Source organism: Salmo salar, chromosome ssa27 (assembly GCF_905237065.1).
Source record: "Salmo salar chromosome ssa27, Ssal_v3.1, whole genome shotgun sequence".
NCBI lineage: Eukaryota > Metazoa > Chordata > Actinopteri > Salmoniformes > Salmonidae > Salmo > Salmo salar.
The window spans coordinates 13,239,594-13,378,986 of NC_059468.1; the positions used below are offsets into that span (position 1 = coordinate 13,239,594).

General features: G+C 42.1%; 4 protein-coding genes and 2 pseudogenes across 15 annotated transcripts; 3 read left to right on the top strand and 3 right to left on the bottom strand.

Moving 5' to 3' along the window:
* The first annotated feature begins 9,699 nt into the window (after window positions 1–9,699).
* On the top strand, window positions 9,700–41,124 carry LOC106588308 (myocyte-specific enhancer factor 2D homolog). 8 transcript variants are annotated; one of them, XM_014177142.2, is made up of 13 exons: window positions 9,701–9,891; window positions 25,183–25,571; window positions 28,991–29,194; window positions 29,601–29,744; window positions 30,009–30,222; window positions 30,947–31,003; window positions 32,848–33,029; window positions 33,488–33,517; window positions 34,370–34,496; window positions 34,937–35,090; window positions 36,368–36,436; window positions 36,936–36,983; window positions 37,558–41,124. In XM_014177142.2, the coding sequence occupies exons 2-13, from the start codon at window positions 25,518–25,520 to the stop codon at window positions 37,982–37,984; spliced, it is 1,710 nt and encodes a 569-aa protein (XP_014032617.1). In that variant the 5' UTR covers window positions 9,701–9,891; window positions 25,183–25,517; the 3' UTR covers window positions 37,985–41,124. The 8 variants fall into 8 exon arrangements, with proteins under 8 accessions (XP_045565534.1, XP_014032617.1, XP_014032618.1 ...); XM_014177143.2 differs by having other exon boundaries at window positions 33,488–33,508; XM_045709578.1 differs by lacking the exon at window positions 25,183–25,571 and having other exon boundaries at window positions 9,700–9,891.
* An 8,596-nt stretch (window positions 41,125–49,720) lies between these two features.
* LOC106588307 (transmembrane protein 79) lies at window positions 49,721–58,270 on the bottom strand. Of its 2 annotated transcripts, XM_014177140.2 has the most exons (5): window positions 58,072–58,269; window positions 56,680–57,544; window positions 55,777–55,971; window positions 55,312–55,540; window positions 49,721–51,192 (listed from the first exon to the last, which is right to left on the bottom strand). In XM_014177140.2, exons 2-5 carry the CDS (start codon window positions 57,359–57,361, stop codon window positions 51,003–51,005), a joined length of 1,296 nt encoding a protein of 431 aa, XP_014032615.2. In that variant the 5' UTR covers window positions 57,362–57,544; window positions 58,072–58,269; the 3' UTR covers window positions 49,721–51,002. The 2 variants fall into 2 exon arrangements, with proteins under 2 accessions (XP_014032615.2, XP_014032616.2); XM_014177141.2 differs by lacking the exon at window positions 55,777–55,971 and having other exon boundaries at window positions 58,072–58,270.
* Window positions 58,271–58,350: 80 nt separating this feature from the next.
* LOC106588306 (leukotriene B4 receptor 1) lies at window positions 58,351–71,528 on the top strand. Of its 3 annotated transcripts, none has more exons than XR_006762377.1 (8): window positions 58,351–58,654; window positions 60,924–62,297; window positions 63,083–63,179; window positions 63,406–63,540; window positions 67,257–67,441; window positions 67,828–67,936; window positions 68,167–68,248; window positions 68,833–70,252. XR_006762377.1 is itself a non-coding variant. In XM_014177139.2 (3 exons), the coding sequence occupies exon 3, from the start codon at window positions 70,285–70,287 to the stop codon at window positions 71,170–71,172; it is 888 nt and encodes a 295-aa protein (XP_014032614.2). In that variant the 5' UTR covers window positions 67,912–67,936; window positions 68,167–68,248; window positions 68,833–70,284; the 3' UTR covers window positions 71,173–71,528. The 3 variants fall into 3 exon arrangements, 1 of the variants encoding a protein (XP_014032614.2); XR_006762376.1 differs by lacking the exon at window positions 58,351–58,654 and adding an exon at window positions 60,544–60,794; XM_014177139.2 differs by lacking the exons at window positions 58,351–58,654; window positions 60,924–62,297; window positions 63,083–63,179; window positions 63,406–63,540; window positions 67,257–67,441 and having other exon boundaries at window positions 67,912–67,936; window positions 68,833–71,528.
* Window positions 71,529–71,836: 308 nt separating this feature from the next.
* On the top strand, window positions 71,837–83,881 carry LOC106588302 (immunoglobulin kappa variable 1-39). Its single transcript, XM_014177137.2, is given in 6 exon segments — window positions 71,837–71,930; window positions 72,538–72,604; window positions 72,801–72,847; window positions 83,207–83,278; window positions 83,437–83,563; window positions 83,565–83,881. Coding segments are annotated over 5 exon segments (459 nt in total). The 5' UTR covers window positions 71,837–71,930; window positions 72,538–72,581; the 3' UTR covers window positions 83,755–83,881.
* A 27,097-nt stretch (window positions 83,882–110,978) lies between these two features.
* On the bottom strand, window positions 110,979–113,169 carry LOC123730938 (Ig kappa-b4 chain C region-like; annotated as a pseudogene). The gene is made up of 2 exons (XR_006762393.1): window positions 112,959–113,169; window positions 110,979–111,581 (listed from the first exon to the last, which is right to left on the bottom strand). The product of XR_006762393.1 is annotated as an Ig kappa-b4 chain C region-like (transcript).
* Window positions 113,170–123,422: 10,253 nt separating this feature from the next.
* LOC123730891 (Ig kappa-b4 chain C region-like) lies at window positions 123,423–125,792 on the bottom strand (annotated as a pseudogene).
* Window positions 125,793–139,393: the final 13,601 nt, after the last annotated feature.

Sequence of the window (139,393 nt, forward strand, 5' to 3'; positions counted from 1 at the left end):
TATTCAATATAGTCAATTTAAAATGAATTCCGTTTCAAGTTAGTTTTTTTTGTCTGTAAGGTATTTTACAACCTCATAAGTTACCTATTTGTGTCTAGGCTAATAGAGTACTAACGTTTTTTCTGTCAATGTTCCAAAACGCAAATAAAAATCACTTACATTTTCATCCCATGTTGAAACCTTTATAGGCCTTTGTATCACTGTAAGCGTGACATTGCCTATTTTTTTCTTCACTTTCTGTCCATATCAGAAGTTTATTGGTAGGCTACGCTTCGTTAATTCGATCTATTTGATTTTAGTTCATTTGACTACTGAGAATTAAAACAAATTATTACGCTGGCATATTTGACAATCCTTTATGGTGGAAATGATAAGAATTCCAGTGATTCCTTTGGAAAACGTAGCAACGGACTATAAACACTATATATACAAAAAAGTATGTGGACACCCCTTCAAATTAGTGGATTCGGCTATTTCAGCCACACCCGTTGCTAACAGGTGTATAAAATCGAGCACACAGCCATGCAATCTCCATAGAACAATATTTGCAGTAGAATGGCCTTACTGAAGAGCTTAATGACTTTCAATGTGGCACCTTCATAGGATGCCACCTTTCCAACAAGTCAGCTGGTCAAATTTCTGCCCTGCTAGAGCTTCCCCTGTCAACTGTAAGTGATGTTACTGTGAAGTGGAAACGTCAAGGAGCAACAACGGCTCAGCCAGGAAGTGGACTCTGGAGCAGTGGAAACTCATTCTCTGGAGTGAGGATTCACGCTTCACCATCTTGCAGTCTGACAGACAAATCTGGGTTTGGTGGATGCAATGAGAACGCTACCTGCCCGAATGCATAGTGCCAACTGTAAAGTTTGGTGGAGGAGGAATAATGGCCTGGGGCTGTTTTTCATGGTTCGGGCTAGGCCTCTTAGTTCCAGTGAAGGGCTATCTTAACTCTACACAATGACATTCTAGATGATTCTGTGCTCCCAACTTCGTGCCAACAGTTTGGGGAAGGCCCTTTCATGTTTCAGCATGACAATTCCCTTGCTCAAAAAGTGAGGTCCATACAGAAATGGTTTGTCGAGATTGGTGTGGAAGAACTTGACTTGCCTGCACAGAGACCTGACCTCAACCCCATCGAACCCTTTGGGATGAAATGGAATGCCGACTGCGAGCCAGGCCTAATCGCCCAACATCAGTGTCCGACCTCACTAATGCTCTTGTGGCTGAATGGAAGCAAGTCCCCGCAGTAATGTTCCAACATCTAGTGGAAAGCCTTCCCAGAAGAGTGGAGGCTGTTATAGCAGCAAAGGGCAACCAACTCCATATTAATGCCCATGATTTTGGAATTAGATGTTCGACAAGCAGGTGTCCACATACTTTTGGACATGTAGTGTATTTTGCAAAACCACCATGTAAATGTGTGGCAAGTAGTCCAAAGGTTAAGTAACAGAAAGGTTGTTGGTTCGAATCCCAGAGCCAGCAAAGTGGAAAGATCTGCTGTGTTTATTACAACCACATCTAGCCGTAACCTACTGACATAACCACGGCTCTATGAACCAATTTATATTTTGTTTAATATTAGAGTTTACTCTAGTGACCCCATTTTCAAAAAATGCGACCACTAGTTTGGGAAACGCTTATCTAGCATTTTGGGGGCGATGAAACAACAGTCTTTTTCATTTTCAATGAAGGGAAGCTTAGTGGGCAGGGGACCATTGGGTGATGCAAGTATGGGTGAGGAAGCATGAACAGGGTGGGACTAAAGTTGGTGAAATCTGAACTTCAGTTACATACTCTGCGACATCGTGTTGCTATTGACCAAGCAAAGATCATTATAGTTTTCAGCCCATACTGGATTGGCTGTTGATACCTAGCACTACCTAGCCTGCTTGCTAGAGCGAAGCTAATACGATGCTAGCGTGGCTATCTGTGTAGTGGATCACTGCTGTAACAGCAGGCGTGCCAGTCTTTCTCTGTTGTATTTTTAATATGTACAGTAGGTCTACCCATATGTGTCATAACCCTTTCTTGCAAACAATTTGGTATTAACATACATCAATGAGAGTCGATTTATCTTTCTTTTTTCTTCTTTTCTTTACATTTTGAGGCAAAATCTTCGACATTATTTCAGATAGAGATTATAGGAAACATGCATTCTCACTATTTTACTACTAATCATAGTCTTCCCTGTGGCTCAGTTGGTAGAGCATGGTGTTTGCAACGCCAGCATGGTGTGTGCAACGCCAGGGTTGTGGGTTTGATTCCCACGGGGGGCCAGTACCAAAAGAAAAAAAATGCATGAAATGTATGCATTCACTACTGTAAGTCGCTCTGGATAAGAGCGTCTGCTAAATGACTAAAATGTAAATGTATATGTTATATGTCCAATACAAGGCATGTTATTTTTACTATCCTGTCAACACAAGATCTTATCACTTGAAATTAGATAAATCTGAGCCATGTATTTTGATAATATATGTATCTGGTTTAAACTAGAGTTGGGGTTAATTCCGTTTCATTTCAGGAAATAAATTGACATTCATATTTAAGAATTGAAAATAGTTTTAAAACAAATGTATTGTTAATGAGTAATATAATCAATTTAGGAGATAACTTGGGCAAATACATGCTTCAGTGCAATCCGAAAATGCCAATACAATTCCGTGATAAATATATTTTTTTTTCTCATTTGAAATAACTGTTCTTGTTGTTTTTATTTATTTATTGAATCTCAAATGAAGTAGGCTAAATGAAGTGTAATACATTTGGTAAAAGAGATAACCTCAATTCAGTCAATTCTTCTGTAACTGTTACACAACTGTTAAGCCACTACAACTGTCACTACTCATTTGCTTGCACTAATGACTATTTGATGTAGGAACTATTGTGAAACGCCTCCACTGTATGCAATTATTATCTGTGGAAAGTGGAGACGGAATAAAGATAATCACCATTCTAAAGACTATGCTTCCATCCTGTGGTGTGTTTGTGTATTTCACATCCACCTGCTTCACTGATGCTGGGAGCTGACAACATATAGGATTCTGCATCCCCCTGCTGTTTCTGAAGTTGCACTACACATATTTAGAGTTGAGACGTTCTCTCAATATTTATCTGTTGGGTGGGGAATTATAATGTGTCGATCTGTAAAGGTAGCCTATAATCTGCAATATTTACAGAATTTTCAATGGTAATGGTTCATTTGGTGAAAAAACGTACAATTGAAAGAGCATTGGCCAATTGTGACTGCTGAGGCCAAATGCAGTAATGTCAATCTACAGTTGAAATCGGAAGTTTACATACACTTAGGTTGGAGTCATTAAAACTCGTTTTTCAACCACTTCACAAATTTCTTGTTAACAAACTATAGTTTGGCAAGTCGGTTAGGACATCTACTTTGTGCATGACACAAGTCATTTTTCCAACAATTGTTTACAGACAGATTATTTCACTTATAATTCACTGTATCACAATTCCAGTGGGTCAGAAGTTTACATACACTAAATTGACTGTGCCTTTAAATAACTTGGAAAATTCAAGAAAATGATGTCATGATTTTTCCATGATGTCATGGCTCATGACATCATTTGAGTCAATTGGAGGTGTACCTGTGGGTGTATTTCAAGGCCTACCTTCAAACTCAGTGCCTCTTTGCTTGACATCATGGGAAAATCAAAAGAAAACAGCCAAGACCTCAAATTGTAGACCTCCACAAGTCTGGTTTATCCTTGGGAGCAATTTCCAAACGCCTGAAGGTACCACGTTCATCTGTACAAACAATAGTACGCAAGTATAAACTCCATGGGACCACGCAGTCGTCATACCGCTCAGGAAGGAGACGCGTTCTGCCTCCTAGAGATAAACGTACTTTGGTGCGAAAAATGCAAATCAATCCCAGAACAACATCAAAGGACCTTGTGAAGATGCTGGAGGAAACAGGTAAAAAAGTATCTATATCCACTGTAAAATGAGTCCTATATCGACACAACCTAAAAGGCCGCTCAGCAAGGAAGAAGCCAGTGCTCCAAAACCGCCATAAAAAAGCCAGACTACGGTTTGCAACTGCACATGGGGACAAAGATCGTACTTTTTGGATAAATGTCCTCTGGTCTGATGAAACAAAAATAGAACTGTTTGGCCATAATGACCATCGTTATGTTTGGAGGAAAAAGGGGGATGCTTGCAAGCCGAAGAACACCATTCCAACCGTGAAGCATGGGGGTGGCAGCATCATGTTGTGGGGGTGCTTTGCTGCAGGAGGGACTGGTGCACTTCACAACATAGATGGCATCATGAGGGAGGAAAATTATGTGGATATATTGAAGCAACATCTCAAGACTTGGTCGCAAATGGGTCTTCCAAATGGACAATGACCCCAAGCATACTTCCAAAGTTGTGGCAAAATGGCTTAAGGACAACAAAGTCAAGGTATTGGAGTGGCCATCACAAAGCCCTGACCTCAATCCTATAGACAATTTGTGGGCAGAACTGAAAGAACGTGTGCGAGCAAGGAGGCCTACAAACCTGACTCAGTTACACCAGCTCTGTCAGGAGGAATGGGCCAAAATTCACCCAAATTATTGTGGGAAGCTTGTGGAAGGCTACCCGAAACGTTCGACCCAAGTTAAACAATTTAAAGGCAATGCTACCAAATACTAATTTGAGTGTATGTAAACTTCTGACCCACTGGGAATGTGATAAAAGAAATACACACTGTTGTTGCCAGTGAGTTACTTACAGTATTATCACAATACCTCCAGTCTACATCCTACAATATAATTTGTACTGTATTACAATATTCTGTCATGCCATCTATGTAGTTAGTAGTACTATAGAAAAATTATGTTGAACACTGTACTTTTTTACATCCCCATTATTGTTGCTCTCATTTCCTCTGTCTGTCTGCCTCATGTCTGCCTGTCACACACACACACACACACACACACACACACACACACACACACACACACACACACATCCCTATGTGCGGGTAATGTGGAAGTGGGCTGTGGGTGGGCGCTTTTGTTGGTTTTGTTGCCATGGTGACGGTGTGTTGCCAGGCAGCAGGCGGGATGCGATGGCCCTTGGGAGCAGCGGGTCACCGCACACTAAGGGTTCCCCACCCACACATACACACACACACACACTTCAGAGGAAAAATGGATAGAGGAAGTGAGGCACCCAGGAAAGCACCCAGGAATGGTTCAAGAATAAACACCAGATCTGAATTCCGTCATAAACCTATGGAGTGACCTATGGAAACCTGGAAACAGCAGTTGATGGAAGGCACCACTCAAACATTGAAGATTTGGAGCAGTTTGCAGCTGAAGAGTGGGATAAATTACCCGTAAAAGGTGCAGCCAGCTCATTGATGGCTACAAGAATATTTTTTTTTGCAGTTATCTTCACCAAAGGCTGTTTAACAAAGTATTAGCGCCTGGGTGCCAATCATTTTGTCATTGTAAACTTACGTTTTCCAAAACAAAATTGGTTCTGCAATGTTGACAATATAAAAGCAACGCGTGGAGACCAAAGTTTTTTTCAATTTAAACTTATTTTATAAGAAATAATGAAAAGTGCCAAGGTGCAATATTTGGCTGCCACTGTATGGTTGATACATACTGATGGTGACTTGATGTGACATTTAAAGGCAAAGAGGCAGTCGAAGCGTTATAACAAATGTAGATATTTTTCCCCACGCTTTTTCACAGATCAAATTAAATCACAGATTATGTCTGTTTATAGTATGAAATGATGTTCCCAGTCATAAACCCAGGAAATATTACAGGAAATGTGAAACAAGTAATCCGTTCAACATGTTACATAATGTTTCTAAAAAAGCATTTAAGGAGGGCAATCCACCACCACACGCTGCTTTATCTGGGAATTTAGTTATTATTCCTTGAAACCCCATTATGCTAAAACAAGATAAGATTGGAATATCATCACTATTAAATCCATTGATTCATCAATTCAGTTATTAAGGTGAATCTTCAGGTCACACAATACAGCCATGATATAGGTTTCCTGTAATAAGTGTGCCAAATACTAATATCTGTTTCCATGTTTATTCTGAATGTGTAAAGGCCTCTGTCCAATCTGACAGAGGGGTTAGATGTTGGCAGATGGGGACCCATCTGTTTGCAGTGTATTTCCCCTGTAACCTACATAAGCTTCTTACATAAAACACACAGTAATCTTCTCCCCCACCACCGGACTCACTCTCTCTCTCTCTCTCTCCCTCTCTCTCACACACACACAAACTCGCACACGCAATCTCACTTTATCTCTCTCTTTCCTCTTTCCTCTCCCTCCATATTCAATTAGTTAGGTTCCATTATACACTGAGTGTACACAACATTAGGAACACCTAATGTTTCCATTAATACTGTCCAGGTGAATCCAGGTGAAAGCTATGATCTCTCATTGATATCACTTGTTAAATCCAATCAGTGTATATGAAGACGGGTTAAAGAATGATTTGTAAGCCTTGAGACAATTGAGACATGGATTGTTTGTGTGTGTCATTCAGAGGGTGACTGGGCAAGACAACATATTTAAGTGTCTTTGAATGGTGAATGGTGTATGTCAATAACTGCAAATGCTGCTGGGTTTTTCACATTCAACAGTTTCCCACACTCAACAGTTTCCTGTGGGTATCAAGAATGGTCCACCACCCAAAGGACATCCAGTCAACTTGACACAACTGTGGGAAGCATTGGAGTCAACATGGGCCAGCATCCCTGCGGAATGCTTTCGACATGTTGTAGAGTCCATGCCCTGATGAATTGAGGCTGTTCTGAGGGCAAAAGGGGTGCAATTCGATATTAGGAAGGTGTTCCTAATGTTTTGTACACTGTGTATTTTCATGACAGGTTTTACTAGGTTATTGTCACAGGACGATCCACAAAAGGCCATGGTCATAAACCAAGAGTTTACGCACAATAAACTGTGAGTGGATCTATGCCTGCAAATGGTTTAAAGATGGCAATTTGTCTTTCCAAGATCATTCATCCTGACAGAAGTTGATTTACAAATGCTTCATAAAACCTCATCAAAATACATGCCCTGTCATGTGTTCTTAAAAACCTTGTGGTCTATAAGTTACAGACCCAGCGTACCCCGTTTCACTCTGAATTCAATACTTTTCCGTCATACAATTTTATTTTCTTTCTACTGAATCATCTATGACCTTCCTCAACTGTAGTCTGATTTAGAAGAATAGAAATTCTTGTGGCATCTTTAAATCAGACAATCAAGGTGCTTCTGCCCTTGACATCAATGGAAGTGTCGCAGACGGGGATCTGTGAAACTCACTCTTCAGTCTGAAATGTCGCCCCATGCACAGACTTCTTCAGACAGGTAGAGACGCTTCAGGAGGGTGGTCACTAGAGTTGGGTGGTATCCAGATTTTCACACCATCATATTTACCATATGGGGGTATACACACAAGGGGCGCTACAAACCATTAATGTTACCCTACAAGGTGTCAGAAGCATTCCATAGGGATGCTGGCCCATGTTGACTCTAATGCTTCCTACAATTGTGCCATTCTTGATACACACGGGAAACTGTTGAGCGTGAAAAAGCCAGCAGCGTTGCAGTTCTTTACACAAAACCGGTGTGCCTGGCACCTACTATCATACCCAGTTCAAAGGCACTTCAAACTTTTGTTTTGCCTTTTGTCACTCTCTGAATAGCACACATACCCAATCAATGTCAATATTGTCTCAAGGATAAAGAATCCTTCTTTAACCTGTCTCCTCCCCATCATCTACACTGATTGAAGTGGATATAACAAGTGACATCAATAAGGGATCATAGCTTTCAACTGGATTCACCTGGTCAGTCTATGTCATGGAAAGAGCCTGGCTGCTGGCTTTAGTCTGGCGAAAATCATAGCAAGCTAGCTAGCCTTTTTAGCTCCCCACATCGCCATGAGAAATAACCATTCTGATATCAGCTAAAAGTAGAACGTCATCTTTCGTCACAGAGAAGAAAAAAAAGCCCATGCCTAGCTAGTTGGCAACAGCAGGTTCTACCATTTCACAATAGCCCGGGATCACTCCTTATTACTTCTAAAACAAAACACCTTTTTGGGCAGATTCTTGTTGTTTGGTTTACTGTTTGAACAGTCGCTGAGATTATATTTGGTTGGTTATTAATGCAAAATAGGCTACTTTGAGGAATAGCCTATATAGCAAATAGATCAGATCAAGGAACCAAGCGATAACACCGCTGCGGAAGGAATATGGCGCGTCTTAATTTTCAGGCAGCACAGCAGTCCTTTGAATGCTGGAGTTTATTACAAGGAGCCGCCCCTTTTGTGACTAAAAACGACATCGCAACTCTGCGCTATGCTCCGTACCTTCGCTCTCTGCAGTGTGTGAGTTTACCTTTAAAGCAACCAACTGTAGACAAAAATCCAAGTTGTGAAGTCGGGAGAGGTGCATCGGCAACAGCCGAAAGTCAGACACCGATGTGGTTTTCCAACAGAAAGGCTCAGTGCAACATGGCAGTGTTGCCATTGTTATTAATAAAAGTTATTTGTAATGCCGAAATAAACATATATTCAACCCCCATACCTACACTCACAAACTTTAAATATACTTTGTGTGTACATTGTACAATCAATTGGTGGGAGAGAGACTCAAATATCACATTCAATTGTACATATCCACTGTATACATGAATTGCGGCAAAGTTGGTTCCTGTTTCAGGCGTTTAAAAAAAAAAATCCTGTTTCAGGCATGTCTTCGGTCACGTTCACGTGGGTGAAACAAAAACACCCTGATGATGAGTTACAATAGAGCCTCACACAATGCAGGTGATGGTTGCAGGATTAAGATGGTGAAGAGCAACTGCAGAAATTTGCAGTTGACTGCAGTCAAAACTTCATGACCTTCCATCCCATGATTTTTGTAAATGTCATTGTAGGCGCATATCGAAAAATATTTATCCCCATAATGCAACACACTTTGAAAGGCGGTGAACGTCTTGGAAATAGGGATCCGCTTGAACGCAATTGAAAAGCAATTGGTTTATTAACACAATTAGAACGCAAATCCTGCTGCCTAAAGAATAGGCCTATACTGTTGAAATTGCTCCCTCTCCTGATCATGGAGGAGACTGCACAGATTTGTATTTATTTTACAGTTCACATATCCACTTTATTTGGCGTAAACTCTAAAACTAGGGGAGAATCTCAATCTGATACTCCTTGCGTCCTCTCTCCTCGCCTCCTTCTCAACACCCATTGGAGGAGAAAGTCAGACAGGCGGGACCTCTGGCTTTCTTATCCAATGGGTTTTGAGAAGGACCCGAAGAGTATGCAATTGAGATTCTCCCAATAATCTGAAGATATGTGGTCTGCAGATAGGACGTTAGTATAATTGTAAAACAGCTAGTGGGTCTTCTCCAGGAAAACAGGGTGGTAAGGCCATTCGACCGTAGGCCACACAGTGACATTTGCAAAAGGTAAATACCAAAGCGGAGGGATACAAACACCCTTGAAGAACATGGCCGTCATCTCGTCTCTTTCATGCCCTGCCCATGTACAGTAACTTCTACTGTGATTGGCCTTGACGTTCTAGTATTAGCTTCTTATTGGCTTTTTACAAGTCACTAATGACGTTGAAGCTATAGTATTAGCTTCCTATTGGCTTCTTACAAGTCACTCATGCACTGGTGTCAATGACGTAAATTGTGCACTAGGTACACTGTATCGTTTGGCTGAACTGAATAGTTACATTTTACGTTAAACGGAAAAGGGTAGAGTGGATTTCTCTAAAGAGACATCGATCATGGTTATAGCGCTTTGTCTTTTGATTACATCTCTATTTTAAGCCGTTCCTGTATCTTTTCACACCATTGTCGATGTGATATTTCAGGGTAAGTGGAATGATACATTTGCTTTCTGCGTATTTTTCCTTGTAAGAACACGAATGTTTGTTTTAATCAAACAATTGTTGTCAGACGGATAGCTTATAATAGGCTAATTCGTATTGACAACATGATTCACCTCAATTGTATTTTGATTATAATTTTGTCGGCCCAGTAGTCGCATTCATAGCTGGCTAGATGGTTGGGTTGTATTTGTCGGAAGAGTTGAGGTTTGCAAGCAAGGTAGGCTAATGGCTGTCGGTCGGATTCGTCAGAGATCGTGAAATGGCCTAAAGAACTCCTTCGTTAGACGACAGATGAACCCTCCACGATGGTGTGAACAGTGAAAGCTCTCGGTTTAGAACGGAAGAGGTGCGTGCACGTTGACAACAGGGCCACAACCAAAATAAGAGCTAGAGCGAGCTGTCACAGCGGATACATTTTCTGCCTGTCAATTGCTGCGTTAATAACAACTGGGAACTCTGGAAAAATACGAGGTCAAATCATGACGTTAGTGATATTCCGGTAGTTAAGTCGGAGTTCTAGAAAGAGGACAGAGTTGGATGACCATTCAAATGTATTTATTCCAGTCGGGAGCTCGTTTTTCCCCGAGTTCCCAGTTGTTTTCAACGCTCAAAAGTCGGAGATTTCCGAGTTCCGAACTCCCCGTTGTTTTCAAAACAACTGGGAACACTTGCCGCGTTCAAACAACTGGGAACTAGGAAATCTCCGACTTCAGTGCGTTCAAGACGACTGGGAACTCGGGGGGAAAAAACGAGCTCCGACTGGAAAAATCGTTTAAACGGTCATCCAAGTCGGTAACTCTGTCATTTTTATATAACTTTGTTTGCCAATTATTTTTCTAAGAAAATAATAGGTTACACTTCAGGCTACAAACAGTAGGCCATATGTTTCCCCAGGATTAACAGCAATACTTTAATTTTCAATGTAGCTGTCAGTGACGAAGTACTCCGGTAGGCTAGCTATCAATAACAAAACATAATGTCAGAGCATGCTGATAAATTAAGTTTGACAGGTTTCTTTGCATTTTACAATCACTATACCTCTTCAAATGTCATTATTGCACTTTGATTAACTTTGAATGTTATTCTTAAAACAAGCAACACATCACTCATTTGTGATACTGGGGTTTGGAGATGATATATAATCCATGTGCACTCTGTACTGCACACAGGGGCCTACGATACAGCATTACTTTAATACATTCTATGATTACATTTTGAAGGAAAAGTTGTTGTATGAAGCCTCTTATGCAGAGATGGTCTTTTGAAAGTATTTGGAAGGCCTTGAGCACCATTCAAATATAACAGATGTTACCTCACATGGGGGACATTTGCTCAGATCTCTGTGAGCAGTGCCATAGTACAGAGGGTAGGGATTCCCTAGCTGTTAATCCACCTAAATACTATACTTTAGTTTATGCGTAACCTCTTGACCCATCAGCAGACAATATTAGATTCCGGGCCTTGATTTTAGATTCATAGTGGAACATTCATCATTTCAATATCACGTGACCTGAAAGTTGGCAGCCATGTTGTGTGGATGGTCAAATCAAATTTTTTGAGACATGCGCCAAATACAACGGGTGTAGACTTGACCATGAAATGCTTACTTACAAACCCATTCCCAACAATGCAGAGTTAAAAAGTAAGGAATGTGCTAAATAAAAAAGGAAATAGTAACACAATAAAATAACAAGGTTATATAGGAGTACCGGTACAGAGTCAATGTGCAGGGATACGAGGTAATTGTGTGTGTGTGTAGAGTTCAGTGAGTGTGCCTAGAGCCAGTGCAAGAGAGTCAGTGGAGAAAAAAAACTAAAAAACAATACAAGGGTGTCAATGCAAATAGTCCTGGTAGCCGCTTGATTAACTGTTCAGCAGTCTTATGGCCAGGGGGTAGAAGCTGTTCAGGAGCCTTTTGGTCCCAGACATGGCACTCCGGTACCACTTGCCATGTGGTAGCAGAGAGAACAGTCTATGACTGGGGTGGCTGGAGTCTTACACTGACACTGCCTGGTATGTACAGTTGAAGTCGGAAGTTTACATACACTTAGGTTGGAGTCATTAAAACTCGTTTTTCAACCACTCCACAAATTTCTTGTTAACAAACTATAGTTTTGGCAAGTTGGTTAGGACATCTACTTTGTGCATGACACAAGTAATTTTTCCAACAATTGTTTACAGACAGATTATTTCACTTATAATTCACTGTATCACGATTCCAGTGGGTCAGAAGTTTACATACACTAAGTTGACTGTGCCTTTAAACAGCTTGGAAAATTCCAGAACATGTCATGGCTTTATAAGCTTCTGATAGGCTAATTGACATCATTTGAGTCAATTGGAGGTGTACCTGTGGATGTATTTTAAGGCCTACCTTTCAACTCAGGGCCTCTTTGCTTGACATCATGGGAAAATCAAAAGAAATCAGCCAAGACCTCAGAAAAAAATTGTAGACCTCCACAAGTCTGGTTCATCCTTGGGAGCAATTTCCAAATGCCTGAAAGTACCACATTCATCTGTACAAACAATAGTACGCAAGTATAAATACCATGGGACCACGTAGCCGTCATACCTCTCAGGAAGGAGACGTGTTCTGTCTCCTAGAGATTAACGTACTTTGGTGCGAAAAGTGCAAATCAATGCCAGCACAACAGCAAAGGACCTTGTGAAGATGCTGGAGGAAACAGGTACAAAAGTATCTTTATCCACAGTAAAACGAGTCCTATATCGAAATAACCTGAAAGGCCGCTCAGTCAAGGAAGAAGCCACTGCTCCAAACCCGCCATTAAAAAAGCCAGACTACGTGTTGCAACTGCACATGGGACAAAGATTGTACTTTTTGGAGAAATGTCCTCTGGTCTGATGAAACAAAAATAGAACTGTTTGGCCATAATAACCATCGTTATGTTAGGAGGAAAAAGGGGGATGCTTGTAAGCCGAAGTACACCATTCCAACCGTGAAGGACGGGGGTGGCAGCATCATGTTGTGGGGGTGCTTTGCTGCAGGAGAGACTGGTGCACTTCACAAAATAGATGGCATCATGAGGGAGAAAAATGATGTGGATATATTTAAGCAACATCTGAAGACTTGGTCGCAAATGGGTCTTCCAAATGGACAATGACCCCAAGCATACATCCAAAGTTGTGGCAAAATGGCTTAACTTCTTTGGGAACGGGGGCAGTATTGAGTAGCTTGGATGAATAAGGTGCCCAGAGTAAACTGCCTGCTGCTCAGGCCCAGAAGCTAGAATTTGCATATAATTAGTAGATTTGGATAGAAAACACTCTAAAGTTTCCAAAACTGTTAAAATAATTTCTGAGTATAACAGAACTCATATGGCAGGCAAAAACCTGAAAAATCCAACCAGGAAGTGGGAAATCTGACGTTTGTAGTTTCTTTTAAGTGATTGCCTATCCAATATACTGTGTCTATGGGGTTAGCTTGCACTTCCTAAGGCTTCCACTAGATGTCAAGTCTTTAGAATGTTGTTTCAGGCTTCTACTGTGAAAGGGGAGCGAATAAGAGCTGTTTCAACCAGGGGTCTGGTTGAAAGCCTTTAGTTGTTGATCGCGCGTGGCCGTGAGCTCCGTTCCCTTTCCTTTCAAAAGACAAAGGAATTGTCCGGTTGGAATATTGTTGAAGATTTATGATAAACATCCTAAAGATTGATTATATACATTGTTTGACATGTTTCTACGAACTCTATAATGGAACTTATTTGACTTTTCGTCTGGACTTTGTGAGCGTGCCTTGTGCATTTGGATTACTGGACTAAACACGCAAACAAAAAGGAGGTATTTGGACATAAAGAGGAACTTTATCGAACAAAACGAACATTTATTGTCTAACATGGAGACCTGGGAGTGCCATCAGATGAAGATCATCAAAGGTAAGTGATTAATTTTAACGCTATTTCTGACTTTTGTGACACCTCTCCATGGTTGGAAAATGGCTGTATGGTTTTCTGTGGCTAGGCGCTGACCTAACATAATCGCATGGTGTGCTTTTGCCGTAAAGCCTTTTTGAAATCTGACACAGCGGTTGCATTAAGGAGAAGTTTATCTTTAATCGTATGTTAAACACTTGTGTCTTTCATCAATGTTTATGATGAGTATTTCTGTAATTTGATGTGGCTCTCTGCACTTTCACCGCATGTTTGTTTGAGACAAGGCATTTCTGAACATAACGTGCCAATTTCAAATGAGGTTTTTGGATATAAAGATGTTTTTTTTTTTTTTCACCTTTAACCAGGTAGGCAAGTTGAGAACAAGTTCTCATTTACAATTGCGACCTGGCCAAGATAAAGCAAAGCAGTTTGACACATACAACAACAGAGTTACACATGGAGTAAAACAAACATACAGTAGAAAAATAAGTCTCTATACAATGTGAGCAAATGAGGTGAGATAAGGGGGGGGTAAAGGCAAAAAAAGGCCATGGTGGCGAAGTACATACAATATAGCAAGTAAAACACTGGAATGGTAGATTTGCAGTGGAAGACAGTAGAAATAGAAATAATGGGGTGCGAAGGAGCTAAATAAATAAATAAACAAATAAATAAATAAATACAGTAGGGCAAGAGGTAGTTGTTTGGGCTAAATTATAGATGGGCTATGTGCAGTAATCTGTGAGCTGCTCTGACAGCTCAGTTTCAGAGATTTTTGTAGTTCGTTTCAGTCATTTGCAGCAGAGAACTGGAAGGAGAGGCGGCCGAAGGAGGAATTGGCTATGGGGGTGACCAGTGAGATATACCTGCTGGAGCGCGTGCTACAGGTGGGTGCTGCTATGGTGACCAGCGAGCTGAGATAAGGGGGGACCAAGAATTGAACCCTGTGGCACCCCCATAGAGACTGCCAGAGGTCCGGACAACAGGCCCTCCGATTTGACACACTGAACTCTATCTGAGAAGTAGTTGAACCAGGCGAGGCAATCATTTGAGGAACCAAGACTATTGAGTCTGCTGATGAGGATGTGGTGATTGACAGAGTCGAAAGCCTTGGCCAGGTCAATGAATACAGCTGCACAGTATTGTTTCTTATCAATGGCGGTTAAGATGTCATTTAGGACTTTGAGCGTGGCTGAGGTGCACCCATGACCAGCTCTGAAACCGGATTGCATAGCGGAGAAGGTGCGGTGGGATTCAAAATGGTCGGTAATCTGTTTGTTGATTTGGCTTTCGAAAATGAACTTTATCAAACAAAACACACATTTTATTGTCCTGGGAGTGCCATCTGGTGAAGATCATCAAAGGTTAGTGATTCATTTTAATGCTATCTTTTGTGACACCTCTCCTTCTTTGGAAACTGGCTGTATGGTTTTCTGTGGCTAGGCGCTGACCTAACGTAATCCCATGGTGTGCTTTTGCCGTAAAGCCCTTTTGAAATCCGACACTGTGGCTGGATTAACAAGAAGTTTATCTTTAAAATGGTGTATAATACTTGTATGTTTGAGGAATTTTAATTATGAGATTTCTGTTGTTTGAATTTGGCGCCCTGCAGTTTCACTGGCTGTTGGCGAGGTGGGACGCTAGCATCCCACATATCCCAGAGAGGTTAAGGACAACAAAGTCAAGGTATTGGAGTGGCCATCACATAGCCCTGACCTCAATCATATAGAAAATGTGTGAGCAGAACTGAGAAAACGTGTGCGAGCAAGGAGGCCTACAAACCTGACTCAGTTACACCACCTCTGTCAGGAGGAATGGGCCAAAATTCACCCAACTTATTGTGGGAAGCTTGTGGAAGGCTACCCGAAACGTTTGACCCAAGTTAAACTATTTAAAGGCAATGCTACCAAATACTAATTGAGTGTATGTAAACTTCTGACCCACTGGGAATGTGATGAAATAAAAGCTGAAAAATCATTCTCTTTACTATTATTCTGACATTTCACATTCTTAAAATAAAGTGGTGATACTAACTGACCTAAGAAAGGGAATTTTTACTAGGATTAAATGTCAGGAATTGTGAAAAACTGAGTTTACATTTATTTGGCTAAGGTGTATGTGAACGTCTGACTTCAACTGTATGTATAGAAGGCATTCAGCTCGTCTGGTAGGTTCTCATCAAACTAGCTGCCCTGTCTCTGAGGAGCATTCCTCGGAGAAGAGGTCTACCTCAGAATATAAGGAATTTAATTGAATAGTTTCTGTCATTCAGTTAAGCCTGTACTCGATTGAACTGTATTGTTTGATGGTTCGTCAGAGATCGTAGGGCGATTCCCTATAAGCATCTGGATTATTGTCCCGCTCCTTGAAAGCGGCAGCTCTACCCTTTAGCTCAGTGTGGATGTTGCCTGAAATCCATAGCTTCTGGTTGGGATATGGTATGGTCACTGTGGGGACGATGTCGTCGATGCATTTATTAATGAAGTCGGTGACCGATGTGGTAAACAAATCCATGCCATCTGATGAATCCCGGAATATATTCCATTCTGTTAGCCAAACAATCCTGTAGCTTTGACCACTTCCGTATTGATGACGTAACTGGTACTTTTTGAGTTTTTGCGTGTTAGCAGGAATCGGGAAGATGGCGTTATGGTCAAATTAGCCAAATGGAGGGGGAGCTTTTATATGAGTCTGTGTGGATTTTTTTGGTTGTTGCCTGTAGTTGCACAGGTGACCTGCTGGTAGAAATGTAGGTAATACGGATTTCAGTTCACCGGCCACGAGAAGCGCAGCCTCTGGATGTGCATTTTCTTGTTTGCTTATGGCCCCATACAGCTTGTTGAGTGCGGTCTTTGTGTCAGCATAGGTTTGTGATGGTAAATGGACAGCTACGAAAAAAGTAACTCTATTTTTAAATAGTATGGTCTACAGCTTATTATGAGATATTCTAACTCAAGTGAGCAGAATCTCGAGACATCCTTAATATTAGAGATCGCGCACCAGCTGTTAATGCACCCCCCTTGAGTTTACCCAACGCTGCCATTCTGTGCTGCCGATGTATAGAGAAAACGGATGGATTGGTATTTTCCATGTCCTTGTTCAGTCACGTCTTGGAAAAACAGGATACAGTTCTTCAGATCACATCGATAGGATAGTCTCGACTGGAGTTGGTCCAGTTTATTGTACAGTGATTGCACGTTCGCCAATAGAACGGAGGGTATAGGCGGTTTATCCACTCGCCGACGTAGTCTCGTCAGGTATCCCGAAAACACTGGCCTCTTTAACGCCACAAATTCCTTTTTCGAGTGTCAGGGTTTTGGTTCTGGTCCGGGATGAGCAGAATGTCCTTAACCGCAAACTCGTTGAAATAGAGGTTAGCGATCGCTGCTCTGATGTTCAGAAGCTCTCTTTGGTCATGTGAAACGATGGCGGAAACATTATGTACAAAAAAAGTTACCAATTCAAAGGAACAAACAAAATGGCACAGTTGGTCAGGTGCCCATAAAACAGCTGCTATTCCCCCCAGGCTAAGAACCGGATCCCAAGGGATCTTAGTCTGATCCCAATGCTGCTGCTGGGGTAGAAGTATGCCAAACACAGCCTTGTGCTTTGGGGCCAGTCTGAAGGATACTTGGATCATGCAGGTTCCCATCTCTCTGGGTCATTTAATACATTCTTGAAAATATACTTGTCTAACCCAACATAGGTAATGTGCTACAATGTAATGAAATCTCATCATGGTTATTGTAAACCACACTTACTTTTGGAGCTCACTGTATTTCATACTGTACTGGGACAGTGACAATTAGTTGTTTTGGCTCTGTAATACAGCACTTTGGATTTGAAATTATACAATGACTGGGGTTAAAGTGCAGACTGTCAGCTTTAATCTGAGGGTATTTTCATCCATATCGGGTGAACCGTTTAGAAATTACATCAGTTTGTGTACATAGTCCCCCCCCATTTTAGGAGACTAAATGTATTTGGACAAATTCGCATGTATTCAAGTTCTAAAAAGTTTAGTATTGGGTCCCTTATTCCTAGCTCTCAATGAATGCATCAAGCTTGTGACTTCACAAACTTGTTGGATGCATTTGCTGTTTTTGTTTGTTTCAGATGATTTTGTGCCCAATAGAAATGAACGGTAAATCATGTATCGTGTCATGTTGGAGTCACTGTTATTGTAAATAAGAATAAAATGTTTCGAAATACCTCTACATTAATTTGGATTCTACAATGATTACAGATAATTAAGTGATGATGCCCAAGAAGATGGTATTTAGAGGATGTATTGACATGGGTGTTCGTCGAGGGTCGGCAAACCGTGCCAATAAATCCTCCAAACACCGGCTTCGAGGGCATTATCGCTTTTATACAATTGGTTACCAACATATTCAAATAATGATTGACATATTTTCACAAGTTATTTTGCTGAATTTATTCATACTATTTCATCCTTCCACAAGATATAGTCTCGACACAAATCTAGGATTGCTAACCACCTGGTCGTTTCTTCTATCGGTTCGGTTGCTAGAAAACGACCCAGTCTGCATCTATGGACACGACCAAGTCTTTAGTTATTCCTTGCTTGCTAGCTAGCCAACTACGGATAACTTAGTCATGGCAAACAGTGCAGCCAGAATAACAGCGAAGTAGCTGCATTTGTTTAAACTGTTTTCTAGTGACATTTATTTGGATACCTCCATAACAATGAGGTGCGATATTGCCTGGCCTAGAAAATGTGCTGACTCGTCAGGACACTGTTGTTCAGAGGAGCTAGCCAACAACACACCTAACACAATCACTTCAAACTGAAGCTGGAAAGACTGCAATCTAGCTGCACCTTGTTTGGTTTTACCTTTTTTCAATTGACATTTTTTTTGTATATAGTCATAAAAATGATGCCAAATGATTCATGATTTCTACTGGCTGAGAAACGCTGCCTGTCTGACATGCTCATTTCTACCAGACAGCTGCAGATCGGATTTGATTAATGAAACAAAGTTGCAAATGTCAGAGAGACAGACGGCAAGGTTTATACAAATCTCTGCAGTTGAAAAGTAAATGTTAGACTAAAAGAAATGTGAGAAGGTCTAGATGTATTTTTTATAGTAGAGATCAAGTTAATAACTTGTCTGCTTGGGCTGATGAGACAGTGGATTGCGCAGTCCGATGGAACAGAGGAAATAGGCATTTTAACGTCATAGATTTAGCTGGTCGTAAATTGTGGAATAAACACCGGCTGGAATGCGGTTTTAACCAGGATTCAGGATTAGACCCACCTGTTGTATAATCCTGAATAAATAGTGAATAATAAGTGAGAAAGTTAGACGCACAAATATCGTACCCCCAAGACATGCTCACCATTACAATAACACAGGAGGTTTTAACATTGTTGGGGGTATGATATTTGTGCATCTAACTTTCTCACTTATCATTATTCACGTTTCATTCAGGATTATCCGTAATTATGGTAGCATCCACAATAATTAGTTTAGAGACTGGTTATTCTTATTTGCAGTAATAATCTGAAACGCAACGAAAAACAAACCGGAAAGGCACACAACTCATTTGTAGAGTCACAAGTTTGATGCAGTCATTGTGTGCTATGAATATGGGAACAAATAGTTAACCATGTACAAAAAGTGCTGCAATTTCTAAATGGTTCACCCAATATGGATGAAAATGCCGTCAAATGGGGAACAGCTAAAACAACGGTCACTTACTTTTGGAGCTCACTGTAGTTTGCTACACAAAACATCAGCCAGAGTTAAACCAACTTTTGATTTTGTTGGGAATTCATGGGATGTAAAAAAAACAAAAAAAACAGGTTAAATATTACAAATAAAACAATAGAGTACACATGAAAGCTGTTATCAGAATCCGATGTGAACTTACAACCTTCTGAAACACAGTATCATAAACCACTCTAAGCCAGCTGTGCTAATTGACAGACCAAGAAACTAATCTGTCACTTTGTGAGATCTTCGGGAAGATGCTGTCACAGATGGCCACTAGCCAGTTCACTAGTCAAGTAATTGTACATGTGACACACCTCCCCACCAACCTATATCAATGAACTCAAGTTAACCAAGAAAATAATTTCTACTTGTTTCTCTTCACCAAATCTTCAACAGGGTCAGTAGCTCCCATTGATTTACTCTACAGGATGATCTATGGTGATTGAGATAAAGGCTGGCCTGGCTTGTTTATATTTAAAGTTATCCACAGTAGTAAAACATCTTCCTCTTCTCCTGTCATTTGTCTGGTTGAACTGAAGGAGCAGGGGCCCTGAGGGCTTAACGATATTTGTCCTCATATGCTTCAGGATTGGATTGATATCAGAAGAGATTAGTGTTTTGGGGAAAGCTGTTAGGAATAACAGATGCTACACCTCCTGAAACCTTTGTTAGATCTTGTATTGTTAAGAAGGCAGGTCCATAGCATAGTGGCATGAAATAATTGTGATTGAGAATGTTTTGCGGTTCTCTGGTGTGACGGCACTATGTAACAGGGTTTTCTTCTTGATCACAAATGGGGCTTAGGAGGTGGGTGTGGTGTCTTTTGATATTGGCGGTGTAGCCAATTTCCTGCGACTCTACAAATATCTCCATGGAGTTGTGTGAGAGTGTTGCCGTTTTTTAAAGCTAATTTCCTACAATTCTACGCTTTGCCATGGCTAATGGTGTATTATTTTGCTCAAACGTAAGAACAGAATCTATTCTGCTAAATTGTTTTTGGAATTGTTTATTTTTCCCTGACTGTCTAGCTTTTATTTTGGTGATTTTGTTAGTTCTCCAAATTATTATTTAAAAAATAGATGGGTCATTTATCTTTTCCACGTACTTTCTGGTTGTAGTTTATTTTAAGTTTACACTGAAAGGTTTTTCCATCCCGATTTTTAAAATAAAATGTCTATATTTTACTGTTTGGATTTAGGCGACCCGCCCAAAGATTAATGGCAGACAAATCCCTTTGTAATACCGCTCACCATGTGCTCCTATGGTCACATGCTGACACACCAGGAACTCCCTTACTGACACAATTTAGTTCGCACCTGTCATGTTCCGCTATTGTGTTAGACCTGACTTGACAGGACCTGTGAACGCTCTTCCCTCAACAAGAGTTTGCTATTGGAAGCCAATGTGACAGGAGTCATTGCAAAGAGACTCCATGTAGCCCTGGTGTGAGACTTCTGGCGCATGAGGAGATTGAAGATATCGGCGGTCATCTCCATCAATAGAAAAGGTCAGAGGAGAGGGATGTGAGGTGACAAGGAAAAGTCTGAAATTCAAGAGATCCATAATGAAATGAATATGAGGAGAGCTTATAGAGAGAACCCAGTAGGCCTAGGTGAGTTTCATGGTGGGATAAGGGTGAGTGATCAAGCAGGTGAAGCTGTATCTAAAAATACTAATTATCAGGTCTCTACCTCTCTGCATGTAACCCAGCAAAGTCTTTGCAAACCACTAAACCTAGACTCACGAAAAAAGACAGGACTGTAATTTTCTCAGCCTTTCCTCCACTGTGAAGTAATAACGACAGATCCCTCCATCCGCTGGAGTCCGATAACCGATGAGTACTATAAGCTGCCCTCTTCAAGGCTTGGTCCTCATTCTAGGGCTTTGCCCACATTTCATTGACCAATGCGTAATCTGCTGAAAGGTCTGGGCCACTAATTCCTGTACACCATTCAAACCGATAGATGCCTCGCCTGGCTGTATTGTGCTCTCTCTTTTAATCAGAGGACATTTTCACAGGGTGCGAAAGCAACGTTTTCAAGGGGGTGTCCAGGCAGGTCGATAGAACCAAGGTGACTGAAGGCCTGCCCTTGACAGATGAGGCGTTCTCTGTAAGGTCTCAGCAACCCGGAGCGGTCCATTTCAGACTAACATATTTTTCTGCCCGAGCTTGTCCAGTGTCTGAGTCTGGGCTCAAGTTGAAAGCCACGTCTCTCCTCTGAGGTTCCTGTAATGTCACTGTCAGAGTGAGCTCGGTTCTGCTCCGGCTCAGCGTGAGTCGAGCCACGGCCTCATTATCTTTTGCGTCTAATCAGTCCTCCAGCCAGCTCTTAATTGAGCCATCAGCGCCTTAAGGGGGAGGATGGATGTGTCAATTAGAGTAACGAGAGGGAGTAGCCATGCCAAGTGCAGCACAGGGAGGACATGCCTTGCAGAGCAGAATCCTTGTTCTGGTTCATTCAACGGCTAATCCAATAGACCAACTATAGCCGAATATGTCAAGAACTTGTTAGGTTGCAGAGTTTTTACTTCTTGTATGTCATTCATTACCCCCCCCCCCATGCTGATTGGGTCTTTGCTGCAATACCTCATGTTGAGGTACTTATGCAGGGTCAGCCTCTCAACCAGCTACAATTTGTCCCAGTCTCAATTTCGGACAATTGGATGGAGAATGTTTTTGTGTGGAGGTTTTGGGTTCTAAGCTTTTGTAGTTTTTTTAAAAATGTGGATTTTGTTCTATGGTATACTGTTGGGGTTTGGCACATCCACAACTTATTCCCTGACCTCACCAGCCGCTGTTTACTATTGTTCTGTCGAGAAAGGGACAAGTCCAAAGAGGCTAAATTGTAATATATATATATAATTTTTTTTTTTACTGGAAGAAAATATAAAAAAATCTGGAGAAGTGAGTGAACAGACATTGGAATCAAGGACTGATCTCATTTTCAGGAGAGGGTAGAATGCGAGTTCTAATGTCTAGGATTACCATGAATATGGTGATGGTACATAAAAAGCCATTTTCTTGCCCAATATGGACGTAGTCACCTACATGCAGTTTCCCTCGATGGAGTGTCACATTGTGTCATAGGCTTTTATTCAGATTAAACACTCTCGAGCGAATGTAATGTTTGATAATGGAAATGATCACAGGGATGAACACTTGGGTGCTTTTGGAGTTCATTTTCCTGTCATGGCCAGTGTCTTCAGACTGTTAACTGTCTTGTGACCTACATAGGCAAAGCCCTGCTCTAACTCCGTCTTTTAATGGCACTTGCCATCATATAAACACACATTTTAAGTTTTTCAGTCGTGATAGAAAATAACAAAAAGCCCTGGAATGTGTAGGTGTGTCCAAACTTGACTGGTACTGTACATGGGCAGCAGCACCCCCCCCCCCAGTCCTCACTTTCCTGAGGCCTTTAATGATGAAATAAAGCTGGTTTTGTGGAGGACCTAAGTGCTCTCCACCAGCTACAGAGATGGCTTTGCATATTTTCCATCTGGCCTCACAATGATCCCACTGAAAAGCTAGGGGCTTGAAGGGTCAGCGCTTGGAAGGGGAAACGCTTTTGGCATTTACATAACAGCCACAGGGCTGTGTTCATGTGTAGATAAGTTGTGGTGGCATTATTGGACAGTACAATGACAGTCGTCTGTTATTTGGCGTAACAGTTGGACACCATCACATTGAATGACAGACAGGCCTATCATTCAGTGTAACTGAATAGTTCCATATTCAACGGTATGTGGTCGCTTTGCATGCATAACCCATGTTTGTCTTACACGATTCCATATCCTGGAATACTTGGTTGGTTGATAAAATGAGCTTGAGCTTGGATGCATCATGCCAAGTTTGTCATATCAGTCCAAACCATCAAACAAGTGTGGCTATAGCACTGTGAGCACACAGTGAGGGGCCATGACAACCTTGCATGGCTGTCAGAGACCTGACAGAAGAGCGTGAATTCGGAACTTGTTCCCCCTCAAATTGAAACAGTCTTTTAGAAGTAGTGAAACGTGTGACTTGTGAATATGAAGGTGGACGGCACATGTGCTAAAGGACACAGGTGGGTTCTGACTGAGGTGGGGGTGGTCTGCGCAAATTTACCTGGTTTCCTTTCGGTCATTAGTTATAGTGCAATTTACCTCCACATTGATCCTGGTGACCCACTGTGTATGCAGGATTTCCCTCCGGCTGAGCATTAATTGGACTCGATGCACTTAGCATCTAGGGAAGCTGCAATACTGTACGACACTTGGAATGAGATTGGAATAGAGATGCTTTCCCTTATGCTTCTGATCCCAGCTTAGGTAGGGCACTAGGCTATAGCCTGGGTTTGTATTAAAACCACTCATGAATTCATATAAGCCTAAACACCAAAAATACATGGACGGTACAACCAAGCGCCAAATAACAACTAGGTTGTTCGTCAAACTCCGAGAACAGCTAATTGAACACGGTTTTACAAATAGCCCGTAAGACCCTCTCTCGATGTGGGCCTACTTACAACAGAGTCTTATGAGAGGAATATGAGGATGTAATTGATCTTTGCAGCTTTTTCATGCGTGTAATGGAAATGTATGCTGAATGGAAATGAACCCCTGCTAAAAGAGGAAACATGTTGTGTGGACTATGGTGAAAAAGATCCAGCTTTGTTCCAGGTCCAGCGGCTTTGGGCTTTGGCAGGAAGTGCCTAATGTTAAGGGGGATGGCTAATTCCGGTCATGTGTAAATGTTCTTGGCGAATGAAGGTGATTCTGATATCTGTTAAGTCATTTTAGTTCCCTCTTCAGTATTCGACTTTTGAAATCGCTGCAGAATGTTTTCGAGCTACATCGCTTCACCCACAAGTCTCAGGCCCCAAGGAATAAGGTTTGACTCCAGAGTAGGAAATTGGCCTTGTTGCTTCTTCTCATCTTGTCATTTAACTTTAGTCTATGAAACCGTCATGCTACACGCTAATATGCTACAGACTTCTAATCTATCAGTCTCACCTGGAAGTACAAGCCACCCTGTTGTCACAGACCAGCCTTGATGAATTGAAGGCTGTCGCTAATAGGATGGAAGTGCTTGCGGCGGTTAGCATGCCTTTCCTCAATGTGAGGCTGTGGGATCACGTCTGATGGGGAGGAATGACAATGGCAGGATGACATCAGAGCCTTTCTGCCATTGAGCTGCGGGGAGTATTGTACTTGTCTTTCTCTGTGCGTGCCTAAACTGACTGACTGGAGAAGCATAATAGCTGGGGTGTGTGTGTGTACGCACTGTGTGTGTGTGCTCAGACAGGTCAGACTGCATAACCTGGGCTATTGTCCTTGAGCCACAGGTTTTGAAAATGACATGTTTCTCTCATATAACTGGGTACACAGTACTTACAGACATGTTAACAGTAAGTTGCCGTATTGGGAGCAAATCTGCTTTGTTGAATCAGTCCAATTAATACATTTATAGCCTGCGGTTAGTTTAGTTGTCTTTTAGTTAGTTTTATTCCCCCCTCACAGTGTAGTGTAGACCACAGTTTCTGAGGCATTTTGGTCACATACAGCTGAAACACGACATCTGTTCTATGAGAACGCACCATAAGGGTTGTTTCCTGTGTGTACATAAGGAATGTAGAAGTAACTCTCTCTCCCCTCCCTTTCCAGGAGTGCCATCGTCCTGACCACAACAACGTCGAGAAACTGGTGACCTTTTGACCTGAGTGAACAATGAACTGAGGGCAACCCCCCCACCCCACCCCTACCCCTCCCCCCACCCCCTCTCCACCAGCTCTAGCAACAGAAAACCCTCTGCCCCGTCACCCCAGACCTGGGCAGAGGAGTGTGTGTGCGCGCGACTGCGTGTGGCGTGTGTTTTCTGAGTCTGCCCGTGCTCCAAAAAGAGCTAAAAGGCTAACCTCCCTCCCTCGCCTGAGAGGAGTCACTTCTGACCTTTGACCCTCTTTGACTGGCCCCAGCCAACACATTCACCACCAGGAAGCATGGGGAGGAAGAAGATTCAGATCCAACGGATCACCGATGAGAGGAACAGACAGGTGAGACTGAGATGTGGCCGTGTCGCCAAAGTCTGTACCAACGCTATTGTTGTTGTTGTTGTTATAGTCGACTCTCTTTATAAAATAGGTGAGAAAGATGGGGCCTTGTTTCTTTGAATACTGAAAAAAATGTTTATCCTTCCTTCCTCCCAATCCAGTTATACCCAGGTTGACCCATGTATGTGTTAGCCCATAGCTATTTGATTAGATGTTCAGGAGTCTTTTGGCTTGGGGGTAGAAGCTGTTTAGAAGCCTCTTGGACCTAGACTTGGCGCTGCAGTACCGCTTGCCGTGCGGTAGCAGAGAGAACAGTCTATGACTAGGGTGGCTGGAGTCTTTGACAATTTTTAGGGCCTTCCTCTGACACAGCCTGGTATAGAGGTCCTGGATGGCAGGAAGCTTTGCCCCAGTGATGTAGGCCGTACGCACTACCCTCTGTAGTGCCTTGCGGTCGGAAGCCAAGCAGTTGCCATACCAGGCAGTGATGCAACTGTTCAGGATGCTCTCGATGCAGCTGTAAAACCTTTTGAGGATCTGAGGACCCATGTCAAATCTTTTCAGTCCCCTGAGGGGGGGATATGTTTTGTCGTGCCCTCTTCACGGCTGTCTTGGTGTGCTTGGACCACGTTAGTTTGTTGGTGATTTGGACACCAAGGAACTTGAAGCTCTCAACCTGCTCCACTACAGCCCTATTGATGAGAATGGGGTGTGCTCGGTCCTCTTTTTCCTGTAGTCCGACAATCATCTCCTTTGTCTTGATCACATTGAGGGAGAGGTTGTTGTCCGGGCACCACACTGCCAGGTCTCTGACCTCCTCCCTATAGGCTGTCTCATCATTGTCAGTGATCAGGGCTACCACTGTTGTGTCGTCAGCGAACTTAATGATGCTGTTGGAGTTGTACCTGGCCATGCAGTCATGAGGGAACAGGGAGTACAGGAGGGGACAGAGCACACACCCCTGAGGGGCCCCTGTGTTGAGGATCAGCGTGGTGGATGTTACCTACCCTCACCACCTGGGGCGGCCTGTCAGGAAGTCCAGTGTCCAATTGCAGAGGGAGGTGTTCCAGGGTCCTTAGCTTGATGATGAGCTTTGAGGGCACTACGGTGTTGAACACTGAGCTGTAGTCAATGAATAGCATTCTCACATAGGTATTCCTTTTGTCCAGGTGGGAAAGGGAAGTGTGGAGTGCAATAGAGATTGCATCATCTGTGGATCTGTTGGGGCGGTATGCAAATTGGAGTGGGTCTAGGGTTTCTGGGGTAATGGTGTTGATGTGAGCCATGACCAGCCTTTCAAAGCACTTCATGGCTACAGATGTGAGTGCTACGGGTCGGAAGTCATTTAGGCAGGTTACTTTAGTGTTCTTCGGCACAGGGACTATGGTGGTCTGCTTAAAACATCATATTGTGTTGGCTTTCTGCCGTATTTGGGAAGTCAGTGACAGCTGTACAGATATCTTTTTATGTCTGCTCCTCCCCCGTCTTCTCAGAGCAGGCAGGCCCGTTGCCCTTGCGACTCCAGACTCCACACAGACACAGGTGTGCTGCTCTAGAGCCAGTACTGTTCATTTGCACAATGTCGCTTGTAAATGTCCAAACTCACCAAAAATGGCATTTGGTAGCTCCTACTTATATATGTATCACTTTATGAGTTGGACTGCCTGTCTTTGCAATTCATTTTTTTTGGTTTGCTCTCGTTAGCATGTTTAGCTAGCAACCTCCATGGAAATTCGCTATTATTTGGGCTAATTTTGATAGCATTCTGGTAGTTGATGTCCAATGGGCTCTTGTGTTTTGGCGCCCCCTAGTGTACTAAGCCAGTAATACCTTAAATCCCGGGATGAGTGAAGGATGGTATGACATGAAAATGTTGATTCTGCCCAACCCAAGTGCAAATGTATATCTTTCTCTATGTTGGTGTCACTGAGCCCATTTAACGAACATCGTATCAGTGTTGTAGTGTAGTGTAATGTTACTGTTACTGGTTCGTGCATCTTTGTTTGTTTGAGGGTGTTTGTGTTTGACTTGAATGGAGCGCTCATGCACCCATGGCCCTTTCTGAGAGTGCATAGTGTTTCAGGCCGAGCAGGCACAGAGTTTAAACCAGCATGGAGTCAATCAGATCACACACAGCTCTGCGGACAGCTGCTCCAGATAAATCAATCCGCCCACAGCAGCTGCAGGCCAGTGGACACAGTAATATCAGGGACAGAAGTTACTGATCTCTCTCACTCTCTCTGTCTCTGTGTGTGTGTTTTAAAAGGGTGAGTGTTTCGAAATGGTAAAAGTGTGTCTGAGTGAGATTGTGGCCCGAGTGTAGGGATGTCTCTGTGTGCTACTGTTTTGGGGAAAATGTGCAATTGTACTGTATGTGCAAGTGAGTTTCTCATTTTCAAGGAGTCATCTGTTACGGTTCTTGTTCACAAATAGGTATAGAGTTACCAACCACCACCCTGCTATTTGACTAATGTTCCGATTTTTAGATTAAGTATGAATGGTAAGTAGTCATGAATGGTTAAACATGAAAATAATCTTCCTGGTTGTACATAAGCAAAATACATAAACTGACCATAGCCTTGTACCGGTTTTATGTCAGTTATTCAGTGACAGATGTTCCTCGTTCACATTCCTACATTCCTCCCCAATAACAACTGTTATTGCCTCCGGTAATTCAGAAATGTACACACCAAACATGGATACACGAAACGTTCAAATCAAATCCAGAATTGCTGACCAAAGGTCACGTATCACTACAGTAGCGTTGCATAATAGCGTCTTACAAAAGCATAACCCCAGTAGATGTTACACCCTTCCTTGTCCTCACGCTCTTCCGTGTGCTTGTGCGCACTTGCTTGCATGTGCGTTTTGTGTCGGTTTGAGAAGATAGGATATTAAAGGCCCTTATCAGTTTTATCATCAAATCATCTCATAGGTATGTTCATGGATCTGAGAAACGGGGAAGGAGAGTTGGGGGGGGAGAAGGGTAAAGAGAACTGTGATTAGTTGGCAAAGCTGGGACATGTTCATTCGGCACGAAACTGAAGAAAACAGTCTGAAATGGAGGGAGATGTTTTTCGTGGCACAATGTTGTGAAGCATTTTGCTACAGTGTGCCCTAATGAAAACGTCACTGAAGAACCTGACGGTGGCACCAATTTAAATGAATAGCGGGTAAAGAAAAATTGCACTGCCGGTTCACTCAGATTAGTAACGCTGCCGGACGTGTTAATGACATGAATTTACCCTCTACAGACACACCACAACTCATTTTCACGCCTTCCTTTCCTCAACCTCTGCAAGCTCTTCCCACCTCCCTCCGTTATGTTATTACGTAAAGGACTTTGTGACAACGCTGATGGCAAAAGTGCTTATATTAATAAATGTAATGGAGAATAAATAAATAAATCTCCTCCCATCCAGGTGACGTTCACCAAGAGGAAGTTTGGCCTGATGAAGAAGGCGTACGAGCTGAGCGTGCTGTGCGACTGTGAGATCGCCCTCATCATCTTCAACCACTCCAACAAGCTGTTCCAGTACGCCAGCACCGACATGGACAAGGTCCTGCTCAAATACACCGAGTACAACGAGCCCCACGAGAGCCGGACCAATGCTGACATCATCGAGGTAAAGCCATCAGCATCTAACCGTACCACTTTTGCTTGAGCATGCCTGGAATGCCAAGTGGGCAGGGTTTGTGCTTTTGTGACTATTCCATTGGTCCCACTGCACCAGGCAAGCTCAATCGCTCGCAGTTAACTGCTTTGAACCCAGTTCTTGGCAGAACAACGAACCGTATTTGCAGCCACCGTGTCGGGTTGCCTTTCTGTAGCCTCCAGTGTTGTGGAACGCAAATAGCAGCCAGAGAGGGAATGGGAATGTTGTCTCAGAACTGAGCTGTGTGTCTTCTTGCCAGATCCGCAAGTCTGAAACTCTCGTGTGCACTAGTTCATATTCAGCCAGACTAACCTCCACCTTCCGTGTCATCTTTTCCTCTCGTCTCCCTCCGCTCTTTTTCACCCTGTCATCACAGACGTTGCGAAAGAAAGGCTTCAGCGGTTGCGAAAGTCCCGAGCCGGACGGCGAGGACTCCATAGACCAGATCCCCCTGAACGACGACAAATACCGCAAGACCACCGAAGACCTAGACATCCTCTTCAAGCGCTACGGTGTAAGTGTAAGTATCTCCCTCTCTCACTATCTCCCCCAATCTAAAACCCCTTGCCCTTAGCTTGCCACTATCCCCTAGTACGGCTACTAGTACTGGGATAGGTCAAATAAGTGCACTGGCTGGTGGTACTCAAATAGAGGTTTGAGGAACACTGGCGGAAGCTCCCTTTCACCTAAAGAGCAGTATCAAACTGCTATTCTTCCATTGTCTGTCTATCAAATGTCAAGAGGCTTGAAAAGTGCTAACTGTCAATTCTCTCATCGCTTTCAGTCTTCAGTCCCGCCCCCCACATTCTCTGTGCCCGTCACCGTCCAGGCCTCTAATCAGAACGCATTGCAGTTCAGTAACCCTGGGAACGCCATGGTGACCACCACCTACGTGACGTCGTCATCGCTCTCTGACAACCACCACCTGTCACCCCAGCCGCCGGCGCTCCAGAGAAACACAGTATCTCCCGGGTTGCCACAGCGACCGGCCAGCGCAGGTGAGCGAAAGAGCGGGAGCACCTTCTACTGTGGCATGTGGAGGAAATTAGGTTGTCATCTTTTCTCTCCACACAAATTCTGTGCTCTGCCATAACCAGGGTCATGTTCATCATGACATGCAATGGAAAATGTTTAAAATGATTTGCAACAGCAAACGAATATGAGCGTTTCTTAACTCCAGGTAGTCCCTCCATGTTTGTCTATTTGGTGCCAAATGAACAAGACCCTTGTTCCAATCAATGAATTGGAAACCTGTTCCAAATCAATAAGTTGTTCTGAAGCAATGAATCCAGATAACTTTGGACCAAATATACATGTATTTGTTTGAGTATTTTCAAATAATGTGGTTGAAATCAACTACTTCTATTGGAAGTATTTGAAAATATTTTTTAAATAAGTTATAAATAGCTTAGCATTTGAAAATATTTTCTAATAGTTTCTTCTAAATACATTTATTTCAAATACTCCTAGGACCTGGGTTGAAATGCATGGGAGCATTTTATTTGTATTTTCAAATACTTGCCAATACTTTACAAATGTATTTCCAAATACATTTCCAATATTCAACTACTTGTATTTTCAAATAGAAAATATCTGAATACTTTTAATGTAGGTGAAAGTAATTAAAATAATAATAAACATTTTAAATTCGGTGTCCTACTAGTCCTTCTAGTAGGAGTGTTCATATTTTCCTTGCTCAGCCAGTGTTCATCATTTCAACAGGTGCTATGCTTGGAGGTGACTTGAACAACTCAAATGGTGGATGCCCAAGTCCAGTCCGTGAGTAACCTTGACAGAATACTCTACAATACCACTGCTACTGACAATACTACACTCTAAGAAATCGGTGTACCCAGTGAAAAACAACAAATTAATCCAATATCTTAGGCGCTAGACAGAAAAATGCCCGTACTCTGATTTGCTCCCAGAATGATTTATTGAGATGCTCAAATGACAGAAAACGTTTCCAAAAGTTTCAATAAATATCAGCATTTTAGAAATGCGGACATTGCTTTTTTTTCAAGCAAAGGGCCTGCTAAAAGACTGTGGAAAAAGTCAAGGAAAGTGAAAAACATTTGATGCTTGACACATTGCCAAGAGTAATCATATACTCCACCCATGTCCTTCATAGTTCCTCTCCCTTCCTTCTCTGCAATTACTGGGACAGCCCCGGATCATCTGGGAATGTCACCGTTGACGTCAGCTGGCGTGCCTGGAATCCCCAGCACTTGCCTGGATAGACACCGGAGCAATGCGGGAGGGTGGCAGGTAGAGCGGGAGACCCAGAAGGTTCAGGTGTCAACCGCTCCCTTGGGGAGAAATCAAATCTAGCCCCAGGCTTTAGGATAGAGGCAGGTGCCTAGCGTTACGGCTGAAGCATGCAGCCCAGGGATAGCTGAGATTATGATGTAAAGACGTTTTGTCATGTGTGACACGTACGTCAACATGTTTTTCTGTGTAATCAATGTACTTTTTGCTGTGGAATGTACACATATTCTCACAGCTCACGAGCCATGCGAGATGACTACGGACACATAATTGTTTTTTCAATCAAAGCATTGTTTGTCATTGAGTCATGTGTTGGGAGTACATCAGGGGTGTCTGTTGCCCCCCATCCAGTGGTGTAGGGATATTTATTTTTTTTAGGTGCAGGACCTATTTAAAAAAAAATTGTATTATATTTTTGGGGTCATAATTTCTCAGTTTGTACCGACATATATATATGTAGCCAATTGAATATCATTATAGAATATGCATAAAATACATCCTCCAATTGCAACGTCGGCCTATGCCCACACATTGTCTCAAGAAAATGTTATATTTCGAACAGAGATGGGCCATCATCACTGCATCTGCAAGCCAATCATTTGATCTCAATCAGTTTCATGGGAATGTGCATTTAGATCTTCTTGAGTGACTGTTTGGTGAGCGAATCAGAGCAGATGGTGTTTACAAACTATTAGTCTTGTATTTGATGTTCAATCCAAGCATAGACTTTATCCTACCTGGTGGCGCACACTGTTGAGTTTTGTCCGCGTGATCATTTTTTGGGGACTGTTCTGCTTCAGTGAGCTAACTATCCTAAAAGCTCCTAAGAAAGTGTTTTTGGTGTAAAGTAATATACTGTAGGCTTACTATGCTACTATATTCGGGTATATTATGTAAAATACAAACTAATCATTAGGCCTATGTGATCTTGCAAGACACACTTGGACAGTAGGGCAAGTTTATTGCGTCGTAGCTTGCCCCAAGTCCATAACAAACTGTTTTGAGGACTGCCATTTTAGCAACCACTTGTAGGGTTTTCTGTCTGTGGCTGTTATGTGGCATCTGGCCCGCTTTAAGTGATTATCGCTCTTTCAGATGATCGCATTGTACAAACCATGAAGGCAGACCCTCCATCTAATTTCCTCGGAGACCACATAGACCATATAGGCTCTTTGCTGTATGTCATATATAGGCTCCTGTCAGATCGGTGATCATGAAAGAAAATACTTAACATTGTCAGAGGTTCCATCTTCTAAATACACTAAACAATTCCTGCTGTGCCTAGGTGTTGAATTACCTGCAAGCTGTTTTGTCATTTATCTTTGGATGTTCTCTCTTCCTTTTTCCCCCTCCAGCTAACGGCTACATCAGTGCCAGGGCCTCCCCGGGCCTCCTCTCTGTCTCCAACGGCAACAGCCTGGGGAAAGTAGTTCCGGCCAAGTCCCTACCTCCGCCTCAGAGCCCACAGATGGTCAACAGCCGCAAGCCAGACATCCGGGTAATCACCACTCAGGGTGGGAAGAGCCTGATGCAGATGGTGAGCTCAACCATGTCTAACCAGGGCCAACCAGGCTTTACCAGACTAAATGGGATCTGTCTGTGTTTTGTCACCTTTTTAATTGCATCAAAATAATAATTTACAGAGGTTGTGAATATTCGCTTCTACAAACTTTGACACTTAATATGCACAGGGTCATCTCAGTTTCGTAACGAGTGAAATCTAGCATGGAAGTTCCAGATTGCCAAAACACAACCTGTGCAATCTAGAGTAAGCAAAGGTTATAAAAAAAGATTGTAATATATATATATATATATATATATATTATATATTATATAAATAAAATCATTGACAAACAGGACCTTTTCCTCTCTACGATTACTGTCTTCTCTCCAGCATGACCTTTAGTCAACGGTCGGTCTAAACTAGAGATGACAGTGTTTTGAGTTCAGAGAAAGGTCAGTGGTGTAATTATCTCCGCTCCCGTCCCTTTACAGACAGATGATGAGCTGGAGATGGTGAGCGAGGTGAATCTTTCTCTCCCGTCACTCGCATGTGTCGATGACTGTTGACCACCCCCACCCCCCCTTCATTCACATTGTCACAAGTGTGCGACGCAACTCGTCATTTAAGCCCAAAGTATAGATGGTCTCTTTGTCTTTAGTCTAATGGCATGTGGCGGTATGGTCATGAGTTCATGGTTGCCACCTGACTGCATGTGGTTTTAGGGTCGAGGTTATGCTATTCCAGCATGATTGCATATAGTCATACAACTATGATCAGTTTTGTGTATTTCAAGGGGAAAATAAAGGGGCTTTCAAGCAATGCTAGCATCTATCAGTGGGAACGTTAGCAGATACTTTGGACGTTTCTCACCACACACCTAATTCGGCTCGTCTACGTTGTTTGTCGGCCCGTTTTCTTCCGTCAAACCCTGACACCATTGGGTTGCATGATGAGTGTCATTTCCCTTGGCAGTTTGCCATCGCCACCACCTCGCAGCACGTTCCCTGTCCATCTGGAAACTGCATGGGGTTACCCAAACGATGAATGGCATACATTGAAAGGGATAGTTCACCTTTTGAAGTTGGCTTATTTCCAGCTAAAAATTTTAAGTGAACTATACCTTTTAAGGCTCGCGTTCACCTGGCAATGCCATCACTACTATTATGTCTCCCAACACCCCCCTCTACCTAATACGAGAGACATTTTGAAAGTCGTAGCTTGTCATGAATCCAACCGTGTTGACGTTCAAGCATGTCAGAAGTTCCATTCATTGAATACACAGGGGTTTTAAACATGTCGCTCAGTTCTGTCCAACACCAAGGTTGAAATTCTTTGTTTATTTAGTCTAACCCTTTCATCTCCTTTCTTCCCAGAATGCCCAGCGTTTGGCTGGTGCACAAGTGACCCAGATGCTCACCACACCGGTGGTCTCCGTGACAACGCCCAGCCTCCTGGCGCAGGGGATGCCCTTCTCCGCCATGCCGACAGCTTACAACACAGGTTACCTGAAGCATGACCAGATAGCTACAAATGCTTATACATGCTTGTATTGTATATACCAGCACGACTCATAATAATGTCTGGAATGCAGTAAATGGAATGGCATTAAACCCATGAGGTTGATACCACTCCATTGACTCCATTCCAGACATTATGAGTCGTCCTCCCCTCAGCAGCCTCCACTGATATATACTGCACACACACTGTAGGTCAGGATTGCACAACTCTGTGCGCAGTCCTTCTGGTTTTCATTTCTCCCTGACACTTGATGTTATCGAAGATCAGTAGTTTCAGAGTAGCAAAGAGCGAGTAGCAACCAGTTGCAAAATGCACCACAGCTGCACAGAGTTCGAGTTCCTATATACAATAGATTAAGTTTGTTTTATTAATCAATGACAGCACATATAAGGAAATTTCCCTCTGTTTTTCACTTCCCTCAGAATACCAGCTGACGAGCGCTGACATCACCGCTCTGCACGCCCTGGCGTCACCAGGTGGCCTGCTGCAAGGCAACGCGCCATGGCAACAGTCTTTATCCCAGCAGCAACATCAACAACAGCAACAACTTAGTCTGGCGTCGCTTAGCAACTTGGTGTAAGTCCATCCTTGCATTGCCACGTCACAAAGCAACCATGAAGCCCTCCTCCGTTCTCTACAAACCAATCGACGGCTGTCGACCTGTCCATCAAAAACACTATGTGACCGACCATTCCTGTCATGTAGCATAGTGTCCCCATGTCATTTGTAGCTGCAAGCAATTCACATTCTTTGAAAGGGGTCTGTGAATTGGTCTCACCGACATACGCCAACCCCGATCCTTCTCATCATAAAGCACCATTGGTTTTTTTTAGGGGGGGTTGTGACTTCATACAGGATTTGATTGAAGTTCTTATACTGATCAAATACCAAATAATCTTTGGTCCGATCCCATGTTCAATGCCTTCGGAAAGTATTCAGAAACCTTGACTTTTTCCACATCTTGTTACGTTACAGCCTTATTCTAAAATTGATAGTTTTTTCCCCCTCAGCAATCTACAAACAATATCCCATAATGACCAAAAAAACCTGAAATATCACATTTATATAAGTATTCAGACCATTTACTCAGTACTTTGTTGAAGCCCCTTTAGCAGCGGTTACAGCCTGGAGTCTTCTTGGATATGACGATTGGCACACCTGTATTTGGGGAGTTTCTCCCATTCTTCTCCAGAAATGTTCGATTGGGTTCTAGTATGGGCTCTGGTTGGGACATTCAGAGACTTGTCCCAAAGCCATTCCTGCGTTGTCTTGGCTGTGTGATTAGGGTGGTTGTCCTGTTGGAAGGCGATCCTTCGCTCCAGTCTGATGTCCTGAGCGCTCTGGAGTACGTTCATCAAACATATATAAACTGTTTTTGCTTCGTCATTATGGGGTATTGTGTGTAGATTGCTGAGGGGGGAAAAAACAATTTAATCCATTTTAGAATAAGGCTTTAACGTAACAATGTGGAAAAAGTCAAGGCGTCTGAATACTTTCCAAATGCACTGTATTCCTTTCCTCTGATGGGGCACCAATACGGCCTGTCGTATTATGCTGCGTTCTTACTCCACACACAGCTTTACGATGGCAGCATACAGGAAAGCATATTTCCTTAGAACCTGCAAAGCTGTTAACGGGCGGGTCTTCCAGGCCTTAAGGAGAGAAGTCACGTTTTGTCCCAAATGGCAGAGGTCAAAATGGATCCCACTGCTAGCACCAATACCCCAGCCCAGCCAAATCCTCAGCTGGTCAACTGACCCAAATTGTAGCGGTCAAAATTGCCACCACCGCGCACACACACACACACACACTCAGCTTGTGTGACTGAGTGTGTTCTCTCCTCTTGTCCACAGCATGTGGGGCATGGACAAACAGAGCGGGGAATTGTCTAGCCAGATCTCCAGTCTGGCAGCCAATCTGAGGTGAATGTGTGCCTTCGGGTGGTTGGGGACTGTTCTCTATTCTATGTTTTCACACAACCCCTTTTCAGAATAATGTTATTCAGGACAATGTCAATTATACTGTACTTACACACACACACACACACCACGCAATGTCTATTATAAAGGAAGGGAGTTGTCTTTTCCACACGGTGACATATTAGCATTAACCATAGGACTGCCCAACATTGAATCCGGCAACACTGTCCAGAGACCACTTATGAAAATCATGAAATGTAATTTTCCGCCCCTGAAAATGTTTTTTATGCTCCTATATTGGAAGAAATGGGATTGGGCTCAACTTCAATCTATTTATGACCTCTCAATAAATGTATTATCCATCTATGCTTGTTTAAATTGCTGTATAGATGGATAGGTAGATTGGTGAATACTCATACACCCCTTGCACACCTTTCACATGCATAACTACTTACTGTCATTTTCTTTTGCAAGTGTTTCCAATGTTTCTTTCTCCCCACAGCGCCTCGCAGTCCAACCTCCTCTTGGGTAGAGATGAGTGGTTGGGCCGGTACTGTATTTCTCCGTACTGTGTAATGTCTGTGCGCTTTTGGCTGCCCCGGCATGTCAATTCTGTGATGGTGGTTTCCACCGTCTCTTAAACGGGCGTAAGGTTGCAAAATTCTGGAAACTACCAAAGTTCCCAAGTTTTTCAGAAATTCTGGAATTTCTGAAAAACCCAGTTTCTGGATAATTTTTCCATAGCCAAATCACCACCCTTCATACACAGGCAATTTCATGCTTTTCTAATGCTGTTGGCTTGTTTTTGTATGGATTTTGGGAGCTTGAGGGTTACTTTTGCTTGCCAATTGCTTGGAATGGATTTGATCATTGATTCAAATGGTGTTGCTACCACTATGTCTTGTTGGTGCTCTGTCTTGTAATAAGGGATTGCGTCTGAAACTTCACATCAGAAGCCTGTCATTATGCTTGTTTTCCAATATATTGTAATTGATTGTCAGGTGAAACTGACTCTCATCCATCTTGTCTTCCTTTTCTTTCTTAATTTCCATCTCTGTGCTGTGGCTTTTTGTCCATGTTCCCCCCCCATCTCCTGCACTTCTCTCTCTCCATCTGACGCTCAGGCCGGTGAGCCACATACCTCAAGGCGCCATGCTGACTGTCAACACCAACTCCAATGTGAGCATCAAGTCTGAACCCATCTCGCCCGGCCGAGACCGCCGCTCACCGTGCCCCCCGCCGTCCTCCTCTGGAGGGGGCAACCAGACGACCGTGCCCCCGCCACAGTACCCTGGTTCCCTACTGTGCCTGGAGCCACCAACCGGCCGTTCCCCCGCCCACAGCCTCAGCAGCAACGGCAGCTCCTACGAGGGCAATGACCGGGATGACCCTGGGGCAGGCGGCGGCATTGGCGGAAGTGCAGCGGGCAACCGTGGTCGTTCCCTGCCTCCTGACTTCAGCCCTTCGGTGGAGCTCCTGCGGGCCCAGAATGAGGTGGAGCAGGAGGGGGCCAACATCAAACGCATGAGACTCGACGCGTGGGTCACATAGAGGCCACGCCGCCAACGTCATCGACCCCTGAAGCACCCCGAACACAGGCCCCTCCCCCAACACACGCTGAACCCTCCCCACTGACATTTGCCACCCACCACCACACAATCCCCTCTTCCCTGCCTCTATCCAAAGAATTTACAACCACCTACCCGGCTCCCCAGGACTCCAAGCAGAGAGAAACGTATGGGCTTGTGTTCCACCTGAGGGGAGGATGGTGTAGTGTGTTGGATTTTGTATGGGGCGGCGCATTGAATCTCGACGCGGTCTCGCTCAAACTCAGTTTGTTTTTCGTGGGAATTGACACTTGCGCAATCAGGACTTGAGGATAACGGATGGATTTAAAATGGAACATTCTCAAACGTTTCGACTGCTCGTTGCTGTTTATACCACTTGTAAAAGTGACTCTAGATTCGTGAGACGACACAGTCGACACCGTCACGTATTTAGTTTGAGCACGACTGTATCGGTAACAGTATGATGGATGGCTTTATGCTGTGTTTGCTCGACAAGTGCTGGTTGTTTTCACCGTGGGACTTCCTGCCATATTGTCTCTTCAGTTCTGTTAGATATATAATTAGCAGTTAGCACTGTCTGTTTTCCACAAAGGCCGCCCCCCCCCCCCCTTCAAAATGCACTTTGGGAATGACTCTGTTTTGACGAGCACTGTTTGCGAAGATTGTTGGCTCAGCTTCATCGGTGGCACTGAGCGAAGAGACCCAGACGGGCAAAAACAGGATGTCCGGTCGGTCAGGGATATACAGGAATGGATCCTACCGCTGCCACCAATTTCCAACACCCAAGCCTCAGGTGGTGGCACTCTGCGGTCAACTGGCACTGTCAGCCAAGGCCAAAATGAGCACCTTGCCAGAGTGCCGATATCAACCTCTTCTCCTAAATGCCAAATGCCTCGGACGCGGTAGAGGGACACTGAAGAATATTGTTCAGTTATGACTGACAAACCTCTATGAAACAACAGGAAACACTCATAGCCTTTGCGTCTGCCCTCTCTCTGCTCAGATGCATTTGGAGTCATCCATCACCTGTTTTCCATTCTGATTTTGAAGGAATTGTTGCATTCTTTGTTGCTCCAGAAATTAGGCTAGATGCAGGGATACATGTCAGAGGACTTCTAAAGGCTCATTCTACTAGTAGAAGACCCCAATGCAATGCATATTTAAAGTTTTTTTGTTTTGGACTTCTGGTTGCTCTCTTTAGGGAAGTATTTGGTATGTTCTTGGCATTTTAGACCCGTTGTTAAAGGTTAGAACTGTTTAACTGTAGATCGTTTTGGGGAATTAAGAGTGAACCTTTGTATAAAATCACCCGTTATACAAAAGCGTTTGATGTTCCCTTAGCTTTCTGCAGCTCTTTGCAATGTTTCAAAAGCGCTGTTTCAGCAGAATTCAAAAACACATTCTATATTTCTATAGCTTCAGTTGGCTTTTCAATACGGACGATGTGTGTACATATGAGTATATTTGCATAGACTTTGCTAGGTATCCCTAAAACAAATAATGTGGTCATTCTCTCAGTGGATCTGTTTGCATATGAGTGTGATTGTAATTTCGAGCTACGATGCAGGAGTCCTGCCGCAGTAGCCGAGGAGTTTGTTTCAGTAACCTAATATAATGCTAGTGTTGACGGTGTGCACGTTCTCTCACTCACTCTTTAGAGGCCTGCTTGGCTTCGGTGTCAACACGTCCTTTGGCCTCACGCTCTGAACCCAATCCCCAGTTATCAAAGTCAAATGATAGACCACTATAACACAAGTTATAGAAATGAAATGGATTCTACTATTGAAAGTAGCACAATGTGACATTTGCATTGAATCATGGCATTTTGTCTTAAAATGATCAAACTTTTAACTACAGTATACACTAAGGTTGAGTGAAAACAAAAGCGACTTTAAATAAAGTAATTTGCCGATTTTTGAAATTACTTTTTATCCTATATGAAATCATGTTTTCATATGCTTCACACTCTGCCGTGAGCTTCGTCAAATGGAGTTGTCCTATTTAACACAATGTAAGTAGGTGGTGTTGATTTCTAGAAATGTAACTACAGTCCATTATGCAACACAGATTTAGTTTCATTGCCTGCTCAGGTGAATCCCAGGGTTCAGTGCGTATGGCTGGCACCAGTGACTTATCTAGTGGGGTGCAACATTTCACATAGAAATGTAATGTCTAGAATGAAGAACAAAGGCCCAATTTGTTGAAAGGGGTTTCTTTTCTACACACTACATTTCTATCTGAACTTATGTGTTATCACGCCCACCTCAGTCTGAGGGAGAGGTCCCTCTTTGGTTCATGAGACATTTGACACCACACTTGATTGGTTTTAACACCCTGCCTATTGCAGGTCACTCATGTACAAAAGGTTCTCTGTCCAATCTAGCAATGTAGTCTCAAGACAATCTATAATGGTCAATGAAAAACCTGCACCCTTTTTTTTTTCCTTGTGTAAAATGTTTTCTAGATCTCATTTTTCAAGTGTTAATTTGTGCTGGTGACAGTTACTTATTATTATTGTTGTATTACGGAGCTTTTATTTTTCTGGTATTTTGTGTAGGATATTCAACCTTTTTATTTAATCGCCCTTATATACATGATATATGAAACTGGTTTCCTTTCTTGAAACAACTTGCTAAAATTGCACGATCAGTTATTGTGATATAGCAAATGCAATGAAGGACAAGACCAGTTAAATGCTGCAATATTGATTTAAGATATGAAAATATTTATGTGGGGGAAACTGAAATGAGCAATTAAAACAAGTAAATGCATGGGATTATACGAAACGCTCATGTTACATACAACATTAACAAAATGCATCACAAATGAGTAAGACAACCTCATAAAAATGTAGCATAAGTAAAATATATGAAAATGATTGATAATATATTGTGTTCAGTTAGTCTGCTTTGGGTTTTTTGTTGTAAAGACTTTGTTGTTTGAGAATTATATACATTTTGTGTATATTTTCATATGCAATGTATGCACTGATATGTTATGAACATTCTATACCGCTTTTACAAGTGTTTTGTTGTACCAAAGTATCCCAAGTCCCTTAACCTTATCCTTTTTGTGTATGTTTTACCGTATTTTATATATTAAATAGACAAATTGAGTGAAAAAGGGTATCTGTTTTGTTTTGAACAGCAACGGTGCATGGGTAAAATCAAAGGGGAAGCCAACCCAGGGGAAAAAAGCCAAATTACAACCTGTTATCACACATGCTTTGTGATAATTGTTTGTACTATAACCTGTTAGTTCATATGGCTTGACGCCGTGATATAGATAGATAGAGATCTAAGGCCGAGACAAGACACAGTGGCAGAATAAATTCAACCACACATTTGTTTCATCACAAAACATATTGCATGTAACAAACAGTTACATGACCTACAGTATGGTCAAGCAAGTTAATGTTTCTGACATTTTTGGACAACTGATTTTAGAACCACTGAGTTGTCGCAACAAAAACAGGAGCTGCCTCCACTACAGAGGTCGACCGATTTGATTTTAACGCCGATGCCCATTATTGGAGGACCAAAGCCGATACCGATTAATCGGACGATTTAAAAAATAATATTTTTTTTAATAATAATAAATAAATAAAAATTACAAAATAAATAAAAAATAAATGTAATTTTTTTTTTTACATTTTAATAATGACAATTACAATACTGAATGAACACTTATTTTAACTTAATATAATACATAAATAAATAATAAAATGTTCAATTTGGTTTAAATAATGCAAAAAACTAAGTGTTGGAGAAGAAAGTAAAAGTGCAATATGTGCCATGTAAGAAAGCTAACGTTTAATTAAGTGCCTTGCTCAGAACATATGAAAGCTGGTGGTTCCTTTTAACATGAGTCTTCAATATTCCCAGGTAAGAAGTTTTAGGTTGTAGTTATTATAGGATTATTTCTCTCTATACGATTTGTATTTCATATACCTTTGACTATTGGATGTTCTTATAGGCACTTTAGTATTGCCAGTGTAACAGTATAGCTTCCTTCCCTCTCCTCGCTCCTACCTGGGCTCGAACCAGGAACACATCGACAACAGCCACCCTCGAAGCAGCGTTACCCATGTAGAGCAAGGGGAACAACTACTCCAAGTCTTAGAGCGAGTGACGTTTGAAACGCTATTAGTGCGCACCCGCTAACTAGTTAGCCATTTCACATTGGTTACACCAGCCTAATCTTGGGAGTTGATAGGCTTGAAGTCATAAACAGCGCAATACATTGCGAAGAGCTGCTGGCAAAACGCACGAAAGTGCTGTTTGAATGAATGCTTACGAGCCTGCTGGTGCCTACCACCGCTCAGTCAGACTGCTCTATCAAATCATAGACTTAAATATAATAAACACACAAATACGAGCCTTAGGTCATTAATATGGTAGAATCTGAAAACTATCATCTTGAAAACAAAACGTTTTTTCTTTCAGTGAAATACGGAACCGGTCCGTATTTTATCTAACAGGTGGCATCCCTAAGTCTAAATATTCCTGTTACATTGCACAACCTTCAATGGTATGTCATAATTACGTAAAATTCTGGCAAATTAGTTCGCAACGAGCCAGGCGGCCCAAACTGTTGCATATACCCTGACTCTGCGTGCAATGAACGCAAGAGCAGTGAAAGAAAGGCATTGATGTTTATGGTTAGGTACATTGGTGCAACGACAGTGCTTTTTTTTCACAAATGCGCTTGTTAAATCATCACTCGTTTGTCGAAGTAGGCTGTGATTCAATGAGAAATTAACAGGCACCGCATCGATTATATGCAACGCTAGGACACGTTAGATAAACTAGTAATATCATCAACCATGTGTAGTTAACTAGTGATCATGTTAAGATTGATAGTTTTTTATAAGATAAGTTTATTGCTAGCTAGCAACTTACCTTGGCTTCTTGCTGCCCTCGCGTAACAGGTAGTCAGCCTGCCATGCAGGCTCCTCATGGAGTGCAATGTAAGGCAGGTGGTTAGAGCGTTGGACTAGTAACCAAAGGTTGCAAAAACGAATCCCCCCTGAACAAGGCAGCTAACCCCCGTTCCTAGGCCGTCATTGAAAATAAGAATGTGTTCTTAATCTGACTTGCCTAGTTAAAGGTGTAAAACTATATATTTTTTTCAAATCGGCAAAATCGGTTTCCAAAAATACCGATTTACCGATTATGAAAACTTAATCGGCCCTAATTAATTGGCCATTCCCATTTAATCGGTCGACCTCTACTCCGCTATTGAAGCAACATTTCAACTTCAACACATACTAAGCTTAGGTGATTAGATAAATACAGTGACAACTAAAATATACCCAAAAACTATTTAGTTTAATAAACTTAAGGTACTGATTTCTGTGTCTGTGCAAGTAGAAAAAACATGTTGACTCACCCTACTTGTAGGGGAACGCCAATGCCATCCTCCTAAACAGTCTGACTGTCAGTACACGCTTCTAGTTTGTTGTCCTAGGCTACCTGGCTAAAATGCTTGCTCTCTAGCCTAACTTTCTTTCATGGGCAACGATGTGCCAGGCCAGCTAGTTAACATTAGCATGCTACATGTCGGTGGGTTTTGTTGTCATATACAGTTGAAGTTGGAAGTTTACATACACTTAGGTTGTAGTCATTAAAATTCATTTTTCAACCACTCCACAAATTTCTTGTTAACAAACTATAGTTTTGGCAAGTCGGTTAGGAAATCTACTTCGTGCATGACACAAGTAATTTTTCCAAGAATTGTTTACAGACAGATTAATTCACTGTATCACAATTCCAGTGGGTCAGATGATTACATGCACTAAGTTGACTGCCTTTTAAACAGCTTGGAAAATTCCAGAAAATTGTCATGGCTTTAGAAGCTTTGATAGACTAATTGACATCAATTGAGTCGTTTGGAGGTGATCTGTGGATGTATTTCAAGGCCTACCTTCAAACTCAGTGCCTCTTTGCTTGACATCATGGGAAAATCAAAAGAAATAAGCCAAGACTTCAGAAAAGAATTGTAGACCTCCAAGAGTCTGGTTCATCCTTGGGAGAGATTTCCAAATGCCTGAAGATACCACGTTCATCTGTATAAACACCATGGGACCACACAGCGGTCATACCACTCAGGAAGGAGATGCATTCTGTCTCCTAGAGATGAATGTACTTTGGTGCGAAAAGTGCAAATCAATCCCAGAACTAGAGCAAAGGACCTTGTGAAGATGCTGGAGGAAACGGGTACAAACGTATCTATATCCACAGTAAAACGAGACCTATATTGACATAACCTGAAAGGCCGCTCAGCAAGGAAGAAGCCACTGTTCCAAACTTTCCATAAAAAAGCCAGACTATGGTTTGCAACTGCACATGGGGACAAAGATCGTACTTTTTTGAGAAATGTTGTCTGGTCTGATGAAACAAAAATAGAACTGTTTGGCAATAATAACCATTGTTATGTTTGGAGGAAAAAGGGGGAGGCTTGCAAGCCGACGAACACCATCCCAACTGTGAAGCACGGGGTGGCAGCATCATGTTGCGAGGGTGCTTTGCTGCAGGAGGGACTGGTGCACTTCACAAAATAGATGGCATCATGAGGGAGGAAAATGATATGGATATATTGAAGCAACATCTCAAGACATCAGTCAGGAAGTTAAAGCTTGGTCGCAAATGGGTCTTCCAAATGGACAATGACCCCAAGCATACTTCCAAAGTTGTGGCAAAATGGCTTAAGGACAACAAAATCAAGGTATTGTAGTAGCCATCACAAATCCCTGACCTCAATCCAATAGAAGATTTGTGGGCAGAACTGAAAAAGCATGTGCAAGCAAGGAGGCCTACAAACCTGACTCAGTTACACCAGCTCTGTCAGGAGGAATGTGCCAAAATTCACCCAACTTATTGTGTGAAGCTTGTGGAAGGCTAGCCAAAACATTTTACCCAAGTTAAACAATTTAAAGGCAATGCTACCAAATACTAATTGAGTGTGTAAACTTCTGACCCACTGGGAATGTGATGAAAGAAATAAAAGCTGAAATAAATCACTCTATTATTCTGACATTTCACATTCTTAAAATAAAGTGGTGATCCTAACTGACCTAAGACAGGGAATTTTTACTAGGATTAAATGTCAGGAATTGTGAAACTGAGTTTAAATGTATTTGGCTAAGGTGTATGTTAACTTCCGACTTCAACTGTATATATACAGTGAGGGGAAAAAAGTATTTGATCCCCTGCTGATTTTGTACGTTTGCCCACTGACAAAGAAATTATCAGTATACTTTTAATGATAGGTTTATTCTAACAGTGAGAGACAGAATAACAACAACAAAAATCCAGAAAAACGCATGTCAAAAATGTTATACAATGATTTGCATTTTAATGAGGGAAATAAGTATTTGACCCCTCTGCAAAACATTACTTAGTACTTGGTGGCAAAACCCTTGTTGGCAATCACAGAGGTCAGATGTTTCTTGTAGTTGGCCACCAGGTTTGTACACATCTCAGGAGGGATTTTGTCTCACTCCTCTTTGCAGATCTTCTCCAAGTCATTGAGGCTGACGTTTGGCAACTCAAACCTTCAGCTCCCTCCACAGATTTTCTATGGGATTAAGGTCTGGAGACTGGCTAGGCCACTCCAGGACCTTAATGTGCTTCTTCTTGAGCCACTCCTTTGTTGCCTTGGCCGTGTGTTTTGGGTCATTGTCATGCTGGAATACCCATCCACGACCCATTTTCAATGCCCTGGCTGAGGGAAGGAGGTTCTCACCCAAGATTTGACGGTACATGGCCCCGTCCATCGTCCCTTTGATGCTGTGAAGTTGTCCTGTCCCCTTAGCAGAAAAACACCCCCAAAGCATAATGTTTCCACCTCCATGTTTGACGGTGGGGATGGTGTTCTTGGGGTCATAGGCAGCATTCCTCCTCCTCCAAACATGGCGAGTTGAGTTGATGCCAAAGAGCTCCATTTTGGTCTCATCTGACCACAACACTTTTACCCAGTTGTCCTCTGAATCATTCAGATGTTCATTGGTAAACTTCAGACGGGCATGTATATGTACTATCTTGAGCAGGGGGACCTTGCGGGCACTGCAGGATTTCAGTCCTTCACAGCGTAGTGTGTTACCAATTGTTTTCCTGGTGACTATGGTCCCAGCTGCCTTGAGATCATTGACAAGATCATCCCGTGTAGTTCTGTGCTGATTCCTCAACGTTCTCATGATCATTGCAACTCCACGAGGTGAGATCTTGCATGGAGCCCCAGGCCGAGGGAGATTGACAGTTCTTTGTGTTTCTTCCATTTGCGAATAATCACACCAACTGTTGTCACCTTCTCACCAAGCTGCTTGGCGATGGTCTTGTAGCCCATTCCAGCCTTGTGTAGGTCTACAATCTTGTCCCTGACATCCTTGGAGAGCTCTTTGGTCTTGGCCATGGTGGAGAGTTTGGAATCTGATTGATTGCTTCTGTGGACAGGTGTCTTTTATATAGGTAACAAACTGAGATTAGGAGCACTCCCTTTAAGAGTGTGCTCCTAATCTCAGCTCGTTACCTGTATAAAAGACACCTGGGAGCCATAAATCTTTCTGATTGAGAGGGGGTCAAATACTTATTTCCCTCATTAAAATGCAAATCAATTTGTAACATTTTTGACGTGTTTTTGTGAATTTTTTTGTTGTTATTCTGTCTCTCACTGTTCAAATAAACCTACCATTAAAATTATTGACTGATCATTTCTTTGTCAGTGGGTCAAACGCACAAAATCAGCAGGGGATCAAATTCTTTTTTCCCTCGCTGTACACTACCGTTCAAAAGTTTGGGGTCACTTAGAAATGTCTTTGTTTTTGAAAGAAAAGCTACTTTTTGTCCATTTAAAATAACAAATTGATCAGAAATACAGTGTAGACATGTAATGTTTTAAATGACTATTGTAGCTGGAAACGGCAGATTTTTTTAATGGAATATCTACATAGGCGTACAGGGGCCCATAATCAGCAACGATCATTCCTGTGTTCCAATGGCACGTTGTGTTAGTTAATCCAAGTTTATCATTTTAAAAAGGCTCATTAGAAAACCCTTTGCAATTGTTAGCACAGCTGAAAGCTGTTGTCCTGATTAAAGAAGCAATCTGAGTATCTGGAGTATCAGCATTTGTGGGTTCGATTACTGGCTCAAAATGGCCAGAAACAAAACTTTCTTCTGAAATTCGTCAGTCTATTCTTGTTCTGAGAGATGTCCCATGCGAGAACTATCCCATGCGAGAAATTGCCAAGAAACTGTAGATCTTGTACAACGCTGTGTACTACTCCCTTCACAGAACAGTGTAAACTGGCTCTAACCAGAATAGAAAGGAGTGGGAGGCCCCGATGCACAAGTGAGCAAGAGGACAAGTACATTAGAGTGTCTAGTTTGAGAAACAGATGCCTCACATGTCCTCAACTGGCAGCTTCATTACTGGATCGGTGTCCTTTCCACGGGATGGTTGAGCTAATGTAGGCTAATGCGATTAGCATAAGGTTGAAAGTTACAACAAAATTTCCCAGGACATAGACCTATCTGATATTGGCACACAAAGCTTAAATTCTTGTTCATCTAACTGCACTGTTCAATTTACAGTATCTATTACAGTGAAAGAATACCATGCTATTGTTTAAGGAGAGTGCGCAATTTTGAACATGTAAAGTTATTAATAAACAATTTAGGCACATTTGGGCAGTCTTGGTGATATAACATTTTGAACAGAAATGCAATGGTTCATTGGATCAGTCTAAAACTTTGAAAATGCACTGCTTCCATCTAGTGGCCAAAATAATACATTATGGCCTTTCTCTTGCATTTCAAAGATGATGGTACAAAAAATACAAAAGAACGGTTGTTTTTGTCTTTGTATTATCTTTTACCAGATCTATTGTGTTATTCACCTACATTTCTTTCACATTTCCACAAACTTCAAAGTGTTTCCTTTCAAATATGCATATCCTTGCTTCAGGGCCTGAGCTATAGGCAGTTAGATTTGGGTATGTCATTTTAAGCGAAAATGACCGCAAAACACCAGTCTCAATGTCAACAGTGAAGAGGCGACTCCAGGATGATGGCCTTCTAGGCAGAGTTCCTCTGTCCAGTGTCTGTGTTATTTTGCCCATCTTAATCTTTGATTTTATTGGCCAGTCTGAGGTATGTTTTTTTCTTTGCAACTCTGCCTAGAAGGCCAGCATCCCGGAGTCGCCTCTTCACTGTTGACGTTGAGACCGGTGCTTTGCGGGTACTATTTAATGAAGCTGCCAGTTGAGGACTTGTGAGGTGTCTGTTTCTCAAACTAGACACTAATGTACTTGTCCTCTTGCTCAGTTGTACACCGGTGCCTTCCACTCCTCTTTCTATTCTGCTTAGAGACAGTTTGCGCTGATCTGTGAAGGGAGTAGTAGACACCGTTGTACGAGATCTTCAGTTTCTTGGCAATTTCTCGCATGGAATAGCCTTAATTATTCAGAACAAGAATAGACTGACGAGTTTCAGAAGAAAGGCCTTTGTTTCTGGCCATTTTGAGCCTGTAATCGAACCCACAAATGCTGATGCTCCAGATATTTAACTAGTCTAAAGGCGGCCAGTTTTATTGCTTCTTTAAATCAGAACAACAGTTTTCAGCTGTGCTAACATATTTGCAAAAGGGTTTTCTAATGATCATTTAGCATTTTAAAATGATAAACTTGGATTAGCTAACACAACATGCCATTGGAACACAGGAGTGATGGTTGTTGATAATTGGCATCTATGCCTATGTAGATTATCATATATATATTTTTTTTAAATCAGCCGTTTCCAGCTACAATAGTCATTTACAACATTAATGTCTACACTGTATTTCTGATCAATTTGATGTACACAAAAGTTGCATTTCTTTCAAAAACAAGGACATTTCTAAGTGACCCCAAACTTTTGAACGGTAGTTTATATATTTTCTTTTATCCCAGCCCCCATCCCTGCAGGAGGGCTTTTGCCTTTTGGTAGGACGTCTTGTAAATAAGAATTTGTTCTTAACTATCTTAAAGGTTAAATAAATAAAAATGTTGAACTTCCATCCTCTCAGGCCAGGGGCACAATGTATTAATTTATGGTTGGATCAGAAACACTAAAATCATTGGCCAGTATTGAGAATTAAGTAAAACCACAAGTCCAAATCCTTATCTCCATCCATGGCTAATTCAGGAAAGGGCCAATTTTAGCTAGCTAGCCATCGGAGGACAACGAGATGCAACAATTCAAGTTTTACTTCTGTCAATGACATTTGGTTTCTGATGTGATTTGTCTGAAGCCAAATCCAAACTGGCTTCCCTTAACACTTTTTTTTTTGGCGTGCAAGGACCATTCACAGCTGAGCTCACTCAGTTTAGCTCAACACTGATTGGCTATTATTTGATACTTTTATCAAGGGTTTGTTGACTTCCCTTGCATTCAATGCTATGGGCTGCAACAATGTCACATACTCTTTTTGACCAGACGGCATCATATGCTACACATACTGAGAGAGGGGTGCTGTTTTGTTCGGACGCTTTCTCCAGTGAGATACATTTCCTTCAATTTGCAAGAGGCTGAATGTAGGAAACACTGAGACTAAAGATACAAAATAACGTATGTTTTTCTTGGCCAATTCCTTGGTATCCATGAATACACACCAGTGCTTTTGAACTAGTTACTGTCAATCCTTGTCTCATCCTTTGGCTTCATGATGTCATGACAAAATGCAAGATTAGTAGCTGCTTTATTATCTGAATCACATCGTTCCATTAAGAGAGTGTAAACATTGAAAGATAATGTCCAAAAGAAATACAACAATTATGAGCAGTCTGCCATATACAAACAGGACAAAGTATGTGCATTGGTTATGGTACTGTACAGACATAATGAACATAACACATTCTTAAATAGCTATCAATTATCAACATATTCTTCATTCCCATTCATTGTGGGAGTAGTAAATGCTGTACTATTGTAGAAATGAAATAAATGTAAACATTGCACAGTTGAAGAAATAATAAAATATCCACATTGATTTTATGTTTTACGCATTCAAAAAAAGTCAACTCTGCACTAGGTTTATACTTCAATGTTGGCACTTAAGTCTTCATACATTTTAATAACTTGGGGAAGACCACCCCCATCAGGATGTACTGTATAGTGCTGACTAGTCATGTCGTCATAGCTCATTATGAAACATTCCAGTGAGGCTCTGGACCATCCTTCACCAAAGCCATGAGATTAGAATAAAACACAATTCTAGTTAGTAAGGATGTACTGCACAAAGTTGTGGTTTAGGCAACAAACAGAGGAAAACAGACAGACAACTGGGGAAGAACAACCTGGGCTTGTCCAATAAATAAATTTTTAAACGCTAATTTTCCTTTGCTACATTTTTTAAAAAGTTTTACGTTTTGTGCCTAATGAACACAACCCAGGCCTTACATGTCTTATTTTATGGATGGTCCATTCCTCTTTGGCTTATGTATGGCATAAGACATATCACAATCCTTCAACTACAGGCAACTTCATTGGGGTGGCTAACTGTTACTAGCCTCACCTCATCTTAATGTGTTGTCCAGCTCTCCCTAAACCATTGTTCAATGTGATCCAATATGTTCCAGATGAAGGACATGAAATCCAAGCCGAGGAACTTGATTATTCTCCCTGTCTCCTTCCAAAACAAACACCATGACAATGAGTGGGTGCCAACAATTTTCTAACTCTTCACTCAAATTATTCAGTAGGGCAAAACACTGGGGAACTTGTGTGTTATATTGTTGAGAACAGACTTGCATCTCGGTATGTAGAGTAAGGAATACATTTCAATCTGCAAGGTTGCACAACATTTGCCTAAGGAACGTGCCTCTGGTCTATCAGAAGGCAAAGTGTACATATGATACTGTAGGTATAAGTTACATGGTAATATCTAATCCTTTCAGGTCTAAGTGTCTAGGGACTGGGGGTCCATTTAATCTTCAGAATTGGGTGGATCTACTCCTCTTCCTCCTAGCCCCACCAACTCTGCCTGGGAGGTGGGGTGGTGGGCGGGGCCACATCAAAGACAGCCCCTTCACTGAGTGACGAGCACACAAAGTAGAGGTTGGCACCCAACATGACCAGTATGGGCAGGAAGGAGAGGCCGAAGCCTAACCCCCTCACACTGCTGCCTAGGGTCACACAAACCCAGTAGATCAGCCTGTAGGGTGAGAGATCACAACAAGATCAGACAATTGGGCCACACAAACCCAGTAGATCAGCCTATAGAAGAAGTGACATTGGGTGAGTTTGTTTTGCATGGTCCATGGAGATAAAATACAGAACGTATGTAAACACGTACAGTACCAGTTAAAGGTTTGGACACACCTACTCATTCAAGGATTTCTTTATTTTTACTATTTTCTACATTGTAGAATAGTGAAGACATCAAAACTATGAAATAACACATATGGAATCATGTAGTAACCAAAAGTGTTAAATCAAAAATATTGTATGTTTGAGATTCTAAGTAGCCACCCTTTGCCTTGACAGCTTTGCACACTCTTGGCATTCTCTCAACCAACTTCATGAGGAATGCTTTTCCAACGGTCTTGAAGGAGTTCCCACATATGCTGAGCACTTGTTGGCTGCTTTTCCTTCCCTCTGCGGTCCAACTCATCCCAATTGGGTTGAGGTCGGGTGATTGTGGAGGCCAGGTCATCTATCACTCTCCTTGGTCAAATAGCCCTTACACAGCCTGGAGGTGTGTTTTGGATCATTGTCCTGTTAAAAACGAATGATAGTCCCACTAGGCACAAACCAAATGGGAAGGCGTATTACTACAGAATGTTGTGGTAACCATGCTGGTTAAGTGTGCCTTGAATTCTAAATAAAATCAGGGTGTCACCAGCAAAACACCCCCACACCGTCACACCTCCATGCTTCACGGTGGGAACTACATTTGCGGAGATCATCCGTTCACCTGCTCCGCGTCTCAAATTTGGACTCATCAAACCAAAGGACAGAGTTCCACCGGTCTAATGTCCATTGCTCATGTTTCTTTGCCTAAGCAAGTCTCTTCTTCTTATTGGTGTCCTTTAGTAGTGTTTCTTTGCAGAAATTCGATAATGATGGCCTGATTCACACCGTCTCCTCTGAACAGTTGATGTTGAGATGTGTCTGTTACTTCAACTCTGTGAAGCATTTATTTGGGCTGCAATCTGAGGTGCAATTAACTAATTAACTTATCCTCTGCAGCAGAGGTAACTCTGGGGTCTTCCTTTCCTGTGGCAGTCCTCATGAGAGCCAGTTTCATCATTGCGCTTGATGGTTTTTGCGACTGCACTTGAATAAACTTTCAAAGTTCTTAATTTTCAGGATTGACTGACCTTCATTGTCTTCAAGTAATGATGGACTGTTGTTTCTCTTTGCTTATTTGAGCTGTTTTTGCCCCAATATGGACTTGGTCTTTTAACAAATAGGACTATCTTCTGTATACCACCCCTATCTTGTCACAACACAACTGATTGGCTCAAACGCATTAAGAAGGAAAGAAAGTCCACAAATTAACAAGGCACACCTGTTAATTGAAATGCATTCCAGGTGACTACCTCATGAAGCTGGTTGAGATAATGCCAAGAGTGTGCAAAGCTGTCAAGGCAAAGGGTGGCTACTTTGAAGAATCTCATATAAAATATATTTTGATTTGTTTAACGCTTTTTTGGTTACTACATGATTCCATGTGTAATTTAATCGTTTTGATGTCTTCACTATTATTCTACAATGTATAAAATTGTAAAAAAAAAAAAAAAAAAAACTGGAATAAGTAGGTGTGTCCAAACTTTGACTGGTACTGTAAGTGTTTACAAACATTATTAGGTTAGAAAAGATAAGGATAACAATGTTGGGTGAAAGTATGGATTGGTGATAAGCAATGTTCCCTCTGGGACTGGCACACAGAATAAATATTAGTCCACAGAAAGAAGCACGAGATTGAACTTCACTCTAGAGCAGTGGTCACCTACCGGTCGATCCAAGGCATTCCTAGTCAAACATTTATGCAAAAAAACAACGATAAAGCTTTTTTTTTTGTCTCAGGCTGTTGCCGGTAGGTGCACCCAATTCAGCTGCCCTGCGTGCCGGGTAGACAACTGTTGCCATTTTGTACCATTTCATGTGTCTGAAGGTACAAACTCTGCCTTCCCGGCAGGCCCGGAGAGCAAATCAAGTGCACTATAGGCCTACCGCTGGCCAATCGGATGGCTCAGATTACAGTGTCTGCAGTAACGTAGCAGACATAAAAGAAAGATACAGCAAACTTGATACTGTGAGATTTCAACACTTAAAACCATGACTAGACAAATACAAATACAACAAATACAGCAAAGAGCTGCTGTTTTTATGAGTGAGTTCATGTTTAAGTTCTTACTTAGCACTGTCAACACTTTTATAAGCCATAAAATGCACATTCTTCCCATTTCCACTCAGTGCTCCAACAAGCACTGTAGCCGTAAAGAATGAGTAGGAAAGTTTATCTATAGGCTTGCGTTGTTATTATTATTAGCGGCTTTGGTCATTTTTAGTATTGAGGAATATTTCACTTTCTCTGCTCATAGGAGCAACATGAATTTGTGCATGAGGCAGAAATGATGCAGTGCGACTGGAGTTGCCATCAGCTGGAAGACTGTGTCCCTTTTTGTTCAGTGTCAGGGGAGGAAAGGGAGAGCAGAGGGACGTTGACAGGCGGACCCTCAGTCTGCTGCTCTCTCCCTCCGCTGACCATCAGATGTAGGCACAACCAGCCCAGTAAAATACAAATAAAAAGCTAATTATTTGGTCGTGCCTCACAAGTAATACAACTACAGATCTATTACAGGTGTTATCATATAGCCTACCTCAAATTTTGAAATAGATTTTTTTTTTTAAATGGCCCGTACAACAATGCATTGGCAGGGCAACTCATTGCTTCAGTAGTCTTTTTAATTGGTTAATGTTGCATAGGCGTACATTTTTTAAGTCATGTGTAAAGATTATATGAGCGGTAGATCTCAGCTTGCATTTTGACTCAGAAAAATTTGGTGACCACTGTTCTAGAGTTTTCCCTGTTAACACTAACAGCCTTTCCCTTTACTGTGGTAATTGTGATCTAATCAACAGAATATTAGCCACTTTCAATGCAACATACTGAAACAAAGAACTTAACTAGAGATTTTATTGTAGGCAGAATGCGTCGGAGTAGGATTCTATTGCATTGACAAGCGGCATAAACAATCAGAGCTGCAGTATCCTTATATGCAAATAGACCATTGCCATATATGCATCTGCAGCAGACGTGATACCCTGTCATGGCATCGAAACGCCTGCTCAACACAGACCGTGGGGTTAACTTGGAAAAGTACTCTACTAGAGGCTGTGAACAAGCGATTCGGTGGCATTCTCTCTGAGCCTCTACTGTGTCGCCACCATGCTCGATGCTAGGTACAAGGACCGCTAATTCGATGCAGACAAGAAACAGGGTTTACGTGAAATGTTAGACACAGCTGGACAAGATGGAAACGGACACAGTGACAGTGCGCATCGAGGAAGAGAGGTCACGGACAGACAGAGCTGAAACGACACTACTTGACATGTATGATGAAATCCTGGTTGAGATTCAGCAGAGCATGAAACAGCACAGCAAGTGTAAGAAATAGGTTTTGATTATGTTTTACTGGTAATGGGGAAATACGTAAATGCCAACAAAATAACTTTTTGGTCAGTGTGTGTGTGTGTGTGTGTGTGTGTGTGTGTGTGTGTGTGTGTGTTTCAGATATTTAATAGTACTAGAATGCTTAAAAGGCCGCCAATTAAAAAAAATATGTTACCTGTATCATCTTTTTTGACAAGGAACATATCGGTATCGGCCAAAAATGTCATATTGGTGCATTCCTATGCACAACACAACCCATTCCGCACCCACGAAGCAGCGTTACCTATCCCTCCACAAAAGCCATGTCCCTTGTTGAAAAAAGGGGAACAATGGCTGCATTTTAGGCTGACTGCACTGCATACGCACGCCCAATCTCAAAACTATCTAGTGATTCCACATCGGCTACATCTCTGCTAACTGCAGAGTGAATGCACATAACCAGAATAATTATCATTCAATTACCACAGCGAATTATTGTAGTGTTTGTTTGTGTCAATTAATCCTGTAAGGGATGGGTTGACAATTGGCGATTTGACACGAAAAATAACATTTTCATTCATTCATTCACACAAATAAACATACAACGCAGAATGCACTGCTACCACTGAGACTGAGTAGTGAACACACACACACAGGCAGACAGGCACTCACCTGCCGAAGGCAAAGACGATGGTGAGCAGGGGCACCAACTTGAGCAGGTCCTGGCTGATGTAGGTGGCCATGACGGCCAGCTGCAGGAAGTAGAGTAGGAAGAGGGAGAGCGAGTCGCCCACGTAGTGCCGGTGGACTGCCACCTCCCGGCTCTCCTCCCCCACCTTGGCCTCGTAGAGGGGTGTCAGGGCGCCGTAGCGCAGCCGCGCCAACCCCTGCACCAGCACACCTGGGAGAGGGGGTGGGAGGGGAAAGATGGGGGGGGAGGAGAAGAGATAGGTGGAGGGAAGAGGAAGACAGTGCAGGGGGGGAGGACCGAGGTAGAGGAAGATTGGGAGAGTACCAAAAAAAGCAATAAAAACATTAACATTGCCAAGAGCAATGAAGTAACACATCTAGTCTATTCAATAATCTCTAATAGGTGATAACATATCACAGCCCAACCCTAATAGTCCACAGTCTTACCTAGCATAATGGGTATGACAGCAAAGAAGGAGCAGCGCAGTGTGTACACCAGCCTGAGAGGGGCGCTGTCCAGGGGTGGGGCATCAAAGGGCAAAAGTGCATAGCCGCCCCATACAAGTAGAGGGAAGAGAACAGCTGCAGCACCAATGCCCAGGCCAAGTTTCAGAACATCCCCACAACTACCACCACACATATCTAAATAACAGAGGAATCTGGGTTCAATAAAACTACAGCCAAACCTGGGGAAAATTGTGTTTTTAAAATACAATAACTTGAGAAGTATTAATAAAAAAATAAAACAGCCATTTCTTTGGTCGATGACGATAGGAAATATATGTAGACTTCTTACTATGCTGCCTCATATTTTACATGACAATTTTCATACCAATTTCTCACAACAGGAAAGAAATTCATTTTTACGTTTTATTCACTAAGCTGACACTCTTATCCAGAGCGACTTTCATCTTAAGATAGCTAGGTGGGACAACCACATATCACAGTAAGTACATTTTCCCACAATAAAGTAGCTATCAGGAGTGAGGAGGGGGGGGGGTGCTGTGGGATTATTTTAGATACTCTTTGAAGAGTTAGGGTTTCAGATGTTTTCGGGAGATGGGCAGGAACTCTGTTGTCCTAGCTTCAGGGGGAAGCTGGTTACACCATTGGGGTGTCATTAGCGCTAAAACATGTCTAATCAGAGGGGAAAAGATCAAATAAAATGATAATGTAACCTACATTTTTTAGAATCCACTTGTGTTGATATACTGTTTATTAAAAACTTTACATAATGACAATGTTTTTTTTTTCTTCATAGGAATGCACATCAATCCCTAAACGGATAAGAACTTAAATGGAACTGACCCCAATTAGTATTAATGGTATTGGTCCGGCACTGGTACATACGTGTGTAGTTGTCCGGCTCCTCTGTCCACTGTGGGTAGTAGTATACTGGTGGGGCTGTTGGTGTCTGGGGCTCTAAGAAAGGTCTCTTCTCAGTATCCATCTCCCCATATTTGCTATTTTCGAGTGGGAACTCCTCCCGTTTGCTAGATGGACGCACTATCACTGTCGGAGTGAAGACCTGCGCAACCTTCTCTGGCACTGGTCCTTCCTCCCCCTCTTCCTCATCATCTGCAAGCGAACCATCCCTTTCCTCGCCTTGGACTGCATCCACATCATCTCTCCATCGCTCTCCCTCTGGCATGCTCTCTCTCCATTTTGCCTTTCGCTCACTCTCTGGCTGGCTCTCCTGTCCCTCCAGAAGCTCTGTGCTCCCTCCTCTCCTCTCTACCTCCTCCTCCCTCTCCTCATCCCCTTCAGCTCCCTCACTCTCAGACGCTACACCTCCTTTCTCTCCCTCTCTGTCTCCCAGCCACAGCAAAGTGCTAGGCTCCAAGGCAGCTGAGCTGGTTGCCTTTTTCGCCTCTTGCTTCTCATCCTCTTCCCCCTTCTCTTCATCCATCCTCCTGTGCTCTAGGCCCTGTTCCGCTCCAGGTGTTTGAGGTCCTGCAGCAGTAGACCCACTGGTTTTAGAAGGCCCTCCGGCTCTGTCTTCATCTGGATTTAAAGTCAGGTGCACGGACATCACTGTTTCTCACCCGTCTCTGTCCGTATGATATTCCTGTCTAGGCTGTGTGTGCAACTATTGGCCAGTGTGTCTTTCTGCAAAGTGACTATTCAAAGTGACTATTCAACATTTACAATTATATTCCATATAACAACTTGGTGCCAAACCTCATTCTTATAAAGCCAAGTCCTATTGATTCACCTGAAAGGGAAGAGTGAAACAATGGTTTGCAGGCACACAGTAAACAATCCATTTGATAAGTTAATGAGCTGAGAGTCATCAGTGAACATTGAACTTTGATTTTGAATCTCTAAATGGATGAAGTGTACCTTCCTCTACGGAGTGCGATTTATCAACGTTCTAATGCCCACTGCACGCACAAGACATACTGATTTATATTCTACTACTAGTAGTAGACTACCAATGAGATGCAGTTGTTTAATAAGGAAAAAACATATTCTTACTTTAATATAGGCGTAGTACGGAAACAGATTACTTTAAAATGAAGCAATGTCACAAACTTGTTTTCTGGGTCTGGTTTAGAGTATCTGATTTTGCGACAACATTGCGTTCTCCGTTTCCGCACTATGTCCATATCGCAAAAACGTTTTTGTGGGTCTCTGGTCTCCAGATACTGGACCTTAACCTACCTATCCAGTGCCATTAAATCCATGACATAAGGAACTTTGAACTGATGTACTTAGTTAGTCGTAGTTAAACTGACTTACCCGACGTCTAGGCTGCATGTTGCTCCATAAGATTAAAATAGTAAAAACTGGAATTGGCCCAGGAAGTGTTTTTCAGACTTTTGTCGTAATGTGAAACTCAAGTAAGGTTGGGTTGTTTGACAGGTGCGGCAAGGTAAATCATTGCAGGAAAGTTTTTGTGGTTGCTCATATCATGTGATAACTCCACCCACGATGACGTTTCGTTTTGTAGTAGGCCACAGTGCACATTTTTTTAAATGATTTTGTTATTTTTAAACAATGGCGATGCCTCTCATAATTAGGCTGTATAGGCTACCCATAATTGTATTATAGCACTGCCTATTTCATTGTCTAAATACATATTAAATACATGCTCTCAACATGCATTAATAATAATTACACTATTCAAACATAGATTTTCATAAATCGAAGGTAGGTTTATTACTATACCGCTAGTCACCAGTCTATCGACAGTCTACTCTACAAGGAGGAGACTGTCCCACTGCGCTCCTGTAATCCATACTGTGGCGGCAGGTAGGCTAGTGGTTAGAGCGTTGGACTACTAACCGAAAAGTTGCAAGATCGAATCCCCCGAGCTGACAAGGTAAAAATCTGTTGTTCTGCCCCTGAAAAAGGCAGTTAACCCACTGTTCCTAGGCCGTCATTGAAAATAAGAATTTGTTCATGACTGAGTTACCTGGTAAAGTGCTGCACGTTTGCCTCCACGGCGAAACAGAACAATTCTATTTTTATTTAACCTTTATTTAGACAGGGAGTCACATTGAGATTAAACATCTATTTTACAAGAGAGCCCTGTATACATTACAATAAAAACAGAATAATAAAACATATACATATGTGTATAAAACAATATAATTCAGCACACAATGACAAAATAGACACTATTTTGAAAAACGTTTCAAAAAGCGAATCATATTTGTTCATGTACTTCTTATTAGCCAATAGTAGATGCTATTGCCTTCATCAAGGGTGGGCTCCTGAAACTTGCACCTGTTACAGTGATCTATAAATCTGTTGTCATGTTTGCTTGTCATGATGGAGCATCATATTCCATATTCTAAGAAATCTTCTAAAATTAACAGATGTATGCATTTGTGATATATTTTTGATTAGAAACTGGGTGGTTCAAGCCCTGAATGCTGATTGGCTAACAGCCGTGGTATATCAGACTGTATACCACGAGTATGACAAAACATTTCGTTTTACTGCTCTAATTACGTTGGTAACCAGTTTATAATAGCAATAAGGCTCCTCGGGGGTTTGTGATATATGGCCAATATACCACGCCTAAGAGTCGTGCATAAGAACAGCCCTTAGCCGTGGTATATTAGCCATATACCACACCTCCACGGGCCTTATTGCTTATTTACCTCATAGACCTCAGGATGGGTAGCCTGTGTAGAGAAGTCAACTCGGGCACTATTCTAACTTCGTCTGCACACATTGGTGGAATTTACAGGTTGATACCCATCTGCATGTGTTCTATGGCAATTCTGGAAATTGATGATTTTATTTGCAAGCTAGCTAGCTACTATTTTAGCTAATCACAAGTGCAGTGCGTGGTTAGCGCTAGCTAGCGATGTCAATAGTTGTGGCTAGCTATCGTACATTCCAGCTGAAATAGCCAGGCTAACAATACGGAGAAGAGGATGAGAGGTGCAGCGAATGTGAGAGAGGAGAGGGTGTGGCCCACAGTTTACTGCAACAAACATTGGCAGCCAGCTAACGCAAGAGCAAGACATAACTATACTTAACAAAAATATTAAATGCAACAATTTCATAGATTTTACTGAGTTATAGTTCATATGAGGAAATCAGTCAGTTGAAAAAAATTTATTCACTATTCTAGTGATGCCACATGACTGGGCATACAGATATGCATCTGTTGGTCACAGATACCTTTACAAAAGAAATGGGCCTTAGGATCTCGTTACGGTATTTTTGTGCATTCAAATTGTCATTGATAAAATGCAATTGTGTTTGTTGTCTATAGTTTATGTCTGCCCATACCATAACCAAATCGCTAACATGTTCACTCTGTTCACAACGTTGACATCAGCAAACCGCTTGTCGACAGGACACCATACACGTGGTCTGTGGTTGTGAGGCCAGTTGGATGTCCTGCCAAATTTTCTAAAATGACTATGGTAGAGAAATGAACATTACATTCTCTGGCAACAGCTCTGGTGGACATTCCTGCAGTCAACATGCCAATTGCACACTCCCTAAAAACTTGAGACATCTGTGGCATTGTGTTGTGTGACAAAACTACACATTTTAGAGTGGCCTTTTGACCCCCAGCACAAGGTGCACCTGTGTAATGATCAGGCTGTTTAATCAGCTTCTTGATATGCCACACCTGCCAGGTGGATGGATTATCTTGCCAAAGGCGAAATGCTCACTAACAGGGATGTAAACAAATTTGTGCATATGGAAAATCTCTGGGATATTTTATTTCAGCTCATGAAACATGGGACCAACACTTTACATGTTGTGTTTATATTTTTGTTCAGTGTAGATTACAATCCATGTATCTAGCTAACACAAGAAGGAGAGAGAGAAAAAAGAGCTAGAAGTTTTGGTAGAGATAGCTATATAACTGCTGTGAGGGCGGTGGCAGTGAAGGTTTGTTTATTATGCAGGGACCTTGATGTTTTAGTATGGTCAGTTTGTCTTCTTAAAAATTGACAATTGGTGTTCAGTGCACCTCTCTTTGCAACATGGTAGGTGACACATTGAATAACCATTTGTCTTTGTATGAGTTGACAGTATACATAACAAATCATATGCTATGAATGTACATTTTGACATTACACCTTTTCCTCTCTCTCCTTCTGTTTGTATTGCACCAGGATGCCTCGCGGACCTACGACCCAGACGTGCCCCCAGGTCGAGCTCCAGAATGATGTTCTCACCTACACCCCCTGCCTGAACACCATGGACCTCAAAGGTAACCCATGGTAACCAGCAGGGCATCATTCAGAAGAGCACCACATTGCCGAAACGTTCCGAAGTGCTCAACTTCTTCCTTGAAATTTCACACAGATGGTTTGCTGAATGTCTCTTAGAGGTCACAGATTGAGTAAACATGTCGTGTTGAAGGTTTTTACAAGGTTTGCCACAATTACAGTGTACATCTTTAAGTATGACAGTGACATAAATGGACACTAGAGATGCATATCATTGGAGTAAGAGAACAGCTACAGGGGTAGATATAGATTGAAAAACAAGGTTGGTTACATTTAAATACTGCATAGACATCCTCTCTGTCCATTCTACTGGTAGCCTTCAGATGCTGAAACAGGAGGGGAGTCTCTATGAGCCTGGGAAGGATCCCACCGTTCTCACATGGTGCGTTTGTCTGTTTGTGTGTGTGTGCCTGCCTGCCTGTGTGTGTTTCCCTCAAACCTTGTCTATGTGTATGAAGTAAATAACTTTTCTTTGCAGGGAGAGCCCGCCAACAAATAACTCCTTTCTCCCAGACCTGGACAAGCTAGACGTATGACACACAAGCACCATGCACACTACGTGTCTTTCATAATGTTTAAAAAAATAATAATAAGATAGCCCAAAAACAACCCCTAGCTTTTAACCCCTTAGCCGATTACATGTCTGAAGGAACCAGATGGGTGTAAACAATATTGCCGAAACTCCCTGAATCCTAGGTGGATTAGGTGGAGCCGCCTCCATATTACTTACACCTGCCCAATAATTGCTGTTCTTCAAACACCGAAGGGTCGGGGCTCAGTGCAAGAAAATTGGAGTTGTTCTTGGACCAGGCATAACACTTCTCATTAGTGTCTCATTCTGACAGTTAATTTTATGTCCAGAAGGGGGAGATATTGGTTGATTTTGACTCCAGTGCCTCACTGTTCCGGTAAGGGTTGAAAAACAAAGCGTTTTGCCACAGTGCAGGTGCTCTGTGGCAAAACAAAGGTGATTTATAAGTTAGCATACTATTATGGGTGTAAACCTGTATGACCAGAAATGTGGTAAAAGAGGATCAGACCAAGAAACGAGCCTCTCTCTGTCACTCACACACTTCCTTTTCTCCCGAACCGCGTTTCCTGTGTAGGGGCTGTTGCCATGGAGACGGTGAACAGCCGCTTGGAGCGCGCTCAGAAGGGCTACCGGCTGGAGAGCAATGTGAGGGTATGGTCGGACTTCTTGAGGATCCACCTGCACCCTCACACAATCTCTGTCATCCACGAGTACAACCACGATGGGTAAGCGCAAATAGTAACAGCCAAAAATAGTAAGAGCCAAAGACGCACACCCAAATAGTTGACGAGGTGGAGAACAGATAATGGACTTGAAATATTATTAAGAAAGTCACACAAGCTACATTATTCTCAGTGCCTTTCTTAGGGTACATACAGTCATATTATGTGGCTGGGTCGACTCCGATTATTTTACACAGAGTACGTTTTCCGCCTACCGTAGAGCTAAAAACATTAGACAGTGTTGTCCAATCAGACATCAGCCAAGGCGCAAAAAAGACCAGCCTCCTGCATATTCCCCCGGCAACAACAAGTGTGGCAATTGTACTCAATGCCAGTACACCAAACGTATGAAAAGTCCCAAGACCGGGTCGAGACATAAAAATCTACAGTACCATCAATTGTAATTCTTGCAATGTGATCTATGTGATTCGCTGCCTGTGCGGCTTATTTTATGTTGGAGTTACGCACTAGGTAGCAACATTGACCACAGCCTGAGTACCAACCTGTATGGTCTACCACACTGTCTCCCATTAGCACCACCAGCTGAAGAGTTTTCTCCCTAATTGTCTTCCCCATGCCCTATATGAACTTGTCCATTCCCTTTGTGATTATTCTGAAGAAGGTCTTTTAGTCTTTTAAACTAGTCTAATAAAACGATGTATTGGTAAGCGAGCGTTGCGCCTTTTCCTGTCCAATGATATCCACACAGAGTGCATTTCCCATATACCACAGCAGAACTAACTTGGAATTCTTTGGAAAATAACTTCCTTTTGGCATTTTGTCTCTAGGGAGGCCCACAATCTGGAAGCGTTTGGCCAGGGGGAGACTCTGCTTCAGGGCTCAGTGCTGGAGGATCTTGAGGACAGACTACACTTCTTCATAGAGGTAACTGACTGGTGATCCTCTACCATGACTCTCCATTACGGGTTATCACCAACCCTCGTTCTGGAAAAGTACAAGACTGGAATATCTAAAAAGATCCATATCCATCCAAATATACTTTGTTCTTTACAAAGGCCCCATTTGGTACAATCACTCCTTGAATGACTGATTTTCATCAGTTTGTCATCTCTCCTTTCTCCCTTCCTTCTGCCATCCCTCTCCCTCCCAGGGGTTCCAGGTGCTGTGTGACCTGGCCGATGGCTTCTCAGGCCTGGGTTCAAAGGTCACTGAGATGCTGCAGGACTCCTATGGGGGATGGGGCATCCTGAGCTGGGGACTTGCACCTGTTAGTCACCCAGACACAGTGAGTGACAAGAGGGAGGTTGTTTGCAGTGTGTTTTCAGGCAGTTCCTCAGTTAGCGCAGTTTTTTTTCAACAGGGTCATGTTCATCAGGGCGCACAATGAAAAACGCTTTGCAACGGAAAATGAGCATTTCTTATTGGCCAAGTCCAGGTAATCCCTTCCTGTTTCAATCAGTTTTCTTCCGTTTGGTGCCTAATGAACATGACCCAGGTGTTTGCCATGTAATGCCATTGGTCTTATTCTCCGTAAGCTTGCAGATAGAAATGTCATTCATAGAGCTCAGCTGAGATCTGCGGTTGTCTTGTTTTTATTTCACAATTTGCTACTGATTTAATGACTATAATCAAATCAAATGTATTTATATAGCCCTTCTTACATCAGCTGATATCTCAAAGTGCTGTACAGAAACCCAGCCTAAAACCCCAAACAGCAAGCAATGCACGTGTAGAAGCACGGTGGCTAGGAAAAACTCCCTAGAAAGGCCAAAACCTAGGAAGAAACCTAGAGAGGAACCAGGCTATGAGGGGTGGCCAGTCCTCTTCTGGCTGTGCCGGGTGGAGATTATAACAGCACATGGCCTAGATGTTCATAAATGACCAGCGTTGTCAAATAATAATAATCATAGTAGTTGTCGAGGGTGCAACAAGTCAGTAACACAAGAGTAAGTGTCAGTTGGCTTTTTCATAGCCGATCTTTGAGAGTATCTCTACCGCTCCTGCTGTCTCTAGAGAGTTGAAAACAGCAGGTCTGGGACAGGTAGCACGTCCGGTGAATAGGTCAGGTTTCCAGCAGGTCTGGGACAACAGGTCTGGGACAGGTAGCACGTCCGGTGAACAGGTCAGGGTTCCATAGCTGCAGGCAGAACAGTTGGAACTGGAGCAGCAGTACAGCCAGGTGAACTGGGGACAGCAAGGAGTCATCAAGCCAGGTAGTCCTGAGGCATGGTCCTAGGGCTCAGGTCCTCCGAGAGAGAGAAAGAAAGAAAGAAAGAGAGAGAATTAGAGAGAGCATATTTAAATTCACACAGGACACCGGAAAAGACAAGAGAAATACTCCAGATGTGACAGACTGACCCTAGCCCCCCGAAACATAAACTACTGCAGCATAAATACTGGAGGCTGAGACAGGAGGGGTCAGGAGACACTGTGGCCCCATCCGATGAAACCCCCGGACAGGGCCAAACTGGTAGGATATAACCCCACCCACTTTGCCAAAGCACAGCCTCCACACCACTGGAGGGATATCTCCAACCACCAACATACCATCCCGGGACAAGGCCGAGTATAGCCTGTCTCTCATAGAGTAATTGGGTTTTATGCACAACTATTGTGTGGTGTTGTGAATAAGTACAGCTACCAAAGCGTTCGTATAGTGCTATGACATTGTGTAGCTTTCCTCAGACCCTGAGGAAGGAGCTCTACCACCTGTTGGCATGGTCCATGTGGCCAATAACAGCTCCTTCTTCTGTCCTTTGACCCTGAAAGGTGGGCTGGGCAGACGGGCCGCCCAACCCCCCTCCTTCCCCCACCTCAACTACGGCATGATTCAGACAGACACCACTCTCTTTCTTTCTATCATCAATCAAATGTATTTATAAAGCCCTTCTTACATCAGCTGATGTCACAAAGTGCTGTACAGAAACCCAGCCTAAAACCCCAAACGGCAAGTAATGCAGGTGTAGAAGAACGGTGGCTAGGAAAAACTCCCTAGAAAGGCCAGAACCTAGGAAGAAACCTAGAGACGAACCAGGCTATGAGGGGTGGCCAGTCCTCTGCTGGCTGTGCCGGGTGGAGATTATAACAGAACATGGCCAAGATGTTCAAACGTTCATAGATGACTAGCAGGGTCAAATAATAATAATCACAGTGGTTGTAGAGGGTGCAACAGGTCAGCACCTCAGGAGTAATCATCTGTCTATTCCTTTATTTTAGTAGTTATTTATTAATTCTGTCTATGAAATACACTGTATATACAAAGGTATGTGGACTCCACTTTAAATTTGTGGATTCGGCTATTTCAGCCACACCCGTTGCTGACAGGTGTATAAAATCGAGCACACAGCCATGCCATTTCCATAGACAAACGTTGGCAGTAGAATGGCCTTACTGAAGAGCTCAGTGACTTTCAATGTGGCACCATCATGGGATACCACCTTTACAACAAGTCAGTTTGTTGAATTTCTGCCCTGCTAGAGCTGCCCCTGTCAACTGTAAGTTCTGTTATTGTGAAGTGGAAACGTCTAGGAGCAATAACGGCTCAGCCGCAAAGTAGTAGGCCACACAAGCTCACAGAATGGGACTGCCGAGTGCTGAAGTGCGTACGAATCGTCTCAACACACTACTGAGTTCCAAACTGCCTCTGGAAGCAACGTCAGCACAATAACTGTTTGTCGGGAGCCGTATGAAATGGCCTAAGATTACAATGCGCATTGCCAAGCGTCAGCTGGAGTGGTGTAAAGCTCGCCACCACTGGACTCTAGAACAGTGGAAATGCCTTCTATGGCGTGATGAATCACACTTCACCATCTGGAAGTCCGACGGACTAATCTGAGTTTGACGGATGCCGGGAGAACGCTACCTGCCCCAATGCATAGCGCCAACTGTAAAGTTTGGTGGAGGAGGAATAACGGCCGGGGGTTGTTATTCATGGTTCGGGCTAGCCCCTTAGTGAAGGGAAATCTTAACGCTACAGCATACAATGACATTCTAGAGGATTCTGTGCTTCCAACTTTGTGCCAACAGTTTGGCAAAGCATGACAATGCCCCCATGCACAAAGCGAGGTCCATACAGAAATGGTTTATCGAGATCGGTATGGAAGAACTTTATTGGCCTGCACAGAACACTGACCTCAACCCTATCGAACACCTTTCGGATGAATTGGAACGCCGATTGTGCGCCAGGCCTAATAGCCCAACATTCGTGCCTGACGTCAATAATGCTCCTGTGGCTGAATGGAAGCAAGTCCCAGCAGCAGTGTTCCAATATCTAGTGGAATGCCTTCCCAGAAGAGTGGAGGCTGTTATAGCTGCAAAGGATAGAAAAACTCCATATTAATGCCAATGATTTTGGAATGAGATGTTTGACGAGTAGGTGTGCACATACTTTTGGTCATGTAGTGTGTGTGTATATAGTCTTGATTGAGCTGTAGTGCAAATGATTGACATCGCTCTCTCCCATTGTTGCTTGCGAGGATTTTTGTTTTGTTTTGTATGCCACCCCTAAGATGTCCGACAACCCCAGAAATGTGTGTGTGTGTGTGTGTGTGTGTGTGTTTCTGTCTCCTCCATCCGTCACTCTGGTACCACTCCAGCTCTGTGCTGGCTTTGGCCCTGGACTCCCTCACTGTGCCCTACCGGCTGAGGTACAACAGCGCCCCCATGTGGGAGTTTGCAGATGCACGGGAGAAAGGTCCGCGCTGGGTGCTTTCTTTGACCAGGTCTCTACTGTATGTCAGAAAATACTGTATCCCAATGAGACTAATCTGGTCAAATAAAAAACTAAGGTTTAATCAGGTACAAGTACTGGTTGACTTCAGTTATCCCCCTCAAAGAACATTTTGAAGGGATTGTCCAGGACACAAGATAATCATTGTCTTCCCCACATAGCCTACTATACATTTAACAGGTTTACTGTGTGTGTGAGACATCCGGGTTGTAGTCTGTTCTCTTCCGTTTGGTGCCTAATGAACATGACCGAGGTGTGTGTGTGTTTCTCAGGTGGTGGCTGCATACGGAGCCCTCCCCTTTCCTATGGCACAGGGCGGCTCTCTCCCTGACACCCTGGGTGACTGCGCAAACGCGTTGCTGTGGCTACCCCTATCGGCTTGCCCCGAGCAGGGCGGCGACCACTGCTTCGATCAATCTGTGACCCTCAAGGGTTTAGAGTTGCATAGTCTGGTTAGGTGAGTCAAAGAACATGGCTGTTATGTTACTGTTACTCTGTCGACTGCAAGTGTATTTCTGGGGCATGTAGGCCTATGTGTACCAGAGGAGGCTGCTGAGGGGAGGACGGCTCATAATAATGGCTAATAATTCACCCCATTTAAGCCACCAACCTCCTGTGATGTGTACATCTGGGTGTTCCAACGCATAGGGTTTCGAGTTTTAGATGCAAAATGCCAATACCACTCCGGATGTATATCAGATAAGTGATTTTTGTCAGCGTTAGTCAAAGGTTGAATTGACATTGTTGCAGATGTATTTAATGGTTCCGAAGGTGTGTGGAAACGTTGCTGATGTTAATGTGCGTTGCTGTAACGTTGCTGTAACGTTGCGGTCCCATCTCCAGCCAGCTGAGACCAGGCAGGGATGCAGCCGCCCACCCTGCTGCATAGCCTTGATTGTAGGGAAGACGTGCAAGTCTCCTACATCAATGCCCACTACCCTGCTATGCCTTGGTGAGTGTCAACCATACACACTCCCATACAATACCACATGTATTCAAACACACACACACACACTAGCACGGACAATGTCACACACTCACATACAGGCAGGCTTGGAGACATGGCCACATGCACACATTAAACACGCACTACTGTAGTATTTCGATAGGCTACACCAAACCAATCCTGCTGATTTAAAAGAGGAAAATCACAATTTACCATTTGTCTTTCTCCCTGTGCAGTTCAGTCCAGCTTGTATCAAGCTATTCAGCCAGTCCCTGGGTCCCCAGGGCTTTCTGCAGAGTCAGGCCCCTCCCCCCAACTGTGAGTATATCTAATCCTGATGTTTCTGGTCCATTTATCTAACTGTGGTTTGTCCTGTCTCTCACTCTCCAGATCTGTCTGCTCTTATCAAAGTCTGTCTCTATCTGACTCGGTCCATGCCTCTGTTTCTGCTATCAACTTTCATTAGTGGTATGTGCAGGATACACACGGTGTACACTTTCCAATGGAACGCTTACTTGCAGGTTCCTTCTCGACAATGCAACAACGATTATAAAATATAACAAAATGAACATAAAGTAAATGGCTCAGTAGAATGAAATAAGATTTTTTTTGTATAATACAGGAAGGCACAATGTATAGTACAATATTTACACATGTATCAGGGAAGGGGGATTGGGGGTCAAGTGTTTTACATTTGGTAGTAGTATAATAGTAAAACCATGTTATCTGGCTACACAAGTCATTTGTATGTGGATATTCAACCCTATGTTTTTCTCCCCGTCAGTCAGTTCTATTTCTCTCACTGTGCCCAGATCTCAGCCTCACAATATCTATGCTTGTATCCAACATCTCTCATTATTGGCAGGTCCTTCCCTCTAACATTATCTTACTCTCTTCCACAGCGCGGTCGGTCCCCTACAGTCTCCTCTCTCCCGGTGCTCACCTCCCTGCAGTCGTCTCCGGCCCTGGGCCCGTGGCTGTTGGAGCTGCAGCACGGTACCAGCGCCCTGGACCCTCGCCGCATCGCCCCCCAGTTTCCTCTCCCGGGGGCCTGAGCTGGCCGACTTTCAGCCTCCTGGTTCGCTGTTACCGCGACGATAGCGGAGGCATGATGCGCGCCTCCTCGGAAGAGGACGACGATGGTTGACAGCGATGATTGATTCACTGACATCCACAAGAGTCATTTTCTCTTTTCTGTCTTCTGCATTGTTAGCCCAGAACAATTCTGCACACTCCATACCATCCGAATAGATGGGTCTCGATTGACCGCGACTGGAGTTCACAGACCCACCCGTCCACATTGTATAGTGATCATACAGACTCACTGAGACTTGATAAGGATTGTGAATTCTGGTTGGAGACAATGGACTCGCTGTTTGAGATGGTGACAGAGAACTGTTACAATAAAATATTGAGGTTTTAATTGACAAAAGATAATGGTCGGACAGTGAAACTAAATCCTTGTGAAATAAGAGAGAAAATAGGGTGATAGAATAAGGAAAGGTCGATGAAGGGAGAATATGGTAGGCTACATATGAGAACTGAGTGAAACTTGTGGGGGAAGTGACTGAGTTTATTCGCCATGTGCACAGGATACAACAGGTGTAAAACATTAGTGAAATTCTTACTTTGATCACTTTCCCAACAATGCAGTGATAATTAAAAAAAAATCAACCACAAGAATGTAAATGTGTGTATACATAAATGTTAATCATACAAATGTCCAGTTGTCAATAGTTTCCCATATTGGGATAACATAAGATGGCAGTCGTGGTAAATGTATGCTAGAATCTGTGGCAGGGAGGATATTAAAAGTGCAATTATGTTTGAAATGTAGTTTTTCTATCCATGCCACTAGCAGGCAGCGTTGAAGTATGGACATAAATTCACGGAGAGGTAAGAAAAAGCTGTTCCTTTAAGCACCAGCAACACCGAGATGGATTAAATCCATTACGCATCCATTTCTGTAAAAAGTTAAAATCATTTAACATTAAGAATAATTTAATGGGGAGGAAAAAATATTGAAAGATCTGTTTGGCTGGCCCCTTACATCTACGTTCGATGTTTTGCCTATAGCTTGAAACTATCTTCTCTGTCGTGTCTATTTGTGAGAATCGGGTTGGCTATAGGCTGAATGACAAAATGGAAAGTATCTAACGGTTAACCACATACCCACAGCTCATTCAGAGGAAGCTGGCCAGAAGCAGTTAACTCCTATCGCGTTTCATATTATCACTATGACAAGAGATCAAGAGAAGAGAAACTTGCGAGGATTTCAAAAACGAGAAACAAAGAATTAGATGTCTAAAGTCTGTATTCCAGATAGCTATTAGATCTATTATCTTTCACCGACCATGGACAACCTCAACTCCTCCAACACCTCCAGCTTGGACTACACCTCCCCGGATTCGGGCCGCCTGATTTCGAGCATCGTCCTGGGGTTGTGCTGTGCGTTGGGCCTCCCAGGTAACATAGCTGTCCTGGTGTTCATCCTGCGCGGCTCGTCCCGACGCCCCAACTTTACCTTGTGCCTCATACTGAACCTGGCGTCCTCCGACATCTTATGCCTGGCCACGGTGCCCATGTGGATTTATACTCTCCTGCACGGCTGGACTCTGGGCAGTGCCGCCTGCAAGCTAGCCACCTTCCTGCTCTACCTCAGCCTGTACGCGAACGTGCTAACGGTCACTCTACTCGGTGTCCAGCGCTATCTCCAGGTGCTATACCCGCAAATGTGGAACCGGCTGGGGCGCAAGGGGAAGGCGGCGCTGGTCCTGGCCCTGTGGGGGCTCGCCTGCGCCCTGACTGCCCCCGCCGTGACCACTCGCTATGTGGGTGATGGCGAGCTAAAGTGCCGGAGACACAGTGGATCCGATGCTGAAAGAGTAGCGGTCCTCATCTTGGAGACCTTTCTGGGGTTTGTGGTCCCGTTCTCTGTGCTGGTCACATCCTACTGCTGCCTCCACCGGCGGGTGAACCAGACGGCGCTGTTCAACAGCGCCAGGTTGACGCGTCTGGTCACCAGTGTGCTGGTCGCCTTCTTTGTCCTCTGGGTCCCCGTGCACATCGTCAACATGGTGGACATTGCCGGAATGGTGCTGCGGGCTTCCCGGCCGGAGGCGTCGGCAGTGCTGCTGCGCTACAGGAGCGCGGCAGCACGTGTCGTCCGGAGCTTCACATTTGTCAACAGCTGCCTGGACCCGTTCCTGTACGCCTTCGCCTCGCGGAGGAACTGGAAGTAGCCCAAGCGGGAAGCAGGTCACAAAGATCTGAAGTCGTCCTCTGCACGTGCGACTAAAGGGATGTGACTGACATGCCAACCCATAACTCTAACCCTCACCCTACCTATAACCAAACCCCCTAACCGCAAGAAGTCCCATCACCCCTGCTAATTGTCCTCAACAAAACCCACATTATTTGGTTGCTGAATCTGGGTCTGTATAGCCTACTTTCTATGTATCCATAGGGTAACCTAGATTAGTCCCTTTGGTGATCTATCTCCTTTCAAGCTTGACCGCCATTGGTGAAATCCTAAATTATATTGCTTCTGTGAGCTTTCTCATGCATAAATAAATTGGTAATGTTTTCATTAACTAGATTTTTGGTTTCTCTTGCAGTACATGTAGGCTACTTCTGCTTTGGTTCAGAGGAGCCCCAATTTCCCACTCTAAAAAAAATCAACTAGGGCATGTGTTTGATTAGCAAACTAGAAATATGTGTGCATTAAATTAGTTAATCGTGTTTATGTTCATTTAAATGATTCATTGTTTGTTGTACATGACTCAAAGAAAATCCTGACGAATTAAATTCATTCATGTCAATCCAATGAGAATGAGGTCCCTCAAAACAATGACTCTAATATGATTGGCTATTGCGCATGCTCCAAGCCCACCGGATGCACAAAAAGTTCGTAGAAGCGGGAGTGGGACGTTTCAGGGACGAATAACCAGGACGTGCAAGAGTACTCTCACCTAATCGTTTGGCATCCTTCATATTAAGGGTAAGTAATTCAGACATATTTTCATGAATTTATTTAGTTCAATAGGGTGGGTGATAAAGAGTTATTAGACATTTGTGAGACATTTCTCAGTTTGGGGGGGTTTAAGTTACTGTTAGTCATTCTTCAACGTCCAGAGAAGTTGAAGTTATTGCGCAACACGTATCCGCGGACCCGTATGTTGCGTTTCCTGCCTAAGAAATACATGTTAATGTATGACGGCGTCTCTCTACCGGCGTTTTGTGATGGCTCTTCAAGTTTTTCAGCTAGGAGCCAGGCTAAATAGCTTAACCAGAGGACATTTTTCTGCCTCTGTAACATCACATTAGCCCATCAGTAGGATCTTTTCCTTTGTATTTGGTCTTCATTGGTCAGTCATGGAAATGATATTTGGCCTTTTTTTTTTTTTTTTACGATTTTTGAATTCAGAATCTATTTAATTAGGTGAAATATTGCATATTGTTTTTCTGCTCTCTGGTACTATATATTAAGGTTGAGTAACAGTCTTCACATTTCAGTGTGTGTAATTATAGATGTTGTAATACTCATTCACAATAGAAATATTACTTCTGTTGTATTAACTCTTTAAAATAATTTATCTTTTTACCAGATACATCACAAAATAAAGCAGTGTCCTCATGCTCTGAGATTTCTATGCACCTCCTAGACAATAGATGGTAAGTTAATATTTTTGTCTTATTATTATTATTATTATTATTATCTGTTATCATATTTACACTTGAGTTTTAATGATTTAGCTGAAATCCCATGTTAAATATTTTTTTGTTTTTAACTACCTTATTTTCTATTTGAGGAAATACGGTATATTTATTTTTATAATTTGCTAATGCATATTGTTTTTTTTCATTTCAGTGACATATGTGTCAGTGCAAAGATTGTGTTGCCAGGGAGGTTAGTAGGTACAAATACTTAACATTATAAACTACATCATCATTATGGAAGATGCCAACATTATCTGTGCATACAGTTGAAGTCGGAAGTTTACATACACTTAGGTTGGAGTCATTAAAACTCATTTTTCAACCACTCCGCAAATTTCTTGTTAACAAACTATAGTTTTGGCAAGTCGGTTAGGACATCTACTTTGCATGACACAAGTAATTTTTCCATCAATTGTTTACATACAGATTATTTCACATAATTCACTGTATCACAATTCCAGTGGGTCAGAAGTTTACACACACTAAGTTGACTGTGACTTTAAACAGCTTGGAAAATTCCAGAAAATGTCATGGCTTTAGAAGCTTCTGATAGGCTAATTGACATCATTTGAGTCAATTGGAGGTGTGCCTGTGGATGTATTTCAAGGCCTACCTTCAAACTCAGTGCCTCTTTGTTTGACATCATGGGAAAATCAAAAGAAATCAGCCAAGACCTCAGAAAAAAAATTGTAGACCTCCACAAGTCTGGTTCATCCTTGGGAGCAATTTCCAAACGCCTGAAGGTACCACGTTCATCTGTACAAACAATCGTACGCAAGTATAAACACCATGGGACCACGCAGCCGTCATACTGCTCAGGAAGGAGACGCGTTCTGTCTCCTAGAGATGAACTTACTCCGGTGCGAAAAGTGCAAATCAATCCCAGAACAACAGCAAAGGACCTTGTGAAGATGCTGGAGGAAACGGGTACAAAAGTATCTATATCCACAGTAAAACAAGTCCTATATCGACATAACTTGAAAGGCCGCTCAGCAAGGAAGAAGCCACCGCTCCAAAACCGCCATAAAAAAGCAAGACAACGGTTTGCAACTGCACATGGGGACAAAGCTCGTACTTTTTGGAGAAATGTCCTCTGGTCTGATGAAACTAAAGTAAAACTGTTTGGCCATGATGACCATCGTTATGTTTGGAAGAAAAAGGGGGAGGCTTGCAAGCCGAAGAACACCAGCCCAACCGTGAAGCATGGGGGTGGCAGCATCATGTTGTGGGGGTGCTTTGCTGCAGGAGGGACTGGTGCACGTCACAAAATAGATGAGGGAGGAAGATTATGTGGATATATTGAAGCAACATCTCAAGATATGAGTTAGGAAGTTAAAGCTTGGTCGCAAATGGGTCTTCCAAACGGACAATGACACCAAGCATACTTCCAAAGTTGTGGCAAAATGGCTTAAGGACAACAAAATCAAGGTATTGGAGTGGCCATCACAAAGCCCTGACCTCAATCCTATAGACAATTTGTGGGCAGAACTGAAAAAGCGTGTGCGAGTAAGGAGGCCTACAAACCTGACTCAGTTACACCAGCTCTGTCAGGAGGAATGGGCCAAAATTCACCCAACTTATTGTGGGAAGGTTGTGGAAGGCTACCCGAACACTTGACCCAAGTTAAACAATTTAAAGGCAATGCTACCAAATACTAATTGAGTGTATGTAAACTTCTGACCCACAGGGAATGTGATGAAAGGAATAAAAGCTGAAATAAGTCATTCTCTCTACTACTATTCTGACATTTCACATTCTTAAAATAAAGTGGTGATCCTAACTGACCTAAGACAGGGAATTTTTACTAGGATTAAATGTCAGGAATTGTGAAACTGAGTTGAAATGTATTTGGCTAAGGTGTATGTAAACTTCCGACTTCAACTGTATATGTAAATTGTCCATGCACATTCAAGACGTGGAGTGGACTCAACACCCAAGTCTATAAAGCTCATTTATCTCAGTTTACACAGACAGCTTCCAGTTCAGTAACGTTTAAATGCGAGTTATGTGAATGCAGTGACCTCTCCACAGAGAGATAAAAAAAAAACATATTGGAACACATCTGCGAAGTAACGAGACTGTGTGTTTCTTGGTTGCCCTTTCAAGATAAATATTTACAGTACATTTTGTACACACAAAAAGAGGAAGCATCATCCACACACGTTTGTGGAGCTGGTGCAAGTGTCAGATACCTCTGTTAATTTGAGGGCTGGCTGTTCTGCTGATTTCTTTTAATGTTTAACTTTGAAAGTTTAAAATTAGAGCTCATCAAAATGTTCAAAAGACTTTCATTTAGTTTGCTCAAAGGAATGAGACTAAGATTGTTGTCTCATAGGTTGAAATGTCTCCTACGTTTGTGTGTGGGTGGAGCAGACACAGAGCAGTGTTGTTGAACACATGTTAAAGAGGATGAATACATCATTAATGGTTATACCCTCCTTGAAATGCAGTATTTGTATTTACAATGTTTTTTTTAAACATTTTATCAACATGGCAAAAAAATTGTGCAAGCAACATTACAGTAATTCTTCACTACTTCTGATTCGTTTGTTTTAAAATGGTGTTAAAATGCATATTGTTGCAGTCATGCACACATCTTTCTGGATTATTTGTAAACTTTGTTTTTATTATGGGCCAAGTATATTTTGTGGGTTCCAATGTCTATTTTATAGCATTTTTATAAATGTGTTTTAAGAAGTTTAATTGTTGCACTTAGAATTTAAAAACTTGAAATGACAGAAGTCATGCTCAAATCCTGAAAGGCTGTTTTCTTAATGAGCCTCGATTATTTTGTTGGCAAAATATTCTACATGCATTTGTTACAAATGTTGAAAAAAAATTGTTGAATGTTAACCTTAAATTACATAAGTGCACACATTTTGCAAGACTATTTGTAAACTCGGTTTTCTTGAAGCCACTACGCTTAGGATTTAGAAGGGAATACAGCATTCCCAATTGCATAATTATATGGTTAATATTTGACACAAACAAAATGAGTCTTGGCGAAAATTGGTTTAATTGCTACGTTTCATTGAGTGCTGGAAGGAATTAAGTAACTTACTGTTTTAGTCAGTAATTCAGTTAAAAATGATATGCCAATAGTAACTGACATTGTGGAGATGTGTGAAAAAGACTGTAGAGATAATGATGGTAAAGATCTGGTGTAACGTTAGGTCCACAGGAGGGAAGTGTCTCCATTTGCGTAATCCTTCTCGACTGAGTGAACATTGTTTTGGAAGTTCTATAGTCTCCTACATAAATTGCTGTGGGTGGAACGGTTCGAAATGTACCTGTTATTTCCTCAACTCATTTAATCCTCTTGGTCTCTTAGCTTTGAAGTTTGCGCCAATCATCCTTCAGAACAGTGTGGTTGCAATTAGTACCGTTGGTTTGTATTCTCAGGTGGCATGGAGGTAAATTGAGGCCTGCTAATATAACTAAAGGGAAGTTTATCATGAGATGGAGAAAGCTGAGAAGAACAGGGATCTTGGCAGCTGTACGTTAAAGCCAAATATAAAATAGTTTTGCATGTTGTCCTTCTTTATGTATGTTAGTGGACCTTTTGTAATTTAATTACAATGAATGCTTACTAGCAATGAAAACAACCGTAATTGAAACGTTAGATTGACATTAGTATAACAGACAACCTATATTAGTTAATTCAACAAGACTGACATTAGTATAACAGACACAACCAATACTAGTTCATACAACAAGGCGGAATGTTGTTGTACTGAAGCGTTTGACCAATGTAAACTGAAATTAATTTGACTAGACTAAGTAAAAATGTTTTAATTCAATAAAAGGCAAATTACACATGACATTTCACCCACAAATCTATGTGGTGTTCAAATAACACAATCAAGACGAACTGATTTTACTTGATTTGTTTAGATGGAATATAGGTGGAATGATTAAATTACTTTCATCCAATGATACATTTTTTTTTGAGTGCATAAAGTGTCAGATTATTTTGTCATACTTGTGAAGTTGACTCATTTGAGCAGTGAGCACCGTGGAGAAACACTAGTTCTATGGAACAACATTTCTGCCTAAATAGATCAATAAGAGCATGCATTTCAAACCTTGCACCACTCTGATGTCCAACATGGGTCTATCCATGTCAGTTTCAGTAAGCCACAACAAGAAGTGACACAACTTGCCAAAACTGCCAAACAAAATTGTTTGGAGAACTTTGTAGAACTTGTGATATGTCAGATGTAAACAACACATTTGGTACACGGGCAGACAACTTTATCCCCACCCAAAGAACCAATTTTTGTTCAAAATGAGAGAAAAGGCTAAATCCTCAACATATGCTGATACTGTAAACCACGTATTCAACGCTATAGGCCATATTTCTATATGAATGAGAAGCCCTCAACACTTCTGAAATTAGATATATCCTCTCTCCTATCTTTAGTCCCCAGTGTAGATGCAAAGAATGACAGTCCATGAGATCGACATGATACTGTAGTTTAAAACATATTTTGAAACTATAAACAGTTTTTGGATAGGGTGGTGAAAAGCATGAGATGACACACCCCAAAATTGTTTGTAGAGGTGCTGACTAATGGAAAGTAAACTGTATAAAAGTAAGTTGCACACTACATATGCTCCCAACAATTGAATGGGTATATAGTGTGCAACTTTCTTTTTATACGGTTCTCGGGGAACTTGAATGTATTTAAAAAAAAAAAATAAAAAATTATTCAGATGTTAAGTGGTATATTTTCACAACTAAGTACAAAACTCCAAACTGACAACACTTGTAATGCCCCCTATCTTATGTTCAGAACTTTTGATTATGCAGTCATTGGGGTTTCATACATTTAACCTGAGTCATTCATGCAAAATCAAAGTTTTCCGTGACATACCATGAGAACATTTCGTTGAGTCACCAGTGCATCAGATAAGGAGGCTCACCATTTAGTCATTTAACTACGATTTAATCCAATAGCAAAACAATACAATATGCACATTTCCAAACTGTTCTTTTTGAAATGTTAAATAGAAAGAATAGTAGACGGTAAGTATTTTCCACACAGTATTTGACTATAACTTGACATGCACAATGTTTTAAATAATTTGTATCCAATGGCAGGTTGTGAGCATGTTAAGAAATGTCAGTCTTACAGTATGTACTGTATTAGGATAAAACTGTATGTAGGACAAATCATCAGAAAAATGGGTATCGTAAAGCAGTTGGCTGATGTAAAACTAGCACTGTGTTGTATGCCATTTCTACAGTGTATCAATGATATTCAGATAATGAGTAGAATATATTGTTATATACAACCCAGGTATTTCAGCAGTGCATTGTACACTACACTATCATTTCAAATGGTAGCACATAGTGATACTTTCCACCTTGTCCTATTGAAGTACACTGGCTGATAGAGAATGATGTAGTATTTACAGCCACATCCATGTATGGTTAGGTTTTACTTTCCAACATAAATTGATGTCAAATTGATACATTTATGAGGTCGAAATCTAGAAATGTTCAGTGTTCAGCAGTCATTAAACTATTTAAGTTAACTAGGCACTACATCATTTTGGTTGGGTAGTTTTCAGTTTTGAGCAGTTTGATTAAGTGATAGTTAATTGTGTTGTTAACAAGTGACAAGAAAATCATATCAAAAGTAAGTGAATTTTGCATTTTGAAAAGCAGATACACGTAAGAAAAAAGTATAAACGAGCAACATGTAAAAAGTGTTGGTTTCTTTCATGAGCTGAAATAAAAGATCCCAGAAAATGCACAAATCTTATTTCTCTCAAATTTTGTGCACAAATTTGTTTACATACCTGTTAGTGAGCATTTATCCTTTTCCAAGATAATCAATCCACGTGACAGGTGCACCTTGTGCTGGGGACAAGAAAAGGTCACTTTTATGGCAGTTTTGTGCCACTGATGTATAACAGTTTGACAGATCGTACAATTAGCATGCTGGCTGCAGGAATGTCCACCCGAGCTGTTGCCAGATAATGTAATATTTAATTTCTCTACCATAATCCGCCTCCGTTGTTGTTTTCGATAATTTGGTAGTAGCAATTGTGTTTTATCGATTGCAATTTGAATGCACAGAGATACTGTGAGGAGATCAGGAGGCCCATTGTCGTGTCATTTATCTGCAGCCATCACCTCATGTTTCAGCATGATAATGTGCTTAGAGTTTTGAAACATGAGCCATTTTGATGATCTGTTTAAATGTTTTTGCGTGGAGTTGTAAAAATGTACCAGACTTGTGAAAATTGCACCAAAGTGATTGAAGAAAACACCCACTATACACATCACCCAGACTGCCATTACACACTGTGGTCAGAGGAGGGCAACAGAGCTCCACTACTGTCCACCATGAGAAGGTTTGAAGGAAATAGAGGCAGCAATTCTACTGTTCAGCTTCATTTACCTTCTCCTGGGACCGACAACCACTGTTGAGGGACATCAAACACTGTGTGGGCGAGTGAAACAAGGCCCCATTTGAGAAATTGTTGTTACAATGTGTGGTTTCTCTATGATTTTAGGATTCTCAGATTTGATATACATTAGGCTGCCTCCATATTCTTCATACCTTTTCATGGGGGACAGTTGTGGAGCTCTGTCACACTCCACAGTGTGTAATGGCAGTCTGTGTGATGTTCATTTTATTTTACCTTTATTTAACTAGGCAAGTCAGTTAAGAACAAATTCTTATTTTCAATGACGGCCTAGGAACAGTGGGATAACTGCCTTGTTCAGGTGCAGAATGACAGATTTTTACCTTGTCAGCTCGGGGATTCAATCTTGCAACCTTTCGGTTACAAGTCCAACGCTCTAACCACTAGGCTACCTGCCATTTTCTTCAATCACTGGTTCAATTTTCACACGTATGTGGTACATTTTCACAACTCTAAGCACAAACATTTAAACAGATCATCAAAATGGGTCATGTTTCAAAACGCTAAGCACATTTTTAACTGACTGAGTACAACTGGAACATGCTGTCATACACGTCGATCCAGAGCATCTCAAACATGCCATCTGAACAAGATGGCGCCGACGGAGATGGCAGCATCGCGACGAGCTCTTAGGAAACTTTGCAGTATTTTGTTTTTTTATGTACTATTTTTTTACATTATTAGCTTAGGAAATGTTTTGTCATTACATATAGCCGGAAGAACTATTGGATATTAGAGTGACAGTAACTTACCATAAGTACCAGCATTACGACCAGGAATACGGCTTCCCTGGAACAGATCCTTTGTTCGGCGGAGGAGAGGCGCTCGAGTCGGCCTGCTGATTCAACTTAGGAGGCGCGCACACCACCCACCGCTTCTGAGTATATTACTCGCTAATGTTCAGTCTTTGGATAACAAAGTTGATGAGCTTAGAGCAAGGGTTTCTTTCCAGAGAGACATCGGGGCCTGTAACATACTTTGTTTCACGGAAACATGGCTCTCTCGGGATACTCTGTCGGAGTCGGTAAAGCCAGCAGGATTCTCACTACATCGCGCAGACAGGAATAAATATCTCTCCGGAAAGTAGAAGGGCGGAGGGGTGTGTTTCATGATTAATGGCTCATGGTGTAATTCTAGGAACGTACAGGAACTCAAGTCCTTTTGTTCACCCGACCTAGAATACCTCACAATTATATGCCGACCATATTATCTCCCAAGAGAATTCTCCTCCTCTCCTCTGTCATTGCCACGGCCGTTTACATCCCACCTCAATCCGATACCTTGACGGCCCTCAAAGAACTTCACTGGACTCTATGCAAATCGGAAACCATATATCCTGAGGCTGCATTTATTGTAGCTGGGGATTTTAACAAAGCACATCTGAGGACTAGGCTGCCGAAGTTCTATCAACATATCGACTGTACTACTTGCGCTGCTAAGACTCTCGACCATTGCTATTCAAACTTCCGGAATGCTTACAAGGCCCTCCCCCACCCTCCTTTCGGCTAATCTGACCACAACTCCATCTTGCTCCTCCTGTTCTATAGGCAGAGACACAAACAGGAAGTACCCGTGCTTCGAACTGTTCAATGCTGGTCTGACCAATCGGAATCCTCTCTTCAGGATTGTTTTGATCACGTGGACTGGGATATGTTCCAGGTAGCTTGCGAAAATAATCTAGCCGCATACACGGATACGGTGACTGAGTTTATAAGGAAGTGTATAGGAGATGTAGTACCCACTGTGACTATTAAAACCTACCCTAACCAGAAACCGTGGACCGATGGTAGAATTCGTGCAAAACTGAAAGCACGAACCACCGCATTTAACCATGGCAAGGTGAATGGTAATATGTCAGAATATAAAGCGTGTAATTATTCACGCCGCAAGGCAATCAAACAAGCTAAACATCTGTATAGAGTTAAAGTGGAGTCGCAATTCAATGGCTCAGACATGAGACGTACTGTATGTGGCAGGGACTACAGACAATCACGGACTACAAAAGGAAAACCAGCCACGTCGCCGAGACCAACGTCTTGCTTCCGGACAGGCTAAACACATTCTTTGCACGCTTTGAGGATAACATAGTGCCACCGACGCGGCCTGCTATCAAGGACTGTGGGCTCTCCTTCTCCGTGGACGATTTGAGCAAAACATTTAAATGGGTTAACCCTCGCAAGGCTGCCAGCCCACACAGCATCCCTAGCCGCGTCCTCAGAGAATGTGCAGACCAGCTGGCTGGTGTGTTTAAGGGCATGTTCAATCTCTCCCTATCCCAGTCTGCTGTCCCCACATGCTTCAAGATGGCCACCACTGTTCCTGTACCCAAGAAGGCAAAGGTAACTGAACTTAATGGCTATCGCCCCGTAGCACTCACCTCTGTCATCATGAAGTGCTTTGAGAGACTAGTCAAGGATCATATCACCTCTACCTTACGTGACACCCTAGACCCACTTCAATTTGCTTACCGCCCCAATAGATCCACAGACGATGCAATCGCCATCAGTCTATACTCTGCCCTATCCCATCTGGACAAGAGGAAAACCAATGTAAGAATGCTGTTTATTGACTATAGCTCAGCATTCAACACCATAGTACCCTCCAAGCTCATCATTAAGCTAGAGGCCCTGGGTCTGAACCCCGCCCTGTGTAACTGGGTCCTAGACTTGTTGACGGGCCGCTCCCAGCTGGTGAAGGTTGGAAACATCACCTCTACTCAGCTGATCCCACAAGGGTGCAAGCTGAGCCCCCTCCTGAACTCCCTGTTCACCCATGACTGAATGGCCAAGCACGCCTCCAACTCAATCATCAAGTTTGCAGACGACACAACAGTAGTAGTGACGAGACAGCCTACAGGGAGGAGGTGAGGGCTCTGGGAGTGTGGTGCCTGTAAAACAACCTCTCACTCAACGTCAACAAAACAAAGGAGGTGGGAGGGTGCACCCCCCTATCTACATCGATGGGACCACAGTGGAGAAGGTGGAAAGCTTCAAGTTCCTCGGCGTACACATCACTGACAAACTGAAATGGACCACCCACACAGACAGTGTGGTGAAGAAGGCGCAACAGAGCCTCTGCAACCTCAGGAGGCTAAAGACATTTGGCTTGTCACCTAAAACCTTCACAAACCTTTACAGATGCACAATTAAAAGCATCCTGTCAGGCTGTATCACTGCCTGGTACGGCAACTGCACCGCACGCAACCACAAGGCTCTCCAGAGGGTGGTACGGTCTGCACAACGCATCACCGGGGGCGCAAACTACCCGCCCTCCAGGATACCTACAGCACCCGATGTCACAAGAAGGCCAAAAAGATCATCAAGGAGATCAACCCGAGCCACTGCTTGTTCACCCCGTTATCATCCAGAAGGCGAGGTCAGTACAGGTGCATCAAAGCTGGGACCGAGAGACTGAAAAACAGACTGTTAAACAGCCATCACTTGCACATTAGATGCTGCTGCCTATAGGCATAGACCAGAAATCACTGGCCACTTTAAGGAATGGAACACTAGTCACTTTAATAATGTTTACATATCTACTCAGCTGATCCCACAAGGGTCACTTAATGTTTACATAAGTGGCATTACTCATCTCATCTGTATATACTGTTTTCTATACTATTCATCGGTATCTCATTCACTTAATTAATGTTTACATATCCTGCATTACTCATCTCATATGTGTATATACTGTATTTTATACTATTCTACTGTATCTTAGTCCGTTCCGCTCTGACATTGCTCGTCCATATGTATATAGTCTTAATTAATTCCTACTTAGATGTGTGTGTATTGGGTATATGTTGTGTAATTTGTTAGAAATGACTTGTTAGATATTACTGCACTGTCGGAGCTAGAAGCACAAGCATTTCGCTACACCCGCTATAACATCTGCTAATCCCGCGTATGTGACCAATGAAATTAGATTCGATTTTGATTTGATTTAGGCCTACTATTGGAAACTGTTGACTTATTTCATCTCTCTCTCTCTCTCTGTAATGTGCGTGCGCACACACACATTTGCATAAAATATGAGATATTTGCATAGTTGTCCTGCCCCATTGTTCCACATACTTTTAAACCCCAGTGTTGATCAGTGACTGTTCACTCCTTTCAGAGCCACTGACACGCAGCACAATGATGATGTCACTGATTCTACTGCTGGGGACACTGGGGCTCCTTGTCCAGAGTGAGAGACACTTTGACTAACTTTGATTCATTAAGGGTTTGGCTTCAGAGTTACACTTCATTGATTTAACATTTAGCTTGATAGGCTGTGCTTTACGATATGCTTGTTGTTGTGATAGCCTTCCTAATCAGCCTTTCTTCACTTTGTTTATCTTTCAGAATCATCAGCAGATATAATTCTGACCCAGTCTTCTCAATTTCAGTCTGTTAGTCCAGGAGATACTGTCTCTATCAGCTGTACAGCCAGTTCAAGTACTGGTAATCATCTCCACTGGTACCTGCAGAACCGGAGAAGTTCCTAAACTCCTGGTTTATACTGGTACAACCCGTCAGTCTGGGATTCCAGGTCGTTTCAGTGGGAGTAGATCTGGTAGTTCATATACTCATTACACTCTGACCATCAGTGGAGTCCAGGCTGAAGATACAGGAGATTACTACTGTCAGCAGGGTTACAGCTTTCCGTTCACACAGTGTTAGAGCGTCGTACAAAAATCTCCCTCAGCTGAAGAGGAACTGCTCTGACTCAACAGCCGCAAAGCTAATGGCGTCTCCCGTATTCTAAAGTACTCTAAACTCCAAATAATAAAAATATGAAACTACAATACAATAATGTAATTGGTTAGACTATGGATTATGATACTGTACATATCTCTCAATATATTAAGCAAAAATGTTCAATCTTTGTTTACACACCAGGACCACTAAGGATACAGAGTTTTAGAAAGCATTTTTTTAAGGACATTTTGAACATAATTCTGAATAGGTTTATATTTTGTACCCATTTCAATACACAATAGCATGAATGTTGAACCTGTCCAAACCCAACTTCCCAACTATTCATGTCCTACTCAACTTCTATACCCCTCCAACTCTGAGAGTGAATACAGTCATATCGTTTGCATTCAAGAAGTACTACTTTGACATTATAATGCAGTATATCTGTCACAAATAAATGTAGTTCACGTAGCCATATTAAAGTCTCCAACTTGAACGTTATGCAAAGTCCAGCGTGAAGTCTGGTTTCCCCAGCACTAGTCAGACACACACAGCTGCCCCAGTCCCAGAGGGTTTGAGGCTGGGATATTGTGGGCTGTGGTGGGGTTGAAACTCAAATTTGGATGAGCAGGGTGACCACAAGACTCCCAGAATAGAGCAGTACCATGGCCAGATGTTCACCTGTTCACAGAGTGTTCCATTGAGCTAAGAGCAATTGGCTTCAGTAATGTTAACATCCAGAGTCATATACTTAGAGTTAGGCCAACTTTTAGAATTTGTAATATTGTTCTAATTAAGTGATAATGCTTGGGAAGCCGGTGTTTGGAGGATATATTGGCACTAGTGTTGTTAGGGCTGAGATGAAGTTGAGTAACAATGCTATGTAACTGTAATATTCAGTTACATAGCATTGTTTAAATATCCCCCATGTAATGTTAATGGGGAGCTACTATCCCTGCCACAGAATGTTGAAGTGTCATGTAAATACATCATAATGCAGAAACCTCAATCTCCTCTCTAATACATGGCTCTGGTAACATCATAAAGACTGGGGAGTCTAGAGAACATGGCTTCAGTATTAGTATCACTGTAGATATCCTTTTAACTGGTATTATATTTCGCCCAATCAGCCAAGCTTTCATGGAGAGAGGTTCATTAACTGAAATCTATCAGTAACGTTATTTTCCATGGCAGAGCTCTCCATTTCCTATAGTCCACCATCAGCTCCTGTGTCTTGCTCACTTTGAGAGAGAGGTTGTTGCCCTGACACCACACTGCCAAGTCTCTGACATTCTCCCTAGAGGCTGCTTCATCGTTGTCGGTGATCAGGCCTACCACTGTTGTGTCGTCATCAAACTTACTGATAGTGTTGAAGTCATGCCCAGCCATGCAGTCGTGGGTGAACAGGGAGTACAGAAGGGGACTAAGCCTGCACCCCCAAGGGGCCCCAGTGTTGAGGATCAGCGTGGCAGATGTGTTGTTGCCTACTCTTACCACCTGTTGGCGGCCAGTCAGGAAGTCCAGGATCCAGTTGCAATGGGAGGTGTTTAGTCCCAGGGTGATGAGCTTTGTGGGCACTATGGTGTTGAACGCTGAGCTGTAGTCAATGAACAGCATTCTCACATAGGTGTTCCTTTTGTCCAGGTGAGAAAGGGCAGTGTGGAGTGCGATTGAGATTGCGTCATCTGTGGATCTGTTGGGGGGTATGCGAATTGGAGTGGGTCTAGGGTGTCCAGGAGGATGCTGTTGATGTCAGCAATGACCAGCCTTTCAAAGCACTTCATGGCTACCGACGTGAGTGCCACAGGGCAGGAATCATTTAGGGAGGTTACCTTCGCTTCCTTGGGCACAGGGACTATGGTGGTCTGCTTGAAACATGTAGGTATTACAGACTCGGTCAGGGAGAGGTTGAAAATGTCAATGAAAACACTTGACAGTTGGTCCGTGTATGCTTTGAGTACACGTTCTGGTAATCCGTCTGGCGCTGAGGCTTTGTGAATGTTGACCTGTTTAAAGGTTTTGTTCACATCGGCTACCGAGAGCGTTATCACACAGTCATCCAGAACAGCTGGTGCTCTCATGCATGCTTCAGTGTTGATTGCCTCGAAACGAGCATAAAAGGCATTTAGCTCATCTGGTAGGCCGCGTCACTGGGCAGCTCGCGTCTGGGTTTCCCTTTGTAGTCCGTAATAGTTCTCAAGCCCTGCCACATCCGACGAGTGTCAGAGCCAGTGTAGTAGGGTTCAATCTTAATCCTGTATTGACGCTTTGCTTGTTTGATGGGGGCGTCTGAGGGCACAGCGGGATTTCTTATCAGCGTCCGGATTAGTCTCACAGTAGGGCTACCTTTGGAATTGCTGACTTCGTTTATGTGTGTGTGTGTGTGTGTGTGTGTGTGTGTGTGTGTGTGTGCACTATGCGTGTATTTGTGTGAATGATGAAAGCTTTGCATAGCTGTCCTGCCTCATTGCTCCTCATATTTTAAAAACCCCAGTGTTGATCAGTGACTGTTCATTCCTTTCAGAGCCACTGACACGCAGCACAATGATGATGTCACTGATTCTACTGCTGGGGATACTGGGGCTCCTTGTTCAGGGTGAGAGACACTTTAACACCTTTTATTTACAATGGGTTTGGATTCAGATTGAAATTTAATTTGTGAATATTGATGATAACAATAAAATCAAATAGTCTGGTTTGTTTCATGATAAGATTTGGAAGATTATCCATGTCTATTTGTTGTGATAACCTTCCTAATCAGCCTTTCTTCACTTATGTTTTTTCTCAGAATCATCAGCAGAAATAATTCTGACTCAGTCTCCTAAATCTCAGTCTGTTAGATCAGGAGATACGGTTTCTATCAGCTGTACAGCCAGTTCAAGTACCAGCAATGTGCTTAGCTGGTACCTGCAGAAACCTGGAGAAGCTCCTAAACTCCTGGTTCATAGTGCAGCAGCCCGTCAGTCTGGGATTCCAGGTCGTTTCAGTGGGAGTGGATCTGGTAGTTCATTTACTCATTACACTCTGACCATCAGTGGAATCCTGGCTGAAGATGCAGGAGATTACTACTGTCAGCAGGGTGCCAGTTATCCGTTCACACAGTGTTAGAGCGTCGTACAAAAACCTCCTTCAGCTAAAGAGGAACTGCTCTGACTCAACAGCTGCAGAGCTACGGAGTCTCCCGTATTCTACAGTATTCTAAACACCAATTATTCGAAATATGACACTTACTGTACATATCTCTCAATATATTCTGCAAAAATGTTAAATCTTTGTAAACACTAGGACCACTAAGGATACAGAGCTGTAGAAAATGCTTTCTTTTGAAGGACATGTTAAACAAACTTAAAATGTTTAGATTTTTTTTAATGCTTTGATTTCTATTCAAATTGTAAGAAGGTCCAATTTCAGTACGCAACAGCAAGAATGTTGACCTTGTCCGAACCCAACTATTCATGCTCTACTCAACTTCTATACCCCTCCAACCTTGAAAGAGAGAATACAGTCGTGTCGTTTGCATTCAAGAAGTACTAGTTTGATATCATTATGATACAGTATATATATATATTTTTTTATAGGCTACAATGCACATTAATCAACATCAATCTTACAATAACGCAACATCCATGTAAATGTGTGTAACGGCCGTCGTCAGAATTAGACCAAGGTGCAGCAGACGATGTGTTCGTCATTAGAATTTTATTCAAAAAACAAGAGAACACTACAAAAATGAACAAAAACGACAGCAAACAGTCCTGTTAGGAAAATACTCAAAACAGAAACAATTACCCACAAAACCCAAAGGAAAAACATGCTCCTTATGTGTGACTCCCAATCAGCAACAACGAGCTTCAGCTGTGCCTGATTGGGAGCCACACACACACACACGGCCCAAAACAAAGAAATACAAAAACATAGAAAAAGGAACATAGAATGCCCACTCAATGTAACACCCTGGCCTAACCAAAATAAAGAACAAAAACCCCTCTCTATGGCCAGGGCGTTACAATGTGCCGGGGTTAGCCAAAATCTAATTTGCACCTGTCGTCCCAGGGCAGGTAAGGGCAATCACACAGCCACAACACAAATACTTAATTAAACAATACAAAGTACAAATACATTACATCCAATAATATATCATTCTAACAACAACAAATTATTTGTAATAAAAACACTTTCATCAACTGTCGTCTTACATATAAGGAGCTACAGATAACTCTTGTACAGGTTTGGAAAGATTTGAGCCATGTTTTCAATTTAAATGTAAAAGTACAATAATCAGTGCAGCTTCTCAAGTCCACGGGCACTGCATTCCAGTATATTGTAGCTCTAACAGAAAAGGCAGATTGAGTGAATATACTGTGTCAAAAAGGGACAAATGCAATCCCCTCTAGGTACTGCCCTTGTTATCCTGGAGGTGCCTTCCTTGAGCATAATATGCCAGCATAGGGGTGGAGGGGCAAGACCATGCAGGATCTTAAAGACAAGGCTTGCATCTACATACTGATTAAAGCTATCCAGACTGAAATAATAGTGTATCTGAATGATGTGACAATGGTGGTAACTGTTTGGTTTGTTATCAAAAATCTTAAGTGTTTGTTTGCAGAGTGATTCACTTGGTTTCAGAATAGTAGCTCCTGCTTGTGAGGCAATATCTCAGGTGTCAGAAGATCATAGCATGCATATATAGTTTGGCGGCCTCCAGAAGAAGTTAAGGTTTTATAAACCTGGTGTTGGATAATCCAAACTTGACCGTGTTAACCAACCTTCTTCACATGTTTCTTAAATGTCAAGTTGGAGTCCAAAATGACGCCGAGATACCTGAAGTTAGACACAACTTTCAGATTCTCCCCATTAACAAGAACAGCTTGTTGGAAAGAATCAATGGATTTCTTAGAGAAGTACAGAAAAACAGTCTTGTTGATTTGTAAATGCAGGTAAGAATCAGTCATCCATTTAGAAATGTGTACCATAGCTTCAGTTAACTTGTAAACAATGTTTTTGAGTGTACATACTGTACATGAATGTATCGTTTGCATACATTCGCATGTTAACTTGTGGGCAAGCAAGTGGGAGATAATTTATATAGATGGTAAACAGAAGGGGGCCTAATATTGACCCTTGTGGGACCCCAATGTTATAGTAAAGAAAGTCTGACAGTGTCCCCCAGATGAACCCTTTGACTTCTTTTTGTCAGACAGGAATACATCCAACTAATATCTGTCACAAATAAATGTAGTTCACGTAGCCATAAAAGACCTGAGAATGAAGTCCCCAACTTGAACGTCATGCAAAGTCTAGCGTGAAGTCTGGTTTCCCCAGCCCTAGTCAGCCCTAGTCAGACACACACAGCTGCCCCAGTCCCAGAGGGTTTGAGGCTGGGAGATTGTGAGCTGGGATGTGGTTGAAAGTGATATTTGCATGGGCAGGGTTACTGAAACACTCCCAGAATAGAGCAGCACAGTAGCCAGATGTTCACATGTCCCCAGATAGTTCCAGTGAGTTTAGAGCACATAGCTGAAGTATTAGTAACATCATGAAGACCAGTGGGTTTAGAGCACATGGTTTCAGTATTAGTAACATCATGAAGACCAGTGAGTTTAGAGCACATGACTTCAGTATTATTAACATCATGAAGACCAGTGGTTTAGAGCACATGGTTTCAGTATTAGTAACATCATGAAGACCAGTGGGTTTAGAGCAAATGGCTTCAGTGTTAGTAACATCATGAAGACCAGTGAGTTTAGAGCACATTGCTTCAGTATTAGTAACATCATGACCAGTGAGTTTAGAGCACATTGCTTCAGTATGAGTCGTACTGTAGATATCCTTTTGACTGGTACCAAATGTGGCCCAATCAGCTAAGCATTCACACACTGGTCTTGCTGTAAGTATTCACACCCTTTGACTTTTTCAATATTTTGTTGTTTAACAGCCTATATTTAACCAGGTAGGCAAGTTGAGAACAAGTTCTCATTTACAATTGCGACCTGGCCAAGATAACGCAAAGCAGTTCGACAACATACAACAACACAGAGTTACACATGGAGTAAAACAACATACAATCAATAATGCAGTAGAAAAATAAGACTATATACAATGTGAGCAAATGAGGTGAGTTAAGGGAGGTAAAGGCAAAAAAGGCCATGGTGGCAGAGTAAATACAATATAGCAAGTAAAACACTGGAATGGTAGATTTGTAGTAGAAGAAAGTGCAAAGTAGAAATATAAATAATGGGGTGCAAAGGAGCAAAATAAATAAATACAGTAGGGGAAGAGGTAGTTGTTTGGGCTAAATTATAGATGGGCTATGTACAGGTGCAGTGATCTGTGAGCTGCTCTGACAGCTGGTGCTTAAAGCTAGTGAATACTTATTGACTCAAGCCATTTCAGCTTTTCATTTTGAATTAATTTGTAAAAATGTCAAAAAAGATAATTCCACTTTGACATTATGGGGTATGTTATGCAAAATCAGAACTTAATCCATTTTAAATAAAGGTGAAATAAATAAATAAAATTCAACCCCTTTTCTATGGCAAGTCTAAATAAGTTCAGGAGTAAAATTGTGCTAAACAAGTCACGTAATAAGTTGCATGGTGCGTGCTCAGCCCCTTCCTTTACTCCCTATTCACAGATGACTGCGTGGCATCTCAATCATCAAGTTTGCACATGAAACAACAGTAGTAGGCCTGATTACCAACAATGACGAGACAGCCTACAGGGAGAGTGGTGCTAGGAAAATAACCTCAACGTCAACAAAACAAAGGAGCTGATTGTGGACTTCAGGAAACAGCAGAAGGAGCACACCCCTATCCACATCGACGGGACTGCAGTGGTGAAGGTGGAAAGCTTCAAGTTCATCGGCGTACACATCACTGACAATCTGAAATGGTTCACCCACACAGACAGTGTGGTGAAGAAGGCGCAACAGCGCCTTTTCAACCTCAGGAGGCTGAAGAAATTCAGCTTGGCCTCTAAGAACCTCACAAACTTTTACAGATGCACAATTGTTACCTGTTTCAGGAAACTAGGCATATGTCGCAAGTCACAACTTCACAGGAGAGCCATTTGAACATTTTTTTTGTCTTTTTTATCAAAATGCGTATTTTGGCAGAAATGCTGGACATGTGATCTTTCATGTCACTTAATAAAAACCTCTATGCCATCTGTAAATACGAATAAAATTGTTAAATTACGAGCCTTGTTGGTAAACCACAGAAAAAGCCAGCAACCTTCCCACTAGCCATGATTGGCTGAGATAATGAGTGGGCTGGACATGCCGAGAGAGGAGTTCGGATTGGTCTGGCAAATTGAAGGCTTCTGTCTATTTGAGCTCAGTCTGTGTTGGTAATCTTGTGAAACGCGGCTTTTTTTAACCTACGTAACAGCCAGTGTAATCCCGTGGCGCGATATTCAAATACCTTAGAAATGCTATTACTTCAATTTCTCAAACATATGACTATTTTACACCATTTTAAAGACAAGACTCTCGTTAATCTAACCACACTGTCCGATTTCAAAAAGGCTTTACAATGAAAGCAAAACATTAGATTATGTCAGCAGAGTACCCAGCCAGAAATAATCAGACACCCATTTTTCAAGCTAGCATATAATGACACATAAACCCAAACCACAGCTAAATGCAGCACTAAACTTTGATCTTCATCAGATGACAATCCTAGGACATTATGTTATACAATACATGCATGTTTTGTTCAATCAAGTTCATATTTATATCAAAAACCAGCTTTTTACATTAGCATGTGACTAGCATCTGACTAGCATTCCCACCGAACACTTCCGGTGAATTTACTAAATTACTCACGAAATTACTCACGATAAACGTTCACAAAAAACATAACAATTATTTTAAGAATTATAGATACAGAACTCCTTTATGCACTCGCTATGTCCGATTTTAAAATAGCTTTTCGGTGAAAGCACATTTTGTAATATTCTGAGTAGATAGCCCGGCCATCACAGGCTAGCTATTTTGACACCCACCAAGTGTGGTACTCACCAAACTCCGATTTACTATTAGAAAAGTTTTATTACCTTTGCTGTTCTTCGTCAGAATGCACTCCCAGGACTTCTACTTCAATAACAAATGTTGGTTTGGTTCCAAATAATCCATAGTTATATCCAAATAGCGGCGTTTTGTTCGTGCGTTCAAGACACTATCCGAAGGGTAAAGAAGGGTGACGCGCCCGACGCGTTTCGTGACAAACAAATTCAAAATATTCCATTACCGTACTTCGAAGCATGTCAAACGCTGTTTAAAATACATTTTTATGCTATTTTTCTCGTAAAAAAGCGATAATATTCCAACCGGGAGTCGTTGTTTTCGTTCAAAGAGAGAGAAAGTAAACATGGTGTCGGCTCGTGCACACGCCTCCAGTCTCATTGTCCTCAGATCGACCACTTACCAAATGCGCTAATGTTTTTCAGCCATGGCCTGCAAAGCCACCATTCATCGTTCTGGCGCCTTCTGAGAGCCTATGGGAGCGTTAGAAAATGTCACGTTATGCCAGAGATCCCCTGTTTTGGTTAGAGATGATCAAGAAGGCCAAGAAATAGTCAGAGAGAGCGCTTCCTGTTTGGAATCTTCTCAGGTTTTGGCCTGCCAAATGAGTTCTGTTATACTCACAGACACCATTCAAACAGTTTTAGAAACTTTAGGGTGTTTTCTATCCAAAGCCAATAATTATATGCATATTCTAGTTACTGGGCAGGAGTAGTAACCAGATTAAATCGGGTACGTTTTTTATCCAGCCGTGAAAATACTGCCCCCTAGCCATAACAGGTTAACAAACGAAGATCGGATGTCGTCAACCTTCTTTTCAAAATGGTTGACAAAGTCATCCGCGGGGGGGAGGGGATTCAGGAGGGAGGAGAAGGTGGCAAAGAGCTTCCTAGGGTTAGAGGCAGATGCTTGGAATTTAGAGTGGTAGAAAGTGGCTTTAGCAGATGAAACAGAGGAAGAAAATGTGGAGAGGAGGGAGTGAAAAGATGCCAGGTCCGCAGGGAGGCTAGTTTTCCTCCATTTCCGCTCGGCTGCCCGGAGCCCTGTTCTGTGAGCTCGCAATGAGTCATCAAGCCACGGAGCAGGAGGGGAGGACCGAGCCGGCCGGGAGGATAGGGGACATAGAGATGAGATACACTGCTCAAAAAAATAAAGGGAACACTTAAACAACACAATGTAACTCCAAGTCAATCATTTTATCCGGCCGTGCAAATACTGCCCCCTATCCCCAACAGGTTAAATGTAGCTGCATAAGTGTTGCTCTCCACTTTGTGGAGGATCGAGTTTTGAAATCAGTGGAATTAGAGTATGATAGCTAAAGAGATGGCGAAAACACCTTTTTCCAGATTATGTCTTCAAACTAAGGGCATTTGTGGCATGGATCCATGACAGGGAGATGCATCCATCATGCAGTTAGTCTAGCTAGCTACATTTTCAGATATTACACGTTTCTAATTTTGACAGAAAGTGGTTTCATTTCAAGCTAAAGTGTACTGTTAGCTAGCTAGCTAATGTTAGCTGGATTGCTCCCTAGCTAACGCTACGTGTATGACGTTATTAGTCATTGTTGTTTAACTAGCTAACATTAGCTGGCTGGCTTGTGACATGACACGTTGCTTACCTAGCTAGGTTCATTGTTTACCTAGCTAGCTAGCTACATGTCTTAAGCTAACATGTACTGTTAGCTAGCATTAGCTGGCTTGCTCCCTAACTAACGTTAAGTGTCTGGCTCATTAGCTAACGTTGTGGCGTGTGTGATCTTACATGTTTTTATATAGCCTGGTTCATTGTTTACCTAGCTAATTAGCTACATTAGTTAAGTTAAAGTGTACTGTTAGCTAGCTAATATTAGCTGACTGGCTCTCTAGTTAACGTTGTGTGTATGGTGTTATTATTTGAATCCCAGATCTATTAGCTTTGCTAGTTAGAGCCTACTGTTAGCTAGCTAGCATTGAACCTGGTTGGTTAGCTCCCAGCAGATTCATGCAGGGTAGTAATGACATGATTTGGCACTGTTCATTGTTATTTAACTAGCTAATTCTATGTGGCTTGCTTGTTAGCTAACGTGACGTGATGTGTGTGATTTTACATGTTGTTTAGGTTCATTGTTTACCTAGGTAGCTAGCTACATGTCTTAAGCTAAAGTGTACAACACCCGTTGAATATGGCCGGTGTCAGTAAACGTCGGCAAAAAAGCATAATGAAATTGTTGCCAGCAGAGCTGGTTAGGCTGTTTTCATGTTATCCATAGGGAAACAAATCATCGGCCAGAGTGTCTAGTGTGCTCTCTGAACGCTCCGAGAACGAAACGAGATGGGTGGGGCTAAAGCTTAAAGGGTGTGAACGATGCTGAATGTGTGTAGACAAAGAAGAGCTCTCTCATCGAAACACAAAATGCAATTTTCTCAAAAGTGAGTTTACAAGTTTATCAACTTTCAAAGCACAATTACTTTCACATTGTTCCTCAAATTCAGTGTATGATATACCATTTTGTAGCTCTGAGTCTCTACTTTTATCCAATGTAAAAAACAGAAATTCGAATTTTGCTATATAAGACTGAATCCAGGTGGTGAGTCAGAATTGAAAGCGTCCTGTCGGGCTGTATCACCACCTGATACGGCAACTGTACCTCCTACAACGGCAAGGCTCTCCAGAAGGTGGTGCGGTCTGCCCAACGCATCACCGGGGGCACACTGCCGGCCCTCCAGGACACCCACAGCACCCGATGTCACAGGAAGGCCAAAAAGATCATTAAGGACATTAACCACCTGAGCCACGGCCTGTTCACCCGCTATCATCCAGAAGGCGAGGTCAGTACAGGTGCATCAAAGCTGGGACCGAGACATTGAAAAACAGCTTCTATCTAAAGGCCATCAGACTGTTAAATAGCCATCACTAGCCGGCTACCACCCGGTTGCTCAACCCTGCACCTTAGAGGCTGCTGCTCTATATACATAGACATGTAATGACTGGCCACTTTAATAATGGAACACTAGTCACTTTAATAATGTTTACATACTCCTTTACTCATCTCATATTTATTTACTGTATTCTATTCTACTGTATGTTAATGAATACCACTCCGACATTGCTCGTCCTAATATTATATATTTCTTAATTCCATTCTTTTACTTTTAGATTTGTGTATTGTTGTGAATTGTTAGATACTAGTGCACTGTTGGAGCTAGGAACACAAGTATTTCGCTGCACCCGCAATAACATTGCTAAATATATGTATGCGACCAATAACATTTGATTTGATTTGAAATAAAAAAGCAGACATTGAATATCCCTTTGAGTATGGTGAAGTTATAAATTACACTTTGGATGGTATATCAATACACCCAGTCACTACAAAGATACAGGTGTCTGGACCTTCCTATCTCAGTTGCTGGAGAGGAAGGAAACCACTCAGGGATTTGACCATGAGGTCAATGGTGACTTTAAAACAGTTACAGAGTTTGATGGCTGTGATAGTAGAATACTGAGGATGGATCAACAACATTATAGTTACTCCGTCAATACATTACTAACCTAAATGACAGAGTGAAAAGAAGGAAGCCTGTACAGAGTAAAAATATTCCAGAATATGCATCCTGTTTGCAATAAGGCACTAAAGTAAAACTTAAACGGACAATTCTATCCATTTATACCATGGCATTGTTGAATACTCTTTATCTGATTGGTTTGAACAGCATTTTTAGAGCGTACATTATATCCCTATAACGCAAGGTATATCAGCACAGTAGAATTCAATGGCTAGTTCATTTGTGTATGTTTTTGTTTGAGCTGCTTTTGAAAGCAAAAGTCGAATTGAAAACATTATTGGCATTGTTGAATTGGATTTTCTTGATAGCAAGCTAGGACTGATGGTTTGGTTGTTTAAACTAGCAAGTCTGTTTCTTTGGTTACCAAAGCAACTACTTTAGCTATCAAGTAAACTTGCTAGCTACTTCAATGGATTTTGAACGCATTTCTACTTTCAAATGGATACATCTTCTAGTAGCAAATGTGTTAAATTATAGCCATGGTATGAAAGGGAAAATCAATTCAGGGCTCTATGTATTCTCTGGAAAACAATGCAACTCAGTGGAAGGTCACCTTCCAGGTCAGGAACACATCTTCCACGTCGTTCATTATTTTCCATAGAACGCATAGCCCCTCGTTGATGATCCCTTATTTAATCCCAAGATCAGCTGTATTTTGCTGACTGGACCAGACAAAGAGCCCCCCCCCATTCTCCCTAGTAAGTGGTTCCTTCCAAGGTGCAACACAGAACAAACATATGATAGGCAGGACGCTAGATGGGCCACGCTAGTGCGTTCAAACAGTAAATGTCAGTGGAGGAGGAGAGTGTTGAGTGACACACACAGCTTTTGATTTGATTTTAGCTGCCGGTGATAGGCAGGACTTGCAGGAGATAGGTTTGTAAATGGATTTGATCAAGCTCTGTAGCCTATTGATTCCTTCTTGATGAATAAATACAAACATGTTTTGTTGTTTCTTTGTTATACTAGCCACCTAGCAATGTTATTAAGTTGGCTTTCGCGAGTCAGCAAGATATTTTTCCAATCTTCCAACTTCATAATTAGCTACTAAGCCAATTCTTGTTAGAGTAGCTTGCCTAACTATATTAGCTGTCTTGCCTGTTGGGTTATGATCCTATACACTGAGGGTACAAACCAGTGGAGGATGGTGGGAGGAGCTATAGGAAGACGGGCTCATTGTAATGGCTGGAATGGTATCGATGGAACGGTGTCAAACATGCCGTTTCCTTATGTTTGATGTCCTTGATACCGTTACATTTATTATTTATTCCAATCCTACCTTTACAATGAGCCCGTCCTCCTATATCGCCTCCCACCAGCCTCCACTGGTACAAACAATAAGGACACTTTTTTAATATTGAGTTGTATCAAGTTGGCTGGATGTACTTTGGGTGGTGGACCATTCTTGATACACACAGGAAACTGAGCGTAATAAACCCAGCAGCGTTGCAGTTTTTCACACCGGTGCACCACACCCTGTTCAAGTAAACTTAAATCTTTTGTCTTGTCCATTCACCCTATGAATGGCACATATATACAGTCAATTTCTCAGTCTCAAGGCTTAACACTCCTTATTAAACTGCGTCTACACTGATTGAAGTGGATTTAACAAGTGACATCAATGAGGGATCATAACTTTGACCTGGATTCAGCTGGTCAGTCTATGTCATGGAAAGAGCAGTTGTCCTTAATGTTTTGTAAACCCAGTGTATACCAGTGTTGCAGTTGTACTAAACTCCTAAGGCATACCATTTCTTAAAGAGTCAGTGGTCATCATTAATTAATATGATAATTGAACAGGTAAAAAGGTATGCTCAGATTACCTATATATATATATATATATATATATATATATATATATATATATATATATATATTTTTTACATGAAATTAGGCTGAGTGATTATGGCTTTAGATTACAGGAAAAAGCTGTTTCAGGTGTTTGACAAATGCTATATTCTCCTCACATACGTCATGCCCCCTATAAAATAATTGGTGCCTGAGAGAGTAGAGTCAGAGATGATGGTCATCATTCATTAAAATGACAATTGATCAGGTAAAAACGAAAGCTTAGATAACCTTTGAAACATGAGCAAAATTCAGTCTGTGCTGCTGCTCACCTCCAGTTGCTACTGGAACAGTAATATTATCAGATATGAAGGTCAGACCCAGATGTGACAACGTCCAATAAACAATAGTTTAATATTCCCACAGGGGCATGCAATAGACAGGTCAAGGAAGGCAGGAGTCAATAGTCCAGAGTAGTGGGGGAAAGGTACAGGATGTCAGGCAGGCTCAGGGTCAGGGGCAGGCAGAGACAGGACAGCCAAGGGTCAAAACCAGGAGGGCAAGAAAAAGAGAGACTGGGGAAAAGCAGGAGCTGGGAGAAAACGCTGGTTGACTTGACAAACATGATGAACTGGCAACAGACAGACAGAAAACACAGTTATAAATACACAGGGGATAATGGGGAAGATGGGTGACACCTGGAGGAGGGTGGAGACAAGCACAAAGACAGGTGAAACAGATCAGGGTGTGACAGTACCCCCCCCCCCCTTTAGGGGCACCACCTGGCGTCTTACCTGGGCGCATAGCTGGTTGACCGGAGTGCCGGCGGTGGAAGTCGACGATGAGGGCTGGGTCCAGGATGTCTCTAGCTGGGACCCAGCACCTCTCCTCCAGGCCGTAACCCTCCCAGTCCACCACGTACTGGAAACACCTGCCCCGTGGTCGAACACTCAGAAGGCGTCTCACCGTGTATTTACATTTACATTTACGTCATTTAGCAGAAGCTCTTATCCAGAGCGACTTACAAATTGGTGCATTCACCTTATGATATCCAGTGGAACAACCACTTTACAATAGTACATCTATATCTTTTTTTGTGGGGGAGGGTAGGGGGGGTTAGAAGGATTATTTAATCCTATCCCAGGTATTCCTTAAAGAGGTGGGCTTTCAGGTGTCTCCGGAAGGTGGTGATTGACTCCGCTGTCCTGGCTTCGTGAGGGAGCTTGTTCCACCATTGGGGTGCCAGAGCAGAGAACAGTTTTGACTGGGCTGAGCGGGAACTGTGCTTCCACAGAGGTAGGGAGGCGAGCAGGCCAGAGGTGGTAGAACGCAGTGCCCTTCTTTGGGTTTAGGGACTGATCAGAGCCTGAAGGTACGGAGGTGCCGTTCCCCTCACAGCTCCGTAGGCAAGCACCATGGTCTTGTTGCAGATGCGAGCTTCAACTGGAAGCCAGTGGAGTGTGCGGAGGAGTGGGGTGACGTGAGAGAACTTGGGAAGGTTGAACACCAGACGGGCTGCAGCGTTCTGCATGAGTTGTAGGGGTTTAATGGCCTAGGCAGGGAGCCCCGCCAATAGCGAGTTGCAGTAATCCAGACGGGAGATGACAAGTGCCTGGATTAGGACCTGCTCCGCTTCCTGTGTGAGGCAGGGTCGTACTCTGCGAATGTTGTAGAGCATGAACCTACAGGATCGGGTCACCGCCTTGATGTTAGCGGAAAACGACAGGGTGTTGTCCAGGGTCACGTCAAGGCTCTTAGCACTCTGGGAGGAGGACACAATGGAGTTGTCAACCGTGATGGCAAGATCATGGAACGGGCAGTCCTTCCCCGGGAAGAAGAGCAGCTCCGTCTTGCCGAGGTTCAGCTTGAGGTGGTGATCCGTCATCCACACTGATATGTCTGCCAGACATGCAGAGATGCGATTCGCCACCTGGTTATCAGAAGGGGGAAAGGAGAAGATGAATTGTGTGTCGTCTGCGTAGCAATGATAGGAGAGACCATGTGAGGATATGACAGTGCCAAGTGACTTGGTGTATAGCGAAAATAGGATAGGGCCTAGAACTGAGCCCTGGGGGACACCAGTGGTGAGAGCACGTGGTGCGGAGACGGATTCTCGCCACGCCACCTTGTAGGAGCGACCTGTCAGGTAGGACGCAATCCAAGAGTGAGCTGCGCCGGAGATGCCCAACTCGGAGATGGTGGAGAGGAGGATCTGATGGTTCACAGTATCAAAGGCAGCAGATAGGTCTAGAAGGATGAGAGCAGAGGAGAGAGAGTTAGCTTCAGCAGTGCGGAGAGCCTCCGTGACACAGAGAAGAGCAGTCTCAGTTGAATGACCAGTCTTGAAACCTGACTGATTTGGATCAAGAAGGTCATTCTGAGAGAGATAGCAAGAGAGCTGGCCAAGGACGGCACGCTCAAGAGTTTTGGAGAGAAAAGAAAGAAGGAATACTGGTCTGTAGTTGTTGACATCGGAGGGTTCGAGTGTAGGTTTTTTGAGAAGGGGTGCAACTCTCGCTCTCTTGAAGACGGAAGGCATGTAGCCAGCGGTCAAGGTTGAGTTGATGAGCGAGGTGAGGTAAGGGAGAAGGTCTCCGGAAATGGTCTGGAGAAGAGAGGAGGGGATAGGGTCAAGCGGGCAGGTTGTTGGGCGGCCGGCCGTCACAAGTCGCAAGATTTCATCTGGAGAGAGAGGGGAGATAGAGGTCAAAGCATAGGGTAGGGCAATGTGAGCAGGACCAGCGGTGTCATTTGACTTAACCTCTTACATCTAGACGTTCCGCTAGCGGAACACCTGCTCCAATATCCAATGATAGGCGAATTACAAATTCCTCAAAAATACAAAAACTTCAATTTTTCTAACATATGACTATTTCACAGCATTTTAAAGATAAGACTCTCCTTTATCGAACCACACTGTCCGATTTCAAAAAGGCTTTACAGCGAAAGCAAAACATTAGATTATGTCAGCAGAGTACCAAGCCAGAAATAATCAGACACCCATTTTTCAAGCTAGCATATAATGTCACAAAAACCCAGAAGACAGCTAAATGCAGCACTAACCTTTGATGATCTTCATATTTATATCAAAAAACAGCTTTTTACATTAGCATGTGACGTTCAGAACTAGCATACCCCCCGCAAACTTCCGGGGAATTTGCTAACAATTTACTAAATTACTCACGATAAACGTTCACAAAAAGCATTTATTTTAAGAATTATAGATACATAACTCCTCTATTCACTCGATATGCCCGATTTTAAAATAGCTTTTTGGTGAAAGCACATTTTGCAATATTCTAAGTACATAGCCCAGGCATCACGGGCTAGCTATTTAGACACCCGGCAAGTTTAGCACTCACCAATATCAGATTTACTATTATAAAAGTTTGATTACCTTTTGTTGTCTTTGTCAGAATGCACTCCCAGGACTGCTACTTCAATAACAAATGTTGGTTTGGTCCAAAATAATCCATCGTTATATCCGAATAGCGGCGTTTTGTTCGTGCGTCCCAGACACTATCCGAATGGTAAAGAAGGGTCGCGCACATGGCGCAATTCGTGACCAAAAAAAATCTAAATATTCCATTACCGTACTTCGAAGCATATCAACCGCTGTTTAAAATCCATTTTTATGCCATTTTTCTCGTAAAAAAGCGATAATATTCCGACCGGGAATGTCCATTTAGCTAAACAGAGGAATGAAAACAAACCTTTCGGTCGACGCGGGCACGAGCCTGAGTCTCACAGTACTGTAACCAGCCACTACCCAAACGCGCTACTTTGTTTCAGCCAGAGCCTGCAAAGCCACGATTCCGCTTTTTGCCGCCTTCTGAGAACCTATGGCAGCCGTAGGAAGTGTCACGGGACAGCTAAGATCCTCACTCTTCAATAAACAGAGACAAGAAGAACGACACCTTGTCAGACAGGCCACTTCCTGCATGAAATGTTCTCAGGTTTTTGCCTGCCATATGAGTTCTGTTATACTCACAGACACCATTCAAACAGTTTTAGAAACTTTAGGGTGTTTTCTATCCAAAGCCAATAATTATATGCATATTCTAGTTACTGGGCAGGAGTAGTAACCAGATTAAATCGGGTACGTTTTTTATCCAGCCGTGAAAATACTGCCCCCTAGCCATAACAGGTTAACAAACGAAGATCGGATGTCGTCAACCTTCTTTTCAAAATGGTTGACAAAGTCATCCGCGGGGGGGGGAGGATTCAGGAGGGAGGAGAAGGTGGCAAAGAGCTTCCTAGGGTTAGAGGCAGATGCTTGGAATTTAGAGTGGTAGAAAGTGGCTTTAGCAGATGAAACAGAGGAAGAAAATGTGGAGAGGAGGGAGTGAAAAGATGCCAGGTCCGTAGGGAGGCTAGTTTTCCTCCATTTCCGCTCGGCTGCCCGGAGCCCTGTTCTGTGAGCTCGCAATGAGTCATCAAGCCACGGAGCAGGAGGGGAGGACCGAGCCGGCCGGGAGGATAGGGGACATAGAGATGAGATACACTGCTCAAAAAAATAAAGGGAACACTTAAACAACACAATGTAACTCCAAGTCAATCACACTTCTGTGAAATCAAACTGTCCACTTAGGAAGCAACACTGATTGACAATAAATTTCACATGCTGTTGTGCAAATGGAATAGACAACAGGTGGAAATTATAGGCAATACGCAAGACACCCCCAATAAAGGAGTGGTTCTGCAGGTGGTGACCACAGACCACTTCTCAGTTCCTATGCTTCCTGGCTGATGTTTTGGTCACTTTTGAATGCTGGCGGTGCTTTCACTCTAGTGGTAGCATGAGACGGAGTCTACAACCCACACAAGTGGCTCAGGTAGTGCAGCTCATCCAGGATGGCACATCAATGCGAGCTGTGGCAAGAAGGTTTGCTGTGTCTATCAGCGTAGTGTCCAGAGCATGGAGGCGCTACCAGGAGACAGGCCAGTAAATCAGGAGACGTGGAGGAGGCCGTAGGAGGGCAACAACCCAGCAGCAGGACCGCTACCTCCGCCTTTGTGCAAGCAGAAGCAGGAGGAGCACTGCCAGAGCCCTGCAAAATGACCTACCGCAAGCCACAAATGTGCAAGTGTCTGCTCAAACGGTCAGAAACAGACTCCATGAGGGTGGTATGAGGGCCCGACGTTCACAGGTGGGGGTTCTGCTTACAGCCCAACACCGTGCAGAACGTTTGGCATTTGCCAGAGAACACCAAGATTGGCAAATTCGCCACTGGCGCCCTGTGCTCTTCACAGATGAAAGCAGGTTCACACTGAGCACGTGACAGACGTGACAGAGTCTGGAGACGCCGTGGAGAACGTTCTGCTGCCTGCAACATCCTCCAGCATGACCGGTTTGATGGTGGGTCAGTCGTGTGGGGTGGCATTTCTTTGGGGGGCCGCACAGCCCTCCATGTGCTCGCCAGAGGTAGCCTGACTGCCATTAGGTACCGAGATGAGATCCTCAGACCCCTTGTGAGACCATATGCTGGTGCGGTTGGCCCTGGGTTCCTCCTAATGCAAGACAATGCTAGACCTCATGTGGCTGGAGTGTGTCAGCAGTTCCTGCAAGAGGAAGGCATTGATGCTATGGACTGGCCCGCCCGTTCCCCAGACCTGAATCCAATTGAGCACATATGGGACATCATGTCTCGCTCCATCCACCAACGCCACGTTGCACCACAGACTGTCCAGGAGTTGGCGGATGCTTTAGTCCAGGTCTGGGAGGAGATCCCTCAAGAGACCATCCACGACCTCATCAGGAGCATGCCCAGGCGTTGTAGGGAGGTCATACAGGCACGTGGAGGCCACACACACTACTGAGCCTCATTTTGACTTGTTTTAACCTCTGTCGAGTATGTGGAACGAAATCGTCCCACCTAGTCAACAGCCAGTGGAATCGAGTGGCGCGAAATACGAAAAACCTTAAATGCTATAACTTCAATTTCTCAAACATATGACTATTTTACACCATTTTAAAGACAAGACTCTCGTTAATCTAACCACACTGTCCGATTTCAAAAAGGCTTTACAACGAAAGCAAAACATTAGATTATGTTAGGAGAGTACCCAGCCAGAAATAATCACACAGCCATTTTTCAAGGAAGCATTTATGTCACATAAACCCAAACCACAGCTAAATGCAGCACTAACCTTTGATGATCTTCATCAGATGACACTCCTAGGACATTATGTTATACAATACATGCATGTTTTGTTCAATCACGTTCATATTTATATCAAAAACCAGCTTTTTACATTAGCATGTGACGTTCAGAACTAGCAAACACACCGAAAACTTCCGGTGAATTTACTAAATTACTCTTGATAATCGTTTACAAAATACATAACAATAATTTAAAGAATTATAGATACAGAACTCCTTTATGCAATCGCGGTGTTCGATTTTAAAATAGCTTTTCGGCAAAAGCACATTTTGCAATATTCTGAGTAGATAGCTCGCCATCACGGGCTAGCTAATTTGACACCCACCAAGTTTGGCGTTCACTAAACTCAGAATTACTATAAGAAAAATTGGATTACCTTTGCTGTTCTTCGTCAGAATGCACTCCCAGGACTTCTACTTCAACCACAAATGTTGTTTTGGTTCAAAATAATCCATAGTTATGTTCAAATATCCTCCGTTTTGTCCGTGCGTTCAGGTCCCTATCCGAACGGTGACTCGCGGAAAATTTCAAAATATTCCATTACCGTACTTCGAAGCATGTCAAACGCTGTTTAACCTCTCTAGGATAGGTGGCACCAAATCGTCCCACCTACGTAACAGCCAGTGTAATCCCGTGGCGCGTTATTCAAAAACCTTAGAAATGCAAAAACTTCAATTTTTCAAACATATGACTATTTTACACCATTTTAAAGACAAGACTCTCGTTAATCTAACCACACTGTCCGATTTCAAAAAGGCTTTACAACGAAAGCAAAACATTAGATTATGATAGGAGAGTACCCAGCCAGAAATAATCACACAGCCATTTTTCAAGGAAGCATTTATGTCACATAAACCCAAACCACAGCTAAATGCAGCACTAACCTTTGATGATCTTCATCAGATGACAACCCTAGGACATTATGTTATACAATACATGCATGTTTTGTTCAATCAAGTTCATATTTATATCAAAAACCAGCTTTTTACATTAGCATGTGACTAGCATGTGACTAGCATTCCCACCGAACACTGCCGGTGAATTTACTAAATTACTCACGATAAATGTTCACAAAAAGCATAACAATTATTTTAAGAATTATAGATACAGAACTCCTCTATGCACTCGATATGTCCGATTTTAAAATAGCTTTTCGGTGAAAGCACATTTTGCAATATTCTCAGTAGATAGCCCGGCATCACAGGGCTAGCTATTTAGACACCCAGCAAGTTTAGCACTCAGAAAAGTCACATTTACTATAAGAAAAATGTTATTACCTTTGCTGTCTTCGTCAGAATGCACTCCCAGGGCTTCTACTTCAATAACAAATATTGGTTTGGTTCAAAATAATCCATAGTTATATCCAAACAGCGGCGTTTTGTTCGTGCGTTCAAGACACTATCCGAAAGGGTAAATAAGGGTGACGAGCATGGCGCAATTCGTGACAAAAAAATTCTAAATATTCCATTACCGTACTTCGAAGCATGTCAACCGCTGTTTAAAATCAATTTTTATGCCATTTTTCTCGTAAAAAAGCGATAATATTCCAACCGGGAATCTGCATTTAGGTAAACAGAGGAAAGAAAATAAAGCATTCGGTCGACTCGGGCACGCGCCTAAGCCCACAGTACTCTGAGCGGCCACTTGCCAAACGCGATAATGTGTTTCAGCCAGAGCCTGCCTCGATATCCTTCAGCTTTTTCCTGGGCTCTGAGAGCCTATGGGAGCCGTAGGAAGTGTCACGTTATTGCAAAGATCCTAAATCTTCAATAAAAAGAGCCCAGATGAAACACAACTTGTCAGACAGGCCATTTCCTGCATGGAATCTTCTCAGGTTTTGGCCTGCCATATGAGTTCTGTTATACTCACAGACACCATTCAAACAGTTTTAGAAACTTTAGGGTGTTTTCTATCCAAAGCCAATAATTATATGCATATTCTAGTTACTGGGCAGGAGTAGTAACCAGATTAAATCGGGTACGTTTTTTATCCAGCCGTGTCAATACTGCCCCCTAGCCCTAACAGGTTAAAATCATTTTTTATGCTATTTTTCTCGTAAAATAGCGATAATATTCCAACCGGGCGACGTTGTTTTCGTTCAAAGGCTGAAAGAAAAACATGGCCACTTCTCGGGGCCGAGCGTCTCCTGTCTCTGAGCAACCAGCCTGACCACTCACAAACAGCGCTCCTGTACCTAGCCCAGACACAGCAGAGATCTCATTCCACTTTCTGGCGCCTTCAGAGAGCCTATGGGAGCCTTAGAAATTGTCACGTTACAGCAGAGATCCTGTATTTTCGACAGAGATGCCACAGAAGCACAAGAAATGGTCAGAGAGGGCACTTCCTGTATGGAATCTTCTCAGGTTTTGGCCTGCCATATGAGTTCTGTTATACTCACAGACACCATTCAAACAGTTTTATAAACTTTGGAGTGTTTTCCATCCAAATCTACCAATTATATGCATATTCTCATTTCTGGAAAAGAGTGGTAACCAGTTTAAATTGGGTACGTTTTTTTTCCGGACGTGAAAATACTGCCCCCTACCCTAGAGAGGTTAAGGACATTACATCAAAGTTGGATCAGCCTGTAGTGTGGTTTTCCACTTTAATTTTGAGTGTGACTCCAAATCCAGACCTCCATGGGTTGATAAATTGGATTTCTATTGATTTATTTTTGTGTGATTTTGTTGTCAGCACATTCAACTATGTAAAGACAAAAGTATTTAATAAGATTATTTCTTTCATTCAGATGTAGGATGTGTTATTTTAGTGTTCCCTTTATTTTTGGAGCAGTGTATATTCAACTATCTTCAAAATTGTAATATTTAAAATATTTTAACATACTTCCATTATTATAATGTAACAAAATCCTGTGAATCAAACTACATTTCATTATTAATTAATACTTTTGTTTTGAAGAACATTCAACAGAATGTATGAACAATTCTTAAATTATGAATTTATTAAAAATCGGTTGATAAAATGCCTGTGCTGAGGAAGTAAATTCCAGTTGACTGTAAACATCAAACAATAATATACATTTAATTTAAAAGACTCACTAAAACATTTAAAAGTTTTAGAAAAATAATATAGTTATGTGTAATTTACAAGACATTCTATCACAAACTCTAAATAAACATATATTGATATGAACAGCAGAACAGCCTGACTTCGCAAGACAGAAAGACTTTTCAACAGATAGCAAATAACATATAAAATAGCTTGTAAAACAGCAAATGAGATCAAATAAGATAGCAAAACAGGAAATAGGAAATTGATAGCAAAACTAAGCAAAACTTTGCAGCTGAATGATGGAGTAAATGTAAGTTGAATATAACCATCTTACAACAATTATATACACTTAAAGACACATTAAAATAAAATGAATACTGATATGATTTACGAGACAGGGTCTTTCAACCAAAAATAATAGCTTAATATTTGAGGTCTAACGAAAAGGTATATTCAGCTATTCACACAAATTGTGACACATGATCATGCATAGTATTTATTGAATTTTGAATCTTTGTTTCTTGTCTCATACGATCATCAATGCATCTATACAGTATGCATGGTCAGAAATGTCCTTGTCCCATGGCACTCTAGCGACTCCTTGTGGTGGGCCAGGATCCTGCAAGCTGACTCTGATCGCCAGCTGGAAGGTGTTTACTCCAACACATTGGTACGGCTGGCTTCCGGGTTAAGTGAGCAGTGTGTCAAGAAGCAGTGTGGCTTGACAGAGGTGTGTTTTGAGTGACCTTTGGCTCTCGACATATGCTTCTCCCGAGTCCGTAGGGGAGTTCTAGCGATGGAACAAGACTGTAACTACAAATTAGAGAGAGAAATGGGTAAATGTGCAACAAAAAAAACACACACAGCTCATCAGGAGTAAGCTGACCAGAGGCAGTTAACCCACACCGTTCACTTATTATCACTCTATGACATGAGATCAAGAGAAGAGAAAAACTTGCGAGGATTTCAAGCAGACTCTGTTTTCTAGTGAACAGACTGTTTTAACGGTATCCATTATTTTCGAGTAACAAAGAATTAGATGTCTAAAGTCTACTGTCTTCCAGATAGCTCTTAGATCTCTTATCTTTCATCAACCATGCAGCACCTGAACTCCTCCAACACGTCCAGCATGGACCCCACCTCCCTGGATTTAGGCCCCCTGATTTCAAACATCGTCCTGGGGCTGTGCTGTGTGCTGGGCCTCCCTGGTAACATAGCTGTTCTTGTGGTCACACTGCACAGCTCGTCCCAACACCCCAACTTTACCGTGTGCCTCATGCTGAACCTGGCATCCTCCGTTATCTTGTACATGGCCACAATACCTGTGTGGAACTGTACTCTACTGCCTGGCTGGACTCTGGGCCGGTTCACCAGCAAGCTGTCTGTATCGCCTGTACTTTCTATGTATCCATAGGGTAGCCTAGATTTGTTCCTTTGGTGATCCAACCCCCATTCAAGCTTGACCTTCATTGGTCAAATCCAACATTCCATTGCTTCTCATATTTCCCATACATGAATAAATAGATTTTGTTTTAATTAATAAAAATATGTTTTATTTATCTTACAGTATGCTACATAGAGGCTACTTCTGCTCTCATTCAGACGAGCTCCAAGTTCCATAAAGTGTTAAACTACCTCATCACACTTGTTAAGTTGCCTCATTCTATGTCAAAATCTTGACAGGTATTTTAGCATTGAGCACAATGGAAAAACATATTAGATCTATGCAACAACATTTCTGCCTAAATAGATCAATAAAAGCAGGCATTTCATCCCTTACACCACTCTGATGCCCAACATGGGTTCAACTATGTCCATTTCAAGAAGTGAGACAGCTTGTCAACATAGCCAAACAAAATGTTTCTGGACCAAAGTAAGATAGAACTTATGATATGTCAGATGTAACACATTTGGTACACGGACAAACAACTTTATCCCCACCTAAAGGATCATGCCTTTTGGTTCAAAACAAGAAAAAGGCTAAATCCTCAATATTGATACGGTAAACCATATATTCAACACTATAGGCTATATTCCTACATGAATGAGAAGCCCTCAACACCTTTGATATGAGATATTACTGACATGATTGTGTCAGTCCTCCCTCCTCCCTCTGCCACCTATCTTTAGTCCCCAGTGTAGATTTAAGGATGACAATACATGAGATCGACATGATACTGTAGTTTAAAACATATTTTGAAAATATAAACAGTTTTTTGGGGTTACGATAGGGTGATAAAACCATGAGCTGATGAACAGCCCAATAATGCTTGAAAAAGGTGCTGACTAATTGAAAGTAAACTGTTTAAAAAGAATGACAGAAAGTTGCACACTACATATGCTCCCAACAACTGAATGGTTATATTGAGTATGTGACTTTCTTTTTATAAGGTTCTGGGGATCTTTATAACACCCACTCTACCCGTCACTCAAACTGCCATTACACACTGTGGTCAGAGGGGGGAGACAGAGATAAACTACTGTCCACATGAAAAGGTTTGAAGGACATAATTCAGAGGCAGCAATTCTATTGTTAAGCTTCATTTATCTTCTCCTGGGACTGACAACCACTGTTAAGGGACATCAAACTAGGCCCCATTCAAGAAATAGTTGTTACAATGTGTGGTTTGTCTATGATTTTAGTTTTCTCAGATCTTTTATAGAGTAAGCATACTTTTGGAAACTGCTGACTTATTTTATCTGTGTGTGTGTGTGTGTGTGTGTGTGTGTGTGTGTGTGTGTGCGCACGTGCGCACACATTTGCATAAAAGATGAGACATTTGCAAAGCTGTGCTGCTTCATTGCTCCACGTACTTTTAAACCCCAGTGTTGATCAGTGACTGTTCACTCCTTTCAGAGCTACTGACACGCAGCACAATGATGATGTCACTGATTCTACTGCTGTGGACACTGGGGCTCCTTGTTCAGGGTGAGAGACACTTTGACTAACTTTGTTTGGATTCAGAGTTATACTTCATTCGTTAATTTAACATGACAGAATTTTTGTAACATTTAGCTTGATAGGCTATGCTTTATAATATCAATGTTGTTGTGATAACCTTACTGATCAGCCTTTCTTCACTTTTGTTTTATTTTTCAGAATCATCAGCAGATATAATTCTGACTCAGTCTCCTAAATCTCAGTCTGTTCGCCTGGGAGAGACTGTCTCTATCAGCTGTACAGCCAGTTCAAGTACTAGTAATAATCTCCACTGGTACCTGCAGAAACCTGGAGAAGCTCCTAAACTCCTGGTTTATTCTGCTACAAACCGTCAGTCTGGGATTCCAGGTCGTTTCAGTGGGAGTGGATCTGGTAGTTCATATACTCATTACACTCTGACCATCAGTGGAGTCCAGGCTGAAGATGCAGGAGATTACTACTGTCAGCAGAGTAACAGTTATCCGTTCACACAGTGTTAGAGCGTCGTACAAAAACCTCCCTCAGCTAAAGAGGAACTGCTCTGACTCAACAGCTGCAGAGCTACAGAGTCTCCCGTATTCTAAAGTATTCAAAATACCAAATAATCTAAATATGACACTACAATAATGTAATTTGTTAGACTTGTCTATGGACTATGATACTGTACATATCTCTCAATATATTCTGCAACAAAATGTTACATTTTTGTTTAACACACTGGGACCACTAAGGATACAGAGCTGTGGAAAATGTTTTCTTTTGAAAGACATGTTGAACAAAATTCAGAATAGGTTTAGATTTTTTTTTCACGCTTTGATTTATCTTGATATTGTAAGAAGCACTCATTTCATTATACAACAGCATGAATATCGACCCTGTCCGAACCCAACTATTCATGCCCTGCTCAACTTCTATACCCCTCCAACCTTGAAAGAGTCAATACAGTCATATTGATTCCATTCAAGAAGTACTACTTTAATAGTATTACTTTTCATATGTCACAAATGAATGTAGTCCACATACTGTATACAAAGCCATAAAAAGACTGTGAATTCCCCGATTTGAACGTTATGCAAAGTCCAGTGTAAAGTCTGCTTCCCCAGCCCATGTTCAGTTCTTTAGTCAGACACACAGATGCCCCAGTCCCAGAGGATTTGAGGCTGAGGGATTGTGACCTCTGGTGGGGTTGAAACTCAGATTTACATGGGCAGGGTGACCACAACACTCCCAGAATAGAGCAGTACCATGGCCAGATGTTCACCTGTTCACAGAGAGTTCCATTGAGCTTGGAGCACATGGCTTCAGTATTGGTAACATCTAGAGTCATACATTTAGAGAGTTAGGCCAACTTTTAGAGTTTGTAATATTGTTCTAATTCTAGACATTCAGTTACACAGCATTGTTGTAATGTTAATGGGGAGCTACTATGTCTGCCACAGAATGTTGAAGTGTCATGTAAATACATCATAATGCAGAAACCTCAATGTCCTCTCTAATACATGGCTCTGGTAACATCATAAAGTCTGGGGAGTCTAGAGAACATGGCTTCAGTATTAGTATCACTGTAGATATCCTTTGGACTGGTACCAAATCAGCCAAACATTCATTGAGAGAGGTTGATTGAGTAAAATGTATTAGGAAAATAACTTTCCAGGGTAGAGAGATCGACATTCCTTATAAAATGCAATAAATCAAAAAGACCTCAATGTCTAATGGTAAAACTCATTAAATAATGATATCCAGGCAAACCATTTAAAATATTAAATGTCTTTATTATCTCAACATGTCAGAACCAACAGCCTTACAGTAATAAGGTTCAGAACACATGTGATATGAAAGCCAAGCAGATCTATTTGACATCAGAATCAGACATATATTCTGGTGTTTGTTCCACTATGCTAAAAGCTCCAGCTGGAGGAAGGATTCCCACACAGGATCCAGCCCAGCATTAGACCAGTGTGCTGGTATTGCTGGAACAGTAAGAAGGAGAGGTGCAGAGTAAAAACAGTGGAGTCAGAGGGGGAGCTCATTAATCAGAACACTGGTCTCTCCTCAGTGTCTCAGAGAGTGGAGACTGGGAGCCCTGGGTGGCCTCACAGACCACAGAGCCCACCTTCTTCCACTGGTCGACAGGGAGGGTCAGGGTGCTGCTCCAGCTGTAGTGGCCGTCCTTCTCCAGGACCCCGGGGCTCCCGGTCACCTCCCAGGTGTTACTGCTGCTGCTACCGTCCACCTTCCAACTCAGCTTCCAGTCTGAGGGGAAGCCCTTGTTGGCCAGGCACATGAGAGTGGCCTTCCCCTGCTGCAGCTCCACACTGGAGGGGGCAGGACTGTCAGGATGGGACGAACATCACCTAGGAGACAGGTGGGAAGTTATGGAGAGGGGAACATCTCAATCACCACACTGATACGACAATAATGATGCAGCAGTTTAACATCTTAGCTGTAAATTAAGGCTTTGTCCATCAGTAGGTTTCTGTTCCTCAAACAAACAGACAGCTGGTTTATCAGCCTTTATGTCACTCTTTCACTTCCCTTTGAGTAGCTACTGAAGCATATTATAACTACAGAGAGATGACTGAAAATACATTAATAAACTATCTTACATTTTTTACTATTTAAAATTTGAAATATGTTAGCATACTTCCCTTATTATAATGGTATAAACTCCTGTGAATCAAACTGCATTTCATTATTAATTATTATGATTGTTTTGAAGAACGTTCAACAGAATGTATGAACAATTCTTAAACGATGAATTCATTTAAAATCGGTTGATAAAATGCCTGTGCTGAGGAAGTAAATTCCAGTTGACTGTAAACATCTAACAATATTATACATTTAATTAAAAGTTTTCATTTAAATTAATGAATTATAGTTGTGTAATTTACAAGACATTCTATCACAAACTGAAAATAAAAACATATTGATACGAACAGCAGAACAGCCCGACTTCGCAAGACAGCAAGACTTTTCAACAGATAGCAAATATCAAATAACATAGCATATAAAATAGCAAATGAGATCAAATAAGAATAGCAAAATAGGAAAATTATAGCAAAACTAAGCAATACTTTGCTGCTGAATGCTGAAGGAGTAAATGTAAGTTGAATATAACCATCTTACAACAATTATATTCACTTAAAGACACATTACAATATAATGAATACTGATATGATTTATGAGACAGGGTCTTTTAACCAACAATAATAGCTTAATATTTGAGGTCCAACGAAAAGGTATATTCAGCTATTCACACAAATTGTGACTCATGATCATGCATAGTATGCATTTATTAATCTTAGTTTCTTGTCTCACAAGATCCGCAATACATCTTTATGCAAGGTCAGAACATTTTCTTTATTAGATGTGGGTAAACTTACTTCCAATATCCAGTCTAGTGCCTCCACCAAAAGTTAACCACAGTGATACAATCTCATTCAGCGGCCGTACAAAAACCTCTGACACTATAGAGACACTGCTTTTGCTCTTTGTAAAACTACATTTATCTAAACCACTCTGATTTGAACAGTATCCCTGTTCCAAATGAATACACACTGTATAACCTTGTTTGATATATTACATCTTGAATAGGCATTTTAATTTAACTATATTTACATCTAAGGAAAATAAATGCAACAAAAATTCTCCAAACATAAATATACATCGATTGTTAAGAAAAAGTATTAGCTTTTGATATCAGAGGTCAAGATCTAGAACTGAATACTTACTGCCAACACTCAGTTTGGTCCCTCCACCAAAAGTCCACCACTGTGATAGAGTCTGATTGACTGGCTGTTCAAAAACCTCCAGACAGACACAGAGGGGAATGGTAACAGAGGCATGGAACTGATCACTGAATTCTGCATTGTAACTGATGCCCCCTACTGGTACACTCTGGAACTCCAGTAGACTGGACACATTCATGTTCCCCATTAAACTTCCAACAGTATGAAAACTGCTGTGGATTATGTTGATATACAGTCACTTCAGAAAGTATTCACAGCCATTACTTTTTCAAGAAATTTAAGATTTGAGATTTTGTTTTACTGGCAAGCACACAATACCCCATAATATCAAAGTGGAATTATGTTTTTATAATTGTTTTACTAATTAATATAAAATGAAGAGCTGAAATGTGTTGAGTCAATAAGTATTCAACCCCTTTGTTATGGCAAGTCTAAATAAGTTCAGGAGTACAAATGGGTTTAACAAGTCACATAATACGTTTCATTGACTCGCTCCTTGTGCATTAATAGTGTTAAACATGATTTTTAAACAACTACCTCATCTCTGTACCCCACACATACAATTATCTGTAAGGTCCCTCAGTCGAGGAGTGAATTTCAAACACAGATTTAACCAGAAAGACCAGTGAGGTTTTCCAATGTCTCGCAAAGAAGGGCAACTATTGGTAGATGGGTAAAAATAAAAAAGAAGACATTGTATATCGCTTTGACCGTAGTGAAGTTATTAACTACACTTTGGATAGTATTTTTTTTTTCTCCAGGTAAATGAAACGGAATAGAGCTAAGCACAAACAAAATCCTAGAAGAAAACCAGTTTCAGTCTGCTTTCCAACAGACACTGGGAGACAAATTCATCTTTCAGCAGGAAAATAACCTAAAACACAAGGCCAAATATATCAAATCAAATCAAAGTTTATTTGTCACGTGCGCTGAATACAGCAGGTGTAGACCTTACAGTGAAATGCTTACTTACAGGCTCTAACCAATAGTGCAAAAAAGGTATTAGGTGAACAATAGGTAGGTAAAGAAATAAAACAACAGTAAAAAGACAGGCTATATACAGTAGTGAGGCTACTGTATAGCAGTAGCGTAAAAGAGGGGTTGGCGGGTGGTGGGATGGACACAATGCAGATAGCCGGTTAGCCACTGTGCGGGAGCACTGGTATACACTGGAGTTTCTTGCCAAGTTGACTGAATGTTTCTGAGTGGCCTACATGTAGTTACAGTTTGGACTTAAATCTGATTGAAAATCTATGGCAAGACTTGAAAATGGCTGTCGAGCTATGATCAACAACCAACTTGACAGAGCTTGAAGAATTTGTGAAAGAATAATGTGCACATATTGTAAAATCCAGGGGTGCAAAACTCTTAAAGACTTACCCATAAAGACACACAGCTGTAATCACTGCCAAAGGCCAAAGGCATGTATTGACTCAGTGATGTAAATACTTATGCAATCAAGATAAGAGCGTTTGCTAAACGTGTCTGCTAAATGACTAAATGTAATATTCATTTTGTATTTTTCATAAATGTTTTACAAATGTTAGAATTCTTCCTCCATTTTGACATTACAGTATTTTGTGTAGATCAAGGACCAAAATGACAATACATTTTTTTATACCACTGCACTGTTGAATACATGTTTCTAATTGGCTTGAAGGGCATTCTAGAGCTTGCATTATTTAATTGATTATGCCCGAGAAGCCGGTGTTTGGAGGATATATTGTCACCGGTGTTGTTAGGCCCGAGGCGATGTCGAGGGCTGGCAAACTGTGCCAATATATCCTCCAAACATGGGCTTCGAGGGCATTATCACTTTTATACAATGGGTTACCAACATTTATTCATGCTATTTCATCCTTCCATGAGATTTAGTCCTGACAAAAATCTGAGGTTCGTTCTATTGGTTCGGTTGCCAGAGACGCGACCCAGTCGTTCAGTCTTTTTGTTCTCTATCTATGGACCCAACCCAGTCGTTCGTACTAAATGTTCCATTGCAATACTGGCTGGCAACATACTTATTCCTTGCATGCTAGCTAGCCTACTACGGCTAACTTACAGTCGTGTCAAACAGTGCAGCCAGAATAACAACAATAGCTGCATTTGCATTTGTTTAAACTGTTTTTAGTGACATTTATTTGGATACCTCCATAACAATGAGGTGCGATATTGCCTGGCCTAGAAAATGTGCTGACTCATCAGGACACTGTTGTTCAGAGGAGCAAGCCAACAACACACCTAACACAATCACTTCAAACTGAAGCTGGAAAGACTGCAAACTAGCCACATTTTGTTGAACCTTTTTTCAATTGACATTTCTTTGTATATATCCATAAAAATGATGCCAGCTGATCCATGATTTAGACTGGCTGAGAAACACTTCCTGTCTGTCTCGTCCCGACACGTCCATTACTATGGGACAGCTGGAGATCGAATTTGAATATTGAAACAATGTTGCACATTTTGAAGAGACAGACAGCAAGGTTTATACAAATCTCTGCTTTTGAAAATGAAATGTTAGTCTGAAACAAATGTGAGACAAAGCCTAGATACTTTTTATAGGGGTTATCAAGTTTATAAATTGGCTGGCTGGGCTGATGAGACAATGGTTTGAGCAGTCAGGTGGAACAGAGTAAATAGGCATTTTAATATCATAGATTTTGCTGGTGGTAACTCGTGGAATAGAAACCGTCTGGAATGCGGTTTTACCCAATCAGCATTCAGGATTGGACCCACCTGTTGTATAATTCCCTTTAAAAACTATGTGGTTCGAGTTCTGTGTGCTGATTGGCTGACAGCCAGCCAGGCCGTATACCACAGGTATGACAAAACATGCATTTTACGGCTCTCATTATGTTGCTAACCAGTTTCTAATAGCAATAAGGCACCTCAGGGGTTTGCGGTATATTGACAATATACCAAAGCTAAGGGCTGTATCCGCGTTGCGTCGCGTTGGCTCGTGCTTAAGAACTGCCCTTTAGCCTTGGTAAATTGGCCATATACCACACCCCGTCTTGCCTTATTGCTTAAATAATGCACGGTGAATCAGCACGGTAGAATTCAATGGCTGTAGTTAATTCTTACATGTTCTATTGAGCTACTTTTGAAAGCAAAAGTTGAATTAAAAACATTATTGGCATTGTTTTATTCAATTTTCATAATAGCAAGCTAAGACTGATGGTTTGGTTTGCTGGTTTGTTTGCTTGGTTACCAAGCCAACTTTTGGAGCTATCTAGAAATCTACATCAGTGGATGTTAAACACATTTCTGCCTGCAAATTAACACATTTCTAGCGACAAATGTGTTGAATTATAGTCACGGTATAAAAGGGATAATCAATTCGGGCTCTCTGTGTTCTGTGGAAAATAATACAACTCAGTGGAAGGTAGCGTAAATTCCACTCTGCTGTATGAGACATGAGCCGTGAAGACAGTTCTTATTGTACAGAAACCAGAGTTTGGCCCCTAAGACAAGGTTCCTCTCATCATTATCCATACCCAAGCCATCTCTCCCTGGTACCTTACATTAAACAAACACCAACTCGTTCTATGAAATGCATGCTGTAGGTTTTATCACTTCCCAGAATAGAATTGATATGATTGAATTCACTCTTTCAGGGTTTGTAGGGCATGAATAGTTGGGATGTTGGATTTGGACAAGGTCAACATTCATGCTATTGTGTACTGAAAAAGGTTCTCCGTACAAGATGAAGATAAATCATAGCTTTTAAAAACTATTCTGAATTTTGTTCAACATGTCCTTCAAAAGAAAGCATTTTCCACAGCTCTGTATCCTTAGTGGTCCCAGTGTGTTAACACATTTTGTTGCAGAATATATTGAGAGATATGTACAATATCATAGTCTATTGACAAGTCTAACCAAATACATTATTCTATTGTAGTGTCATATTTAGATTATTTGGTGTTTTGAATACTTTAGAATACAGGAGACTCTGTAGCTCTGCAGCTGTTGAGTCAGAGCAGTTCCTCTTTAGCTGAGGGAGGTTTTTGTACGACGTTCCAACACCGTGTGAACGGAAAGCTGTTACGCTGCTGACAGTAGTAATCTCCTGCATCTTCTTTCTGGACTCCAGTGATGGTCAGAGTGAATTGAGAACCAGATCCACTCCCACTGAAACGACCTGGAATCCCAGACTGACGGTTTGCAGCATCATAAACCAGGAGATTAGGAGCTTCTCCAGGTTTCTGCAAGTACCATTGGATATAAATACTAATATATGAACTGGCTGTACAGCTGATAGAGACAGTCTCTCCTGGACTAACAGACTGAGATTTAGGAGACTGAGTCAGAATTATATCTGCTGATGATTCTGAAAAATAAACAAAAGGAAAGAAAGGTTGATTAGTAAGGTTATCACAACAACAAGCATATCGTAAAGCATAGCCTATCAAGCTAAATCCGTATTTAATCTGTCATGTTAAATTAACAAATGAAGTGCAACTCTGAAGCCAAACCCTTAATGAATCACAGTTGTCAAAGTGTCTCTCACCCTGAACAAGGAGCCCCAGTGTCCACAACAGTAGAATCAGTGACATCATCATTGTGCTGCGTGTCAGTGGCTCTGAAAGGAGTGAACAGTCACTGATCAACACTGAGGTTATAAAAGTATGTGGAGCAATGAGGCAGGACATATATGCAAAGCTCGATCTTTATGCAAATACACGCACCGCGCACATACACACAGATAAATGAAGTCAGCAGTTTCCAAAGGTAGGCCTAGTGTATATCACATTTGAGGATACGAAAATCATAAACAAACCACACATTATAACAACTATATCTTAAATGAGGACTAGTTTGACCCGCCTACATAGTAGTTTATGTCCCTCAACAGTGGTTGTCAGTCCCAGGAGAAGGTCAATTAAGCTGAACAGTAGAATTACTGCTTTGGGGCTCCCGAGGGGTGCAGCGGTCTAAGGCACTGCATGTCAGTGCAAGAGGGGTCACTACAGTCAATGATTCGATTCCATGCTGTATCACATCCGGCCGTGATTGGGAGTCCCATTGGGTGTCTCACAGTTGGTTCAGCGTTGTACGGCTTTGTCTGGGGTATGCCGTCATTGTAAATAAGAATTTGTTCTTAACTGACTTGCCTAGTTAAATAAAGGTTAAATAAAACATTTAAAAAATAAAACATTCTACTGCATATCCTTCAAAGCTTCTCATGGTGGACAGTAGTGGAGCTCTGTCGCCCTCCTCAGACCACAGTGTGTAATGGCAGTCTGTGTATGTGTAGAGTGGGTGTTTTACTGTCGCACTCTCTATATACCCATTCAATTGTTGGGAGCACATCTAGTGTGTGCAACTTTTCTTGTTTATTTTCATAGGGTTTACTTTCCGTTAGTCAGCACCTCAACAAAGGTTTTTGTGTCAGCTCATGCTTTTTACCCTCCAATCATAACCCCCCCCATAAAACAACAACATTATTATAGTTATAAACTATGTTTTAAACTACAGAATCATGTCGATCTCATGGACTGTCAATCCTTACATCTACACTGGGGACTAAAGATAGGAGGGAGGACTGACACAGTCATATCAGTCATACCTCATTTTAGAGGAGTTTGGTATTTTAATAGCTGTTGCAAAAGCAGCAGCTACTCTTCCTGGTGTTCACACAAAACATGAAACATGACATAATACAGAACATTAATAGACAAGAACAGCTCAAAGACAGAACTACATCAACAATCTGGTATGTGTGTGTGTGTGTGTGTGTGTGTGTGTCAGAGCTCTGTGTAAGTTGACTTAGCAAACAATTTGGAATTTTCAACACATGAATGTTTCTTATAAAAAGAAGAAGTGATGCAGCCAGTCTCTCCTCAACTCTTAGCCAAGAGAGACTGGCATGTATAGTATATACAGTGCCTTCGGAAAGTATTCAGACCCCTTGACTTTGTACATATTTTGTTACGTTACAGCCTTCTTCTAAAATTGTTTAAATATGCTTTTTTTCTCAGCAATCTACACACAGTACCCCATGATGACAAAGTGTGTGGTGCTGCAGACTTCCCAATTGAGGCGTCGACAGTGCTGCTGTGCCACAGGAGCGCAGCAGCACATGTTGTCCGGAGCTTTACGTTTATCAACAGCTGCCTGGACCCCTTCTTGTACGTCTTCATCTCACAAAGGAGGCCAAGTAATCGTCTGAGACCAGGATGCAGGTACTCCAAAAACAAAATATACATTTTTAAGGTGTTTTGGCTTGGTTTTTAGAGCAGCCAAATAGGGGTCCATCACCCCTGCTATTTTTCCCTCAACAAAACCCTCATTTTGGGTTGCTGACTTTGGGTCTTCATAGCCTGTACTTTCTAGGTATCCATATGGTAGCCAAGATTTGTTCCTTTGGTGACCTATCACCCTTTAAGGTTGTCCTCCATTGGTGAAATTCATATTCTATTGCTTCTCAGCTCTCCCATACATAAATAAATAGATTTGGTTTTCATGAATAAATATCTGTTTTATTTATCTTAAAGTAGGCTACAGGTAGGCTACATCTGCTTTGGTTCGGACGAGCTTCAACTTCCCATAAAGTGTTGGACAATTTCATCATAGAATGTGCCTCATTCTATGTCAAGATCTCGACAGGTACATGATCAGTGAGCACAATGGAAAAACACACTAGAAAAACAACCACACTACTGTACGCAACAACATTTCTGCCTAAATAGATCAATAAAAACATGACTTTCAAACCTTACACCACTCTAATGCCCAACATGGGTTCAAGCATGTCCGTTTCAGTCTAGGCCACAACAAGAAGTGAGACAACTTGCCAACACTGCCAAACAACATTACCATATACTGTATTTCCTGATCTAACAACACCTGGTACACGGACAAACAACTTTATCCCACCCAAAGGATCATGCCTTTCGGTTCAAAATTAGAAAAAGGCTAAATCCTCAATATTGATACTGTAAGCCTTGTATTAAAGACTATAGGCTAAATTTCTTTATGAAAGAGAAGCCCTCAACACCTTTTGATATGATATGACTCTATCAGTCCTCCCTCTGCCTCCTATCTTTAGTCCCCAGTGTAGATGCAAGGATTGACAATACATGAGATCGACATGATACTGTAGTTTTAAACATATATTGAAACTATATATTTTTTCCCGTTGATTATGATACGGTGACGCACACCCCAAAATGTTTTGTAGAGGTGCTGACTGTACAAAGTAAACTGTATAAAAAAGAAAGAATGAAAGTTGCACACTACATATGCTCCCAACAACTGAATGGGTATATGGAGTGTGTGACTTTCTTTTTATAGAGCTTGAACTTATAGTAAAACACCAGGTCTACACATCACACAAACTGCCATTACACAGTCTGGTCAGAGGAGAGAGACAGAGCTCCACTACTGTCCGACTTGAGAAGGTTTGAAACACGTCGAGGCAGCAATTCTACTGTTAAACTTAATTTACCTTCTCCTGGGACATAAACCACTGTTGAGGGACATAAACCACTGTGTAAGTGGGTCAAAATAGGCCTCATTTAATGAGAGGAAGAGCTAGGGACTGACATTTCTGTGGCAGACTGGGAAGATAGCTTGGAGTATATCCACACCTGCTCCATTAACTCCAGACATCGTCTCATACAAGTCAAGGTATTACACAGATTACACTATTCCAAAACCAAACTGCATAGGATATTTCCTGATACATCCCCTATGTGTGATAAATGTCATGCTGTGAAGGGTCCACTACTCCACTGCTTTGCCCTATGCTCTAACTTTTATGGTTGTTGGTGTGGAATTTTTAGGATCCTCTCTGAAGTTCTGGAGACTTCAATAGACCCAGACCCGCTTCTGATCATTCTGGGAGTGTCAGAAACCGTAAACAGATTAACCAACCCCCCAAAACAACTAGTCTCTTAAAGCCTCATTTCAGCAAAAAAAATGTATCTTGTTGTTTTGGAAAAGGAAGGAAGTTCCCTCTACCAAATTATGGCTCAGCGAATTGGCAAACACTGTACACTTAGAAAGAATTAGATATATTCTGAACAATAAATTATCAACATTTGATCAAATCTGGCAGCCTTTCCTCTCTTACTTGGACCAGTCGGCGCTGGGAATTTGTACATTTTAACGCACTCTCAATTGTAATATTTTTATCTACCTTTGGGCAGCATGTGCTGGCCCCGCCACCCGAGCAGTCGGGAGGTGAATAGGGGGGTGACATCTACCCTTTTTCTTTCTACCTGTCCTTGTTCTGTATGTCGTGTTTTGTATTATTTGTTTTGTACCCAGAACTGTGGGTCTTGTTGTTTCTGTCTGCTCTTTTATGTTTAGATAAGAATTGTATACCTGTCTTTTATACCTATACACCATTCTTGTGTGTGTTCAACCAAAAAAAATTGAACGAAAAATAGGCCTCATTTAAGATATAGTTGTTACATTGTGAGATTTAAGATTTCAGTATTCTCAAATACAATACACAGTAGGCCTACTTCTGGAAACTGTTGACATCATTTATCTGGGTGTCTACACAAGCACAGTGTGTGTATTTGCGTAAAATATGAAAGTTTTGCATATCTGTCCTGCCTCATTGCTCCACATACGTTTAAACCCCAGTGTTGATCAGTGACTGTTCACTCCTTTCAGAGCTACTGACACGCAGCACAATGATGATGTCACTGATTCTACTGCTGGGGACACTGGGGCTCCTTGTTCAGGGTGAGATACACTTTGACCAACTTTGATTAATGATGAGTTTGGCTTCAGAAATACACTTCATTCGTTAATTTAACACGACATAATTTTTTAAAACATGTTAACATTTAGCTTGATAGGCTATACTTTAAAAAATCATTGTTGTTGTGATAACCTTACTAAACAACCTTTCTTTACTTTTGTTTTATTTTTCAGAATCATCAGCAAACTTAATTCTGACTCAGTCTCCTAAATCTCAGTCTGTTCGTCCAGGAAAAACTGTCTCTATCAGCTGTACAGCCAGTTCAAGCGTTAGTAATTATCTCCACTGGTACCTGCAGAAACCTGGAGAAGCTCCTAAACTCCTGGTTTATTCTGCTACAAACCGTCAGTCTGGGATTCCAGGTCGTTTCAGTGGGAGTGGATCTGGTAGTTCATATACTCATTACACTCTGACCATCAGTGGAGTCCAGGCTGAAGATGCAGGAGATTACTACTGTCAGCAGGGTGCCAGCTTTCCTTTCACACAGTGTTAGAGCGTCGTACAAAAACCTCCTTCAGCTAAAGAGGAACTGCTCTGACTCAACAGCTGCAGAGCTACAGAGTCTCCTGTATTCTAAAGTATGCTAAACTCCAAATAATCAAATATGACACTACAATAGAATAATGTACTTGGTTAGACTTGTCAATAGACTATGATATTGTACATATCTCTCAATATATTCTGCAACAAAATGTGTTAACACACTGGGACCACTAAGGATACAGAGCTGTGGAAAATGCTTTCTTTTGAAGGATATGTTGAACAAAATTCAGAATAGGTTTAGATTTTTTTCACGCTTTGATTTATCTTGATATTGTAATAAGCACTAATTTCATTCCACAACAGCATGAATGTTGATCCTGTCCGAACCCAACTATTCATGCCCTGCTCATCTTCTATACCCCTCCAACCTTGAGAGATTGAATATAGTCATATCGATTCCATTCAAGAAGTACTACTTTAATAAGATTATTATACATGTGTCACAAATAAAAATAGTCTACATACTGTATACAAACCCATGACTGAATTCCCCATTTGAACGTTATGCAAAGTCCAGTGTAAAGTCTGCTTCCCCAGCCCATGTTCAGTTCTTTAGTCAGACACACAGCTGCCCCAGTCCCAGAGGATTTGAGGATGAGTGATTGTGAACTCTGGTGGGGTTGAAACTCAGATTTACATGGGCAGGGTGACCACAACACTCCCAGAATAGAGCAGTACCATGGCCAGATGTTCACCTGTTCACAGAGAGTTCCATTGAGCTTGGAGCACATGGCTTCAGTATTGGTAACATCTAGAGTCATACATTTAGAGTAAGGCCAACTTTTTAGAGTTTGTAATATTGTTCTAATTCTAGACATTCAGTTACACAGCATTGTTGTAATGTTAATGGGGAGCTACTATGTCTGCCACAGAATGTTGAAGTGTCATGTAAATACATCATAATGCAGAAACCTCAATGTCCTCTCTAATACATGGCTCTGGTAACATCATAAAGTCTGGGGAGTCTAGAGAACATGGCTTCAGTATTAGTATCACTGTAGATATCCTTTGGACTGGTACCAAATCAGCCAAACATTCATTGAGAGAGGTTGATTGAGTAAAATGTATTAGGAAAATAACTTTCCAGGGTAGAGAGATCGACATTCCTTATAAAATGCAATAAATCAAAAAGATCTCAATGTCTAATGGTAAAAGTCATTAAATAATGATATCCAGGCAAACCATTTAAAATATTGAATGTCTTTATTATCTCAACATGTCAGAACCAACAGCCTTACAGTAATAAGGTTCAGAACACATGTGATATGAAAGCCAAGCAGATCTATTTGACATCAGAATCAGACATATATTCTGGTGTTTGTTCCACTATGCTAAAAGCTCCAGCTGGAGGAAGGATTCCCACACAGGATCCAGCCCAGCATTAGACCAGTGTGCTGGTATTGCTGGAACAGTAAGAAGGAGAGGTGCAGAGTAAAAACAGTGGAGTCAGAGGGGGAGCTCATTAATCAGAACACTGGTCTCTCCTCAGTGTCTCAGAGAGTGGAGACTGGGAGCCCTGGGTGGCCTCACAGACCACAGAGCCCACCTTCTTCCACTGGTCAACAGGGAGGGTCAGGTGCTGCTCCAGCTGTAGTGACCATCCTTCTCCTGGACCCCGGGCTCCCGGTCACCTCCCAGGTGTTACTGCTGCTGCTACCGTCCACCTTCCAACTCAGCTTCCAGTCTGAGGGGAAGCCCTTGTTGGCCAGGCACATGAGAGTGGCCTTCCCCTGCTGCAGCACCACACTGGACGGGGCAGGACTGACAAGGTGGGACGAACATCACCTAGGAGACAGGTGGGAAGTTAGGGCAAGGGGAACTGTCAATCAATCACCACACTGATACGACAATAATGATGCAGCAGTTTAACATCTTAGCTGTAAATGAAGGCTTTGTCCATCAGTAGGTTTCTGTTCCTCAAACAAACAGACAGCTGGTTTATCAGTCTTTATGTCACTCTTTCACTTCCCTTTGACTAGCTACTGAAGCATATTATAACTACATGAGATGACTGAAAATACATTCAACTATCTTCAAAGTGTAACTATTTAAAATGTGAAATATTTACATTTACATTTACATTTAAGTCATTTAGCAGACGCTCTTATCCAGAGCGACTTCACAAATTAGTGCCATTCACCTTATGATATCCAGTAGAACAAACACTTTACAATAGTGCATTTCAGTATACTCCTCCCTTATTGTAATGGATTAAACTCCTAGGAATCAAACTGCATTTCATTATTAATTATTATTATTATTATTTTAAAGAACATTTCACAGAATGTATGAACAATTCTTAAATTATGAATTCAATTAAAATTGGTTGATAAGCCTATGCTGAAGAAATGAATTCAGTTGACTGTAAACATCTAACAATGATATACATTTAATTTAAAAGACACACTAAAACATTTAAGTTTTAATTTATCGAAAGAAAATGAATAAAGTTATGTGTAATTTACAAGATTTTGTATCAAATTGAAAATAAATCTATATTCATATGAACAGCAGAAAGCTGGACTTCGCAAGATAGCAAGTCTTTTCAATAGATAGCAAATAGATAGCAAATAGCAAATAAAACAGCAAATGAGATCAAATAAGATAGCAAAATAGTAAATAGCAAATAGATAGCAAAGCGAAGCAAAACTTTGCAGCTGAATGCTGAAGGAGTAAATTTATGTTGAATTTAACCATCTTACAACAATTATATACATTTAAAAGACACATTTAAATAAAATGAATAGTGATATTATTTACGAGAATGGGTCTGTTAACCAAAAATAATAGCTTCAAATTTGAGGTTTAACCAAAATATATTTTTACACAAATGTGGACTCCTATGAAGAGAATAACTCTTTTACCAAAAACATAACTATGCATAGCATTTATTTCAATTTTAATCTTAGTTTCTTCTCTCACAAGATCAATGCATCTATATGCAAGGTCAGAACATTTTCTTTATTAGAGGTAGGTAAACTTACTTCCAATATCCAGTCTAGTGCCTCCACCAAAAGTGTACCACAGTGATACAATCTCATTCAGCGGCCGTACAATAACCTCTGACACTATAGAGACACTGCTTTTGCTCTTTGTAAAACTACATTTATCTAAACCACTCTGATTTGAACAGTATCCCTGTTCCAAATGAATACACACTGTATAACCTTGTTTGATATATTACATCTTGAATAGGCATTTTGATTTAACTAAATTTATTTTAAGGAAAATAAATGCAAAACAAATTCTCCAAAATAAATATACATGTCTACTTTCTATTTAAGGGAGTTGTAATACTGTTAAGAAAATTAATTGGGATTTTGATATCAGAGGTCAAGATCTAGAACTGAATACTTACTGCCAACACTCAGTTTGGTCCCTCCACCAAAAGTCCACCACAGTGATAGAGTCTGATTGACTGGCTGTTCAAAAACCTCCAGACAGACACAGAGGGGAATGGTAACAGAGGCATGGAACTGATCACTGAATTCTGCATTGTAACTGATGCCCCCTACTGGTACACTCTGGAGCTCCAGTAGACTGGACACATTCATGTTCCCATTGAACTTTCAACATTTTGAAAACGGCTGTGGACTATGTAGATATACAGTGCCTTCAGAAAGTATTCACACCCGTTGACTTTTTCCAAATGTTGTTGTCTAACAGCCTGAATCGAATGGGGACTTTTTAAGAAAGTTACAGAGTGTGATGGCTGTGATAGGAGAATACTGAGCATGGATCAACAACATTATACGGTAGTTACTCCTCAATACAGTACTAACCTACATGACAGAGTGAAAATAAGGAAGCCTGTGCAGAATACAAATATTCCAAAACATTCATCCTGTTTGCAATAAGGCACTAAAGTAAAACTGCAAAAATGTGGCAGAGAAATTACCTTTATGTCCTGAATACAAAGTGTTATGTTTGGGCCAAATCCAATAAAACACATCACTGAGTACCACTCTTCATATTTTCAAGCATGGTGGAGGCTACATCATGTTATGGGTATGCTTGTCATCGGCAAGGACTCTGGAGTTTTTGGGGGATAAATTAAATGGAATAGAGCTAAGCACAGGAAAAATCTTAGAGGAAAAGTTGGTTCAGTCTGCTTTCCACCAGAAACTGGGAGACAAATTCATCTTTCAGCAGGACAATAACTTAAAACACAAGACCAAATATACACTGGAGTTCCTTACCAAGATGACATTGAATGTTTCTGAGTGGCCTTTAAGTAGTTACAGTTTTGAACTTAGATAGTTGACAAAAATATGACAATTAAATTCATTAGAATCCCATCTTGTTACACAACAAAATGTGGAAAAAGTCACACAAGTCCACATTTTTTACATTATTACTAATAAAAAGATCTGTCAGCGGTATTTTGCGGAAGAGTCACACTCTCTGGAACATTCTCCCTAGTAAGTGGTACCTGCTCCACGGAGCAAACATATGCTAGGCAGGACGTTAGATACTCTAGTTCGTTCAAACAGTATCGTCAGTGTCTGATATATTTTAGATGCCGGTTATGGGCGGGACACGCAGAAGGTGTGTTTGTGAATGAATTTGATCAAGCTATGTAGCCTTTTGATTCATTCTTCATGAATAAATTCAACGGACATGTTTTGTTGATTCTTTGTAATACTCGCCACCTAGCAATTTTATCAGGTTGGCTTTAGCTAGCCAGCTAGAAAGGTTCTCAATCTCCCATCCTCATAATTAGCTACCAATCTCTTGCCCTCAGAACAGCCCAGCCTCAATTCGTCAGGGCATGGACTCTACAAGGTGTTGAAAGTGTTCCACAAGGATGCTGGCCCATGTTGACTCCAATTCTTGTCACAGTTGAGTCCAAGTTAGCTGCATGTCCTTTGAGCGGTGGACCATTCTTGAAACAAAAGTTGAGCATGAAAAACCCAGCAATGTTGCAGTTCTTAATATAAACCGGTGTGCCTGGCACCTACTACCTACCATACCCCATTCAAAGGAGATTCAATCTTTTGTTTTGCCCATTCACCTTCTGAATGGCACATAATACACAATCCATGTCTCAGTTGTCTCAAGGCTTAAAAATGCTTCTTTAACCTGTGTCCTCCGCTTCATCTACACGGATTGAAGTGGATTTGACAAGTGACATCAATAAAGGATCATAGCATAGCGTTCACCTAGATTCACCTGTTCAGTCCTTGTCATGGAAAGAGGAGGTGTCCTTAATGTTTTGTACACTCAGTGGAAGGTGATTTGTAGATCTGTCAGTCGGCATTGGCCTGCACATTCTGCTGCAATGTCGAACATGTAAGGATCGAAGCTGGAGATGAGAAGCAGGTACAGGGAGTGAACATTTAATAACCACAGACAGGAACAGAAAACGGAAACGACAATAATGCTGAGACGGGGACGAAAGAGAGGAAACAGACAGATATAGGCAAGGCAATCAAAATGTGAAGGAGTCCAGGTGAGTATAATGAGCGCTGATGCGCGTAACGATGGTGACCGGTGTGCGTAATGAAAGGCCTGGCGCCCTCGAGCGCCAGAGAAGGAGAGCGGGAGCAGGCGTGACAGAACAAACCCAAGGAGGGAAGTTGTGGGAGGTGCCTCTGCGACAGTTGAAGTAAGCATGTCTCCAACCCCCATATCACACACTCACAAACTGAAAAGATGTGTGAACATTGAACAATCAATTGGTGAGAGAGGGACTCAAGTATCACATTTATTTGTACATATCCACTGTGTACATGATTTGTGGCAAATCTGTTTCAATCATGTCTTTGGTCACTTTCACGTGGGTCAAACAAAAACACCCTAATGATTGGTAGACAATAGAGTCTCCCGCATTGCAGGTGATGGCTGCAAGTTACAACTGCTGAGGAGGAACTGCAGAAACTTGCAGTCGACTACAGTCAAAACTTCATGACCTTTGATGAAATGGTTTTTGTAAAGTTCATACAGTTGTTACGAATGTTTCCCCCCATAATGCAACACACTTTGGAAGACGTGTTCAATGATGGTCATGGACTTGACAAAAGTGATCTTGTCGAACACGCTAATTTTCTCTTTTCTGTGTTCTGCCTTGTTAGGATAGAAGAAGGAAAGTCAATGAAGAGATGAAGGGGAGAATGTCGGTAGGCTATATATGAGAACTCATAGTCGCTTCCCACTCTTTATACAAATGACCAGTTATTGTCAATATCTTCCAAATTAAGATAACATAAGATAGCAGTCATGGTAGATTAATGCTAGAATCTGTGGCAGGGAGGAAATGAAAAGTGCATTCATCCCACTGGGCAGATGTCATTTCAATGTCTGTTCCACGTTGGTTCAACATCATTTCATTGAAATGATGTGGAAACATGGAGTAGCGGTCTAAGGCACTGCATCACAGTGATTGAGGCGTCATTACAGACCTGGGTTCGATCCCAGGCTGTGTCACAGCCGGCCGTGACCGGGAGACCCATGAGGCGTCGCACAATTGGCCCAGCGTCTTCCGGGTTAGGTGAGAGTTTGGCCGGCCTGGATTTCCTTGGCCCATCACGCTCTAGCGACTCCTTGTGGTGGAATGGGAGCCTGCAAGCTGACCTCGGTTGCCAGCTGGACAGTGTTTCCTCTGACACATTGGTGCGGCTGGCTTCCGAGTTAAGTGAGCAGTGTGTCAAGAAGCAGTACGGCTTGGCAGGATTGTGTTTTGGAGGACGCATGGCTCTCGACCTTCGCCTCTCCTGAGTCCATAGAGGAGTTGCTGTGATGGGACAAGACTGTAACTACAAATTGGGGAGAAAAGGGGGTAAATCTGCAAAAAAAACACACACACAGCTCATCAGGAGGAATCTGACCAGAGGCAGTTAACCCACACCTTTCACTTATTATCACTCTATGACATGAGATCAAGAGAAGAGAAAAACTTGCAAGGATTTCAAGCAGACTCTGTTTACTAGTGTAGAGACTGTTTTAACAGTATACATAATTTTTTTAGAAACAAAGAATTAGTTGTCAAAAGTCTACTGTCTTCCAGATACCTGAACTCCTCCAACACCTCCAGCATGGACCCCACCTCCCTGGATTTAGACCCCCTGATTTAGAACATCGTCCTGGGGCTGTGCTGTGTGCTGGGCCTCCCTGGTAACATAGCTGTTCTGGTGGTCACACTGCACAGCTCGTCCCGATGCCCAAACTTTACCCTGTGTCTCATGCTGAACCTGGCGTCCTCCGTCATCTTGTGCATGGCCACGATACCTGTGTGGATCAATACTCTCCTGACTGGCTGGACTCTGGGCCGCCTGCAAGCTGTCTGTATAGCCTGTACTTTCTATGTATCCATATGGTAGCCTAGATTAGTTCCTTTGGTGATCTAACCCATTCAAGCTTGACCTCCATTGGTAAAATCCAGCTTTCCCATGCATGAATAAATTGATTTCGTATTAATTAATAAATATATGTTTTATTTCTCTTACAGTTGGCTACATAGAGGCTACTTCTGCTTTCGTTCAGAGGAGCTCCAACTTCCCATAAAGTGTTAAACTACTTCATCACACTTGTTAAGTTGCCTCAAAATCTTGACAGGTATTGTACTATTGAGCACCATGGAAAAACACATTAGATCAATCCAACAACATTTCTGTTTAAACAGATGAATAAAAGCATGTATTTCATACCTTACACCACTCTGTTGCCCAACATGGGTTCAACAATGCCCGTTTCAGTCTAAGCCACAACAAGAAGTGAGACAACTTGTCAACATGGCCAAACAAAATGTTTCTGGACCAAATGAAGGTAGAACTTGTGATATGTCAGATGTAACACATTATGTAAACAGACAGACAACTTTATCCCCACCTAAAGGACCATGTCTTTTGGTTCAAAATGAGAGAAAAGGCTGAATCATCAACATAAGTAGATACTGTAAACCATGTACTCAACACTATAGGCCATATTTCTATATGAATGAGAAGCCCTCATCACCTCATATGAGGTATGACTGATATGACTGTCAGTCCTCCCTCCTATCTTTAGTCCCCAGTGTAGATGCAAGGATTGACACACCATGAGATCAACATGATACTGTAAACAGTTTTTTGGGGTTTATAATAGGGTGGTGAAAAGCACGAGCTGAAGCACACCCCAAAAATGCTTCAATAGGTGCTGACTAATGGAAAGTAAACTGGATAAAAATAAATAAAGTTGTAAACTACATATGCTCCCAACAACTTTATGGATATATAGAGTGTGTAACTCTCATTTAATACGGATCTGGGGGAGCTTGAACTCATAGTAAAACACCCAGTTTACACATCACACAAACTGCCATTACACAGTCTGGACAGAGGAGGGAGACAGAGCTCCACTACTGTCCATCTTGAGAAGGTTTGAAACATACAGAGGCAGTAATTCTACGGTTAAACTTAATTGACCTTCTGAGACTGACAACCACTGTTGATGGACATAAACCACTGTGTAAGTGAGTCAAAGTAGGCCTCATTTAAGATATAGTTGTTATATTGTGTGGTATATGAGTTCAGTATTCTCAAATGTAATATACAATAGGCCTACCTTTGGAAACTGTTGACTTCTTTTATCTGTGTAGTGTATTTGCATGAAATATTGGTGTTTTGCATATATGTCCTGCCTCACTGCTCCACATACTTTTAAACCCCAGTGTTGATCAGTGACTGTTCACTCCTTTCAGAGCCACTGACACGCAGCACAATGATGATGTCACTGATTCTACTGCTGGGGACACTGGGGCTCCTTGTTCAGGGTGAGAGACACTTTGACCAACTTTGATTAATGATGAGTTTGGCTTCAGAATTACATTTCCTTTTGTGAATATTGAAGATATTAATAAAAACAAATCTGGTTTTGCCTGAAGTTTATTAATTGGCTTTGGAAGATTAGCAATGTCTATTTGTTGTGATAACATTACTTACTAATCAGCCTTTCTTCACTTTTATTTTATTTTTTCAGAATCATCAGCAGATATAATTCTGACTCAGTCTCCTAAATCTCAGTCTGTTCGCCTGGGAGAGACTCTCTCTATCAGCTGTACAGCCAGTTCAAGTACTGGTAATAATCTCCAGTGGTACCTGCAGACACATGGAGACACTCCCAAACTTCTGGTTTATCATGGTACAAACCGTCACTCTGGGATTCCAGGTCGTTTCAGTGGGAGTGGATCTGTTAGTCCTTATACTCATTACACTCTGACCATCAGTGGAGTCCAGGCTGAAGATGCAGGAGATTACTACTGTCAGCAGGGTGGTTCTTTTCCATTCACACAGTGTTAGAGCGTCGTACAAAAACCTTGTTCAGCTAAAGAGGAACTGCTCTGACTCAACAACTGCAGAGCTACGGAGTCTCCTGTATTCTAAAGTATTCTAAACACCAAATCTTCGAAATATGACATATACTGGCACATATCTCTCAATATATTCTCCAAAAATGTTTAATCTTTTTAAACACACTAGGACCACTAAGGATACAGAGCTGTAGAAAATGCTTTCTTTTGAAGGACATGTTAATCAAAATTCAGAATAGGTTTATATTTACGCTTTGATTTCTCTTCATATTGTAAGAAGAACCCATTTCAGTATGCAATAGCATGAAAGTTGACCCTGTCCAAACCCAACTATTCATGCCCTACTCAACTTCTTTACCCCTCCAAACTTCAAAGAGTGAACACTGTCATATCGATTGCATTCAAGTACCACTTTGATATCATTAAGATACAGTATATATCTGTCACAAAACAATGTAGTTTACATAGCCATATAAAGACCTGAGAGTGAAGTCCCCAACTTGAACGTTATGCAAAGTCCAGCGTGAAGTCTGGTTCCCCAGCACTAGTCAGCCCTAGTCAGACACACACAGCTGCCCAAGTCCCAGATGGTTTGACGCTGGGCGATTGTGAGCTGTGGTGTGGTTAAAGTAATATTTGCATGGGCAGGGTTACTGCAACACTCCCAAAATAGACCAGCACTGTAGCCAGATGTTCTCTTGTCCACAGAGAGTTCCAGTGAGTTTAGAGCACATGGCGGTATTAGTAACATCATGAAGACTGGGGAGTCTAGAGAACATGGCTTCAGTATTAGTATCACTGTAGATATTATTTTGACTGGTATTATATTTGGCCCAATCAGCCAAGCTTTCATGGAGAGAGGTACATTAACTGAAATGTATCTGTAACATTATGTTTCGTGGCAGAGCTCTCCATTCCTTATGACATCTAAACAAATCATAAAGAAAAATATAACTCATTAAAGAATGATATCCAGGCACACAATTTAAAAGATTGACTGTCTTTATTATCTCAACATGTCAGAACCAACAGCATTACTGTAAGGGCTTTCGTCGGAATGAGACAAAGCGCAGCGTGTAACGTGTTCATGATTTTTATTATCCAATGAAACACTAGAACAAAATAAACAAAACGAAAAGCCAAACAGCTTTGTCAGGTAACGAATACAAAAACAGAAAACAATTACCCACAAACACAGGTGGGAAAAAGGCTGCCTAAGTATGATTCCCAATCAGAGACAACTATAAACAGCTGCCTCTGATTGGAAACCATACTCGGCCAAAACAAAGAAATAGAATTCATAGAATGCCCACCCCATATCACACCCTGACCTAACTCAACAGAGAAAAACGGCTCTCTCAGGTCAGGGCGTGACAATTACAGTAATAAGGTTCAGAACACGTGATATGAAAGCCAAACAGATCTATTTGACATCAGAATCAGACATATATTATTTTGTTTGTTCCACTATGCTAAAAGCTCCAGCTGGAGGAAGGATTCCCACACAGGACCCAGCCCAGCATTAGACCAGTGTGCTGGTATTGCTGGAACAGTAAGAAGGAGAGGTGCAGAGTAAAAACAGTGGAGTTAGAGGGGGGAGCTCATTAATCAGAACACTGGTCTCTCCTCAGTGTCTCAGAGAGTGGAGTCTGGGAGCCCTGGGTGGCCTCACAGACCACAGAGCCCACCTTCTTCCACTGGTCGACAGGGAGGGTCAGGGTGCTGCTCCAGCTGTAGTGGCAGTCCTTCTCCAGGACCCCGGGGCTCCCGGTCACCTCCCAAATGAGCTTTTGGAGAAGTCATTAGCCTAGGTGTTAACATACTTTTTCCAACCTACACTGTGAATGACAATCACTGATTACAAAGAGAAAACCAGCCACGTCGCGTACACAGACGTCATCGTCCCGGACAAGCCAAACACATTCTTTGCCCTGTTTGAGGATAACACAGTGCCACTGACACGGCCTGACTGGGTGCGGGCCGTGTCGGTGGCACTGTGTTTTCGTTAATTACAACCTGAGTTGGAGCTAAAACCTACAGGAGGGTAGCTCTCCAGGAACAGGGTTGGAGAGCCCTGGTGTAGAAAATCATTGTACTGTCTGAACTGCTGTGAAATATATTTTCCAGAACCATAAATATTGTATTTTTAGCTGTTTGAAGCAGGTGTACAAAACCTGAAGTAAAAGATGCAAAAATGGAACTTAAAAATTTGAAGCATAGAACAATCTACCACTTCTTAGACGATTCTTTCAATGAGAATGACAGATCTATAACTTCGTCATTTCTACGTGAATTTGGTCAGGTTGCTGAAAAAGTTACATATTGCAGTTGAATTTAAAATAAATAAGCTTTTAATGTTTTCATGATTATCAAAATAAAATGAATAAAGTTATGCTGTAATTTACAAGACATTCTATAACAAATTGAAACCAAAAATATATTCCACAGGAGGTTGGTGGCACCTTAATTAGGGATGACGGGCTAGTGGTAATGGCTGGAGCAGAATAGGTTTCCAGAGGCCGACCCAAAACAATGCCGCTGGAGGAGAGGGTGCCGGAGCGGTCTTCTAGTGAGGCTTCAGATGCGCGCACACCACCTACCGCTTACGAGTATATTACTCGCTAATGTCCAGTTCCTGGTTAACAAAGTCGATGAAATCAGGGCAAGAGTTGCTTTCCAAAGAGATATCAGGGATTGTAACATACTCTGTTTCACAGAAACATGGCTAGCTTGGGACATGCTGTCGGAGTCAGTACAGCCAAAGGGATTTTCAGTTCGTCGCACCGACAGGAATAAACATCTCTCTGGTAAGAAGAAGGGTGGGGTTGTATGTTTCATGATTAACGACTCATGGTGTAATTGTAACAACGTACAGGAACTCAAGTCCTTTTGTCCACCTGACCTAGAATTCCTCACAATCAAATGCCGACTGTATTATCTCCCAAGAGGACTCTCCTCGGTTATTGTCACAGCCATTTATATCCCCATAGCGGATACCAAGATGGCCATCAAGGAACTTCACTGGACTTTATGCAAACTGGAAACCATATATCCTGAGGCTGCATTTATTGTATCTGGGGATTTTAACAAAGCTAATTTGAGAACGAGGCTACCTAAATTATATATGCATATTGATTGCAGTACACGGGCGAGTAACACACTCGACCATTGGTACTTTAACTACGGTAATGCATATAAGGCCCTCCCCCGCCCTCCTCGTTTATAAGGAAGTGTATAGGAGAGGTTGCACCCACTGTGACTATCAAAACCTTCCCTAACCAGAAATCGTGGTTTGATGGCAGCATTCACACAAAACTGAAAGCGCGTACCACCACATTTAACCATGGCAAGGCAACTGGGAATATGGATGAATACAAACAGTGTAGCTAGCAAAGTGTCAGTATAGAAACAAAGTGGAGAGGGTCTTGTATGTGGCAGGGTATGTGGCAGGGTCTTCAGACAATCATGGATTACAAAAGGAAAACCAGCCCCGTTGCGGACATCGATGTCTTGCTTCCAGACAAATTAAACAACTTCTTTGCGCACTTTGAGGACAATACAGTGCCACCGATGCGGCCCGCTACCAAAGATTGTGGGCTCTCCTTCTCCGTGGCCGACGTGAGTAAAACATTTAAATGTGTTAACCCTCGTAAGGCTGCCGGCGCAGACAGCATCCGTAGCCACGTCCTTAGAGCATGACCAGCTGGCTGGTGTGTTTACGGACATATTCAATCAATCCCTATACCAGTCTACTGTCCCCACATGCTTTAAGATGGCCACCGTTGTTCCTGTTCCCAAGAAAGCTAAGGTAACTGAACTAAATTACTATCGCCCCATTGCACTCACTTCTGTCATCATGAAGTGCTTTGAGAGACTAGTCAAGGATCATATCACCTCCACCCTACCTGATACCCTAGACCCACTTCAATTTGCTCACCACCCCAATAGGTCCAGTGACGATGTAATCGCCATCACACTGCACACTTCCCTATCCCATCTGGACAAGAAGAATACCTATGTAAGAATGATTTTCATTGAATACAGCTCAGCATTCAACACCATAGTACCCACTGTCATGACGTTGCCCTCTTTGGGTACAGTGAGCACCATCCCCCCTCTCTCTGCACCATCCCCTCTCTCTCTTCCCCTACACCAGGCTCTGTTAGGCAGGTCATAAATTCCCTTGAGGGGTTCTCTCCTCATGGCCAGAGTATAAGAGAGAGTGAGTTTTCATAGAGAGAACAAAATAAGTTCTTCCACCTCACAGAACTTGAGAACTGAACAATATTCATGTTCTGGAGAATGTATAAATGGTCGGTGAAGTAGCCTGCTATGAACTGGTCCGTTTTGAACAATTTTGTGAAACTCATGAGAGACAATACAGCCACATTACCATAACCCTGTATATACAAGAGTCTCAGTTATGAGGCTGGCATCTAATTGTAGTTTAAAATGAATGAGTAAAGATGCATTGTTAGCCGAGAACGAATAGATAGGTCTAGATTCACTGTGATGGTATTGACAGACCCACCCATCCACATTGTATAGTCATCAGAGGATCTGATTGAGATCATACAGACTCAATGAGACTTGATAAGGATTGGGAATTCTGGTTGGAAAGAATGGACTGGCTGTTTGAGATGGTGACAGTTACTGTAAAAGGTTGAGGTTTCAACTGACAAAAGATAATATACTGCTCAAAAAAATAAAGGGAACACTAAAATAACACATCCTAGATCTGAATGAATGAAATAATCTTATTAAATACTTTTTCTTTACATAGTTGAATGTGCTGACAACAAAATCACACAAAAAGAATCAATGGAAATCCAATTTATCAACCCATGGAGTTCTGGATTTAGAGTCACACTCAAAATTTAAGTGGAAACCACACTACAGGCTGATCCAACTTTGATGTAATGTCCTTAAAACAAGTCAAAATGAGGCTCAGTAGTGTGTGTGGCCTCACGTGCCTGTATGACCTCCCTACAACGCCTGGGCATGCTCCTGATGAGGTGGCGGATGGTCTCCTGAGGATCTCCTCCCAGACCTGGACTAAAGCATCCGCCAACTCCTGGACAGTCTGTGGTGCAACGTGGCATTGGTGGATGGAGCTAGACATGATGTCCCAGATGTGCTCAATTGGATTCAGGTCTGGGGAACGGGCGGGCCAGTCCATAGCATCAATGCCATTGTCTTGCATTAGGAGGAACCCAGGGCCAACCGCACCAGCATATGGTCTCACAAGGGGTCTGAGGATCTCATCTCGGGTACCTAATGGCAGTAAGGCTACCTCTGGCGAGCACATGGAGGGCTGTGCGGCCCCCCAAAGAAATCCACCCCACACCATGACTGACCCACCGCCAAACCGGTCATGCTGGAGGATGTTGCAGGCAGCAGAACGTTCTCCACGGCGTCTCCAGACTCTGTCACATCTGTCACGTGCTCAGTGTGAACCTGCTTTCATCTGTGAAGAGCACAGGGCGCCAGTGGTGAATTTGCCAATCTTGGTGTTCTCTGGCAAATGCCAAACGTCCTGCACGGTGTTGGGCTGTAAGCACAACCCCCACCTGTGGACGTCGGGCCCTCATACCACCCTCATGCAGTCTGTTTCTGACCGTTTGCACATTTGTGGCCTTCTGGAGGTCATTTTGCAGGGCTCTGGCAGTGCTCCTCCTGCTCCTCCTTGCACAAAGGCGGAGGTAGCGGTCCTGCTGCTGGGTTGTTGCCCTCCTACGGCCTCCTCCACATCTCCTGATGTACTGGCCTGTCTCCTGGTAGCGCCTCCATGCTCTGGACACTACGCTGACAGACACAGCAAACCTTCTTGCCACAGCTCGCATTGATGTGCCATCCTGGATGAGCTGCACTACCTGAGCCACTTGTGTGGGTTGTAGACTCCGTCTCATGCTACCACTAGAGTGAAAGTACCGCCAGCATTCAAAATTGACCAAAACATCAGCCAGGAAGCATAAGAACTGAGAAGTGGTCTGTGGTCACCACCTGCCGAACCACTCCTTTATTGGGGGTGTCTTGCTAATTGCCTATAATTTCCACCTGTTGTCTATTCCATTTCGTCAGAATGCACTCCCAGGACTGCTACTTCCACAACAAATGTTGTTTTTGTTCCAAATAATCCATAGTTATGTCCAAATACCTCAGTTTTGTTCGTGCGTTCAGGTCACTATCCAAAGGGTAACGCACGCGAGCGCATTTCGAGACAAAAAAGTCAAAATGTTCCATTACCATACTTAGAAGCATGTCAACCGCTGTTTAACCTGTTAGGGCTAGGGGGCAGTATTGACACGGCTGGATAAAAAACGTACCCGATTTAATCTGGTTACTACTCCTGCCCAGTAACTAGAATATGCATATAATTATTGGCTTTGGATAGAAAACACCCTAAAGTTTCTAAAACTGTTTGAATGGTGTCTGTGAGTATAACAGAACTCATATGGCAGGCCAAAACCTGAGAAGATTTCAAGCAGGAAGTGGCCTGTCTGAGAAGTAGTGTTTCATCTTAGCTCTTTTTATTGAAGACTCAGGATCTGTGCAATAACGTGACACTTCCTATGGCTCCCATAGGCTCTCAGAGCCCGGGAAAAAGCTGAACGATATCGAGGCAGCCTCTGGCTGAAACATATTATCGCTTTTGGCAAGTGGCCGATCAGAGTACTATGGGCTTAGGCGCGTGCCCGAGTCGACCCCATGCTTTATTTTCTTTCGTCTGTTTACCTAAACGCAGATTCCCGGTCGGAATATTATCGCTTTTTTATGAGAAAAATGGCATAAAAATTGATTTTAAACAGCGGTTGACATGCTTCGAAGTACGGTAATGGAATATTTAGAATTTTTTTGTCACGAATTGCGCCATGCTCGTCACCCTTATTTACCCTTTCGGATAGTGTCTTGAACGCACAAACAAAACGCCGCTGTTTGGATATAACTATGGATTATTTTGAACCAAACCAACATTTGTTATTGAAGTAGAAGCCCTGGGAGTGCATTCTGACGAAGACAGCAAAGGTAATAACATTTTTCTTATAGTAAATCTGACTTTGGTGAGTGCTAAACCTGCTGGGTGTCTAAATAGGTAGCCCTGTGATGCCGGGCTATCTACTGAGAATATTGCAAAATGTGCTTTCACCGAAAAGCTATTTTAAAATCGGACATATCGAGTGCATAGAGGAGTTCTGTATCTATAATTCTTAAAATAATTGTTATGCTTTTTGTGAACGTTTATCGTGAGTAATTTAGTAAATTCACCGGCAGTGTTCGGTGGGAATGCTAGTCACATGCTAGTCACATGCTAATGTAAAAGCTGGTTTTTGATATAAATATGAACTTGATTGAACAAAACATGCATGTATTGTATAACATAATGTCCTAGGGTTGTCATCTGATGAAGATCATCAAAGGTTAGTGCTGCATTAAGCTGTGGTTTGGGTTTATGTGACATTATATGCTAGCTTGAAAAAATGGGTGTCTGATTATTTCTGGCTGGTACTCTGCTGACATAATCTAATGTTTTTGCTTTCGTTGTAAAGCCTTTTTGAAATCGGACAGTGTGGTTAGATTAACGAGAGTCTTGTCTTTAAAATGGTGTAAAATAGTCATATGTTTGAAAAATTGAAGTTTTTGCATTTTGAGGTTTTTGAATAACGCGCCACGGGATTACACTGGCTGTTGAGTAGGTGGGACGCAAGCGTCCCACCTAGCCCATAGAGGTTAATAAAAAGATCTGTCAGCGGTATTTTGTGGAAGAGTCACACTATCTGGAACATTCTCCCTAGTAAGTGGTACCTGCTCCACGGAGCAAAGCATATGCTAGGCAGGACATGACTCCAATGCTTGTCACAGTTGTGTCAA

What these genes read in the sequence shown, in the direction of transcription:
- LOC106588308 (XM_014177142.2), top strand. Translation starts at nt 25,518, where the DNA reads ATGGGGAGGAAGAAGATTCAGATCCAACGGATCACCGATGAGAGGAAC. An exon ending in ACAGCGACCGGCCAGCGCAG is followed by an intron (nt 30,223 to 30,946) that starts GTGAGCGAAAGA and finishes TCATTTCAACAG; the next exon opens with GTGCTATGCTTGGAGGTGAC. An exon ending in GCCGACAGCTTACAACACAG is followed by an intron (nt 34,497 to 34,936) that starts GTTACCTGAAGC and finishes CACTTCCCTCAG; the next exon opens with AATACCAGCTGACGAGCGCT.
- LOC106588307 (XM_014177140.2), bottom strand. Translation starts at nt 57,361, where the DNA reads ATGTCCGTGCACCTGACTTTAAATCCAGATGAAGACAGAGCCGGAGGG. An exon ending in TGTCATACCCATTATGCTAG is followed by an intron (nt 55,541 to 55,776) that starts GTAAGACTGTGG and finishes CCCCTCTCCCAG; the next exon opens with GTGTGCTGGTGCAGGGGTTG. An exon ending in ATCGTCTTTGCCTTCGGCAG is followed by an intron (nt 51,193 to 55,311) that starts GTGAGTGCCTGT and finishes CTCACCCTACAG; the next exon opens with GCTGATCTACTGGGTTTGTG.
- LOC106588306 (XM_014177139.2), top strand. Translation starts at nt 70,285, where the DNA reads ATGGACAACCTCAACTCCTCCAACACCTCCAGCTTGGACTACACCTCC.